Source organism: Homarus americanus, unplaced genomic scaffold (assembly GCF_018991925.1).
Source record: "Homarus americanus isolate GMGI-L3 unplaced genomic scaffold, GMGI_Hamer_2.0 scaffold2539, whole genome shotgun sequence".
Classification (NCBI taxonomy): domain Eukaryota; kingdom Metazoa; phylum Arthropoda; class Malacostraca; order Decapoda; family Nephropidae; genus Homarus; species Homarus americanus.
This window is the reverse complement of record NW_024725489.1, coordinates 2,687,010-2,809,230: the sequence shown is the minus strand read 5'-3', so window position 1 is coordinate 2,809,230 and position 122,221 is coordinate 2,687,010. Positions and strand designations below refer to the sequence as shown.

At 38.7% G+C, this 122,221-nt stretch overlaps 3 protein-coding genes across 15 annotated transcripts; 2 read left to right on the top strand and 1 right to left on the bottom strand.

The window, feature by feature from the left end:
- Positions 1-6,935: 6,935 nt before the first annotated feature.
- Positions 6,936-21,042, bottom strand: LOC121864983 (eukaryotic translation initiation factor 2 subunit 1-like). Its single transcript, XM_042364233.1, has 6 exons — positions 20,973-21,042; positions 15,909-16,169; positions 15,393-15,621; positions 13,930-14,162; positions 12,121-12,242; positions 6,936-8,039 (listed from the first exon to the last, which is right to left on the bottom strand). Exons 2-6 carry the CDS (start codon positions 16,144-16,146, stop codon positions 7,851-7,853), a joined length of 1,011 nt encoding a protein of 336 aa, XP_042220167.1. The 5' UTR covers positions 16,147-16,169; positions 20,973-21,042; the 3' UTR covers positions 6,936-7,850.
- A 3,263-nt stretch (positions 21,043-24,305) lies between these two features.
- Positions 24,306-67,721, top strand: LOC121864982 (protein virilizer-like). Of its 4 annotated transcripts, none has more exons than XM_042364230.1 (24): positions 24,306-24,408; positions 26,255-26,367; positions 27,864-27,999; positions 29,961-30,158; positions 30,365-30,427; positions 30,690-31,273; positions 35,220-35,602; positions 39,602-39,855; positions 40,145-40,331; positions 40,571-40,653; positions 41,726-41,883; positions 43,295-43,439; positions 44,229-44,354; positions 47,641-47,813; positions 49,589-49,847; positions 50,364-51,467; positions 51,992-52,851; positions 54,091-54,610; positions 58,315-58,411; positions 59,127-59,275; positions 61,264-61,450; positions 61,744-61,937; positions 62,160-62,262; positions 65,959-67,721. In XM_042364230.1, the coding sequence occupies exons 1-24, from the start codon at positions 24,361-24,363 to the stop codon at positions 66,207-66,209; spliced, it is 6,375 nt and encodes a 2,124-aa protein (XP_042220164.1). In that variant the 5' UTR covers positions 24,306-24,360; the 3' UTR covers positions 66,210-67,721. The 4 variants fall into 4 exon arrangements, with proteins under 4 accessions (XP_042220164.1, XP_042220163.1, XP_042220162.1 ...); XM_042364229.1 differs by having other exon boundaries at positions 30,350-30,427; positions 62,160-62,256; XM_042364228.1 differs by having other exon boundaries at positions 30,350-30,427.
- Positions 67,722-82,877: 15,156 nt separating this feature from the next.
- LOC121864979 (CRAL-TRIO domain-containing protein C3H8.02-like) lies at positions 82,878-100,997 on the top strand. Of its 10 annotated transcripts, XM_042364223.1 has the most exons (6): positions 82,926-82,981; positions 84,589-84,605; positions 89,852-90,006; positions 92,079-92,294; positions 93,083-93,294; positions 99,683-100,997. In XM_042364223.1, exons 3-6 carry the CDS (start codon positions 89,878-89,880, stop codon positions 99,777-99,779), a joined length of 654 nt encoding a protein of 217 aa, XP_042220157.1. In that variant the 5' UTR covers positions 82,926-82,981; positions 84,589-84,605; positions 89,852-89,877; the 3' UTR covers positions 99,780-100,997. The 10 variants fall into 10 exon arrangements, with proteins under 10 accessions (XP_042220153.1, XP_042220158.1, XP_042220157.1 ...); XM_042364219.1 differs by lacking the exon at positions 84,589-84,605 and having other exon boundaries at positions 82,878-82,981; XM_042364224.1 differs by lacking the exon at positions 84,589-84,605 and having other exon boundaries at positions 82,914-82,981; positions 89,846-90,006.
- The last annotated feature ends 21,224 nt before the right edge of the window (positions 100,998-122,221 follow it).

Here is a 122,221-nt window from a genome sequence, read left to right as displayed (position 1 = left end):
GGGTATAAATACATTCGGAAATCACGACCCCCAAAAAAAAATATATATATATATATATATATATATATATATATATATATATATATATATATATATATATATATATATATATATATATATATTAATAATTCTATGTACTGTACACCACTTTTTTTCTTTTTCTTTTTTTAACTAGGCATGCATAGGAACTGTTTAAGAGAAAAAAATGAACATCACTCAAGTTAAATACAGCTAACCATTAACGGAGTAAGAAAGTACTATAGTTGTAGTCACTTACATGTAGGAAACCTGAGTCAGACATCACTTACAGAGCATGCATGAGTTGATCAATGCAGGCTGTCATAAACCAGGATGTATGACCACCTCACTTCCCCAATTGCCTGCCCAACAAAAAAGTTATCTGTTCTCCAGGCTTGTTCATCAGAAATATAAATGCTCGCTTGACAAAGCACTTTGGGTTTTTTCTAGGTGGGTGCAGTGGTCTCTCGGTTAATGAGCACACTTCGTTCCAGGAGGTTGCTCGTTAACCAAAAAATTCGTTAACCGAAACCATTGTTTCAATTGGTTTTTGGGTAATTGGTTCCAGCTCACCAAAAATTACATACAAACTAAAAATAAATGCAGTAAAGTACTGTGGGGTTCAGGATGTTTGGTTCACACTCAGGATGGAATGGAGAAAGGAAACTCACAATGTGCTCTCTATATACATGTTGTATTGGATGTACAATGCAGCTTGGTGCTGGGAAGGCAGTGTGGTTACAAGCGTGATGTAGAGAGAGCTGGTTGGTGAGGGTGCTCAGAGGAGGACCAGCTTGTGGGTCGCCATGCTCTCCGGCGGGAGCGAGGACCGCCAGGCAGGAGGAGGAGGAGGTGTTGCTGGCTGGTTGGTGTAGGTAGAAAGAGGCAGGTCACCACGAGGTCAGGTCTTAAATAGCGGGGGGTAGGCGTGGCTTAGTAGTTGACCCCCGCTCCGTGATGTATGGCGGCGCTGGTTGACCCAGACCACGAGGCATACACTGGGGAATTGGTGGGGTCGGCTACTCAGCGACAAACAGCGTTTGTAGGGGAGAAATCCACTACAGTACACTTACTTTGAGGTGTGCATGTAGAAGGCTCCTGGTTGATGATGATGGTGATGGGAATTAGAATGGGGGTGGAGGAGAAGGGAGAAGAGAAGGCATTGGGGTGGAAGAGAAGTCACCCCATGCCACCATTTCACCCATAAAATTCTAGTTCACTTGGTGTAATTCAAGATTATTTTCTTTAAATCAACACTGCACTGCACTTTATATTATCAATATGTAAAATAATTTCAAAATGACCAATAATTTGACTGGAAACACAGAAAAAAAGCATTTACGTGAAGAGTCTCAAACAAGATGTTCCTTCCTCTGAACCTGTAAACAAACTGGCACCAAGCTTGGTGTGTTGAGTGGCTGTTTGGTGCGCAAAAAAACTAGTTTCCTGTACTTCATTTATGTTCAATAATTGTTAAAATTACTAAAAGATTTAAAATAAAACTTTTAAAATTATTGAATAGTACAACCTTTTTGATATTTACTAAAATGGTAAGGAATTTAAGCCCTAAAACCGATTACTGTGTTGGCGGACTAATACTACAGTTGGTGGGAAGCCAAATGCAGGAGAAAACATGTTGGGAAAAATTTGTAAGGAATTCGTTAACCGAAGTGAAGAATCTTATGGAAGGTAATTTGTTAACCGAAATTTCATTAACCGAGGCGCTCGTTAACCGAGGGATCACTGTATATACATTGCTAGATTTGTTTTTTAAGGTAAGAAATATTAATGTTGCAAATGCAACGGGTGTGGTTAATGGTAGTCAGCTGTTCACCCCAATGTAGTGCTGACAGTGTCCTTGAACTAAGGTGTGCAGCCCAGAGCTGCTTTGCTTTGAGCAGCTTTAGATGCATTGTATTGTGGATTTTGGGGAACCCATTACATGCAGTGAAGTGAAATATGGCTTAGTCTGGGCAGTATGATTGGATCCATATTATATCAAATCTGTAGTTGGTTCATCATAGAGATTCCCTCCTGGGAGGTTGCTTGGGTTTCTACATACTTATTGGTATTTGGACATAGAGTAAGTCTCCCTGTGTGGAGCATGGAACTTCTTGTAAGCAGGGCGCCTTAATGACCAATTACAATAAATTAGATTGTAGTAGTGGTAGCAATGAAGCACACATTTAAGTTCTGTTTCTGGATTAATTTTCTCATAAGTGGCTCTCATAATATGTACAATAGTTATTTACTTAGGTGTTCTTGAGCCCTTTAGCTAGGCCCATTGTGTTGGCCAAAATTGATCTGTTAATTACTAACCACATGATCTCTCTTCCTTCACCCTACCCCAGAACAACCTGTCAACCCTTTATTTAAGGGGCTAATTGGAGATAGCTTAAAGTCCATATTGAGCTGATATCTAACCAATCAACAACCACAATGCCATAGCACTGGATTCACGTCCAAGACTGCACAAATATAGAATTACTCACGAAAATCACATTAGTTCCTGGTTCGTCATGACAAGGAACATCTGTTCTTGATAATTTTTTATATAATATGTTTTCTACTTTGAAAAAGTAAGTCCCTTACCCCAGTGTTGAGATATTAGGTGAAGTTAACTGGGAGACAGTGTAGACCAGATGTTATGTATTGTACTGCATAAGTGATGGAGCTTGCTTTGCACAGTTATTTTGTAGTCTTATTTAGATTTATCTGAACCCTATGAGACCTGGTGAACATGTTTTAAGTGGCTAGCCTCAGTTACAAAAATTTTACAATTTTCCTTCAAAACAGTAGATGTGTCATTTCATTTGTTTTTTTTGACTGGATTATATCAGATGAAAATGGGCTCTGCATAGGAACTATCAACTAAGTTTGTTTCGGTATTTGATGTAGGATTGGACAGATTTGTATATCAAAATCACTAAAATTTAATATACTATTTTTAAATAAGGACATTGGTTTTATTTTGAAGAGAAGGCTGATAATATGGAATGTTCAGTCAATCAGCATTACTATATGGGTCAAAAGCATGGACATTTTCAGAAGACACTAAAAAGAGACTAAAAGATCACAAAATGTGATGATATATGGGAATGTTATGTCAGTGACAGAATACAAATAAAATAATCAGCTACAGTAATAACAGAAATGCTGGTAATGTATAAAATAATAACAAAATATTTAGTATACTTTTGCCATTTGAGGTGAAGGAACACAGTAATGATAGATTTTAATGGGTAAAACTGAGGGTAGGAGGGCCACAGGAAGGCAGACACAGATAATTGAATGAATTAAAAGCTGGGTGTTTGAAATGGTACAAAATCTGGGGAGTTGGTAGACACCCAAAAACTATTGATAAGGAAGGCCATGCTTGCCAACCCTCAGATATGATGATGGCACCTTGACTGATTGATATTAATTAATTGTTGAATCATTCATGAATCCTTAAGACTCCTTAGACTTAAGATAGACTGTCAGCAAGCCAAATTTAGGTGAAATTTGATTATCATGCTCATTTATGGTAAGAGTTAAGTCTGATATCCTCCAATTACTATATCCATTAAATCTGAGATACCATGAGGCAAATGCACAGTGTTGATATATTATAGAATTACGGTATATTACCAGTACCTCCAGGCTGGAGCTACGTACATGTATTTGCTTATGGCCCACATGATTCGGCACATTTTTGTGTTAGAACATTTGCTGTACAGTATTATGCTTATGATAATTTGTCTTCATTAATTTTCATAGTTCAGTAGAAGTCCAAAAATCCGGACTGCTTGGGGATTGGGTCGGTCCGGATTTTCGGGATTCTGAGGCAGCACTTTTAAAATTAAAATTTAAGGAGGAATAAAGAAGAGATGAACAGATACATTTTGATAGTTTATTCATTAGCAAATATAGCATGCTTCATTTATCAAAACGAGCAGTTTTAAAGAAAAAGCTGTGAATTCTAGAATTTTATTCTTTGCCTTTTTTATATCATAAATTATAGACTTTCCAATGTTGTATGTTTCCATTAAAACAGTATTGCTCACACCACGTTCTATTTTAATTATTTCAAGTTTGTCACTCAATTTCAACGTGTTCTTTCTCTTCACACAACGAAGTTTATCTACTTTAGGAGCCATTATTATGGGCTCTGTAAATGGAAACAGTAGGACTCAAAATTACATACGTTGTCACAGTTTGATTGCTCGTTTTAAAGTGGCGACCGCGTGGTCGCTTGTTGTCGCTGTGCAGCTGTGGCGCTCACGCATGCGCATATACACACAAAAGTCAGTTAAAAAAAAAAAAAAGTGAGTTTTCGAAAAGTCCGGATTCTCGGGTGGTCCGGATTTCTGGCATCCGGATTTTTGGACTTTTACTGTTTATCTCTTGTTACTTCAGATTGGGTAAATTTTACTATTCTATCTGTTTTTCTGGCTTCAAGCAGTTTTAAGTCTAACAATTATGTTAGTCGTGAATTCCCTAAAGAAAATTACATGAAATTCTATACAATTTCTGTACTCTGTATAGTAAGATTAGATAGAGGCCCTGGACTGTGACTCTTAATTGGATAAATGTAAATTTAACAAAATGAATTCTGAGAATGTATGTGAAAGATTTTCTTTTTAATATATCTTCCAATTTATAATATTAATCAATGGATAAATACAGTTTGATATTTGGGTTTTCAGGAATGCAACCCAATGCATGTACAGCATTAGGAAAAATCATATTACAATACAGATTTACCCCTCTTTACACGGTTCTCGTTAACGCGTTTCCACATATACGCGGTACACCGCCAGAACCGGAATTCCCACATTACGCAGTGCATCTACTCGTATACGCGGGAAGCGGCGCGGGCAGGGTGCGCACAAGGTCGCCCAGTCATCAAAACATTACCGAGTTCTTAACCCGCCACCCACCACAGCTGGCCCCAAGTCAGTGATAGTGAAAGTGAGGATATGGACTTATACGGACTTTGAGGGGTTTGACAAAGAGGTCCTGCAAGCCTCTGTGGTGGATAGTGATACAATTGATACAGGTGAGGGCCAATAATCTGCCCTCTGCCTCGGAACCAACCCCGTGTGCCCAGCCATCTTTTCTACTAATGTAAGCGTTAAAAAACCTAATATTATTGATATTTCTCTTAATTATTAATTGTGTGCATACCATCATAAAATTAAGAAGTTATTTTTACTACAACGTAGGTATTGTGTTTGAAAAAGTGAGTTTGGGGGTCGGCCCAGTCTCTATTTCAATCAATCCCATATGTTCTGTTGTTCCATTTACGCATTTCCCGTTTTACTCGGGCCTTCGTGGGTTCAATTGACCGCGTAAAGAGGGGTTATACTGTATATGACTTAATGAGAAATAACTTAAGGTATCTGTATAGTTAATGGTAGGATTTATGATAATCCCATAAAAATGAGAATATAAAATTATTTGATGGTAGTAATAATTGCTGTGGTAGCATACACTGAAAACTGTAGTCTTGTTCTTGGTAAGTTAATGTTTTTGTAACTAACTTCACTAATACTTCAGAAATAAAACAAGAAAAAGTACAGTCAAGAGTTTGTTACATGCTGTGTTGGTGGTGGGTTTGAGGGCTTTATAGCAAATACTGCTGAGTTTATAGTTTTCATGGCTTGCCAGAGTGAGGTGTCCTCTGACCCTGAAGCATGATCTCAACCTTCTTGATAGGGACCTGGGGATGGTATATAACAATAGTTTAAAGACAAAGCATTCCACGTCTCTGACAGCTTGCCATAACAGGGTGATTTTCTTACCCTAAAGTGTGACCTTGAGTTGTCTTGATAGGGGCCTGGGGGTAACAGCTATAAAGCACCTCCCCAAAACTGAAGAAAGAAAAATAATAAAAACAATAACTGTGGAAGCTTGCCAGTATGGATGAACCTTTGACCCCAAAGTGTGAATGTTGAATTTCATGATTGGGACCTGGGTATAGAACAACTGAAGTGGAGACTTAACAAAATATGTAATGAATCAAGATTTGTCTACTGGACAAATTTTGAGCTTCCATATCAACATGCCAGCTTACCTTAAACTGGATAGTAGGTTAATTGTAAACACTAAAAAAAAAGTAACAACTATTATTACTATTAAACACTTGGGATTGCATGGCTATGATCAAATCCTGCACAAACTGCTTAATAAGTTTAGGGGTTACACTTGGCAAGCAGGGAGGAAACTGCTTAGATCGCATAGATGAGAGGAACAGAGGGTTGATCCATGAAATAATTGTAACAAAGTCAAATAAATGTTGTACAGCTTGTGGCTAGTATCTCTACCCTTTAACCTTAAGTGATGACTGACACCTCCAACACCCACTTTTTAAGGGTATGGTTGTGATGGAAGTTTTTGAACTAATTATCCAGCTCATTCCAGCCACAGTTGTTGTAGAATCTGGATTTTTCATCTTAAGATTTTGGTTGGTAATTTGGGAATCAAGAGAACCTGGCATTACATCTCTGAGGAGGGAACTTAAGTGTTATGCAGTATTATGCAACCATTAAAAAGGGAAAACATGGACTTTGTAAATAAAAGACCCCTTGAAAGTCATTTAATATATTCTCCTTAGAAGAAAAGTACAAAATAGGCTATTCATGATGTAAAAGCCCTAGGTTAAGCAATAACACCAAAATAGATGTTATAAATATCAGTTTAAAAGACAAAAGAAAGGAGTAAAAAGAAAATAATGCAGCCTTCAAAAAATTTAGGAGGAAATCACAGTAGAATTTAAGCTAATATACACTAACTCTTTAAGTAGGACAGTTGTGTGTGTGTGTGAGAGAGTAGTCTGAGCTGAAGTATTTATGTACTTAACATTTTGTAAAGTATTCTGAATAATTTCTAAAAAATAATATACAACACTACGCTGGGATAATAAGACAAAAATCCATTTGATGATCCCATTTTATGAATGATTTCACTTTAAGTTTCATAAAAATAAGTGATGTCCTACATGTTAAGATTAAAACATGAATCTGTATGAATGGAGAAAAATGAAGATGGAGGAAAGGAAAGAAGACAGAGTTAAAGTAAGTGAGGATGAAAGAGGATAAGGCTGAATGGAGAGGTGAAGGCTATAGACCGAGAGAATGAAGGGGGCAGGAGGTACTGGATTCAGAGTTTAATGAAATGGGGCAATTAAAGCAGAAAAATGAATGGGGATCTTAGGGCCAAGTGACAAGAACCAAAATGTGTTACAGTTAAGGACACAGGAATTGGAAAGAGGGGTGAATGTTTGTGAGAGAATGACAGGCAGTAAGGCTAAAGGACTTGGGAATAGAGCCCTGAAGAGGGTAGATGGGACTAAGGATTAAGGTATGGAAAGGAGGAGGTTAGATTTGGGTTAAAGAAATTAAGAGACAGGTGGGGGACAAATTCTGATAGTTGCTAATAAAACTAATTTATGCATACTGTCTGATATACTGTATTCCCATTAATTTAGTTTTTAATGAAACAAAAATGGGTTGGAGCAAAAAAATCTACACTTTATTACTGTCAACCAATAACAGGATGGAGTACAGCTTTTCACCTAATTACAGTATAAATATCTCAGAAATATCTAACTTACTCCAATAGAAATGACAACAACTGTGCACTTTCAAGTACAGTACTGTGTTGACAGTTAGAGAATTGTCTTCCTTTAATTAACATATCTGAAAATAAACTCAAAATAAGAAGAATATTTACTGTATGTCTCATCTTCGAAGACAACTCGGCATCGTCTGGCGAAGAAAAACAATTGGGGAAAAAATCTTCCAAGTCAAAATTCACTAAATTATTTTCATCTACTTTTTTTAACTTGATTACTCTTCATCTACTTCTTCCCCATCCTGTTTATCTTCCTTCTTTTCTTCACCTTCACTATCTATATCTAATTCACCCATACCAACTTCCTCCTCCTCATCATCGTCATCACCACCAACTTCCCTATTTTCTTCCTCTGCCTTTTCAAGTTGTCTTGCCAGGTCAGCTTCTTCAACATCTGTCACAATCTGTAATATTCAAAACAATATCTCAGCTATGTTTTAATATATATGTGTGTGTGCGTGTTTACTGTGTATGAGCGAGATAATGTACCTTGTGTGTTCACTTCTTGCCTTTTCTTCTTTTTGTACTGTAACTTCAATGAAATTTTCTGCTAAACAACCCTCTCAACCACATCACTATAGCACAAATATACAACCTATGTCTTTTGAATATCTTTAGATTTATTGATACAGTGATCTTCAGTAAACTATTAAATATTATTAAAATACATAAAGGATCCCATGGCTTGCAAGAATTCACTATTCATGAATACACTTTTCAGGGGTCACATAAATGAAGCTACTCCCTTTTTTGCCATTTAATGTCAGCCCCTCAAGACAATGAACAATGATTTGATGTTTTGCAAAGAAAAAGAATGAAAATGATAATCTGGATATTAAAATAACAGAACTCCAGCAATCAATCCAGGAAGGATTAAACAACTTACAAGAAATCAGGGTCAAATCATCACCTACAGTGGTTCAGACTGATAATGTGAGTTAGAGCTATGCAACACAAAATCTTTAGGAAGAGATGCGAGAACAATTGGAGACAAACGCATGGACAACCTCATTATAAAGAACCTGGAGATGAAGGGGGGTCAGACACGAACAATTAGTCAGACAGATGCTGAGAAATTTGCCTGACTTTGTAGAGGAGTTCCACATCACAAATGTGGAAAGACTTAATAAATGCAGTGCAGTTACTGAGGATCACCAACCCTAAACACGAGCATGGGAGGGATATCTTAAAGAAGGCATGTAACCGTAGGTAGTAAGCAGCTATCAAACAGGGAGGTACTACTGCCTGGGAAGATATTGGAAGCATAATGTGTTGTCCAGACCCTGCTGCCATACGGCACCACGAAAATTGTGACCAAATCCCAGGTTGCTGATCTGACTTTCTGCCTCATTTACACACAACAGCAGGGTCTCAATTGTTTCTCTTACTATTGACAACACAACATACATATATTGTTTCTTATTTATTTATTTATTTTTTTTTTTTTCATTTTTGTATTACTTTATTATTATTATTAGTGTTGTTATTACTATCATTATTAATTTATTATTTTACTTTAAATTTTTTTATTTTTTATTATAAAATTTATTTACTATGAATTATTATTATTATTAAATTTCCCCCCAGGCCCCGATGTGGGTCAGTAACCTGTGCCCGGGTGGGCTAATTCCCGTAAAAAAAAAAAGTAACAGTATAGTAATGTGTACACAATCCTCCACCTAACAATTCACCAACAAAAAAATGACAAAGCGCTCAAGTACAGTGTGAAAGAGCTATGCAGCGGCCCACAATATGGGAAAACTCAACTAAAGATCAGAAAAGGCCAAGTAGAGAGGGTACACAAAGATAGGGTAACCAAAGTAATGCAGTGTACCAGCCCTCCCACTAATGTGGGCAATAGGCAAAATACCTGTAAATAATGCATACTGTAGCTTTTCACACTCGCACGATGAAATGGCTTTTCGGCAAATTCTGTGGCTATTTACACGACAATGGAATAGCACTCAATTGTGTGAGAGGAGACTGACGTATTTTGGCATGTTAGGAACTTGACACTTGTAAGGCACTTGTAATACTTATGATGATTATTTTTACATTATATTATGTGGTTTTAATTATGCATCAAATTCGGGTACACAGTGATTTAGTATAAAATAGTAATGATGCAGATGACATATGTGAAACGATCGACTTATAATAGAAATTTCTTCCTATATTTATTCCCGACATATGAAATGATGTACTGTATACCACTACAATGTATAGGGAGGACCACCTGTATCTACTGTACTACATACCAGGAGTATATATAAGAAACAGGATGTTAAAGTATGCTAAAGTGAACATACTTTAAAATATTAATACTGTACCACCATAATTTACACTACAATAAAGTAATTTCAGCCTGGAAATACAGTACTTTGTAGATAGTAGTTTAGTAATCCCTTGCCAACCATGGTTTTAAGTAACCAAATTGTATATTTTGTACACTGTTTTACTAACCACAGTACTGTACGGTATATGAGTTGCCCATGGCATGAGTCTGTTAAAAAAAAATATATATATACTGTACAGGTATATTATATATACTGTACTGTATAAATAAATTATTATTACAGGAGATCCTCATTATAAGAGTATACAGCAGTGTCAGGATATATCACGACTTTATATAACAATTTCTTTATATCGTGGCTACCAAAATTATCGACGTTTTCCTATGTACAGTATAGCGATATTTTTTTTTATTTCAGGCAGGAAATATTTCAAATGTACCACCATGGCAAACACATGCATTATTTGCTCACCAGAGGCTCCACCGTGGCTGCTCACTCAAGCATTTACACTCGCCCGCTCAGTCTTTGAGTGAGTGACGAGAAAGCAGCCTACTCTGCTGCAGATTACGACTTCTAAGGTGAGTGTAAATGGGTTGCTAGTGAAATGAGAAGTGAAGTGAAGATAATGGAAAACCTAATGGAAAATATTTAATACTGTAACTAATATTTTTGGTTTGTTTGTTTATGATTGTTAAGTGAGGGTGGCAGTGTCGTCTGTTGTTGTCGGGCTGGTGCGTCAGCTGTCAACTCTGCTGCAGATTCCAATTTCTAAAGAGAGTGTAAATGGGTTGCTAATGACATGAAAAGTGAAGTGAATAAAATGGAAAGCTTAATGTAAATGATTTAATACTGTAACTAATATTTTTGGTGTTCTTTTATGTAGGTGTGGGATTGTCAAGTGAGGGTGGCAGTGTGGCATCTACTGCCAAGTGGTGTTCCTTGATATTGATACTGACAATGAAATAGCCTGTTGTTCCCGAGTCTAGTGTTCATTGGTGCTTTAGTTAATAAGAAAATGAACTCGTTAAGTCAAGTTTAGTCACCTTTTTTTCCCTCCAGAACCTAACCCTATTTTCCCCATTGATTACATGTAATTATATATCACGATTTAGTATACAGCGAACATTGTTGGACCCTATCTCACGATATATCCCGACCCTACTGTACTCACTATCAGCGGTTTCGCAGTTAAGTGGTCAACTTTTTGTGACCATCCATGTAAAAAGTCCCTGCATTTAAGTGGATTCCATTCAAAAACTCTGGATAAGATCTACGTATTTAAAACTCCCGATAAAATCTACGGATTTTGAACTGAAGCGTTTGAAATCTCATCCTCTTCCTGGCGTCATGCATGCACGCACATATCTCGGCGCCAGTCTCCTGCCTTGTTTCGTCCAGACCAATGATGTGTTGTGTTTACTCCTGCCTTTGTTGTGTCTTTTCGTGCATGTTGTGTTGAATTATTTTAACATATTTGTAGCCACGAGTTCCCAACCCAAACAGGGTGGTGCAGCACTCAAAAGGAAGCACACTAGCTATAGTATAGATGTGATTTGGCAAAAGAAGAGTGGGAGTGTACAATCAACCTAGTCCTGTTTCTTTTTCATCCTCCGACTAATCTTCCTCTCCCAACACCCACCTCCATCAATGCAATCAATCCAAATATCTCTACCTTTGAAGCTAAGCCAATAAAAATATTTCATTATCTTAACATTATTTATTTTCAAAACATTAGAATAGGTATTTTGCCTCAATGAACTACTGGAGTGAGTATGCACCAGCTGGCACTGCCTACGTTGCCTCAACACACCGACCCCAATGAACTCTACGGACGTTAAATAACTTATAAGTTAAATAATTTCTTAAAATAACGTGTTATCAAATGTTTAACAAATGTTTCTAAGGTAAATAATTGTTAAAATATATCATATAATTTTTTTTTGTGTGTGTACAATGTCATGGTTCCAATTTGACCTATTTCCATTATTTCTTATGGGATTACTTCCCAACTTTAAGTGGATTTGTTATCAGAGGTGGTTTTCCGGTCCCAATTAACCGCAGATTACGAGAACCACCTGAATTATGCAGAAACAGATGAGGGTAGATACAGCCTTTATGACCTACAACATATTCTGTAAAGGAACATGCATCACATATTAAAGCATGACCAGAAAATAATAAGGTTTACCTTAGGAGCCATCTTTACAGTAAGTGTTCCCCCAAAGCTAGTAATCTTTGATGTAACTTCTTCAATTGCACCTTCTAAAGCTCGTAGGCCATCTTGCTTCTCGGTAGTTTGTGTGGTCATCACTGAAAAGGAATACATTCCTTAGTTTTACCAGTCCAGTTCCTGCATCTCAGTACAGTATTCATTTACATAGAGGAAAGTTAAGGCAAACTGTTGATACAGATCAAGGGACAAATTAACAACTATCACACCATTCAGTACAGTAGTTATAAAGGATGACGACCCTAGTGAAAAGCAACTGTAAAAGTGAATTGCATTATCTGCAATTTGCTCATCACTGGACAGATCATTTAGCTACTTTATTTTTTGTAACTATCTTGCTATTTACAGAGCATAGCATTTTGATTTGATTTTTTTTTTAAATAAGACTTCGTCTCTTCATAAGTGTAGTAAATTGCAATGTCATGTCCTATGACTCTGCCAATGGAGAAGCCCTGTCCAGACTTGTCCAAACCCAAAATTACTTCCTCTTTTCACTCATTTAAAGTATTGTTTAAACACATTCAATATTACCCCAAAAAAACAGATTTCAACAGCCTTCCACCATGACAAAAACAAAAAACCTAGGAGTAAATATTAAGCAGACCCCAACTAATATGTCAATGAAGAATACAATAACCCTTCCCCTAATTCTTTAGGAAGGGGTCTAAAAATCTCCCTCACATTAATGGGATACAGTACAGTACAGCACAGTATATTGTATCTGGATGTCACCTCCCTTATATTTCAGTTCCACTTAAGGGATGACATCCCTTACCCATATCACACATTCATGCAAACTGACAAATCACTATGCGAGTGCCTGTACAATCATCATCATCATCAATGTTTCAAGGCCATTTTCCAGGCTTGTGTGGGTTAGCCATGGTTACCAGATGGCAGCCCTCCATGTTGCATAATCTCAAGTAGGCTCTCTTCCCAGGCTCTTAACTCTTAGTCATTTCAAACAACCTCTCCCAATGTCATTCTTGGCCTATCCCTGGCTTTCCTACCCTCCACATTTACTCATGCACTTCATGATCCAGTTAGTATCATCTAATCTATCCACAAGCCAAACCATCTTAGTCTGCATCTACACAAAAGTCTGTCAAAACTCTCAATACCCAGCCACTCTTTTAGCTCTGAACAGGGTTCCCCCTCTTTTCATGTCATATTACACATCCATCTCACTATTCTCATTTCAGTTCACTGAAGCCTGTGTATATCATCCTCTTTAACTACCCATTTCTCACAACTGTACATCACACTGCTCATGCCATCTTTCCTTTCACATGGAGGAAAGGTCCTCTTGCTGTTAATAAAGGCAGCAACTCCCAAAACTTCCTCCAGCTCTTGCAACTGAGCAGGCTTTAGCACCCCCTCCAGCACTGATCATGTCACCCATAATAGAACTCACCGACACAGTCCAGAGACATCCTCAGAGGCAGGAACCTACTGTTGTTGTAGTCAAATGGACTCAACAATTTATTGCTTCCCCAAATTATCTGCAGAAACAAACCTATCCCATATACAAAGCTTACCTGCATTCTTCATTTTAATATTTCCAAGAAAATGAAAATATATCAAATCCCTAACCCAGCATTTTTCACACTGTTATCAAATCCCCAAACAGAGGTATGCTACAGTGTGAATTACTAGAGTACAGTATTACATTTTCTCAAAACTATGATTATCACTGTACAAAATCAAATGACGAACCTGTCAATACAGTACACTATAGAAAAAACAAGATTTTAGAAGAAAACTTACCATACAGAGGTGGAGCAATAAGGTTTATTCTGATGGGAATCTCTTCTGTGGACTGTGCAATACCTCCCCGCAATGCACTCTTAACAGCATCAATACCTTCATACTCAAAACATGACACCTCAATGTCTGCACGGATCTTCACAGCTTGTGACTGGAGTTTTCGCTGAATTTGTGTGAGAAGGACAGTCCTAGTGTCTTCATTTAAATTGCATTCGTCTAAGATGGTAGGATCACTGTAAAGGTAAAATGATTTGAAGGATTGACTCTAATATCCAATTTTATGAATGAACTACCAAATACAGTATGTAACTTTTGAATTATAGCTCAGAGTCCTGGACTGATAAATCTGGATTAACCCTTAAACATCTGAGACTAGGACTAATCAGTGAACTTGGTAACCATAAAACAACCAGATCCCAAAAAGGTAATTTCATTCGTAAAATCTGCGATTAAAAAAAAGGAGCGAGCGAGTCAAATGCCGTCTCAGCTAAAACTTGACCTTTATCCAGGTCATCCACTTTGCGATTGTCAGATATCCAACCATTCAGTTCCAGTCAACTTCCATACTACTCAAATGGAAGTGGGAGTACATATGAATTGCTCCGTTTAAGATTCAGTCACAAGTAAAGGTATGAACCCGAAAACCCATTCAACAACTCGGTAAGTACAGATTGACTAGTGCACAAAAGTCACCAAATCCTGTGATTTTGGAAACAAGGAACCCTGAAGTATAGTCGCCGGAGTTAATCCAAATATTAGTCTACTCTATAAAGCAACCCTAGCCCTAAGGAGCCTAAAAACCCCTAGCTGCTACTGAAAACTGGGGGCTCATAATACATGGAGCAACACAGCAACTGTAATTTCCTCACTGTCTCAGTGAGTTTTCAAGATCACTCAACAGTGCCACTGTACAGCACCCTCCATTGGATTAGAGGTCACCTGGGAGAGCTTGTGCCATTTCTGCTGAAATTCCATTTTGTAGCAGCTCTGCATACCAAAACTTATTTAAATCCCAGACAAGCAATCTGTAGAACTCCCTGCCACAATGTTTTTCCTGTGTCATATAACCTCCATTGCCTCAAAAAATCCAGTTTCAAATTATCTTCAGTCTTTGGCAAGGGGATGCCTTGGTGAAGTGAACTGACAATGACACTCATCTGATATCTTGAACTATATACGGTATGTACAGTATAACAAACACACACAAAAATTCACATATCTGAAGCACGTTATGAAAATGGAGTGGGTGGGAAATTTTTTTTATTGTTGAGCTCTTGTCAATTCTTTCCCACTATAATACAGGGTGACCACAAGCAACACCAAACACACTTTCTCCCACTACTTGTTGTGAGTCATTTGCTCTTACTGGTGTAATAGATGTGTTCTGCTATGGTGGTACCACAACAATGCCTCTAAATTATCTATTAATAAAAAAAAAAGGGGGATACCATAACAAAACTTACATGACTGCCTGCTTGAAGACATCATAGGCACAAGCTTGCCTCTTATATTTCCCCTCAAAATGCCAAGCTGTCTTACGGTAAAGCTCTTCAACCTGTTCTTCTGCAGTGTAATCAAGGAGCTCTCCAACGTGTCTGATGATGGAGTTAACTGCTTTGGCTTTTGCAAATTTCTCTGTACACCGTTCAACATCTTCTTTTGAAACTCTTCTTTTGGATAGATCAATATACCCTGCAATAATCCAAAAGCACTATCAATTATGAAAGTGTAATTTAGAGTCAACGTGACTTCCATGATATCAGCATATACAGTACAGTACAGTAAAAGCTTGCTAATTTGAATTACTAAGAGAAGGAGGTAGAAGGACAAGTGGAAGTGACCAATTAATATACATTAACATTTCTAAAATACTGAATGAGACACTATCATATCCCACAAAACATACAGTAATCCCCCTCTACAATTGTAGGGCTTACATTCTAGAAGAAGCTTTTGAGTAAGTAGGAAGAGAACATTACCTTTCTCCTTATCTACTCGGATCACTACAACTGGTTCAGTCTTGCCCACCCGAATCAACTTGTTCATGGATCGAATTCGTCGTCGTGAGAGTTCTGACAAGAGGATCATCCCCTCTATGTTATTGTACTCTAATAAGTGAACATAGGCACCCATCTCTGCTATGCTTCTGACAGTCACCATCACCACATCATCCACCTCTGGGTACTTCTGTGCGTAATATCGACAAAATAGTGGCATCTTGAAGGTTTTATTTTTCTATTCTGAAATTAGAAGACAAAGTAAAAAGTGGGGAAAAAGCAAGTAGAGCGGTGAAAAAAAGCAATAACAATTCAGCACAGTAAATATTTTCTGTCTGAGGCACATCAGAAGAGTGACATGGGCTACCCTTATCGACACTTCTCAGCAGTTAGCACTATATTTTGCAAAAGTAAGAAAATCACAGTAAATAATTTTTTTTAGAGTACAGTATACTGTATTACATTTAGCAGCAAGTTAAACCAAAGTCTCCATTTAAGGCATCTGAGATATTCCAAACTAATGCCTCATGCTAAAATGATGTACGAGGCAAGTAGAGCAAATTGAACTAAGCAATTGTCAAGGAAAAGAGATGGGGGAGAGGGTTTCCATAAATCACCCAGTATCTCAAATACTGATGGTCCTGTATTTATGTTTCATCACACATCCACATTTTCACAGAGCAAAAACTTACCAGCTACTGCTATATTACTGTACTGTATATGAGTTATCAGAAGTAAATTGAATCAACCTACTCTAATCTACTACGTAGGTTAGGTTATCTTGTACTGTACCTGATAATCATATTATGTAGCAGGTAATTGGTAAGTTTTGGAAGTGTTCCAGTGGATGAAACGTACAAGCTGTGTGTGTATTTCCTTTCATAAATATTTTTTATAGGTAATTACAGATAACCATATTATTCTTGATTATGGTAGGTTTGAGTAGGTCGGTTAAGTTAGATTGGTTCATTTTATTAACAAATATTCCAAGACCTTAGAGATGAGAAGCACCAATGTAAATAGAGATTTGTTAACATTGCAGCTCTCCTAACCATGCAAGTGTCTTCAGGATGGAAAAGTCATGAAGATGATGATATGGGAAACATTATCCTCATCCACTTAAGCTATTTTCACAAAGGAAGAAAGCATTTATCTTCTGTGGTGAAATGTCCCACAGTTGATAGTTCAGATGTGCAAGATAGGTTAAAGAATTACACAATCTTTCCGTAGAGTTGTTCTTTCTCAAGAGTTGGTCATCTATGGAACACTACTATTACCAAATATTGTTTAGTTATTATTTTCTCATGTGTATTAATAGTTCGCAGTTATGTCATGCCTACCCAGCATGCCGTTGCATGAGACCTTGTGTTTGTGAGTTAGTATTTCATAATATCAATGCATGTATATGCTGCAATGGGAGACCCTGAGGGAGAAATAGCTAAACCAGCAAAACAAAAGTACTATGCAGATTTCTTAAGACTCCATATCTTGGACACGATACAGTGATAAACTTCAGCTGATCGAAGGTTAAGACCCATATGAAATTCCGGAGGCAGAGTGGTCGACCAAAGTAAATCAATAGCCGACGATTACCTATCCTGAACTAGTGAACTACCTCATAAATGCCAGAAGTGTATACAGTACACATTTGAGTTGAAAGCTTATAAGTCTCTGGATTCGTACAATTATTTCGTCAGTGGATAAGTGAAGGATGTCAGGCATGTGATATTTGGAAGCAACAAATTGTTGATTTCTGGCAGAGTGAGACCATCTCAGGTAGGTTTATTAGTGGTTTGTTTATGTTTATTGTCACCTGGTCACTGCATCAGCTGACCAGCAACAACAGCTGAACATCCATCGGTACAAACTAGTTTAAAATGTAATTTGTATATGATTATTTCATCAAATTGATTTAAAGCTCAAACCAGATTCATATTCAGTTAAAAACAAAAACACATATACCGGAGACAAATGCTGGGTATACAATAAAAAGATATCCTTCTTCCATTCTTATTGGAACTTGTCTACTGTGACGGCCAAAGAAAACACAAGAGTTTATCATCATGCATGATTTAATATTTAACAGCCAAAACAACCTCACTTGTTAACCACATTGCTTTGCTAAGACTACCTCCAAGATGGTGGATGGAAATGATTGCAATATACTGTATACTGGGTCCTAGTGAAGTCATCTGGGTTAACATGTAGGTTAATACTGCCAATGATCTAGCAAGAACACACTGCTCTTCCACCATAATTTTTGTTAATTGCTAGTGACAGTGTTCTCTTTAGGGGATGTGTTTCTTTTTTACAATTTATACTATAATACCATTGTCGAGCTATGGGAGGGGGAGTGCGTAGTGCGCGGGTCGTCTGAATCGCATTACCATGCTATATAATACATGACCCAACTCTGAAAAAATAACGTTTCCCCAATAGGGGAATACGTTACTTTAGGTTAAATTAGGTTAAATAAGGATAAGTAAAATGCTATCATTATATAGCCACTCAGGGGGCACCCCACTCCCACTAGGGGATTAAATCAGGCTATGTTAGGTTAGGTTAAATAAGGAAAACAATAGTTTTTTGTTTTTTCCCCAGAAAAAAACTATCTAAAAAAAAACAGTAGAAAGGAAGTTTTTCTGTCCAACAAATGGGTACTGTTGCAATTTCAACCAATATGCAGTCAAAGGTTAGATTAGTTTAGGTTAAAAATTAGTGATTTTTTTATGCTCCAATGACAGTCAAAATGACATCGTCAAGATGTAGTGGCAGAGATTTGTGTTCTGGACGAAAAAAGTCGCCCAAACGAATTAGAAATACAGGTTGTACCTCTCTAGTCCGGCAACCTCGGGACCTGACCGGTGCCGGACCATGGAAATTCACCCTTTTCCTGGATAGATAGTGACTTGTGCTTATGCCTGGAAGCACTAGCACCACTTTCTCTGCATCATGGTCTCTTTGAAGACATATTGAAGGGTTAAATGTCGTATAGGGTTAAATGTCGTATAGTAGCTTCTCAAATTTCGCGAGTTTTTAATTCTTCACGTATTTTATTGGAACACACAAAAAAATAAATAAATAAAAATTTTGACGGCGGAAACTTGAATTTCGACGGGTTTGAACGGCCCGCCAACGTGCAGACGACGTGCATAATCGTGTAAACAGCGTCATTTCTCTTATGTACAAAAGATTCATTATTGTTTATTACTGAATGTCTTTTTTATTGAATTAATGTTTATGTGTGCAAAATGAGCAATACAATTCATTAATAATACGTAGAACATTAAAACACACGAGGAAATGACACAGCATTGTTTTCGTTTATTACAAAACCAGTGACTGACTGGTTCTATATATAAAACTGAAGAAAATAAGACCTTGGTTGTAGCTGTAGTAAAATTAATATGGTTGTTTTAAGTAATGTTATTTAATGTTAATAAATGGAACAATAGAAGTAGCTAACGATAATGGTAAAGAAAAAGAGAGATCGCATATGTAAGTGCGCATGCGCACACGTGAAAACATATCGTCATTACTTTACATAAGAATATGAAAGCAACACTTATTTACTGTTCATATATATTTTAATTAATGTTTCTGAATTTGTTTTTATTGAATTAATGTACGTGTGTGCAAAATTAACAATACAAATTAATAATACGTGGAATATTAGAGGAGACGAGACGGCTGCCGGCATTGTTTATGTTAAAGCTTACGAAACCAGTGACTGATTGGTTCTACATATAAAACTGAAGAAAATAAGACCCTGAGTTTAGCTGTAGTAAAATTAATGTAAAAAATGAATATGGTTGCTTGAAGTACCTGTAATGTTATTTAATGTTAATAAATGGAACAATATAAGTAGCTAACCATTAATGGTAAAAAAAAAGTGAGACTGCTCGTATGTAAGTGCGCACATGTGAAAATATATCGTCATTACTCTACATAAGAATATGAAAGCAACACTTATTTACTGCTCATATATATTGAAGGGTTAAATGTTGTACTCTGTATAGACAAGCAGAGAGAGAGAGAGAGCAGCCGAACTGCCGGATGTAAACAAACCTTAATTTCCCGCGGCTTTGTTTTTTTTTTTTTTTTTTAAGGGGATTAGCCCACCCGGGCATAGGTCACTGACCCACATTGGGGCCTGAGGGGCAAAAATTTAATACTCCTGTAATAATAATAATAATTCAGATAAGTAAAAAAAAAAAAAAAAAAAAAAAAAAAAAAAAAAAAAAAAAAAAAACTGCCTATCTACCTATTGGACAAACTACAATCGTTCCAGACCACGGGAGTTTCCGGACCACAGAATGCCGGACTACAGAGGTACAACCTGTACTGCAACTGCTCTGCCTGTTTGGGATATTCATAAGGTAAGAAAAGTTGTTTTCCTGGGAAAATTTTCTTAAAGTTGCTGGTTAATATGTGACCATGTTCCTCAGTATCATTATCTGTCTTCATTTAATTAACAAGTGCTGTCCAAACTTCACATTTACAGAGCAGTGCTGATGTGGCTGAGCCAGTTTCAAAGAATAAACATATTTCACACTTGCTCTTGCCGTATACTACATCAGGTATGTTTTCTGAGTCAAAACATGCAAATCCACAAGGATCCTGCAAAAAAAATAACTCGCTGTATGGTAGCAAGGCTTTTCTTTAACATTACCACATACACTGAAAAGAACTTCGTTCTAGTTTGTGTGTAGGTGACCAATGTCATTTAACGATTTATCATGTATATTCTCTTCACTTACAATGCTCCAAAATATATATATTCACAGTCCATTAACATAAAAAACTATACAGGGGTTACAACTCCAGATAGGCGTATCAAAAACCCTCACATCTGTGACACTTGGTAGTAGTGGACACATCCAGCATTTGCCACAACTTTCACAAAAGAATACACAACCTCCTCTGACAGTTACGGAGTCCGAAAACCATCTAAAATTGCATTAAACAACAAACTTGAAATATTCAATGTTTTAAATGTCGAGTTTTATAAAAGGAGAACCAAGTTTTATACAATAATCCTCTAACCTTATATGACTACACATCTGACTGCTACACCGGTCACACGCTGATGACACTGACCAACTGAACCACGGAATGAAATGAATCTAAACAGACACAAAGATTTTGGTAAATATATTAATCAATAAAAAAATGTTTTTAAAATATAAATCAAGCAATATTAAATGTATAATGATTTTTTGGGGGTAATATTTACTTTATTTAAGGGATTTAATAAAAATATAAGTATTTGTTTTCACCAAGATATTTAGGAAACTTAGTTCAAAGGCTGATGCAATACTACAGACGACCGAGAAAATCGGCAAAAAATATATATAATAATATTTTACCTGTTTTTAAAACCATATTCAGCAAAATTAACCTAACATTAAACAAATTTGATCTTCACTTAATATAATATTAACCTAACCATACCTGACGTGACCTATTAACTTATTTGGATCCCGTCACACATAGGAATATAACTGCCTGTGAGACTGTTGATCGGCTTGCCAAAGAAGCGACACAAGAAGATATTAAAGCCACCCTCGCATACACGAGAAGCATTCGACGAAAATTGGACACACCTGAAACAACGGGGTAGCGTCACATTACGCCACTATGACGCTGTAACCGGTGACGACAACCGCCACTACAAAGAGTATCAATCCCTGACTCGATCTCAACAGATTATGTACATGAGACTGCGCCTAGGGTACAGGTACCTATGGGAGTACATTGGCAACCCTGAGCCTGGCCACACTGTTTGTAAACTTTGTGGCCAACCCGACTCCCACACCCTCCGTCACTACATCCTCACTTGCCCAATGACCTCCTCCTTCACGTCCTCAGCTGTTACCAACACTTCTTCCCTCCCTGACCAGATATCCCTCCTCCTAGTGACAGGCCTGGCACTTGACATTATTAGGGACCTGCCACGCTTTGCCATAAACAGATGAAATGTACCGGGAACTCCCCCCACACATTCATCATTCTGTCACTTTATGTAACTTGCTGACAAAACTTATGACCATTCAGGCCTTTACGCCCTTAATGCATGAGTCATAAAGGCAAGCATGAACTTAGCATGCTTCCCAGATGGGCGCTGTAAACGCTTCTGCGCTTCACCTTGCACAGGATGTAAAGGGGTGCCCAATAAACTAGCCCCCTCCGGGGCAATCTAATCTAAAAAATAAAGATAAAAGTGACAGAGACGTGACCAATCGCCCAAGCGGCTAACGAGCCGATTAGTGGTGAAGAGGATAAAAATAAAAGTAAAAGATGACCTAAACATTCACCTAACCCAACCTTAACCTCAACTTAATCTAACTTCATGATCTAACGTAGCCTTAATCTTGAATTGAAACAGTTTATTTAGCCAGAAAAACACAGATACAGAGTGGATAATAATAACAACATTAACATGGCTGAGCCAGTTGAGAACCTGAGCTCTCTTTTAGACACCTGATATATAATATTCATTTATCTCAAGGAAGTATTATGTAACATTTAGTATAATCTGGAATAGTACAATAGCATGGTGGTAATAAAAACATCTCATAATGTTACCACGGTTATCACTTCAATATTTATTCATTTTATTTTCTTTATTTATTTACTTTTATTTATATATACCCAAATTACAGTGGAATTGAAAAATATAAGTAGAATGGGGAGCAGTACAACATGGGTTGTACAGTAATAAGGTTGAACAAGAGGACAGAGCCGTCAGGATTATGTCTAGTTGGCAATTATGTTTATTGTAATGGTAATTACTTATCTATTTACATGATAATTTCTGACAAAACGGTTTTGATGGTACATTAAAAACAGGTATTGTAAACATAGTAGGTGTTACAAGAAAAATTAATACTTAGACAATAGATATTTTTTAAGAGATGATTTAAAGGAAGGGAGCGTAGTCTTTGCTGGGATGGGTGGGGGTAAGTTGTTTCACACCTTCACACCATGATATTTTATGGAGGTCTGGGACTGAAAGGAGCGCATGGGGGGTGGTCTTAGTAGCTCTGGGTGCCTCAAGTTGTATCTCTGATTATTTTGGAACATTGACCTAAGAATAGCAGAATATATCATTAAACTAAAAAAATATATATAACCTAACAACGTTAAAGTAGTGTAACTTAACCTGACCTGACATGACCTTAACCAATCTTAACCAATTATGTGGTTACCTCACTTGCCCTAGGTCCTCCTCCTACAGGTCCCCATCCCTGACCAGATATCCCTCCTCCTAGTGACAGGCCTGGCACTTGACATTATTAGGGACCTGTCACACTTTGCCATAAGCAGATAAATTGTACCGGGAATATTCCCCCCACACACTCATCATTCTGTCACTTAATGTAACTTGCTGACGAAACCCATGACCCTTCAGGCTTTTACGTCCTTAATGCATGAGTCATAAAGGCAAGCATGAACTCTGCATGCTTCCCCGATGGGCACTGTAAACGCTTCTGCGCTTCACTATGCACAAGATGTAAAGGGGTGCCTAATAAACTAGCCCCCTCGTGGCCAGTCTAATCTTCATGGTTAGATTTTGTCATTAATCCAAAATCTGGATAATATTTAACAAATGACCTGAAGATTAGGCCCCTAGCTCATTTCACCTGAATATTACGCATTCAAGCTTATTTCACATGAAGATTAACCACCTCGGCTTTGGGTAATGTCTTATTTTGTTAATGGTAGGATACCCATAGGATGGAGAAGGGAAAGTCATGAATATTATTACTGTAGTCATATTTGCACTCAAACAAAATTACCAAACTTTATATTAGATTTCATATTAAAGGGGCGGAACCAGGAATATCAAAAGGGGGGGTCCAATAAGTGAGGAAACATGGCGAGCAAAGCGCGCCCACTCAGCTGGGGGGGGCGGGGGGCGCTGTAAGCCCCCTGAATTTTTTTTAATACAACCAATATCATGGGCATTTGAGGCCATTTTGAAGCCATGTGCCCTTAATATTTGGAAATATTCTGAAGTCACTTGTAATCATTTTTTTATTATTAAAAAATGACTGAGTTCAATACTGTATTAAAGAAGAAGAATCGGAATTTTCAAATAAAAACAGGGGTTCGGACCTCCGTAACCCCACCTGCATCCGCCCCTGTAATGAATATTAAAAAGTTACCCAACGAAAACAAGGAATCAACAGGTTTATTGGGATATCCATGGATCACATGACTGCAATAACTTGCCATATGTTATTTTTTGTAAGCTTACACTATTTTACTTATGATAAAACAATGGAAACTTACATGTCTATTTTCAGGTAATTCTACCATTTCTCACTCGGGCCATCAAGTTTGCCTGGCAGTGTTCTCATACTGTCAAGTCTGCTGTTGTCTCTTGTGAGTTTGTTTACAGACAAGGTATGAGGAACAGACTGAGAAGATGTATGAACTCCTCTTTTTTGACACGTTCTCACATGAAGTTAGCGAAGTAAGTTATACTATATATTTTTATTAAAAGATACATATGGCGGTTAAAATGTATTTTGTTATAAAATAATGAATAAGTTTACTCATAATAGTTTTTGATACTACTACTGGTGACCGGGTTGGTGGCCTGATGTGGCACACCACCACAGAACTGTCAGTTTGTTAAAGAATTCAGTATTTTATTATGTTATAATTTTGACTGTTAATCTTTGCTCTGTCTTTTACATATTGAGTTAATTTCTTCATACTCTTTTAACTATATTAGTTTATTTTTTTTATTACTAGGATTGTCTTCCATGACACCACAGTGCCAGTGATTTTTATCATGGTAAAGTAGATAATACGGTATTATTATCGTTTCGGTCATCCAGCGAATTTTAGTAGGATAGGTCAGCTTAGGCTGCATTTGAGAAATAGTGCTGTTACTGAATTTTACTGGTTAGGTTAGGTTCCAAATAGGTGGATGACCGAAACGATAATTTTACCGACAATACTGGTACTGTACTTGGAGATTGTATTGCGCCCTTAGCACATAATTGATGAAATATCACTTTTATGTGTTAATATTCCGTAGTGACCATTCACTGAACTTCACATTGATTTGGTAAAATTTCACTTGTTGCCACCTAAAGAATTTTGAGTATTTTATGGTTGTAATCAATAGTTTAGAAAATTCTAAGACACTTTTCGGTGATACTGGAGCGCATGAGTAACACCAGAAGGAGTTTAGATTTCTGTCATTTTTTCCACAGATATTTTTTGGATGATAGTAAGATAATAAAAATGATACAACTTTTGTTTTAAATATAAGTATTTTTAATGTTTTAATTTTTCTCTATCTATTATCATAAATCACCTGTAACGGGCAGGGGAAGAAGGATGATGGATATTGCTGGGCAAAACACCGTGAAAAACTGATCATTTGACACTGAAATGATGTCTGTGTGCTTTATACACGAAGAAATTAATTACCGTATTTACTGTAAATGTTCCTCCGAAAAATCTGACATGTTATCTGTTCTGTTTGTTTACAACTGACCCGCTTGGTCCATGTGTACTAGCACGTCCATAAAAATCATAAAATTACACCATGCTGCTTTAAGAAAGTTGCTTTCAGATATCAAAGTGCTGTAAGTACTTTTTGTTTAATATGGCAGGGAGTTGAGGGGTGCTACAAGTTAGGTAAGATAAAGTAGGATTCCTTGGTTGGTTAGGTCAGGTTATTTTAGGTTCTGTGCATTGTTGTATCATTTATATTACTTGCTGTCATCCAAAGAACATCTGTGGAAAAAATGAACGAAGTCAAACAACGTGTTCTGATGTTAGCCATCTGCTCCAGGATTACCCACTTTTCTTGTATGACAGTTCTCTTGCAAACGACCTAACTGAACCTTCTAACTGAGGGCTCTGCCTCCCTAGACTCCTGGCATATACTGTACAGTACAGTGTATGTAATTTTATTCTTTATTCAGACTGAAAAATACAGTTCATTTTCCTCTTTTTTTTTTGCTTATGTTAAGCAAAAACAAGAACAAAGCCAGTGATGTATAAATTATGTAACAAAAAAAAAGAGGATAAATTGACCGTTGAACGAAGATGACCAGACTACATGTGAGTGGTCCCATATGACTTTTATCATGATCATAGAAATTTAAAAACTTATTGCCTGAGTGGGAGGGTTAAAATGACTACTGACATGGGGAGACTTAAATGTATATTGTATGAAAGAAAGAGATACAGTCCTGGTAGTTTCCTAATAATTTTCATGAACTTTTATTTTCAAGCTAAATTCAGTTGTTTAATTTGTTTATTACTTTCTATGCTGTACGTACTATATTTCCCATCAGAAAGTGCAGTTGGATTTAGTACAGTTTCCAAGGCCTGTACAAGTGACTGAGGTTCGTGCCATTCCACTTGGGGCTCGAGTACAGGCAGATTTTCCTGGTGGAGTACGTCTTGGGTAAGTAATATACTGTACCTTTGTTAAATATTGAAGTGTACTAAACAAGAAATTATTATATACTGTACAGTAGAGTAATTCCTTGCCAACCATGGGGGATATGTTCTAGAATTCTCCCACAGTTGGCAAAACTGTGGTTGGCTATGTCTGGGTCCAATGAGAAATAGGGGTTTAAGGAAGTGACCCCTGAGAGACATACCTAAAGGGTGTATGTTATGCTGTACGTAAAGGGCATTTATTATACTTCATAAGAGTACTTTACAGTACATTGTGCAGGTTTGAAAAAAAAAATACGAATACAGTAATATCTCTGTTAACCAGACACCCTCAAACCCGGAACTCTCTGGTAGCCGGAATTGAATTTTCAATGAAAATCGTTTCCAAAGCCGGAATTTTCCTGAAAATTCCAGCTTTCGGAACGATTTTCCGAGGGGTACATTTTCCGGAAAATTCTGAGAAAATTTTCCCGATACTTGGAAAATTCCGGGGATGGGGGAGCTGTTTCTGGGTTTGAGAGATGAAAATCAGACACATTTTCTGGAAATTCCGATAAATTTTTTCGGTAGCTGGAAAATTTGGGTATGGGGGATATTTTTCTGGGTTCGAGAGAAGATGTAATGGGCAATTTCTGGAACTTCTGAGAACATTTTTCCGTTACCTGAAAAATTCCGGGGATGAGGGATTTTTTTCCGGCTTTGAGAGAGTCATCTTGCTACGCGGAAATCTCTCATTTCCGGAAGTGCTCTGCATCAATTGTTCCAGCTAACGGAGATATCACATGGAGAAGTCTCTCACATCACCATGCCTGGCATCAATGAAATAAATAATATGATAAAGATTTTTCCCAATACTGTACTGAATGGCCTTGGCTATGTGTATGAGGTAATGAATGGTGAGGGAGGAAAGCTGCTACTGGCTTCTTACCTCTATTCCTCAGTTTCCAGTCTTGCACTCATTCAAAGCAGTGGGGTGAAAATCATGTCATCATCATCATCATTTTAAGAACATTTTCCATCTTTGTGTGAGTCAGCCACAATTACCTGATGGCAGCACTCCATGCTGCACGGTCTCTTACACTCTCTTGGGTTATTGGAAAAGTGTTTGTTAGGAGATTTCTTGTTAAATAAGAATAATTTTTCCCAAAGATTCAACTATTAAAAGGTGAGATGTGTCCTAGCCTAAAAGTTTTTGACCCCAAAACCCCATGTTAATAACTATGATGTGCTTCAACCTGAAGAATTTTGATGCCTACCCAACCTAACTGTATTAAATATGAATACTGTACTGATGTGAAATTGGAAACTATGCAGTCTGTATTCACCTGAGCTGAAAATCTATGTTGCTTGTATTAGCATAGCATTGATGGTATAGAAAACATTACAAATTTGATGCCCTAGATTATTTTGATAGGGACTATAGGAAGTGAATTATTTATAAACATTGTGCTTTACATGCTCTGAATGTAATTTTAAGATATTATGTATTTTCTTTTTCAGTGCAACAAATCCAAGTCAGTTTGAAATTGAGTTCTTTGTTAATGACCTCAGCAAACGGGGAGCTGGCACATTTGAAAGTGTTGGTTGTCTGCAGTACAATCAGCATGGGAAAATACATATGGACTTTGAAAAGAAGGTAATGTAGTACAGTTTATAACAGAATTAGTACTTTCTTATTTTCTATTATTTCATGCAGTGATGTAAGGTGGCTGGGTACAAAAATAACACAGATGCAGTACACATTTGTTTCCCTGTCATTCACTCTCTAGCTGCCTTTTCAGATGTGCTCTTCTATTTCATTCCCATTCTACAACAAGGCTCCAAGTCATTCCTCTGGTTTTCCATCTTAATGTAAATAAAGTACAGTATTGTAATCATATGCAGATGCATTGAAATGCCTTATTTTAAGGAATATTTCTCATTACAATCTTTGCAAAGCAATCCATATTCGGTACAGCACTGTATACAGTAGTATAACTGTTGGCTTGACACTAGTCCATTGCCACTCTTCACTATGTAATGGGTTTCAGGATAACAAGTGTATAATATAAACTTTAAACTGGAGGTTAACCCAGATTTTAGCTTAATTTTAAAATTGTCTTTAATAAATAATACAATTAAAATCAGTCACTGAACACATGTTTAAGGTATCAAACAGTATATTCATGAGCTTATGAACTCAAACTTTGCCATTGAGTGTCTAGTTGTTATTAAAAATTATGTGTACAGTATTCTGTCTTATAAATTTTTCTTCTTTTTTCCCATTTCATTTCTTCAATCAGAGTCTTGAGATTGGTGGGGTCAGTCACTTAAGATTTATGGAAGGTTCACCACCTGTAAGTGGATAATTGATCATGAAATCCCATTTTCTTGTTGAACCTAGAAGTGGGCATTTCCTATAAAATAGGGAGACATGCTAGGGATCTGTGAACCATTTGACTGGGCCCCGAGTGTTAGACAATGTTGATCTGTTAATTACAGTATTGTCTAACTGACCAGCCTTCTGTCCCTCCTACATACTCAACCTAAAATGAAGGGGCAGGGAGGAGAAGGTTGGAAGACTGCTTTGAGCCAGTACAGTATCTAACTAATTGGCAACCACCACATCATGATGTTGGCTCCATCCTTCTTGAATCTGGGTTCACACATTGAAAATACTGTACAATCAAAGACAAAAGTTTTAGTTGCGGTTTTGTCACAAAGATTAAATATAACTCGTGAAACATTATGAGAGCCCTACCACAAGGCAGAGCGCACCAAAAGTTTTAGCCTTTCGGCATATGTTTTCTCCAAATTTCACGACATGACTTTTGCCTTTCATTGTACATACATTTTGATTCCAATTGACTAAACATGAATGTCTTCAGGCTATGCCAGAAAAAGGGTATTTAGGGATCATTCCTCCATTTCTAGCTCAACACCCTTTGTCAAGTGGCTAATTGAATCCAAAGCCACCTGAAAACAGAGGAAGGGGGGGCAGGGGGGTGCAGCAAAAGATTCAGGACTGAAAAGCAGAACCCATTACTCCTCCATTGATCTTTTCTTATGTTTACACTCTATATGTAGGCTAGCATTGTCTGGCATGATGTTTGGCCCAATAATAAAAAACACAACTTGTGGTCACTTAATAGACTACAGTACCAAGGTTTCAGAAGAGTCAGATACATGTTCACTAATCTTTGAAATGATGTTGCAAAGTAAACTTGTTTCCTTAAACAAATATCTATTCTACTGTAACCACTCCTGATAACTCAACATTAGGGACAAGTGATTTTGAAGCATTTACAGCAGAGATGATCAGACACAGGTGTTCACTGTCATGGTCAGTGAAGAAATGATATGTTTTCAGTGTGAGAATGAGGTTTTGTGCAGATTCATAGAGCATGGAGCCAGTGTCATGGTGTAATAGCCACTGATTGACTAAACACGTGCTAAAAGCAAACATCCAGTCTTCTCTAGATGAGATGGGTAGGATGTGTTACAAGGAACCACCTGGCTACATAATGTGTTATATAGAACTATCTCTTTAGGCTGGGTTATGAAGGAGAATCAATTCTTCCTTCTTGTACAATTGATCTTAATATTAAATATCTTTAGGTTCCAACTGATGGATTACTACTTCGTGGCAACTATAATACAATCACTCTTGCTGTATACGGCCATTTAACAAAAGTTCAGAGAGAGCCTACTCCGCCCAAATCAACTAAACGTGGAGAAGTTGTTCCTCATCCACCCCCAGAAAAAGTCAACACACATGATCGAATCAGGGACTGGCTGGAGGATACTCAGGAGTGTGTAAGTCTCTCCTCTTCGCTGTGTGTAACTCTGTAGAATACTTTAGTATTTTGAATGTTTCTATGTAGTGTATACATAGATGTTATGTAGTTTTCTTCTGCGTTTTGAAGATTATACCATGTTACTTCCTCGCATGCTCTTCACCTCGTATTCAGTATAGATTTTTGTTTATGCTGCATGTCTGTCATTAGAATTTATTTCTACAGCGCAAGCAGCAGCCATTTTCCCATGATCCTTCAGAGGATGCTCAGCCAGAGTGGGACTCAAAGGTTAGATTTTAGTCAGACTGTTGCAGATTTTTCCTCTTTATTTTTGTAGTCCTTGCAACAGTTTTTGTTCTCAACATGCTAGAAGTAGGAAAGTGATATTTCAAAATTGATTTATCATTTTTTTTAGTATTGATGTGGTAAATTATATTATATACTGTATACAGTATGTGGCTTCCATATGTTATATTGGGAAGTTAGCCATGTTGTTTTTAATTTATTATTGACTTATGTTCTTTTTCTTTCTTGTATGTCTTCTTCATAGCCTCCAAGATCACCCCTGGAATATGAAGAAACCAAACAATGGGATGAGGAACACGTAGAGCACACCCGGGAGTATGACCGCGACCGAGAGAGAGAAAGAGAAAGGGAGAGGGACCAAAGAAACTATAGAGGAGAAAACAGAGATAGGGAGAGAGATCGGGAAAGAGAGAGAGACAGAGATCGAGAGAGAAGAAGATCTGTTGAAAGATCATGGAGCAGAGAAAGATCTTGGGAACGAAGTGAACGTAGCGGTTCCCGGAGAGACTCAAGGCGAGATAGTGTCCGTGAAGGTGATCGAGAAAGGGACAGAGACCGTGAACGTGAAAAAGAATTTGATAGAGAGAGAGACAGAGAACGGGATTATGAGAGAGAAAGGGATCATGAAAGAGATAGAGAAAAAGAAAGAGACAGAGAAAGAGACAGGGAAAAAGAAAGAGAAAGAATAAGAACTAGAGGAAGAGACAGAGAAAGAGACCGGGATCGTGAACGTGAACGACGTCACAGCCGTGAGAGCAGAGAGCACTTTGAAGAAGAGAGATTATCAACCCAAGAACCTCCACCATCAAGAGGAAGACACAGTATGGAGTAAGTGTAACCTTTCAAATATAAGAATTTTTTCAACACCTTTCAGGATTGAGCTTCAAATTGTTTGCTGGTCCCAGGATAGTGAGTTTTCAAAACTAATATTTTTGTCTTACAAAGTTGTAAATGATTGCCCATTATACGGTGGTCCCTCGGTTAACGAACGGTTCGATTAACGAAATTTCTGTGAACGAATTAGCTCCCATAAGGATTTTCAGTTCGATTAACGAATAAAACTTTGATTAACGAAATCCTTATGACAAACACGCTTTGTTGTGCGCATCAGCTGATCGGCTAGTCCGCCAATTCGTTTCCAGTGAAGTAAATACAGTGATCCCTCGGTTAACGAGCGCCTCGGTTAACGAAATTTCGGTTAACGAATTACCTTCCATAAGATTGTTAACTTCGGTTAACGAGCATTCCCTCGATTAACGAATTCCTTACGAGCGCCGCTCAACACTAGCTGTCGATTTAGTCCGCTAATACAGTGCCGGGTAATCGGTTCTAGGGCTTAAATTCCTTACTATTTTAGTAAATATGAAGAAGTTTGTACTATTCAATAATTTTAAAAGTCTTATATTCAAATTTTTAGTAATTTTAACAATTATTTAACTTAATTTAAGTACAGGGGAAACTAGTTTTTAGCGCGCCAAACAGCCTGTCAACACACCATACAGGCGTCAGTCTCTGTGTCTTTTCAGTGGAGGTAACATCTTGCTTCAGACTCTCTTCAACATAAATGCTTTTTTCTGTGTTTCCAGTCAAATTATTGGTAATTTTGAAATTTATTTTACATATTGATGATATATAGCACAGTGCAGTGTTGATTTAAAGAAAATAATCTTGAATTACACCAAGTGAACAAAAATTTTTTGGGTGAAATGGCAGCATGGGGCGACCTCTCTTCCACCCCAATGCCTTCTCTTCTCCCTTCTCCTCCACCCCCATTCTAATTCCCATCATCATCATCATCATCAACCAGGAGCCTTCTACATGCACACCTCAATGTAAGTGTACTTTACTGCATTTATTTTTAGTTTGTATGTAATTTTCGGTGAGCTGGAACCAATTACCAAAAAGCCATTGAAACAATGGGGTTAAAATTTTTTCGGTTAATGAGCAACCTTCTGGAACGAATTGTGCTCGTTAACCGAGGGATCACTGTATCGAGAAAGTTGGTCTTGAATATTTCTGCATTTTTTATATTAAAATTATTGGTCATTCTGAAATTTAGTTAACATATTACTAATATAGAAAGTACAGGGAACAGTTTTTGTGTGCCCATCAGCTGATTGAATCACCCAACAACCCTTCTCAGTTTAACTTTGTTTATGGGTGAGTGAACATCGATTTTGTTGGTCTCTTGAATATTTTTGCATTTTTACATTAAAATTATTGGTCACTCTGAAATTTAGTTAATATATTTTGGTAATATACAGTGCAGAAATTATTATGAAACATGAAGAAGGCGTTAGAACCAATGCACTCTGTAAAGAATATGGCATGTCATCATCGACTGCCTCTACAATCAGCTGTTTGATATGTAAACAAAGCTGCCGATAATATGACATACACACATCAAAGTAAGTTAAAATACTGTTTTCTATTGTTTTTTATTTATTATTGTGCAGTATAATCTACAGTACAGTACTGTATTTAGTTTATATTTAATGTTTTGTTAATTCTATTACAGGTATGTATACTTTTTCTGTGAGTTGGAACCAGTTACCCAATATCCCATTGAAATAATAGATTCGGTTAACGAACGACTCTGTGGAACCAATTGTGTTTGTTAACCGAGGGACCACTGTACTTACAAGTAATGATTAAAAACAGTTACTGTAGACCTCATCTGAAATGCACTAATTACGGAAGGGAATTTCTGGATTGAATGAATTTCCAGATTTCTTGGAGAATGTTCCTTGGGAATGAAAATTAAAAAATTATGACAGCTTTAACACTTTCACTGCAGCTGGCTTATGACCAGCACCCACTTAATGTGCGGTGGATTTTTGGATATTCCAAAAATATACATATACACTACAATACAGTCGACCCTTGCGATTCACGGGTTTTCGATTCGCAATTCCGATGATTCGCGGTAAGCAGATGGTGGCTAGCTTGTGAGCCTTTTCCCGCAGCACGACGAGTTACCCCACGCACATCTCGTGTTGTACTCTCAAAACTTTAGTGTTAAGTGGCCCTTAAAAGACTGCCTAGTGTCAGTGCTAGTGGAGTGAAATGTAAAAGGCAGAAGTCAGTGATGACCCTGACAAAGAAAGTTGAATTATTAGATAAGTTAAAAGAGGGGATGAGTGCTGCTGTGGCTGGTTGATTGTTTGGTGTAATAAGTATACAGTAGTGCACTAAGGTAGTATAAGTTGCCATTTGTGGTTTACTCCATTCCTTGAACCCTGACCCCCGCGAATAACAAGGGTTTACTGTATACAGCACTGTACTGTATATCATATGTTGACTTTCATTGAATAGATTACAGTACTCATCTCAGATTGCAGAAATGTTTAACTCTTCTCAATAGAGTTATCCCTATACTTACCATGCAGCATATTACCAAGCATTTTAGTAGCAACTAGCAGGGCAGCACTGCCAGATGCACAAGCATAGTACATTATACATTAATGTGTTTTTCAGTCTTAATTGAGTTTTTTCTTGTTTCCATTACACCAGTGCAGTAGAATACTGTACATCACTGTTTGTGTTAGCACATAGCAAATTGTATAATTTTATATTTTTTATATATTGTACCTTTATTATCCAAGGTATACATCTGAATACAACCATGTGCTTAGGATAGAAATAATTACCCAAAACATACTGTATACTCACTAGCGTAGCTAGGGGGGGGGCGGCCGCCCCGGCGGCACTTTTGGGTCTGCTCATCACCCATATCTGCAGCTACTGGAGACGTTAATCCATCCCTTTGTATCGGCGGCAAGTTAATCCTTGTCGTGTCTGACCTAACACCTGACCCACATCATCACGGCCACGTCATGAGCTACACCCTTGCTATGCCCCCGCCACACACACAACCTGTAACCTGTTGAGGATTAAGGAAACTTATAAAGTTTAAGTATGTTTGGTGTGTATTTAAAGCATACTATATTTGAGTATGTGAAAGTACAGTAATATTATAATGGTACACAAACTATTTAATATATATATATATATATATATATATATAAGAGTGAGTCACTGTGCAATATGTATTTTTTGTGGGGGCACGGGGGGGGGGGGCAACTCAAGGGCCGCCCCGGGCGGCACACACTCTAGCTACGCCACTGTGTATACTTTTTCTTTACATTTCCAGTAGTTTTCCTGTGTATGATAATATGCCTCTAAACAAGGGTAGATACACAAAGAGACATAACATTGGAGACATTTATAAGATGTTTCCTATTGTTTCTGAGAAGAGGGAGGGGGGGCATGTGATGTACCATCACACATGTGACATCTTCTCCATAAGTCAAGAGTTCCTCAACTAATCCAAAATGATCATGTCGACCTAAATAATACCTGTTATTAAGTCTAGCAGTGGCAATTTATGATCTGTCTTCATCTGGTGCAAGTAATAAGCATTCGACAGTGACACATCCATCAAGTGAAAGAAAAACTTTTCATGGTCTTTGATTGGGTACCTGACTTTACAGTTAGGAAGGTGAAGACTGGTGTCCACACTGATTCCTTGTATTTATACTGAAGGTTTAGTCTTCATTGTGCTGTATCTGCACCCTTCATAATGAGCTATCAGGTTTATTAGATCCACCTTCACTGTCAACATTTTAAGGTTATGAGTGTATGTATGTAATGTTATGGTATGTATTTACTGCTCAAAGGGTTAACTTAGGTATCACTGCTAATATATGTGCTGTTTTGTGTGTGTAGAATTTATTTCCTGCATTTTACAACTGATACATTCCTGTTATCACAGAGAATGGGATGATAGACGATCAGAGAGGTCAGATAGGTCAGGTCGTCGTCCACGCACACCTACTGAAACCCAGCCAGCACCTGGTGGTTCTCCATATCATGGAGAAAATTTCAGTGAAGAAGGAAGTCATGGTGGCACGCCCCATGAATATCGTGAGAGAGAGGTACAAGAAGGACGAGATAGAGAGAGGGAATCCAGAGAGTTTGAAGCAAGAGAACAGCAAACTGTGTTGCCCCCACTGCCAACAGGAGAAGATATGGAGGCCATTAGTGATGATGAAGACCTTCCGGATCTCCCACCAGAGACGGGTGAGGTTGAGGAGGAGTACCCACCAGAGGACTGCATGGAAGAAATGGGAATTGATGAAACTCAACAAGATGAAGGTAAATCCTAAATGTTATTTTAGTAGTGACTTAATAAGTTTGGTAAAATTTTCTCATAAGACAAGGAGTTGCTATCCGTGCTGTGCTACTGTCAAGAGATGCTATGGCTATAAGTCTAATTGACTATCACATGTGAATCAGGTGGACTGCAGGAGGAGCATGGCAGCTCCTTCACCTCTCAGGTTGTTCAACCACACTTGTCAGCACACATCATACTCTCGAATTCTTTTTGAAGAACATTTAAGTTGTAACATGTTGCCCTGAAATGTTAGATGATACAACATATTAACATACAAATTTAAAACCATCACTTCAACAAACCACATTAAGTTGATATGTTCATTCTATTCTTTATTTTAAAGCAACTGTTGATATTATTACTAATTAATGTACACAAAAGCATTCTCTTAACCTTTTCAATGTCAAGTTTGACTAATGTCAAAGGAAGATTTATTACTGTTTAGCTTGATTCTCTTCATGGCCATCAAACAATACAGCTCCTTCCCGACTTACGACGGGGTTAGGGATCCAAATCCAGGTCGTAAGTCGAAAATGCAAAAAATAATACATATAAATTCTAAAATGAAGTACAGTACAGTAAAGGTAATCAATAGTGAAGAATGGATACAGTGTTACTGTGCACTTACCTTTAATGTAGTCAGCTGAATGCACACGGGGCCCCATAATTTTCTATTTACAGGTATACATGGAGACTATATTAATTGGATGGAGCAGAGGAGGAGACAGGGCTGGGTGGGACATCAGTGTCGCTTTCTTCAGACAGGTTTATGTACAGGGGAAACTTGCTGGTTGAAGGTATTGGATCATCTTGAGGGAGTGAAGAGGCAGCACTGGTGGGGCGTGAGGAGACAGCACTGGGGGACTTCTTAAAATAAATGTCCAATTTAGACTGCACAGTTTGTTTTTTCTTTTCATTATAAATTTCTCTGTAGCAAGCAAGTGCATCTTGGATCATTCTGCCAACTTTGGCATAACACTCATAATTTTGATCCATTATGTCAAACATTTGCATCCCCTTATTAATTGTAGCAAATGTCTGCCATTTGCTTCACTGAAAAATTTTTGGGGGGTGCAGGTTCTTCTACATTTAGACTCTCTTCTTCCTCTGCATTTTTCTGTGCTTCCAGTTTGATAAGATCCTCGTTACTGAGCTCTTCTGCTACACTTTCAACCAACTGTTCAACATCTTCATTACCAATTTTTTTCTTTTCATTATAAATTTCTCTGTAGCAAGCAAGTGCATCTTGGATCATTCTGCCAACTTTGGCATAACACTCATAATTTTGATCCATTATGTCAAACATTTGCATCCCCTTATTAATTGTAGCAAATGTCTGCCATTTGCTTCACTGAAAAATTTTTGGGGGGTGCAGGTTCTTCTACATTTAGACTCTCTTCTTCCTCTGCATTTTTCTGTGCTTCCAGTTTGATAAGATCCTCGTTACTGAGCTCTTCTGCTACACTTTCAACCAACTGTTCAACATCTTCATTACCAATTTCTAACTCAAGCTGTTGACCCAACTCCACTTTCTTGTTACTAATCTCAGAAATTACTTCATCCTCATTAAATCCTCTGAAATTGTTCACATATCTTTTCAAGACTTTCTTCCATATTCCATTCATGCACTGTCCTGTAACCTCATCCCATGCTGCACTAATGTTCTTTATACATTTCAAAATGTTGTAGTCCTTCCAAAACTCTCTGAGCGTTTTCTCACCTTCAGTAGCAGCAACAGCCTGAGCGAAGTTCGTACGTAAATAATTAGCTTTAAAAGCTGCAATAGCACCTTGACCCATGGGTTGGATGACAGAGGTAGTGTTAGGTGGAATGTAGACTACCTTAACATGAGGGGGTGCATGTCGTCCAGGTGTGGTGGGTGTCCTGGAACATTATCCAAAATTAACAAAATCTTGAATGCAATCCCTTGTTGTAGACAATACTCCTTGGCTCGTGGAATGAAACAAGTCATGAACCAATCCTCAAACAGTACTAGGGTCATCCACGCTTTCTTGTTACTGCGATAAAACACTGGCAGTGTGTGCTTGCTGACATGTTTAAAAGCCCTTGGGTTCTCTGAATGATAGATCATGAAGGGCTTTATCTTGAAACCAGCTACATTCCTCCCCAACAGAAGTGTAATTCGGTCCTTGAATCCTGGCATTGTTTTCGCCTCTTTGTGGATGTACTGTATGTCCGTTCAGGCATGAAGTTCCATAATAATCCAGTTTCATCCACATTGAATATTTGCTCTGGCAAATAATTTCCCTCCTCGATGACACGATCTAGCTCCTCCTTAAAAGTTTCGGCAGCACCAACATCAGCACTAGCTGGCTCTCCACTCACCTTTACATTATGTAAACTGTAGTGGTTCTTAAATCTGTTAAACCACCCATGACTTGCTGTGAAGGTTTGGTAGCACTCATCTCCTGCCTGCTTCTTCAGGCTTTCGAAAAGGCTTCTTGCCTTAGCCTGTAGGGTTAGAAGGCTCAAGGGTACACGCTTTTGTACCTGGTCTTTCATCCATATTACAAGTAATTTTTCCATCTCATGAATGGGACCTTCTCTTTTCTTCGTTATTATAGTTCCCTTTATAGGTGCTAATCCTCTCACTACCTCACGAATACGTTCCTTGTCCTTCAAAATAGTAGATATGATCAAGTGCGAGAAGCCTAGGTCGCGTGAAATGGTTGCTACAGTTTTTCCATTTCATACTGCATTATTATCTTCATTTTCATCTGAAGAGTAATTGACTGTCTCCTTTTCTTCTGAGCACCACCAGCACTCTCACTTCTGTGCTTTCCAGTCATTCTAAAGTGAATTAGATACGAAAATAATGACAGTACACAGCGCAATCAGTTGTGGGAACAATGACAGCCAAACACCAACTAAGCGCTCTACGGCGTGGGTGCTGTAGCCACGAGGCGATCCAAGCCACGTGATGCTCTCGTACGGGATGGAAACGTTTCGGTCTAGAAAATAAGCCCGTTCATTGAAAAAACTTTTGGTACCAACTGCGGCGGTCATATGTGCAGGTGGTCGTACCGACTGAGGCAGGTCGTAAGTGAGGGTGGTCGTAGGTCGAGTTGGTCGTAAGTCGGGGAGTAGCTGTATTCCCTTTATTGTAGAGTCCAACAATCCTTCCATGGCCTTGAAACATCCCTCCAGTATGTGCTGCCAAATGTTCGCAACACTGATAAATATGTACATAAACAAACTGAGCCAACAAGTAAGAGTCCACCCACACCTTCTATACAATGGTGATTTATTCTGGTACTATTGATTGACACTTCCAAACAAGTCATTCACTCAACCCATTAAATCACTGTTTATCTCACTGATTATCTAAAGCCTTTAAGGGAATAAAGGCACAATTTCAGATGATTTTTTTTTAATAACTGAACAAGCACAAAATCTGGAATGATGCAGATATCATTTTTTATTGTCCTTAATGCCAAACAAGTACAAAAGAACATCATAAAAGTAAATTGGCAAGTCTATGCTATGTAGTGGTTTTTGTCACAGTAGCCATCCATAAACCCACATGTTAAAATGTGGGTGATGTATATTTTACTTATTCAAAATGAAATGACCACATTTGGGTGCAAGGGCTAATTAGACAGAACTCTTGCCTCCAGAGGATAACTTTTGCATATACTGTATACTCTTCCTCTTTTGAGGCAAGTGGTTGTTTACAGGGAGGGATGGGTGAATGTAAGCTCAAACCCAAGCTGCCAAGAGGAAGGATGAGGCCTGATAGACCAACCCCAAAATTCTGCCATGTGCATTAATGAGAACTGTCTGGCTATAGAATTAGCTAGAAAATGGATGTTAGATCATTTCTATCTTTTTTTTTTCACTCATGTAAGTCTTTTCCCACTATGATAGAGGGGGGCCAAAATCAAGAGCAAAGACAGGATAAAGTAAAGATAATTGAAATACTGTACTGTACTATACTGTACTGCATATAATATTTCCAGTTGAGGATGTTGAAGGATTTGGTTATGAAGAGATTATCAGTGATGAAGAAGAACTTCCTGAATACCAGTATGAAGAAGAATGGCTGGTGGATGAGTGGGAAGACTGGTTAAAGCCTTTTAATCCAAGCCAGTTCCAGATGGTTGGGTTGCAGTACCTTGTGAGTCCTACACTCACTGACTACCAAGTGGAGTGTCAGAGATGGAAGGCGAGGTTTGAGTTGGAAGGACAAGATTTGGAAGAGGAACCTCATCAGGTCAGTTGAGGCAGTCAGTTATATTACCAGTATTGATTTTCCAACATGCACAAGCTATGGGATATGCAATAAGGGATTAAATGCAGTTTAATTACACTGCATTATGTACAAACAAGTCCAAGTGTTCCATTACTCAAGTGGATATGGTTATGCTAGGCCTGAGCACATGCATATCAGAATCTCTTAGCAAACCTTTTGTATTTTCTAAAGTCATGTGACAGGTTTAATCATCTATACTCTGCATGAACTAAGAGATGGGATATTTTTTAACTGAATTTAATCCTTGCAGGCTGTCAAGCTTGAAAGTCTACTTACTGAGGCAGTCATCCCTAAGTTTACTGCAGAAGAGAACGTAGTAGAGACAGAAACAGGAGAAGCCAGGGAAGAAGAGGGGGAAAAATGGGTACAGGCCATGGAACATGTTTGTCAACTTCTTCCCAAAGGTCTTCCATTCTTGGTGGCTAAAACTGGAAATGGTAAATCTGAATTTTTTTTTATCAGTGTTTGTGAGATGTGTTGAAGATGTAATGTCTTGGCTAGTACTTTACAGAGGAAGATAGGATAGGGGTGATGTAGAGATGACTTTTCTGTCACTTCTCACATTCCAATCCAGGAAATGAATCATTCCCTTGTTTTAATCTTAATATGTTACTAACAGTTCAGTATTACTTTCTTTGAATTATGTTTTGAAATATGTTAAACTTTATCTTAACAGATATATGTAACACACTCTGTGACTGGGTTGACATTGGTTTGGACTTCGAGAGAGCTCTTTTCCAAGAGCAGCCAGTTTACAAGGTATTGTCCTTATACTTAATTTTTACCTGGTACAGTACTATTCTCTAACAAAATTACTTCTTTTTTACAAAGATTTTAGGCATTATCTAGAAATCATTTAGAAAGAAAGTGATGTACCACATAGTCTGCCAACACAGAGCCAGAGGGCAGCAGCGCACCCTCCTCCCGCTCTACCCCCACCCGGGAGGTGGCACCAGCTCCGCCTACCAGCCGGGAGGAGGCGAGTGCCGTGTAAATACTGACATTACTAACCACACCCTGCAAAATACAGTGTACTTAGCAAATGCTGCAGCTTCTGAGAGTGGAGGGGGCAGGGGTGGAGTTACTACTAAGAGCAGAGACATTTCCAAGAACAAATTCTGGCTTGAATGTCATGTACAGTACACTAATACGGGCACGTTCCTTGATAAGAGAGAGGACTTTGAAACACTACTGAAGGTACACCAACCCGATATTGTAGGGGTTGTAGAACTGTTGTACAAGAACAGGAGAATCAACCCAGAGGAATGTGAGTTCAGTATTGCTGGATATGACTCATTTATGAACCTTTCTCAAGAAACTTGCAAGAGGGGTGTGGTTATCTATGCTAGGCAAGACCTTAGAGCCAGTCAGGCGAGGGTACAGGGAGAGGATGTTTATCTACCCGAAATTATGATTTGAAAAATAACCAAAATACAGTAACCATAACTCCTACCACAGCCTGGTAGGGAGAGCGCTAGGGGGTTGTGGCCGCCCCAGCTGACTCCTGGAGGCATGCGATTTGAATTTTTCCCGGGACCCAGATTCATATAAGCGAGAGAAGTTTTCATAAGAGGTGGTAATTTAGGAAATTTGTACAAGCTAATTTTTGTATCTCGAACGTTCATATAGCGAGGGATATCTGTATCTTAGATTTTTGTATGGCCAACATATTCTTTGCCCAAGGTTTTCAGGTAACTCAGTTCTTGGATAATTATATGGTAGTTTTCCTTTGAGAGAAATTTAGTAAGAATCATTGATGAATTTATTGTCTGCAAATGTGAGGATATACTGTAGAAGAAAATGGAATTACATCTTTAATTAATATTCACAGATTCGTCACATCAAGGCTGGTGTTCGACTTACACAACTGATGTTGCAATGTTCTTGTGACCTGACAAGACTACTCCTGAATCGTAATATAATGGAAAGGCTATATTCCTTGTATTACAAACCACATATGGCACTCTCCATCAAACTACTAGTTCTCAAGTATGTTATATTGAGCAGTTCCAAACTCTAATTTAAGTTTGTTATTTATAATGTAATGTACTTACCTGTCTGTGTAACACTAAATATTAAGAGTGTAGAGTGGTGTGTTAGCCCATTTGAGTTGGGGAATATTTTCAGGATTAATTGAATGTTCAAATTGATTAATTCTATTTAAGAACTTTCAACAACCTGGAGGAAAAGTAATTGATTCCTGTGTTCAGCCATTATTCTATTGCTCAATTTTGAACAGGCAGGCAGGGCTTCCTACCCTTTTTGACTTTGGTCAGAATCTTTCCCCTGTTCATGTTCCTGCATTATTAGTTTTGTTTCATTCAGATTACTTAAGGAGAATCATTGAGTCCCTTGTTTGGTCATTTGTGAACTCTTTCCATGTTTATCAACCTGAGTGGTACAGTACAGTACTTATAAATACAATTACAGTATGGTATATACATATATATTTCGTGGATTAGAGAAGTTGTCACTTGACTCTCTTCTGATAGGAGCCATGTGGCTGGTTATTATGGGTTTGTTTTAAAAAAATACTCTTTCCCAAATGTTCATGGATGACATCAGGACTGTATGGCAAGGGAAAGTAGGGGGCACATAATATGCTATTGACATAGTTGGCAGAATAAAAAGGTTGACCTATCTCATTAATATTTATCTGACTAAACCTGAAACTTTAAGTAGCATATTCATCTTCTAAATATAACTGTCTATGAGTTACAAGATGTTACCTGACACAGTTCACAATTCAGCAATGGGGAAGTAATCCAAGAAATTTATTTTTCTGGCAGAACTCATAGTAAGGCACCTCAAATACTTTCTTTCCCAGTGTTTTATGCTTTAATCAGTTATAAAATGAATCACAGTTGGCAGAGTTTACCTGAACAGTTGGAAGCATAGCTTTTAATGTGATTGATTAGACACATTTACTAAAAGGCTTTCTATCTCTAAATGACAACTATTGAACCAGATCTTCCCATTTAGGGCAGTTGTTATAATGGGGATGGAACGGTGGTTAGTTTACCCATTACGTCAGAATATCAATCCTTCATGAATTATTATTAGAGGTTGTCTAAGGATATTGCATGCCTGTATTACTAGGAGCCACCTGGCTATAGACTCTGCCGGTGAATGGAACTACTGGATCAGTCCCTATTTTTATATACTTTTATAAACATATATAATATGATTTTTTTTACATATTTTGTAAGTATCAAGTGCATACAATCATTAAAATTTTTATTAGGTGACTGTTCAAATGGACTTCAATCAGTTAGTGCCAGTACTGTTGAGCCCTGGTCAAAAATGGTTAAGTTAGGTTGCAACTATTTGGATTGGTGCCAATTTAACCTGCAGCAAAATATAGATTACAATCAGTGAGTTTTAATTTTCATCTCCTCAGAACTATTGACACAATCACAAGAACACCATTGGGACTAAGATTCTTTCTGGGAGAGTCTGAAGATATACTTGAAGAAAAAAAAGAAAAAAATGGGTATGAGCTTATTTTAGAGATGCTTGCCGATGTTCCACAAACCCGAGCTAAGGTAAGTGCAGACTTTTTATGTGTTATTTATTACAATCACATGGATGAACCATGATCCAGTCATACATTCACACAGCATGACTTGATCATCACATAGCCGGCACTCTGTTGTTTCTGATTATTTTAGTCACTTCTGCATTGATTGCTAACAGGCAGTGCAAGGTTTTATTATTACACATACAGGCAAGCCCCAAATTATGGCTGGAAATGATTCTCCAATTTACCATTGTAGGTTGAAATGGGCAGTCTGTGGGATGTGGTATGAAATGGCTGACTGAAACAAAACCACGATGCAGAAGTGCATGCATGTGCAAGGAGGCATGGGGGCCATGCCTAGCTGTAAATAATTGTTCATATTCAGTCACATTGAGTTGTTTGCTAATGCACTAATGCAGTGTGGTTTTATAAGTTTTGTTTTCTTATTTCTCTTTTGAGACATAAGTTAGGTGGGCTTTGCCAGGAGGTCACTTGGCAGGGTAAACTTGCATGCTACCAGTCTCTTTCCTTTAACCATGAAATTGGATTTCATAAATTATTCTGAATGACCTAGAATGATAAAAAAAGATTTCTAAGGTCTAATTAGGAGTTTAGAAGGCAATAGCTGAAAATACTCAGAAATTAGATTGCCAATAATTAAAGAAGCAAAATGTAATTCCCAAACATTGTCAGTAGACAATTAAACAAAATTTTTTTTACCACACAATATCTGACAAAAAATTGTGTTTAATGAATTTTTAAGAAAGTAAAGAGTAGTAATGGTTATGGTCAGTGATGTATTTTGTTGTTTCAGGTGGCCTTGTCAGCTATAGTTAGGAAGGTGCACTTGCTGGAGATTTGCCACCAGCTGAGTGAAGACACGAAGAGTCTCATCAAACATCTGCCACCCTTCGAAGATGATACAAAAGGCAAAGAAGAGGTATATACAAAGGGTAGTATAATATAAGCAAAAGACAGGAGCTTTAAACATCATGTATTTAGAAATGATTAGAATAAAAAAGGTTAATTGATGGCAATAATGAAACAGTGTGTTTGGCCATATTTTTACAGTACTGTAGTTTAGTTGACAATGTACCACATGATATTGTCTTTGGTTATTAGAAAGTTGCATTATCTGTATCTCAGGTCCATGTGAATTCCCCTTTACTCATACCTTAGTCTCTCTCTTCCTGTCTTACTGCTTCTTAGCCCATAGTGTACAGTCGGGGTCAAAAGTCTTGAACACTTGACACTATTTGGCATGTAAGTACCCAAAGATGTTAGGTATTGAGGAGAGTTTTATCCCATTTTATGGTTCTGGCATATGTGATGACAAGTAGTGTTATTAGTATGTCCCAATCATATATGTTTAACTCAGAAGTAGATGCCAGATATTGCCAAGTGTTCAAGACTTTTGACCCCTTAGTGTACAGTTGATGAGCATTGTTTTCTCCTTTTTTTGTTTAACCAGATATTTTTATTTGTCAATGCATGGATATGTCATCTGCTTCAAATAGTAGTTCAACATAAAAAAAGATATCTGACAGGGTGAGTCTGATGACTTCCGAAATTATACGTATAACTCGTGATGTTTCGGAAGGGTTGGTATGCGTGTCTTCACCCACCGCCATTCAGTATCCAACACGGGGTGAGTTGGCATGTAGGAATAAAGTAAACGGTTAACTGATTACTATCACATAGTACAGTCTCTCCTCGACTTACGACTGGGTTCCGTCCCGATGACCAGGTCGTATGTCGAATTGGACGTAATTTGAAAAGGTGAAAATAATACATAGAAATTCTAAAATGGGTGTCTCTTTTTCTTCTCAGCACCGCAAGAACTCTCACTTTTACGCTTGCCAGCCATTTTAAAGGGAATTACAAGCAAAATTTTTGTCAGTACACAGCGCGATCACTAACGTCGGGACTCGAAAATACGTAATGTGAAAAATATTTTATTCGACCATGACCATCATATGTCCGGGTTGTCGTAAGTCGAATATGTCGTAAGTCAAGGAGAGACTGTATAAGGAGACAGGGTGCACATCCCAATACAGGACCTATCATCCGTGGTCTTATACTGTTTCATTCAGAGTATGCAGTGATACTTTTCTTAGCTACTGTACACATGATAGTGTGCCTTAGCATAGTTCACCATGAATTAACATGTTGAGTAATTGATTAACTCTTGAAAGTCTGGGAAAATGTTAGCAATTCAAGGAAAGTAATTCTCCAATCAGCCTTCATTGTCTGTTATGTGCCTTTAACGAAGAACTTAAAAAAATCTATTGGGAGTTTATGTTATTTGCTTACATACAGTATTTTCTCCCCTCTTAACTTCTTGATATGGATCCTTGGTACAAAGTGTTATGAAGATGAGCCACCAGGGAATACTAACAGTTGAGACAGCAAAAAAATGGTTAATAAAAAGATGATAATCCTTGTGAGAGGTTCATATAAAAATTATATGTATGGGTATGTTTAGTAAATTTCATGTGTTGCATTTTCATTGCATTTTTTCTTCATATCCATTTACAATAAGTCCGTGCTTAACGTCGTCCCGCTTAACGTTGTTTCGGTACTATGTCGCTAAACTTTAGATACCAAAAAATGTTTTAACTTTCCAATGATCCGATACTACAGTGATCCCTCAGTTAACGAGCGCCTCGGTTAACGAAATTTCGGTTAACGAATTATCTTCCATAAGATTCTTAACTTCAGTTAACGAGCAATCCCTCGATTCACGAATTCCTTACGAGCGTCCCTCAAAATTTTTTCGCTTGCACACTAGTTGTCATATTAGTTCGCCAATACAGTAATCGGTTCTAGGGCTTAAATTCCCTACTATTTTAGTAAATATCAAGAAGTTTGTACTATTCAATAATTTTAAAAGTCTTATATTAAATTTTTAGTCATTTTAACACTTATTTAACATAATTTAAGTACAGGGAAACTAGTTTTTAGCGTGCCGAACAGCCTGTCAACACACCATACAGGTGTCAGTCTCTGTGTCTTTTCAGTGGAGGTAACATCTTGCTTCAGACTCTTCAACATAAACGCTTTTTTCTGTGTTTCCAGTCAAATTATTGGTCATTTTGAAATTTATTTTACATATTGACAATATATAATGCAGTGCAGTGTTGATTTAAAGAAAATAATCTTGAATTACACCAAGTGAACTAAAATTTTTGGGTGAAATGGCACCATGGGGTGACTTCTCTTCCAACCCACTGCCTTCTCTTCTTCCTTCTCCTCCACCCCCATTCTAATTCCCATCATCATCATCCAGGAGCCTTCTACATACACACCTCAAAGTAAGTGTATTTTACTACCTTTTTTGTTGACTTTAGGCAATTTTCGGTGAGCTGGAACCAATTACCCAAAAATCCATTGAAACGATGGTTTCGGTTAACGAATTTTTCTGTTAACAAGCAACCTTCTAGAACGAATTGTGCTCATTAACCGAGGGACCACTGTAAGTTGTTTTGCGTCGTCATGGACTACTTTCTATGGCGTACCACCCTCTCTTGTCTGGCCGAGCTACGCTCTCCCGGCTCGCCGCAGAGTCTCAGTGACTCGCCACCCTCCTCCGCTCCCACCCTCCTCCGCTCCCACCCTCCTCCTCCGCTCCCACCCTCCTCCTCCGCTCCCACCCTCCTCCTCCGCTCCTGCCATACTCCATCCCCTCCCTCCATCTGCCTCCTCTGCTTCACTGCCTATCATACACTCGCTCTACCACATTGCCCATCGGTGAGTACCAATACAAACTTAGTAGTTGTATATGTATGCACTATTTTCTATAGAAATGGCAATGATTTTTTGTATATGTAATGTATTTCATGGGGCAAGGGAGGCTCAGGAACGCAACTCCCATATTTTATCTATTTCTTATGGGGAAAATTGATCCGCTTAATGTTGTTTCATATAACGTCGCATTTTTAGAAACATAACCCCAACGTTAAGCGAGGACTTACTGTACAATGTATGAAATTTGAGTTCATCACTAGTATGTTAATGTAGTCAAACTGTGGTAAGGAAAATTGTGCTTGTATCATTTATAACCATGTGCAGTACTGTATTGTTAAAAAGACTTTCACCGAGGTAGGTCACATTGTGTTAACTAGATGGTACCCTGTAGTTGTATTTTTTTCAAACTTTGAGATTATATCCCATAGCAGAATTAATTTTCTTTACCTCTATGACAATATTGTTTTTTTATTTTCTAGCTAAATCCTGAAGATGAGGTAATGGAAACTGATGAGGCAGAGGGTCGAATTGATCTACCATCAAATTGGAGCAGTAATGTCCCAGATTCCTTGGTTCAGGCGATTAATTCTTGTGTGCGGGAAGTATTAAGAGTGTACAAATATGCTGACCAATTACTGGCACAGCCACACAGGTATGATCTTAGGGTTGTGTCTCATATAATGATTAATTTTTATCTTTAGACTGTAATGCTGGGTAATAATTATTAGGAATTCAGATACCTGTACTAGTTCCACTCATCAGTAAGGAGTTGGTGTGGAGGAAGTAATGGGTAACCAATCAACTGTTAATATTGTATTCTTTTCTCTCAGCAGAACCAGTTGGCTGTCCCAAACTCCAATTAATCTTTTCATGTATATTGGCATTTCATCTTTGTGCCATCATTTATTATTCACTTTTTCTTTTTGCTTCTTTCCATTATATACAGAATCTGTGCCAAGGGAATTTATATCCTAGTCCTGTCTTTTTAAGCTATATGCTTTCTTTACTGCAACATTCATTTACAGATGCCATCTTAGTAGATAGTGGGAGATGTAGTTAAGGGTATAGATCAGTGGATGCCTGTATCATAAATCGTGGATGGAGAAACTTTACTGGAATTTCATTGCATCTGTTTCACTCATTTTAATTAGGAATGGAGACAAGTCAATAGAAAAAAAAATCACTCTTGTATACCCTCTCATACAATTTTACTGGTAGTTTTACTGTGTTGAAGGTATGTGGTAATAAGGGTATTTCAGTGGATATTTATAGCTCTTGTCCATGAGTGTTTTAATTAATTGTTGTAGATATTGTGTAGGCCTCTTGCAAAAGAGGGATCTTTACTCTCTTTGTAACCTTTTTAGAATTTTATTTTATTTTATTTGAATGATTATAGTGGTTGGGTGGGTAATCTTTAATTTCCTCAAGGAGTAGCAATCTTTCTTGCCAGCTAAGAAGGCCTACATATAATGCTCAGTTCCCACTCTGTAAAAATGGGTTGGTGATCGGAAGGTGTATCCAGCCTTAAAATTTGGTTCAAATTTGCATGATAGCATCCTGGACACCATGCCATCAAGAAATGATGGCTAACCCACACAAGTGTGGAAAATGGTCATAAACAGTGATGATGATAATGATGAAAAAGAGATACAAAGAACATTAGAAGCAATTTATTTTTATCAGAAAATTAGTGAATATTTTCCATTTTAATTCAGTTAACTTTTGTCTTTTACCAAGATATAATATATTTCTCTTGACAAAAATATCTGATCTTATTATACTATGTCATATTTATGAATTAGTTCATAAAAGAGGTAAAGGGAAGAGTGATGGAGAGAAACACAAGTTTGGTGATCAATGAAAGTGATTATAAATGGGAGGTGAATTGGCTGCTATTTGCAGATGACATTGATTAAAAGATTGATTGTTAATATGACCTAGATATAACAATATAAAGGGAGATGGAGAAATAAATGTTGACTTCAGTAGTGATACTTCTGAGAGGAAGAAATGGATTACTTCAGATATCTAGAAGTGGATGTGTCAGCAAGTTGAATGATAAGTGATGAAGTGGAGAGAAAGAACCATATCAAGGGAGACAAAGACAGGGCTGTGTGGGGGACTGTTGAGTTAACACTAATTGTGGATATGAAGCATGGTGTCTGGGTGTTAGAAGGAGCAGATAAACAGTGATGGAAATGACTTGCTCTAGAACATTATATGAGGTAAATGGTATTCAAAGAATAATGATAAACAGGGGACTAGGAGGAAATGTGCAAGTGGTAGAAGTATCAGGTAGAAAGAGGATCAGGGTCTACACAGGTGATGTGGATACACGTAGATAATGGGTGGGCCTGTCTACATTAACCTTACAATCTAGCCATCCAGCATTAAGATGTAAAAGACTTAAAAAATAAATTATTGCAGGTGGCTACCAGATTCCAAGCAGTTTCAGCTGCCCAAGAACCCTCATGATGCTCATCCTCAGCTGTATTTACTATTTGATCATGGTGAACTGCTACAATCTTTGGCTGTGTTGCTTGGAGCTTTGGGTGCAGTGCAAAGTGGAGCTTTGATTGGAGATGTCAAAAGTCTTTTGGAGTGCATGTTGTCCTGTGGACATGGTGTGAGATATATGGCTGCTCATCCAGAGCCATCCACCACCATTGCTAGGAGTTTGACACAGGTACGTCATGTTTCTCTGCTATTTTGGTTCTCACTAAGTACCTTGGGGTCTGGGGTTTGATCCACAGATTTCCTTACTGAATGGTTTTGTTTAATCCCAACTTGGTTACAATGCTGGATACAAGATTTAATATCACGCAAAGATCAAACAACTCGGGGTCTCTTGCACCTCCCTTTGGGATGCTATACTGAGCTGAAACTGAAGGGATTGGTCTTGTTATTTGTTTTGTAACCTATGATAAATGAAGATCCTCAAGTGCATGCATATTATTGTGACAGTGAAGATGCTCAGCTTTTAGCCTGATTGTTAGTTGATGGCTCCCAGGTTCCCATTTTCTAGGGACTAGTGATGTACTGAAAGATTAGCTGCTTTTTGATTAATTTCTGAAATTCAATCTCAATCATTTTTGTTTTGGTTATTACATATTGACTGTTGAGTTATTGTAAGCAAGATTGCTTGTTTACTAAGATATTTACTAAAATACAGAAAACTAACAGATTTGTGTATTTTATCCAGCTTGGAGAGGATGGACGTGAAGAAGGGAATGATGACACATCTCTGCACCAGCTGGGAATGCAGATGGTGCACACCTTCCATGCTCTCCAACAGTTAGATGCCTTGGCACAGTTGGCCACATCCCACAACACTGACTACTCTCAAGCAGTAGTTCATTTCAATACATTAACATCACTACTTCTTTCACCAGCCGGTCGTCAAGCAATTACTTCACTGTTGAGCGTTGGGAAGAATATAGAAATATTATTTCCATATCTTAAACTTGGAGCTGGTGATGACCAGGATAATGCCCCAACTAGACTTGCTTGTTATGGCTATGCTGTTGACCTCATAGTGTTAACTGTGAAATTCTCAGAAAATGTGGAAATGCTTGAGCAATATGGTGCAAAATTGTTAGAGTTAATGGATTATGAAGAAACACGAGAGGGACCAAAGTTAGATGAACATGTTAAACTTTGTGAGATTATTCCATGGATATCCATCGCGAGATCTTCTGAAAATTTCTCATATGATAATTTGGCAAATCTCTCCAACAACTTGAAAGACCAGTTGGAGAAAATTGACAAATTTTCGGGTGAACTGGTGACACATCTACGCATTATTCAATATTTAACTGTACCGAAATATCCTGTGTCTAACCTTGCACCTGAGGACCACAATGGGGAACTAATAGAAGAATTAAAGTACAAATATGCAACAGTTCAGCTTTTTTCTGCAGACTGTCACACACACTTAACAAACCTCTTAACTAAGCTCTGCTCCATGTACTCCCAACCATCTGTGCATAGCTCAAATTTCACTTGTTCAGAAGGTGCTGTACTACTAGCAGTAATTCAACCTACATTAATTTTACTTAAAAACATCCTTACATATGTCATTCAGGCAAGGAACACCAATTTCAAAGACTTGTCTGCTATTGTTCCTCTTGTACAAACATACCTTTTGCTGCAGTCCTTCCCCATGGGATCACAACATTATAATCAAGCACAAGATATGCAGCAGGAGGTCATTAGCATTTTATTGGTATATACACAACCAGTATACTCAAAGGCTGAAGGAGAAGAGGTTCTAGCCAAAAGTCTATGGACAAAGATGATGGCTGAGGTAAGTTTTTTTTTTTTTCCTTGGCAGTATCCCAAGAATTTCTGGACCAGTTCACTTGTAATTTGATATGTGAGTGCTCTGACACCATGTGAAGTAATAGTTGATATATCACAAGTATGGTGTGATTATCTGATGTAATAAAGTTTAAGGATAATTTTGGGTTGAAAGAATATTAAAAGTAGGTGATGAAAGTATAATTACTCATTGGCAGTAACTAAAGATGAGGCATTAATACAGTGTGCTATTGCATAAAGTTTAGACTGTAATTGTATTAAAAATGTTTTATTAGAAGTTTACACTGACTAGATTTCTGAATTGTGGAAAGTAATAGATATTTATTAAGTGAATAATATAATAGTCTACACAACCCAAGGGTCATTATCATCTCATACTGATTTATTCTTCTTTTTCATGCCTCATAACTACTTGTATCTATTATTTCTGTACAATTAATGCATTTCATGCTTGCTGCCATTTTAAAATGTATACTTAGATTGCATATTAAATAATATTTTCTTTTCCAGATCTTCAAGTACCTTTTGACTGGCCCTCACACTTTTACAGGAGTCATCAGTTTGGTCATAGAATTATTACCACTGCCCCTGCCTATTCAGACCCGCAAAGCTCTCTCTGATGAAGAATCCTCCCAAATTATTAATCTACGCAAACTGTGGAGTGCCCACCTTTACTGCCTTTCAGCCAACATTCACGAGATCATCATACGATTAGGTGTGACCAGCTTTCCACCTCAAATGCATCTCTTACGTAGGATGTGCATTGCTCTCTCTGACCTGGCTGCTCCCATGGCCCTTTTAGTAGGTCGTGCAACTCTGGATCTTGTTCTTCAAGCGCACAGATTGGATCAGCGTGCTGCTGGTGAGGACTTTGGACCATGTTCTCTGCAAACTGGGCGTGTTCTGAATATGCTCGCTTTGTTAGTGTCTCATGCACCCACTAAGGCTGCGGTTCTTCACCTATTACGTGGAGGCACACCTACGTTGGCTACCAATGTGACTAAAGGGGAAGATAAATATACAGGCTTGGTGGCTCTGTGGTGTCGTATCCTCAATGTTGCTGCTAGCGGGTCTCATGCTCACATGCAGGCTCAGGACTGCATAATTTCAATTATTCAGTATCTTTGTGATCATGAAAATGCAATGCATGTTACTCAGGATTCAGTAATGCAAGAAGGAGATGTGCATAGTAATACACCAACAGTGCTCACATTAAGTGGTGTCCCAAACAAAGATACCTTGATACCAATTGTGGACGCTTTGATAGACCACCTCCGTAACCTTCACAGCTCTCATCAGTCAATCCAGCAAGTTCTCAGAGCTTTGATGCATCTCATGGAACATGACTATGGCTTCTATCACATCAAGAGGTATGGTTAATATGGGGTATTAATTTAGTGTATAATTTGATGGCATTGATTATTCCATAACCTATAGGAAACATAGGTAACAAAAGCTTTGTTATCCTCTTGTATGAACCTTTATTTTGTGCAGATTAAATAAACAAAAAAAGTGAAATTATTAAAAAGCATACAGTAACAACCCTCATATATGACTCATGGAATAAAAAAATCAGATCAATTTGTGCTTTTTGCATACAAGGTCTGTGTGTACTATAATGGCATTCAAGCATTCTGCACAGTCTCCTACTAATTGCTGCTGCTAATAAGATGAGAACAGATTTCAAATTCGATAAAGATAGAAATTTACCATCCCATTACAGCTCCTCCCCGACTTACGACGGGGTTAGGGACCCAAATCCAGGTCATAAGTCGAAATGGTCGTAAGTCGAAAATGCTTAAATAATACAGTACATAGAAAATCTAAAATGGGTAGGTATCTCTTTTTCTTCTCAGCACCACAAAACTCTCCCTTTTAAGCTTGCCAGCCATTTTAAAGTGAATTACAAACGAAAATTTTGTCAGTACACAGAGCAATCACTGACGTTGGGACTCGAAAATACGTAATTTGACAAAATTTTTGTACGACTGAGGTGGTCGTATGTCCGGGTGGTCGTAAGTCGAGGAGGAGCTGTTCTTCAACTACCATGCACCACCACTCTCTCCAAAATATTTACAAACTGAATTTCCTCTTTTGTATTGCAGATAAAGTTATTTTATATTAAATTTTTGCTTACCTTTATTAACATACTGTATATATTTTGTCAAAAATCTTTTATTGTGGATCGTAATGCATGCTTTTTTGAGGTGCCTGAAACTGTCCCCATTTCCCATGAGAAGTTAACTCTACTTGTGCATGATTTTGCTATCTATGACCCCATTTTGAATCAAATTTAAAATATTTACAAGTGGATATAAAACTCGCCCCCTGTTTGATTCCCAGGCACTTCCATTTTACCAAGCGGTAAATAGGTACCTAAATTTATAACTTGGGGAAGTGAATACAGCAGATTGCAGTATGGGCTATGCTGCCTACTTGTGTACTGAAGGCTTATTATACAGTGTGCTGTATTTACACTGTCCCTAACAGGCAGTCATGCCTATGGTACCCACTTTCACTGTAGTTAGCTCTATACTTCCTGACAATAATTATGTGATGAGTATTTTAAATTATTTAGATTTTTATTATTATTATTTTTTCTGTTTCAGTGTTATGGAGAAGAAAAGGGCATGTTTGATTAGTCTTTTCAAGAGGCTAAGTTCAACATTTAGAAAAGAATCTCATGAGCACATAACATCACTCCAGGGTGCACTGGAGTTTTGCCAGCTGCTTATCATGAATGAAGATTCTTCAATGTCACGAACAATGATAGTCTCTGCCTCAGAATTAGCTAATTACCTTGGTTGGAAGCCAGGAGGGTATGAGATGCAGTTTTCTAAGTATTCCCAGGATAAAAAGGACATAATTAAAAAAGAGGAGAAAGAAAAAGAAAAGGTGGTGAAGGAAGAGCCTGTTGTAGAGGAACCAAAAGCAGAGAAAGAAGAGACACCTGAAAAAGAGAATGAAGTTGAAGTTAAACAAGAGGAAGCGGAGGTTGTTGAAGAGAAAAAAGAAGAGATAAAGAAAGAAGAGGTAAAGAAAGAAGAAGTGAAAAAAGAAGAGCCACGAAAAGAAGAGGAGACACAGGAACGAATCCATCCATTAAAATTGCTTGAAAGTCAAGTAGTGGTAAGTATCATAGAGACTTTATGTTTTATATTGTTACCAGTATTGACACATCAAAGTAATTGTTGTCTAATCATACAGTACAGTATATATATATACACAGTATATATATATACAGTATATATATATATACAGTATATATATATATATATATATATATATATATATATATATATATATATATATATATATATATATATATATATATATATATATATATATATATATATATATATATATATATATATATATATATGTATATATATATATACGTACATACAGCTAGACCCCGACTTACGACGGGGTTAGGGACCCAAATCCAGGTCGTAAGTCCAACATAGATAAAAAATAAAAATAAAAATAAAAAATATTTTTTTTTTTTTTCAAAAAAAAATAAAAATCTACAATGAAATACAGTACACTAAACGTAAAAAATAATGAGGAATGGATACAGTACAGTAAAAGTAATAAATAATGAGGAATGGATACAGTGTGACTGAGCACTTACCTTAAATGTAGTCAGCTGAATGCACACAGGGCCCCCATAATTTTCTATTTACAGGATACATGGAGACTATATTAATTGGAAGAAGCAGAAGAGGAGACAGGGCTGGGTGGGTCATCAATGTCGCTTTCTTCAGACAGGTTTATGTGCTGTGAAAACTTGCTGGTTGAAGGTATTGGTTCATCTTGAGGGAGTGAGGAGACAGCACTGGGGGACTTTGTGAAATAGATGTCCAATTTAGACTGCACAGTTTGCTTTTTCTTTTCATTATAAATTTCTCTGTAGCAAGCAAGTGCATCTTGGATTGTTCTGTCAACTTTGGCATAACGCTCATAATTTTGATCCATGCCATCAAACATTTGCATTGCTTTATTAATTGTAGCAAATGCCTCTGCCATTTGCTTCACTGAAAACTTTTTGGGGGGTGCAGGTTCTTCTTCTACATTTTGTCTCTCTTCTTCCTCTTCAATTTTCTGTGCATCTAGTTCAATAAGATCCTCGTTACTGAGCTCTTCTGCTACACTTTCAACCAACTGTCCAACATCTTCAGTATCAATTTCTAACTCCAGCTGTTTACCTAACTCCACTATCTTGTTGGTAATATCCGAAATAACTTCATTTTCATTAAATCCTTTGAAACTGTTCACATATCTTTTCAGGATTTTCTTCCATATTCCATTCATGCAATGTTTTGTAACCTGATCCCATGCTGCACTATTGTTCTTTATACAAGACAAAACGTTGTACTCCTTCCAAAACTCTCTGATCATTTTCTCACCTTCAGTAGCAGCAACAGCAACAGCCTGAGCGAAGGTTGTGCGTAAATAATACGCTTTAAAGGCAGCAATAGCACCTTGATCCATGGGTTGGATGATAGAGGTAGTGTTAGGTGGAATGTACACTACCTTAACATCAGGGTGCATGTCGTCCAGGTGTGGTGGGTGTCCCGGAGCATTATCCAAAATCAGTAAAATCTTGAATGGAATCTGTTGTTGCAGACAATACTCCTTGGCTCGTGGATTGAAACAAGTCATGAACCAATCCTCAAACAGTACTAGGGTCATCCAGGCTTTCTTGTTACTGTGATAAAACACTGGCAGTGTGTGCTTGCTGACATGTTTAAAAGCCCTTGGGTTCTCTGAATGATAGATCATGAAGGGCTTTAGCTTGAAACCAGCAACATTCCCCCCCAACAGAAGTGTAATTCTGTCCTTGAATGCCTTGAATCCGGGCATTGTTTTCGCCTCTTTGTGGATGTATGTCCGCTCAGGCATGCGCTTCCACAATAATCCAGTCTCATCCACATTGAATATTTGCTCAGGCAAATAATTGCCTTCCACAATCACATCATCTAACTCCTCTTTAAAAGCTTCGGCAGCACCAACATCTGCACTAGCTGCCTCTCCACTCACCTTAACATTGTGTAGACTGTAGCGTTTTTTAAATCTATCAAACCACCCATGACTTCCTTTAAAGGTTTGATCACATTCATCTCCTGCCTGCTCCTTCAGGCTTTGGAACAGGCTTCTTGCTTTTGCCTGTATGGTTAGAATGCTTAAGGGTACATGCTTCTGTATCTGGTCTTCTATCCATATCACCAATAATTTTTCCATATCATGAATAGGTCCTTGTCTTCTCTTTGATATTATAGTTCCCTTTATAGGTGTTGCTCCTTTCACTACTTCACGAATACGTTCCTTGTCCTTCAGAATAGTGGATATAGTCGAGTGTGAGAAACCTAGGTCGCGTGAGATTGTTGCTACTGTTTATCCATTCTCATGCTGTGTTATTATCTTCACTTTCATCTCAAAAGTAATTGCCTGTCTCCTTTTCTTTGGAACACCACCAGCACTCTCACTTTTATGCTTTCCAGTCATTATAAAGTCAATTAAATACGATAATAACGAAAGTTCACAGCGCGATCAGTATAGGATACGAGAGCCAAACACAAACAAAGCGCTCCACTGAGTGAGTGTACCCACGAGGCGACCCGAGACGCGCCGCCCACTCGCCCCGGACGGAAACGTTTCGGTATAGAAAATGCGCGCGTCATTTGAAAATATTTTTGGTCACGACTGCCACGGTCGTATGTCCCGACGGACGTACGGTCAAAGCAGGTCGTAAGTACCAATGGACGTAAGTCCATGTAGTCGTAAGTCGGGGTCTAGCTGCATATATATAAATTACTGTACCATGTTCCATGTTGGTCTTCAAAATACTCTAACATAACTTACTATCAAAGAGACCACCACTGCTTGAATTGATATCAAGGTCACTCTCGCATACCAGATATTTTTAGGATTGTTTTGTTTCTCAAGTTCTAGGTGTGGTGATGGCTCACTGAAATTATTAGATGTGATGCAGAACACCTGGGTTCCCCATAATGTATTTTACTGGCCCACATTGTTCATGTATTAGAGGTAATTTCACCCAACTCAACTCATCTACATTAGGTCTAAAATGGTCTGGTACAGTTAAGGGTTGTAATTACCAAAGTCCTGAGGATTAAAGGTGATCTCAATGCTCTGTAAAGTAAGGGGGGGGGGGGTTAGGGAGTACTGTATATAATACACTCCTGACATTTATAGATGGTAAATAGAAATAAAGAATTGCCTATCTTAGGGATTGTTATTTTGAGCTTGGAACGTCTTTCAGTTCCTTCTCCCTCTTATCTTGCTGGCTTTGGATTACCAGTACTAGAAGGCACCTGGCAAAGGACATAAACCAAAATTAGAAAATTAATCATGAATTCCTGTTATCTTGCCAAACCAGGCAAACTAGACACCATCTATTCTCCTTTGAATATGTGTCTTAGTATGCTGGAACTAAATTGAGAAAGGCAGAATCTGGCATGGAACAAAAGAAGATGGAGCCTTAGTTTTGGTGTAAAGTGTGCCGATTGGTCAGATGTGGCTCTGGGAGATCTATCTCCTGAGGGCAGGTGTTATACCTGATCTTCCCAAGTTTAGTAGGGCCAATGTGTATGATGGGAGGGAAGAGTATTTTACCCATATAAATTAATGCATTAATCCTGGGGGTTTGTCTGAGTACATGGTACACTCTACCAAGCAGTTTCTGTAATGAGTCCCAGGTGTTGTTTTATAGAATCACCCCTCAATACTTTTGTGTATTATTTATTACTATTTGTTACACTTTTCAGACATGATTACTTATTATATTGTCATTATTTTGTATTTTACAGGCAGATGGCTGCGAAGAGGAAATGATGGAATCTTTGTATGATGATATCTCCCAGTTGATCACAATTCTGGATCAAGCCTGCCTGTCTGAAGTGAAGGGTAAGAATGATCACAGCATCCTCATAAAGGAAAATATTATTAACAATGCAGGTCTCTGGGTTGAACTATAGTGAACTGATTAATTTTATCTTTTTCTAGAAGCAATATCTGTTATGCTCTTGGGTTCACATTTGTTTATTGACACATGTTTCCAATTACTGTATTGTCCTCATAACCCATTGTTGAAAGACCTTGCATTGTAGACTCGCCCCTTGATTCCTGAGATTTGATTTTATTGGTTACAGTTTTGTGATCTTTAGTAGTTCTTTGTTCTTTGATGTGTCGAGAGCTTTCCAATTTTAGTATCATGTACTGTAAGTCATTAAAGGTTAGATAACCCATGTAAATATTATTCAGTATTTAGAAATCAGGAAATCTGTACACATTTACAATGTATAACAGAAATCAAGAGCTGTTGTGAAATATTGTTCAAGGGATATACAAGTTGGTTTACATAGTATCTGTGTTCTTTTAACATTAGGAAGTACTGTATTTGCAACTGTAGTCATGATATTCCCACCCATTTATGCAACTACAGTATACAATTATACATAAATTAGTTGGGAAAGGAGTAAGATTATCATCAACCTTAAATGAGTGTGTTTCTCTTCTCTATTTTTAGATTTAGGTAATGAATCAACAGATATTTTATTGACTACTGTAGTACCTGACATTTTGATTTTGATGTTATTTTCTTTCATTTTTATTGGAATAGAATTGAGTGAGCCAGTGGGCCCTGAGATGGAGACCCTACAATCATTGTTTGCCTCAAGGGTAGTGTGGACTATCACTCTCGCCGATGATGAGATTCCTTCCTTCTGGCTTGTACCACCTGTATATGAAGATGCTGATCCCTCAGAAATGGTATGTTTTCATGTGTAAATATGGATTTTGAGAAATTATCCTGCAACCTCTAAGTATTCCATTTCTGGCTTGATTACATTAGTTTTTCACCAAATAAATACTTTAGGGAAATTAATTCAAAATGCAGTACGTAGTCCTCTCAGGTGTTGTAAGTTTGGTGTGAAATAAGGTCATACATGAGTGAAGTTGACTTCTGTGGGAAATAGAGAATTAGAGTAGGTTTGAATACCTGAAAAATATATTAAAATCCCAACCACAATTAAAAAGTTTAAACAAATTTGTTAATTTTAAAGGTAAGTAAGCATTCAAATTTATAACAATTTATCTTACATTTTGTAAAGTACAGTAAAAAAAAAAAACATAGCTTGGCATCTGATAAGTTGGAATTTGCAATAAGTCTGCAAAGCACCAGATAATCGTTATATTTCTGAGTGGTTGGCAAATTGGAGCTAAGTCGGTAGGAACTGAGTCACGCCTGAGAACTCAGCAAGCTGGCTCACGCTTAGCAGTCCATATTGGCCCCGTGAGCATCAGTTTATGTTTGCTTCTCCTCACGGGTAGACCTTCTGACAGTGATTAAGTGGTTGTGAAGTGTTACTGTACAGATAGTGCTATGTATAAATTGTAGTCTTAAGTTTGTTAGCACAGTTATTTACTGTACCTGTGAAGTGTTACTGCTATGCATAAAGTGTACCGTACACACAGTACAGTAGTGTTAAGTTTGTCAGAACAGTTTACTGTACTGTACAGTACCTGTGAAGTGTTGCTCACAATACACTATACAGTATACAAATAGTTCATCTGCCTCTTACAAGAAATGTCCCTTGCCATTGGTAAGCACTTTGCTTTTTTAACTGCCTTCTTATGGTTTCTCTCCTCCACTCTGTTTCTCATTTCTAGCTTCATTGAGAACCAGTCCATGGCAGTTGTTCTGTTCATTCACTTACACTCTTCTTTCTTTTTATCAATGATTTACTTCATACTACTACTAATTTTATCCATTCATACACTGATGATTCTCCTCTTCACTCTTCTCATTTTCCCTTCCTGCTAACTCTCAAACTAGACCTGATTCTAGAGCTGATATTGTTTCTTATATTATAGTAATGTGGAATTGTTTCTTATATTATATTAATGTAGATCTATGCAGCATCTCTGAATGGGGAGGTAGAAATTTGGTCAAATTCAATAGTAAGAAAACACAGTACCTGTACAGTACTTACCAATTACACTTTCCAAAATAGAAGATCTCGCACCAATCACATTTCAGGATGCAACCTTTTTTGCCAAATTCTAAAATAGATATACCAGGCATCTCCAGATCTTCTAAGTCTAAGATGTCATGGAAGCCACACATCCATAACATATCTAAAGCTGCATCCCAAAAGCTGGGAATGTAGTACAGATGCTGTAGCTACTTCACTCCTGAGCAGTTGCTTCAAGTTTATAAGGGATTCATTCATCTTAACTTGGAGTACTGCTCTCTTATCTGGAGTGGTTCTTATTTTGTCCATCTGTTAGATAGGATGGAATCAAAGGCATTTCGTCTTATTAACTCTCCTTCTTCAGCCAATAGTCTCTCTTCCTTATCTCTTCGCTGCAATGTTGCTTCACTCTCTCTCTTTTACAGGTACTTTAATGGGCATTGTTCGGTGGATTTGGCATCCTGTGTATCACCAGCAAGGCAGTGGGCTCGTAACACTTGTCTTGTCCGCGGTGCCCACCATTTCTGTGTGGATGTCTGTCACACTAGAATAACCTGTTATAGTAGTTCCTTCTTTCCTCACACAGCCAAACTGTGGAATGCTCTGCCTTCTCCCGTGTTTTCATACTCTTGCAGTTTGTCTCACTTCTAACAGCTGGTTTCTCAGCATCTTTCTGGTGTAGATTAATATACAGTACTCTTTTTTCCCACCCCCAGGTTATGTCATTGTGTAAATGTGTGTCATTTTTATGTATTAAAATATGTATCTTTTCTCTTTGAACAGGTACCTACAAACTTATTGGAAACTTGTCGTCAATATGCAGGAGAATATGACCTTTTGGGAACATTGCACAAACTTGTTAAGGGTCAAGGTTCTCAAGCACTCACTCCACAGAAGCTGTGTAAAGGCCCACCCAGGTACAAGCACAGTGCAGGTGCTATAAGACCAGACAAGAGAGGCAGACCTTTTGGTAAGAATCAGCTCAAAGCAGATGACCTGCTCCTATGCCTTTGTGATATTACTGAGAAAACAGTACGTACTTGAGTTAATAATAATTATAATGGTACTACTAATAATAATATTTAAGCTCATTCACTTTTTCATTCACCAAAATCTAGATTGACTTAAAGTTTGGCATTGGGATGCCTGGAAGTAAGAGTCTATTATATTGCTTACATTCTTTCAACAGTTTATATATGTGGTGGTGGGTGAGTCTGAGATTTACCTATTTGTCTATCTGTATACTGTATTTCCCATCTTCAGTCGCTCCAATGAGGGGTCGTTCATTCAACCGAGGGGTGAACATGAGAAGTGATCCCTTCCGTTCCCGCCCTCCCAACACTTCTCGGCCTCCATCCCTCCATGTGGATGACTTTGTTGCCCTAGAGAGCACTGGACACCAGCCCACTGGCCCTACAGGATACAACAAGATATCCTTTGGTCGGGGCAAGGTACATGTAAGGTTTTATTAGGTTTTAGTACTGCGTGACTGTAAATCTGATAGCGGTTCCTATAGTAGGTACAATTTAAATCTCACACATAAATGTACAATGGTTAAATAATATGAAGTCAGATTTTATTATTGGTGTAAAATAATTTTTTATAGTGTTTTATGACTTAATAGTTTTGATAAATTTTTTGCAAATTTCTAGGTTAATTTTTTCCAATCTGGTTTACAGTTCTTGCTAGACTCCATGCGAGGACGTGGCAGCCGTGGACGAGGTGACAGTAGAGGGAGCAGATTCTTCCACAGACCACCCTTCAGACCAGATTGCGGTAGGGGTTAGTTGATAGTATCTTCTAATAATCTTATTAGCATAAAAAAAATATATTAGCACAGTAGTTTAATTTGATTTCACTTAGAATTTGCTGTGTGTTTTGTTCTAAAAAAAATGGCAGTCTGACACATTTCCCAGCAGAAATCAGAAAACCTTTAAGAGAAGCTAAAAGTCATCACCACAACCATTATATGGCCATTTTCCACTTTTGCATTGATTAGCTGTTATTACCTGATGGCAGCTCTCTAAGCTACATGGTCTCTTGCAGTCCATTTCATCTGGTCCTTATCTCTGAGGTCATTTCTCACAACCTCTTCTGATGTCAGCCTTGAGATATCTCAAGTTCTCCTTCCCTCAACAATCAAATTCAATAGAAAGAGATACAGTGCAGTACAGTACTGTAATAATACAAAAGAATGGCATGTGGATGGGAACTATTTGATAAACCAAGTCTTGGCATCTCAAAGAATGTTTGACTTGCTTGAAGTGTTGTGTTTTTCTGTGCAAGTTGAGGATGCTGACCATTACACCACAGGTCACACACACACACACACACACACACACACACACACACACACAGACACACGTACGTGCGCACACACACGCGCACACACACACACACACACACACACGCGCACACACACGCGCGCACACACACACACACACACACACACCTGACCACCGTAGGGTCAAGACCTATTCAGGCGCTGCTTCTGTGAGCAGCGGCCCCCCTTGGCCAATGTTTGGCCCATTCCTCAAGTCCCTCTCCCCGACCCATTCACCACCGGGATATCAACATAATAAAAGATGACAATTTTTTTTGGAAAAGAAGTGGGACCTTTGTTGAACAGTGATGAACAGTGTTTTAGCCAGTGAATTCAGCACTAGACAGTACCAGTGATAACCGAGTCCCACCAGTGAGTTAAGCACCCCTGGGAACTGACCGCCATCTTCTGACAAGGACGTGCTAATCAGTCCACTCTGGGAACAACAGTGGGTCGACTTCACACCTGATTTCGAAATAACACAACACCACCTAGTAGGGTGTCCCCATGACCACGAGAGGTCCTTCATATCAACACCCGAAGACGAGTTACTGCACCACGTGAACACCACACCACCCGGTGTCCCCATGACCACGTGAGGTCCTTCATATCAACACCCGAGGACGAGTTACTGCACCACGTGAGTACCAAACCACCTGGTGTCCCCATGACCACGTGAGGTCCTTCATATCAACACCCGAAGACGAGTTACTGCACCACGTGAGCACCAAACCACCCGGTGTCCCCATGACCACGTGAGGTCCTTCATATCAACATCCGAGGACGAGTTACTGCACCACCTGAACACCACACCACCCGGTGTCCCCATGATCACGTGAGGTCCTTCCTCCCTAAATGCCACACAACGTAAACACCTAGAAAAAGTGCAAAAGAGGACATGCAAGATTATTCTCTCCCCTTCCTACTCCACATATCAAGAAGCGCTCAACACACTGACCCTTTCAACTCTCACTGACCATCACCACGACCTCATCTGCAAATTTGGTAAGAAGCTTCTACACCATCCTCGACACCGGCTCCTACTACCACCTGAGATCCCTAGTCCGAGAATTGCTGTTCGACACCACAACCGCATCCAGCCCATATGTGCACGAACTGATCGCTATAAGAACAGCCCAGTCCCAACCATTGTAAAAATTATCAATAACTTGTAATAAACCAGTGTATTCACTCCCAGTAAACACTACTCCTTGCACTGTTACTATGTTGAAATGAACTGTAGTTTGAGCTTTTCCCCATCTAGTTATTATATGTCTTATTTGTGTCACTTATGTTACTTGTATATTATTTGTAATTCGAAACCCATTCCCCAAATATGTAACTGTATATTTTCAGCCTTCTGGCTGCCAAGCTCTTTCAATAAACCGTTAATTATTATTATCAACACCCGAGGACGAGTTACTGCACCACGTGAGCACCACACCACCTGGTGTCTCCATGACCAGTTCAGGCCGGGGCCATCAACTGTAAACTATAATAATTTGTATGTTCATTTCATGTTCCTTCTTCTTTCAGTAATGAAAGCTTTTGTTAAATCACGTACCCACCCCATGTCTTTGTATGTAATAAGTCATTTTTGTCCAATGTATATTTTCAGCTTTTGGGCTGCCGACTTTTTCAATATACCGTTAATTATTTATTGTTATTATTACACACACACACACACACACACACACACACACACACACACACACACACTCTCTCTCTCTATATATATACTGTATACAACAGGTAAAAGAAATAACTCTCTCTCTCTATATATATACTGTATACAACAGGTAAAAGAAATAATTGTCCTCAGGTCAAACACATAAAGGAATATACATTTCCTTGCACATGAGTAAAAATGTAACCCCCCTCTTCCCCCCTGGTCAGCAAATGTTATTTGCAGATTTGGCTATTCGTGGCCATTTTGAGACCCAAACCCCCGCAAATTTTAAGGGCATGCTGTACAGTACGTAGTTCGAAAAATCTGAATACAGTATTCAAAATTCCATGCACACTTAAAATTTCACATGTTTACTTGCAACTCAGTGCATCACTGCAAGATGTCACATTAGCACACTTGGGTTCCTCATACATAAAGGATTAGTTACCACATCTGAGTCTGTGGTTGTATTCAGTGTATCATACCCTCTTATATGTTGGAATTGACCACATAATTCCTTATAAAAGGTACAGCATCACTGTTATGGTGAATAGCAGAAAAATTTAAATAATAAATGTGTGGACATAGGTGAAGCAGTTTGTAAACAGATACAGTACAAGAATATGGGGTTGATACAACATTGTGTGATGTAATGGCTCAGTGGGGACAACTGCAGTGATCTTATTCTGAAACAGAAAGCTAAAAAGCAAGAGATGAACAATTTAATCTGAACATCTCAGATTTTTCTTCAGTAAATTAATCAAAAATCTTATTACTATCCAGCATGAATATGCACATGGCAAGCTGACATGTGTGTATGTACATTACTGTACATAGTACAGTGCAGTGTACATATTTTTATTTTGTTTAAGTTTCTGGATACTTTTGTTATTTGTTATTTATGCTATTCTCTTCATTCTTTTGTAATGCTTCATGTAGTTAAGAAACTGAAACCGTTCCAAGGGATTACCACTTCGGTAAATCTTTTCTGTCCTTGCAGAATTGGCTTCCTCTCCTTGTAGTTTTGTCCAAAGATTTTTCACTGTCTTCATCATGTTTTGGAATTTCAGTCTTGATTTTTAATATTTGTTAATTACTAAACTTTAAGTCATCTCTTGTAATATTTTGTAAAAAGAATTTACTACAGATTTAAAAAAAAAATATTTACAATATTCTGTCAAGTTACATCTTTAAATGACTGTATTGCCTGTTTTTGGTGTACTGTGTCAAATACCATTCATGGAACTTGTGTTTTCATATTTAAGGCTTCCTCTGTAATATCTTTTTCTATTTGCATGATAGTTTAAAAGGCTTACCTAATTCAAGACATATTATGTTAAATTTATCAGCTCTATTGTATAGCAAGGAAAATTGTATGATACATTTTCATTCTGTATTATGTATCTAGTTATTCTTTTTTTCAGTATAGATATAATTTCCCCTTCTTTACAGCAAAGAAAATAACACTGTGCTTTCTTTGTGCCAGGTGTTGTTCGTGGGATGAATCCGAGAGGTAGAGGTATGCCCTGGATCTTCCGTGGTGATGGTTCTCCAAGAGGTTACCGTGGGGTACCTTTAAACCCCGGGACAATGCGCTTCATGCGAGGTCGTGGAATGTACATGAGAGGCAATGGAGTAGGAAATGGCCCCAAAGATAGATTTCCTTCTAAGTTTGTGGAGCGCGGTGGTAGACGAGACATGAATGGAGGGAGACATATGAGGGGAGGGTTTAGGTGAGGTAAGTGTACTTGAGTAAGTGGTACATAATAATTCAATTGTTAATTTGTAGGTTTGATACTGTATTAGAGAAAATGCTTTTTGAATTTATATATGTATGTATATTTGTGTAAGTTTTTCTGTGGCCAGCTGTCCTTTGCTAGGCAGCTTTCATATAATGCACTCAATAAGTCATTGGTGTAGGAGCCAAGAGACCTGATGTAATGCCTGTGACTAATGTAAGTGTTTTGTAAACCTCCACTATTGCAAATATAGCCCCCAAAAAGGGGTGTTTGGAAGTAACGAATTTCCTTCATGGACTGCAGAGGAAGGAAGACAAATGAGCATATGACGTCATAGAAGCTACTGCACTTCTATTGTTTCTTCCTGATTGGCCATACTGGCCTTCCAGGCTTCAATCTATTCATTCTTGGCCACACTTCCCACAGAACAGGTGATCCACTATTTGCTCCACATACTCTGAAGACAAGTTTGTTGTCTTAATTATTTAATGCTAATTTATGAGTTTTAGGGCTAAGTAAATGGGACTATTTAAGGCATTTTAGCAAGCCTTTACATTCCTCAGTTTTAGATATAGCTAAATATTAGAGTGGATTCTCGAGAATTCGTGGGTTAGGTACCAGAAAACATCGTGAATTATCAAATTTTGAATTATAGTTTAATTTATTTACGTATATGGAAGTAATTACTTTGGTTCCAGAGGTCAAGGAATATCCATAAACTGTTCCAAAACTGCTTTAATAAACATTAAACATCATACTTAATACATCAAAAAGTACAGTACGGTAACACACAGATGTTGTACAAAAAGTAGATCTATGCAGGTACAGTATTATATAAACAGCTCCTTCCCTTCTCATAATTTTGTGTGGGTTACACCAATACATTAACATGGAGTCAGGCAGGTGCTGGACTAGCTGTGACAATTCAATAGCTCATCTGGGTATTTATTTATTTATTTATTTTATTTTTTTTTTATTTTTTATTTTTATGATTGTTTATTAACCTGGTACCAAATGAACTTAAATAATATGGGAATTATGGTGAAGTTCCGTAATGTTATATTAATTAGGTCGAAGGTACGTGCTAGGCTCAGGAACTGAAGAAGGAAGGGGCACTCAGTCCACCATCCAACTGCTGTACCTCCCACAAACAAATCACTTACTACTTTATAATTTTCTTATTTAATAGTTTCTGTTATATTTTCTTTATTTCCAAGGCAAATTAGAGCAAAGAAATTATATTTCCACAACTTTTATAGTTTCTTATGTAACAAACACTGCGGCAGTCGGCGCTCACTGTGAATTATGAATATTTGACTGCAAAATTAAAAAAAAGGTACTACTGTATAGTAATATAGATACCTGTATTTGCCAATTTAAAATGCAAATTATCAAGACTCCACTGTACAGTAATTACTTATTATAAAAAAAAATTATTATACAGTCAACCCTCGCTTTACGCGGTCCCACTTTACGCGTTTCCACGTTTACGCGGTACCCTGCCGAACACGGAATGCTCACTTTCCGCGGTGTGTGTACCCTTTTACGCGGAGAGCGGCGCGAGCAGGGTGCGCACAAGGTCGCCCAGTCATCAAAACATTACCTAGTTCTTCACCCGCCACCCACCACAGCCGGCCCAAGCCAGTGATAATGATAATGATAGTGAGGATATGGACTTATGGACTTTGAGGGGTTTGACAAAGAGGCCCTGCAAGCCTCTGTGGTGGATAGTGATACAATTGACACAAGTGATACAGGTGAGGGCCAATAATCTGCCCTCTGCCTCGGAACCAACCCCCCATCCCTGTGTGCCCAGCCATCTTTTCTACTAATGTAAGTGTTAAAAAACCTAAAATTATTGATATTTCTCTTAATTATTAATTGTGTGTGCATACCATCATAAAATTAAGAAGTTTATTTTACTACAATATAGGTATTGTGTCTGAAAAAGTGGAGTTTGGGGGTCGGCCCGGTCTCTATTTCAATTAATCCCATATGTTATGTTGTTCACTTTACGCGTTTCTCACTTTACGCGGGCCGCCGTGGGTTCAATTGACTGCATAAAGTGAGGGTTCACTGTAGATTCTTATTGATCCAATTTTGGTATACTGTATTTGATTAAGCAACTGGGTACCAGCAATAACCTACAGGTATTTATATCAAGGTGTCAACCCATTTTCTAGCAAGTACAGGGATGATCCAATCTTTCTTTTAATTTAATTTTTTCTTAAGCTATTTATAATTCTCAGAAAATTCTCTGGTGTGTCAAAATAAAATTACAGAAATTTCTATGATAAGGATAAAGGGAAGGCTCAGTGAAATTCTACTTATGGATTTAATGGCTCTTTATGCTCCTTGTTCTGTATAAGGTTTTAGAAGATAGATGTAAATCTACTGTTAGGGGGCTGACAATGGATTGGATTTTAAATGATCTTTTTAGGGCTGTAATTCCAGTAGGAGGTTTATTAATCACAAAGTTTGACCCAATCGTAAAGTCAGGTCTACTTGTTCCGAGACCAGTGGGTTTGTTAATGCAGTGTACTTGATCTGCCTTGCTCGAGGCTCGGCCATCAATTGGAATTTCAAGATTAATCATTCACTCTATTGCGGGGTGATTCTAGGATGAATGTGTGTATAATGAGTGAGAAAGTGTATTAGTTAATAAAGATATAGAAAGTGACATTGAACAAGAATGAGTGTGTGAAAGGAAAGAGATTATTTATTAGATTCATTGCATTAACCCTTTCACTACATAATTAGCATTCAGGTGGTTTCCCCTAAAGTTGTCAATTATTCAGGACAACATAGTACCTGTACATCCTAATTTTTTATTTATATTTTTATTTTCCAAGCTGTAAATGGCATTAAAGTTTGACTACATATATAGCTAATTTATTGTAAAGTTATCAGAAAGGGTTTTCTAATAAATTATGGTAAAATTAAGGAAAATACTCAGTATGATGCTGAGAAAATCCCCAAAATATGAAATTGTAAGTAAATCTACAGTACAGCTCCTCCCTGACTTACGACGGGATTAGGGACCCAAATCCAGGTCGTAAGTCGAAAATGCAAAAAATAATACATAGAATATCTAAAATGAAATACAGTACAGTGATCCCTCGGTTAACGAATGCCTCGGTTAACGAAATTTCGGTTAACAAATTACCTTCCATAAGAATCTTTAATTCGGTTAACGAAAAAAATTCGGTTAACAAATTCCTTATAAATTCTTTTCCAGTGCCGGATTTAGACCTGTGGAGGCCCATGGGCAGCCTCTTTGTGGAGGCCCCCCTCATTATAACTACCCAAGAGGGTGGGGTGGCGAGTGAAGCAAGCCTAAACATCTGGGAGTTCTGGGGGACTCTGTAAGCCCCCCGGGAAAATTTTGAAATTTGAACACTTGTTTGGAGAATTTTGAAGCCATATGCAGTTATTTTGAGGAAATAAGAACATTGAGAAATTTTTAATTAACTATATTTATTGATAGTGTACAAATTTCCAACACACACACACACACACACACAAAAGTGAGACATGACTGGAGTCATTCATGTGGTCTCAAGTCGACCAGCCCTGATATAGCTACTACCGCACATGTCAAAAATTTTCAAGAGACTTCACAGAAAAGAATATATTATTAGTTATTACAGAGAGATAATTCTTTGCATTATTAATCAGATGAACCTCTACTCAAATAATGGTTCTGTCCAAATGAATAAACAAATAAATAAAATATTGTAATATGTGGAGGCCCCCAGATTGTGGAGGCCCCTGGGCAGCTGCCCACTTTGCCCACTCCTGAATCCGGCCCTGTTCTTCTCAACATGTATTCGCTTGCTCACCAGCTGGAATATTAGTCTGCCAATACAGTAATCGGTTCTAGGGCTTAAATTCGTTCCCATTTGAGTAAAAATCAAGAAGGTTGTACTATTCAATAATTTTAAAAGTTTTATATTAAATTTTTAGTCATTTTAACAATTATTGAACTTAATTGAAGTACAGGAAACTAGTTTTTAGCGTGCCAAACAGCCACTTGATTCACCCAGCAGGCGTCAGTTTGTGTCTCTGCTCAGTGGAGGTAACATCTTGCTTGAGACTCTCGTGAACATAAACTATTTTTACGTTTTTACAGTACAATTATTGGTCATTCTGAAATTTATTTTACATATTGACAATATATAGTGCAGTGCAGTGTTGATTTAAAAAAAAAATCTTGAATTACACCTAGTGAACTTAAAATTTTATGGGTGAAATGGCGGCATGAAGCATGGGGTGATTTCTCTTCCACCCCCACTTCCTTCTCTTCTCCCTTCTCCACCCACCACTTCTAATTCCAATCATCATCATCATCAACCAGGAGCCTTCTACATGCACTCCTCAAAGTAAGTGTACTTTCCTGCATTTATTTTTAGATTGTATGTAATTTTCGGCGAACTGGAATCAATTACCCAAAATCCCATTGAAACAATGGTTTCGGTTAACTAACGACCTTCTGGGACGAATTGTGTTCGTTAACCGAGGGACCACTGTACAGTAAAAGTACATAATCAATAATGAAAAATGAATAAAGTGTTACTGTGCACTTACCTTTAATGTAGTCAGTTGAATGCACACAGGACCTCAATTTTTTAATTAAACATGGAGACTGCATTAATTGGATGAAGCAGAGGAGGGGACAGGGCTGGGTGGGTCATCAATGTCACTTTCCTCAGACAGGCTAACATACTTGCTTGTTGAAGGTGTTGGATCATCTTTAGGGAGTGTAAGAGACAGCAGTGGTGAGGAGACAGCAGTGGGGGACTTCTTGAAATATATGTCCAATTTAGACTGCACAGTTTGCCTTTTCTTTTCATTGTAAATCTCCCTGTAGCAAGCAAGTGCATCTTGGATCATTCTGTCAACTTTTGCAAAATGCTCAACATTTTGATCCATTTCGTCAAACATTTGCAGCCCCTTATTAATTGTAGCAAATGCCTCTGCCATTTGTTTCTTCTCAGCACCACCAGAACTCTCACTTTTACGCTTGCCAGTCATTTTAAAGGGAATTAGAACCGAAAATATTGTCAGTACACAGTATGATCACTACCGACAACAACGACGGTCAAACACCAACTGAGCGTGCTATGGCGTGGACGCTGTACACCACGAGGCGGCCCAGCCCACGCCACGCTCTCGTACGGGACGGAAACGTTTTGGTACTGGAAAATACATACGTAATTTGAAAATTTTTTGGTATGACCGAGGCGGTCGTATGTCTGGGTGGGCGTATGTCAAGTAGGTCGTAAGTTGAGGAGTACCTGTACTGTACAGTGTACAGTATTACCAAACTCCTCAAACATCTTGCACTATACTGTAGAAATGTCCCGGTATTGAGAAAGCCTGATTAAATTTTTTGCATTAATTTCATTTCAAATAATACAAGCAAATCAATTATGATTTTTTTCAAGTACAGTTTTATTCTAAAAGGGATACAGGCCAACAGGACAGGGAGGGAAATTATTTTAAAGGGCTGCCCCAAAACAAAATGAAAATGATAGGCATCAGCTCTTTTTGTAAAACTTAAAATCCATCAATATTTTAATGATTACCTACTGTACGGGTATTTCTTTATAGTATTGTGAGGTGTAACAACAATTTACATTACATATCATGATGTCATGGTGTAAGTTAGGTAAATTGCTGTGCACTAAGTGAAATCATTATTGTTTAGGTGACTTGGGTGGAATTTAATCTGTCAACAATACCTGTTTACACTCAAAGTTATCAATCTTGCTCATAGAAGGCAGCATGTAGGGATGATTTACATGAATTTTGAGGCTTCTGGAGAATTATTGAATATTACAGTTTAGGAAACGAAATGTTAACTCATATGGAGTAAAGGCAAGTTGTTGCAGTTAACTTTAATGAGAGTTCTTTCAACAGTAGTCATATTATGCAGGAAAGGGTTAGAAATAAGTTTCATGGTATTTGAAATTATTTTTTATAATTGATATGGAAATTACACTCTTGATAAGCTGTAACATTATCATCATGTATTATTGATAGAACTCTCTAATCATCATGTGATAATAATAATGTGTTTTGAAAAGACTGCTTTCATTTAAAAATCATTCTACTGTATATATACTGTACTGTAAAGGATGACTATTTATGTCAAGTAGTGCTGCCTCTCCCAGTTCATTTTTCATCTTTATTGTGATTAAGGATGAAAGTTATTTTATTTATGCTGATCAGTGCAAATTCTTTGAAAGAGACAATCTTTTTAAACATTTAAGACAGATTTTGGGTTCAACTTCTTATTTAATTCAGTGATACAACATATTATCCTGAAAATATTTTCTTACACAGATTTGTCTTATGGAGATACTATAGTAAAAACATCTGAATTTTTCATTGGAAGGACATTGTTGTTAATAGGGTTGGAATATCTTGTGTGTAATTTCTGAATGTAAAATCTGTACATTTAGATGACCTTATTTTAAAGGTTATCTGGTGGTAAAATAAATGAATAACGTGTTTGTTATTTTTTTCTGTCATGTGTTTTTGTTTTAATTGTTAAGGGAGTAGCATCAAAAAAGAAACTCTCTGCTGATGTAAGATGTATTATACTGTGCATTTATGAAGATCAATGTATGAATTCCTGATACTGTACAGTAATCTCAATACGAATAAACCAGTTTTCTTTTAGTATGGTACCGATTATCCGGGAACTGATGGTCCGGCACCTCCTTTAGTCAGGACAAAATTATGAAAGGGCACTTAACTTCCCTCCCAGCCTGGGTGAAGGTAGTTTTAGGCTTAAAGTTTTTATCTTATAAAATGTAGCTGAATAGACTAAGCAAAATATAAATTGCATTGCTGGAATCTTTGTAAGATAGTAATTAATGTGAGTATAAACATCACATAATTTGCACAAGAGATAGAAATTTTAGTCTAGTGTAGTACATTCGAGTACAAGTTTTGTAACTCATATTTTCGGGAAGATTTATGTAACTTTCTTCATTTATTTTTACTCATTTACATGCACACACCATCCTAAATATATATTGTGAGAAAGTAAAAGAAATAATTGTCCTGAGGGCAAACCTGTAATAAGTTAATAACTAAAAAAATTATGTTTAGCGCAAACTATGTGATGTTTATGCTCAAATTAATCACTATCTTACAAGAAATACATCAATTCAAATTATGTACTGCCACGTCAATTCAGTGACATTTTATAAGCAAAAAAACTAAAATTCCTTCTGTTTTGATAACTACCCACTTTGTTATCTCCCCTCCCTGACAGCCTCCCCTCGCTGGGGAGGTCTGTATTTTTATAACTTTCAGTGCTGTATTCATAATTCAGTCTGAGAGATCTATCTGCAGCTCTCCAAACAGACTCTGAAGAGCTGCAGAAAGATCTATTTGAGCTTCAAGAATGGTCGAGGAAATGGCTGCTAAGATTCAATGTCATGAAGTGCAAACGGATGCACCTGTGTCGCACCAATAGTAAGGAGGTGTATCACTTGTCCCAACAGGACAAAGAGACTGCATTAATTGAGACCAAATGTGAAAACGACCTGGGTGTGTATGACGACAATGAACCTAAGTTCTCGGGCCATTGTGAGAAGAAGGTGAATCAGGCACCAAAATTCAAAATTAGTAGGTCTTATAAGGAGGTCGTTTAGATATCTGGATGGTCTGTCGCTTGTCATGATCTTCATGAGTGAAGTGATTCCCGTCTGGGGTACTGTCACCCCATCTGGTCCCCGAGGTATGCTAGAGACTGTCAATTGATTGAAAATGTCCAAACGAGGGCCACCAGACTGGTGTCTGTTCTATGGAACCTCAGTTACCCAGAGAGATTGGAGTGCCTGCAACTACCTACAGTAAACCCTCGATAACTCGGCACATATGGGGATCTGGCCTTGCTGAGTTATCCCAAATTCCGACTTATGGGGCACTTCCCCCCCCCCCCTCTTACAAAAATACAGCAATAAAAAATTATCAACCCATATAGTATGTGTACATGTAATTACTATATGTAAAAAAGTAACACCAGCACCGCAGGTGAAGAATGAAGCATCATAGTAGGAGTTGCATATGCATTGCATGTGACACAGGTAAGGTAGGTGATGCAGGTGGCCAGATGTGCCGAGATTTTCACAGATATATATATATATATATATATATATATATATATATATATATATATATATATATATTGACATTTCCGGAGTTATATTAATATATTCCAAGATCATATCCAAGCCGAGTTATATGAAATTCCGAGTTATCAAATGCTGAGTTATCGGGGATTTACTGTAGTTTATAATACAGATGGCAAGGGGTGACCTACCCCGGTAATCAAAATGTATAAACATCTTTTGGGGGAGGGGGGGGTGGCACTACTCGGTCGAATGTACACACCTGGAGCTGGCAGACAAGGGGTCCTGCTTTAGGCAGGACAGTCCTGCTTTTGAGCACTCTGTCCTCCGTCCTGCGCCACCTCAAGCAGGATGTTAATTTGTCCTTCTCTTTTGGGCCTGTCTAAAAAGAATTATATAAATTACCTTACGTATACTAAAACAGTGGGAACTGAAGGCCACATTGGTAAGTAGGATACTTCCTTTAGTTTGTGAAGTAAGTTAATTGGTTAGCATACAGTATGTTGTTCCAGCAGGAGTAAAAATGAATATTCATTCCTTTCAGTTCTTTATTTATATTGTGTGAATGCATGTATCATGTATGTAACATATACAGTGCATTTAAAAAAAAATTAAATTTTAGAAAACCACAAAATAGCCTTCATTACATTATAGTGATATTTGACAAATCAACACTTCTAAGTATATTTTGTATATTTTATGCAACTTTTTATATTTCAACTCATCATTAAACATGTTTAATTTAGGTTAAAAATAAGTGTCGTAAAAATTTAAAAAATTTCCTCCTTTTTGGAAATTTGGAAATGGCCACCCACTCACAGCTCAAGGTTGAAGAAGCCACAAGTTCAGAAAACTGAGGGCAAACTTTTTCGGAGTGCTAATTGTGAACTCTTGGAACAATCTGCCAAAGAGTGTTGTGATGGTGTAATGGATTCCTCCCATACAAACGCCGTGTGTTGCTGACTAGCCGACCCTCGAATTCCCCAGCGTGTGCCTCGTGGTCAAGGTCGGCAACCAGCGCCACCTAACATAACTGAGGTCAACTATCAAGCCACGCCTACCTCTGCTATATAAGACCTCACCTCGTGGTGACCTCTCTCTTTCTACCTGCAGCCACCAGCAAGCAACACCTCCTCCGCTCCTGCCTGGTGGCCCTCGCTCCCGCCGGCGACTATGCCGCCCTACAAGCTGCCTAGCCTCCTGTGAGCACCCTCACCAACCAGCTCTCTCTACACCACGCTTGGACTCACGCTGCCACCCCCCAGCACCAAGCTGCATTGTACAGCCAATACAATATGTATACAGAGAGCACATTGTGAGTTTCTTTCTCCATCCCATCCTGAGTGTGAACCAATATCATAAAACCCCACAAATGGTGACCCCCGGAGATTCGCACTCACACAGGATGGAGGAGAAACTGATCACTCTCCCAGTCTTCAATCGACATGGAAGACTGGCTTATCCACACAGAGGCAGCTCTCATCGGCTCTACAACTACTGTCTCTACACAGCAGGTTAGACACCCTAGAGCAGCTCTGCTACTCTAAGCAGACAGCCGCTCCTCTTCCTGCCCCAAGCACCACCTCTTTCCGACCCCAACACACCCGTCCTGCCTCAGACGCCGCCCCCGGCCCAGCAGTAACCTCTGCTACTGTCCTGGACCCTCCTCCTGACACGGACCCACACACCCTTCTTTTCTCCCTCAGGTACTCTCTGCTACTGTCCTGCACCCTGCTGCTGTCGTGGACCCTGCTGCTGTCTTGCGCCCTGCTGCTGTCATGGACCCTCTTCCTGACGCAGCCCCTGCTCCTGACGCGGCCCCACACACCCCAGCAGGCGCTACTGAGGACTCTGTACCTGCCGCGAGAGAAGCACCACATTCCTCGCCTCCACAACCCTCCTTCTCCCTCTCTTCTCCCACAGATCTCGTGTATCTAGACAAAGTGTCCCCCATAGCGGCCGGCTCATCCACGCCCTCGCTGTTATGTCTCACATGTGGTATACAACCCTGCCGACAAGTCTCCTGCACCACCCGTTATGCCTCACATGTGGGATGCAACCCTGCAGACAGCAAGTCTCTTACACCGCCTGGAGGGAAGGGGGAGTAGTGTAGTGGATTCGTCCCCTACAAACGCCGTGTGTCGCTGACTAGCCGACCCTCGAATTACCCAGCTTGCGCCTCGTGGTCAAGGTCGGCAACCAGCGCCACCTAGCATAACTGTGATCAACTATCAAGCCACGCCTACCTTTGCTATATAAGACCTCACCTCGTGGTGACTTCTCTCTTTCTACCTACAGCCACCAGCAAGCAACACCTCTTCCTCTGCTCCTGCCTGGTGGCCCTCACTCCCGCCGGCGACTATGCCGCCCTACAAGCTGCCTGTCCTCCTGTGAGCACCCTCACCAACCAGCTCTCTCTACATCACGCTTGGACTCGCGCTGCCACCCCCCAGCACCAAGCTGCATTGTACATCCAATACAATATGTATACAGAGATCACATTGTGAGTTTCCTTTCTCCATCCCATCCTGAGTGTGAACCAATATCTTAAAACCCCACAATGGCACCAAGTGTGATCTCATTCAGGGCCAGACTTGACCAACAGGAGCAAGTTATGATATATTCAGGAGCCCAGTATCTGCCCACAGTGCGTATCAGAGATATGACCGACCACCCAAGCGGCTAACTAGCAGATCAGAGGTGAAGAGGATAAAAGTAAAGAGCGACTCCATAGGTCCAAATCCAGCCTCCACTGGGCAGTAGAGTATTGACGTCCACAATTACAATTTGATGAATATGGAAGAGAGCGAGGCTGGTGAGTCATTGATCATTCATCTGACTACGTAAGTAAGTCTTCAGGTGACGGAAGAGTGCAGTGGCAGTGGAGACTGGCATGGTCATCAAAGTGTGAAAGATGACATGGATATTGGGATCCAGTCCCATGGTTGTGATGACAGCGTTGGGTAAGGTAGAGCGCAACTGGGATTTGATATTTTGATATAGTGTCGCCAAATTTATAGTTTTGTTAGCTGGTGTGGGTAATGGAAGAGACCTATATTCTTGTTTGATACTGTGTCAGATGTCATCTGATGACTTGTCGATGAAGTCTGGGAGGATATAGCTACTGAGCAAATAGGCGAGGTATAAATTTTTGGAGTCAGTCATCAAATTTATGTGATAAGCTGGTCAGTAATACAGTAAAAGGCAAGTGAATACTGAATCTCGAGTAATGCCTGGGTTCAGATGCTGGTGTTATTGAGCGCTAATTCTGTTATCGTGCAGTACAGGGAGCTGTGGTGGTAGATACTGAAGCTACATTCACACAGCAAACTCTCATGATTTGGCACACATGTGGTCATAGTGTCATGGTCACAGTAGCACCTATATTCCATTAAGACCAATACTCATTCATTTTGCGCTTCATCGGCTATAAAACTTACTGTTTACATGAGTCATCCGTAAGTGCGTCTCCAAATCGTATCAGAGAAAACGCATTTTTTGTGACATGTCCCGACAATAGAAGATGTCATCCTCGCGTTCTTCGGAAGGAAACTAACAAGCTGTTGTAGTTGCAGTTTTTGGCCTGGAACACATTACACAATGGCATCAAAAAGTTAAGAAGGTGGCTGCTGATGTGGAGGCAGATGTTGAAGTTAAATGCAAGCACAAACTGAGGGTGAAGAAATGATGAAATGTCATGACTGGATTTCACCTCTCTGAGATGATGCAAGGTATCTATGCTAGCAAGAAAATATCATAAATATGTGATGACCCGTTTGATGCTATCACTTTGAGAGTTCCATCATGTTTCATAAAATTTATTTTGCAATGGGGCTTCTGTGGCAGAAGCATGGGTGATATAGATTTGGAGACTGTGTGATGAGGCGGTGATGAAGTACATCTTTTCCACTGTGTTGCACCGGCTCCTGAATGTACCTGAACCTGCTCCAGTGTTGGTCAACACTTTCTGGTAGATTGTTTCAAGAGTTCACAACTCTCACTCCGAAAAAGTTTACCCTCACAGTTTTCTGGACTTGCGGCTTCTTCAATCTTGAGCTGTGATCCCTTGTGGGGCGAGCGTCCGCCAGCCCCAAGTAAGGACACTCAACTGAGTAGTGCCCCTTGAGATGCTTATACACCTACCTCAATTAGGTCACCCCCTTGCCCGTCTGTAGTATAAGCTAGGCAAGTTCAGGCGCTCCAATCTCAAAGGGTAGCTGAGGTGCCGAAGTGCAGGCACCATTTTCAACCAACTGACAGTCCCTAGCATATCTCGGGGATCAGACGGGGTGACAGTACTCCAGATGGGGAAGCACTTCACTCTTGAAGATCGTTACGAGGAACGGACCGTCTAGATATCTGAACGACCTTCTTATAAGACCCAATAATTTATTTGCCTGATTTACCTTCTTCTCGCAATAGCCCGAGAACTTCAGCTCATTGTCAACATACACACCTACAGTAGGTCCTTCTCACATTCTGTCTCAAATAGTGCAGTTTCTTCATCCCGTTGGGACATATGATATGCCTCCTTACCGTTGGTATGCCCCAGGTACATCCTCTTGCACTTCGTGACATTGAATCTCAGCAGCCATTTCTTCGACCATTCTTAAAGCCCACAGAGGTCCTTCTGCAGCTCTTCACAGTTTGCTTGGTTCTTGATTTCCCGAAATAACTTGGCGTCATCGGCAAACATTTGTATGGAGGAGTGTTCTACGTCAGGCATGTCATTTATGAAACAAACAAACAACAGCTGGCCCAATACACTGCCCTGTGGTACCCCGCTTGTGACAGGTACGGATGATGATTTTGTGCCATTAATCACCACACACTGCTTGCGGTCATGTAGAAAGTCTCCTATCCACGCGAGGGCATTTCCCCGAATTTCGTACCCTTCCAGTTTGATTTTCAGCCTTTCATGGGGTACACTGTCGAAAGCCTTGGCAAAATCTAGGTAAATATTGTCGATATTACCACCCCGTTCCAGAATATGGGTCCAAATATCCAATACCTTGAGCAATTGTGTTAAGCAGGAGCGCCCCGGCATAAAACCGTGTTGGAAATCCTTTACAAGGTTGTTTCGTAGTAGATGTTCCATCGCGGCATCTCTGATAATACTCTCAAGTACTTTACATATTATGCTGGTCAGGCTCACCAGTCTATAGTTGTTCGTGGAGTGACGATCGCCCTTCTTGAAGACAGGACTCACATAAGCCACTTTCCATTCACTGGGGACCATTTGTTCATCCAAGCATTTACAAAACAGGATCTTCAGGGGCTCGGCAAGCTCGTTGCGCAACTCTCTTAGCACTCTAGGATGCACCATGTCAGGGCCGGGACTCTTATGGACCTTTAGCTTTGTTGAGATCAATATCAAAGTTCTATAACTGGTTAACGACACAGTGTATCAGGGCTTTACTAAGTTGTTTATCGTGCCTTGACAAAAGATAAAACTATTATCTGAGCTTAGAGTTGAGTGGAGGTGTAAAATGTAGGCATGTTGATTATTTATTTCCATGTATTTGCTTTCAGTCTACCTCTCCCTTTACTCTCTCTCTACGGTACCTACCCCTCTCTTTAGCTTGAAATGTTCTCTCTCTATCTCTCTCTTTCTCCCCCCCTTCTCTCTCTCTTTCTTCTTCCACACTTCCCTTCTCACTTTCCACTCATTTCTTTTCTAACCTCTCATGATCCACCCCCTTCTAAACTTTCCGTTGTCTCACTCGACCTACAGTATACAGTACACGCACATCAACGTGTACAGATTATGCAAGTTCTTTAAATACGGCGTCACGCAGACACCTTTACTTCCACAGCTGAACCGTGACTCTCCGCACCGATATCAAGAATTTCCTGTCACTCCTGCCTCCTGGAGTTCAGTTCTCACGGCTGGTTGTGGCGGCACTGAGTATGCTAGGTGCCCCATGCGCAGTCGTATTACAAATGGCCGAGATTCTGTGATGCATCTAATGCTCTCGTGGCTAGTTTTAGAACTCTCAATATGACAACACTTTTAGGGGTGACGTTTCCACGTTTCAGACCATACTGAGAAACATTCAAATAAATTTCACCAGAAGAAACGAAATTGGGTCGCTTAATGTGGATGTCGTGTTATGATATCTAGTGGATGATACATTTTTGTCTATTTGAATAGACAAAAATTTGTTCCATACCCCGAAAACAGCTCATGAGTTACTCAATGCAATATCCGTACAGTATTATGGTTTTCATGATTTTCTTCATAGGAAGTGATTGGGATTTGTTATTCAAGCAGAATTGCCATTGAGCATAATCTTTTTTTAGAATTTAATTCCATATAGGTGTAGTTATTTCCAATGTCATGGATCACAAAAAGATTCGCTCTCCAATTTATTTCACCTGTTAATTAATCACTAATGCAACCTGGAGTAGGATAGGATACTGTAGGGTTTCGTGATATAATATGTCTAGCACTCAGGATGGATGGAAACTCTAAGGTGGTTTTCTTATATAATATAAGTTATATGGTAGACAGTCTGGTGCTGGAGGTGTCGTGTGGTGAGGAGCTGCTCAGTAGACACGTTCGGTGAGTAGCATGTTGAAGGAGGTAGATGTGCAGGAGCTTCGTTAGAGAAGATGTGCAGGAGCTTCGTTAGAGAAGATGTTGCCTGTTGCTGGCCTCCTGGTTGAATGAAAGCTGGACAGCGAGGAGCTTGCTTGGAGGAGGTGTTGCGTGTTCAGGAACCGAGAGCAGAATGAGAGCTGGTTGGTGAGGAAGCTCAGAGAAGGACAGCTGGTGGGTCGCCATGCTCGCTGGCGGGAGCGAGGACCGCCAGGCAGGCGGAGGAGAAGCGAGGGCCACCAGGCAGCGGCGGAGGAGGAGGTGTTGCTTGTTCAAGTAGAGAGGCCAGAATGAATCTCAATGGAGAGACAGAGCTTATATACACAGCAGCCGTGAGTCAGCCGTGAGTCATGTAGGGAAAACCCTGGAAGTAGCCGGTCTTTTGACTCAGTTGCTAGGATACGGTGGCATCTGGTGACGCCCCCCCCTGGGCCGCTAGTTTGGTTGCTAGGGAAGACGTCGCAGGTGGCCTGCAGCTACACAGTTGTAGGGGAGACGTCCACTACAATACGTTAAGTTTGGTGTCCTCCGTAAACTCGCTGACCTCTCGTATGTCTATGGGAAAGGGTCGCTCGCCGAAAAGGAACGTGATTGCTGCCCGTACCATCATCTGGTATGACATTTGCTTGGGAGATCGATATCCCCGCCTCCCCTGAGCAACGCGCTTGTGCAAACTGCAGAAGACTCGACAGCCAGTATGTGCTGGCTTCGAATGGACGCCTTTTTCACTTTAATTTCATCTTTAATTGAGAAGAAAGATACTTGCACGAGAAAAGCCATAAGTGATGGCTTATTATGGTAAATATTGATGAATTCTTATATGAAATCATCCAAAAAGTTGCATAAATCACTCATTCTTCTACATCTGATAACGTCACTTGGTGTACTGTACATCCTTGAGTACGAAAGAGGGCAGCATGGCTGCCGGTACTGCACTCGACTGATTTCACTTTAAGTTGTAAACTTTAGCTACCTTTTCTCAACTAGGTGCACGAAAGAATGTGGAGAGTATTCATTCCTTTTGTTGAATTATGAATGCCCGGGACCAAACCACCGTCCAGCGACCCATGAAGCAGGAAGCAAGAGCTGTGTTTACTCAACCATTCTAAATGTAATGAAGTAAAGGAATAACATAATTTTCTTTATACTGTGGGGGTACGTGAGATGTTTCTCCTCCATCCTGTGTGAGTGCGAATCTCCGGGGGTCACCATTTGTGGGGGTACGTGATATTGGTTCACACTCAGGATGGGATGGTGAAAGGAAACTCACAATGTGCTCTCTGTATACATATTGTATTGGATGTACAATGCAGCTTGGTGCTGGGAAGGCAGCATGGTTACAAGCGTTGTGTAGAGAGAGCTGGTTGGTGAGGGTGCTCAGAGGAAGACCAGCTTGTGGGTCGCCATGGTTGCCGGCGGGAGCGAGGGCCGCCAGGCAGGAGCAGAGGAGGAGGTGATGCTTGCTGTGGCTGTAGCTAGAAGAAGGTAGGTCACCACGAGGTCAGGTCTTATATAGCGGAGGTAGGCGTGGCTTAATAGTTGACCTCCGTGATGTATGGCGGCGCTGGTTGCTGACCTGGACACGAGGTGGCGCAGGCTGAATTCGTGGGTCGGCTCGTTCGCGACAAACAGCGTTTGTAGGGGAGGAATCCACTACAGTACAAAACTTATTTTAAATAGCTAGTTTAGGTGTGCAAGAATCGTAACGTATTACCAAGTTTATTATGAAAAAAAAATGCTTTCTGTAAACATATTTCTCTGACGTGTTCCGGGCTGCGTTTGCATCTGCAGGAACAACTCTAAGAACTTTCAGTACAGGGTATTTAAAACCTCCAGGGTACAAGGTTCGAAGATATACCAATGTAATAGACTGGAGTGGCGAATGTTTCAGCTCGCTAACGTAACGTGTGCTGCCATACTTGTCATCTCCATTCCTCCAGTGTACTTGGCGGCCTTGTAGCTGAGTAATGCGTCACTCGGTGCTCTAACTGCTGGCGAGCCAACACTCAAGCTATTGTGGTAAGTAGAGAGGATCTCAGTACACATAGCATTGAAAGAGACACTTAACATTACATTGATCTCACCACGATTTAATTTTGTCATATATGTTGATGTTAAAGAAAGATTATCATCATTATTTCAATCTCACCATATTTTAATATCGTTATATTTATTGATATAACAACGCGAAAACTAAATAAGTGTACTGTACTTCATAAACTCTCACTTCCCTTCAAGTAGCAAAGATTATAACTTCGTATCAGGTTTGTTTAATTAACACATAATTATTGATACCCAGACAGAACAACTGGCATCTAGCCCCGACTAACTGGGAGGATGAGGGGAATCAGCAAGTCTCGCCAGTGTAGTGTTGTTTGTACTTGTGCCAAGTGACATATTGGTATAAATAATTCACTAGGAAAGAACTCCGTAGTAGATAGTTGTATTTCATGATTTTAATGACGTTACTGGGTTTAATTTTTAGTACTGTAACGTTTAGAAGGATTACATACAAGAAAGAAGGCTAGAGGGAATTATGTAAGTAGACCTGTAAGTGTAGCTACTGTGGGGTTATCTGGCCACATACAGTACGCTACACTACTACGCCAAGTTTTTAATGTATCAATGAAGATCACGAAGCACTGCGATGACAAATATGAGGGAAAACACTCCTTAGTGCTTGTGTACATCTTATCGTTGTTATACTCATGAATGCATACTCATTTTGTAAATTTAGTAGAAAATATCAGGCATATAATTATAGGAAGTCGAGTTATTCATCATAATATTGGCAGTAGAGTTTGCATTTGTGAAAATGTTGCTAGTTTCTTGTTATTTCCTAATTAAATCGTCATATCGGAACTTTAATTTATTTCATCACTTATCAGTATACTAATCGTTGGAGTATTTGTCGATTAGTCTGTTACGACCTTCATTATCCAGTGTCAGTACAGGAGAAAACCCTCAATGTAGTGTAGGGTAACACTGGATAAACACCCTTCGCTCAGTGGACTCAGAATGCAATACTGTACTGAGAAAGGCCTCGTGTCTGTTGCCTGTGGTGTTTTGCAATTTCCGGTGCTTAGGAGAAGTGTGTTTGTTTACATTACATGTGCATGAGGCGGGAAGTGTGAATATTTTAACACGGGATGGTAACATGTTTGGGTCTAGCGCTGTGATAGTTGAGGGCATTTGTTTTGTATTAACTGAAGTTAAGGTTTCATACCTTCTTTGTGGTATGTGTTTATTTAGGTGAACTTAGTTAAGGTGTAGATGAAGAAATCAAGTGTAATTGGGTATGTTTGTGGATATAACTCAAGTGATTGAGGAATTATTGAAAAAGTTTAGGTTGTTACTTTAATGTAGCACTACAACATTTTCAACTTAAGAATTTCGTGACAGAAATTTCTCAAAATATTATTTATCATTGGTAATCTTCTGTTTAATGGTCGTAAAATTACAAGTGCCTTTGTTGACAAGAAACTTTCCAAAGTACAGTATCAGATATTGCTATATTAACATGGTTTTTCATTAATAAAAAGAACTAAACAAACCAAATTTGATAATCTTGGAACAGATGGCTAACACCAGTATGTGTTGTTTAATTTTGTTCTTTTTTCCCACAGGTGTTCTTTGAAGGATAGTAAGTAAAAAAAAAAACACGACAATGCACAGAACCTGATAGAACATGACCTAACGTGACCTGACCTGAGGAATCCATTGTTCGATTTTGTTCTTTTTTTCTATAAATGTTCTGTGGATGATAATAAGTAATAAAAACGATAGGGCAATGCAGAGAATGTGAAGAAATTAATATACCATACATATTCTTCCGGAAAGTCTGCCGTGTAGGCACGTGTTGTCGTTTGATTTTTGTTTGTTTCCATGGCTCTCACATTGACAAATAACTTAAAATTACACCATGCTGCTTCAAGAAAGTTGCTTTCATTGGTACACAATATCAAAGTAAGTACATTCTGTTTAATATGGTGAGGGGATCTGGGGGGCACAGGCCCCGGATAGGAAGTTAGGTATAGTTAGGTAGGTTTCTTTGGTTGGTTAGGTTAGGTTCAGTGCATTGTCATTTTTGTTTTTACTTACTATCATCCAAAAAACATGGGGAAAAATTTTACGAAATTGAACAATGCTATCTAGTATTACCCATCTGCTCCAGGATTATCCCAAATTTACCAAACAAAGGCACTTGCAATTTTATGCCCATTCAATACAAGAATACCTGATCATATATGTTGATTGGATCGGTGCAGTGACTAATACTATACATATACAATACTGTACTACTAGGAAAGGACCTGTGCTTCCTTCCCCATTGGCATCACAGAAAAAGTTATGTTGTTTCTTTAATTCTTTATCTTTTCAATTGTTGAAATCTTTTACTGCTCGATATACTGTACCTAGTTCGTGGCTGGTTTGGGTACTTGTAGCAGTTGGTCAGTAGTATGTGTTATGATTATATATACAGTATATATATATATATATATATATATATATATATATATATTATATATATATATATATATATATATATATATATATATATATATATATATATATATATATATATATATATATATATATATATATATATATATATATATATTATTATTATTATTATTATTATTATTATTATTATTATTATTATTCAATTTCAATTTCAATTGTTTATTCCTTGATAGAGGAAGCGGGATCCTAGTGCTGTCACTAGGTACCCCTGTACAATGACACCAGAATCATCTGGCAAGTGTGAAAAGTATATACAGTATAAATATTATAAAGGGGCTTACTAAAGCCTAAGGAAGGAAGGATGTTCCTTTAACACATAATCAATATTATTTACAAAATATCTGGCCAGTATTGGGAGGATCATCGTGTCTCCGTCAGGGGGTCGTGGAGTGGTGGTCCAGCAGGCGTCACGGAAGCGTTGTGTGTGGGGACATCTTAGGAGGTAGTGAATAAGGGTGCGGCTGTCGGGTCTTCTGCATAACGCACAAGAGCGTTGCTCAGGGGATGTGGGGATACCAATCTCCCAAGCAAAGTCATACCCAATGATGATACGGGCAGCAATCACGTCCCCCTTCCGCGACCCTTTCCCGTAGACGTACGAGAGGTCAGGAAGTTTACGGAGGACATCGTACCATGTGGGCGGGGAGTCCAGGGGGATGGCTGCTTCCCGAGCTTCTCTCTGTTTGCGGCGGATTTGGGTCCTAATCTGTAAGAGTGTTCGAGGAACAACGTAGTCAGGTGTGGCCTTGTTGCAGCCAGTCTTGGCAAGGTCATCTGCTGCCTCATTCCCCAAGATACCGACATGACTGGGTATCCATAGGAATGTCACAGGGCGGCCTGCATCCTGAAGTGTGGATGTTAACCCTCGTATTCGGAGGATGAGGTCCTTATTATTATTATTATTATTATTATTATTATTATTATTATTATTTTTGCCCTCCAGTCGTACAGTACCTGGTCAGGATCATAGTACATGTGCCCCAGAGAGTGTTTCCTCCTCTCTAAGCTGTTGTGTCTCCCTGCCTAGTTGATGTGTCTCCCTGCCTAGTTGATGTGTCTCCCTGCCTAGTTGATGTGTCCCCCTGTCTAGTTGATGTGTCCCCCTGCCTAGTTGATGTGTCCCCCTGCCTAGTTGATGTCCCCCTGCCTAGTTGATGTCCCTGCCTAGTTGATGTGTCCCCCTGCCTAGTTGATGTGTCCCCTGCCTAGTTGATGTCCCCCTGCCCAGTTGATGTGTCCCCTGCCTAGTTGATGTGTCCCCTGCCTAGTTGATGTGTCCCCCCCTGTTAGTTGATGCCCCTGCCTAGTTGATGTGTCTCCCTGCCTAGTTGATGTCCCCCCTGCCTGGTTGATGTGTCCCCCTGCCTGGTTGATGTGTCTCCTGCCTAGTTGATGTGTCCCCTGCCTAGTTGATGTGTCCCCTGCCTAGTTGATGTGTCCTGCTCAGCTGATGTGCCCCTGCCCAGTTGATGTGCCCCTGCCTAGTTGATGTGTCTCCCTGCCTAGTTGATGTGTCCCTGCCTAGTTGATGTGTCCCCTGCCTAGTTGATGATCCCCCTGCCAGTTGATGTGTCTCCCCTGCCTAGTTGATGCATCCCCTGCCTAGTTGATGTGTCCCCTGCCTAGTTGATGTGTCTCCCTGCCTAGCTGATGTGTCTCCTTGCCAGTTGATGTGCCTCCTTGTCTAGTTGATGTGTCCCCCCCCTAGTTGATGGGCCCCACCAGGTGTCCCCCACCTAGTTTCTGTGTCCCCCCACCTAGTTTCTGATGGGTCCCCCCACCTAGTTTCTGTGTCCCCCACCTAGTTTCTGTGTCCCCCACCTAGTTTCTGTGTCCCCCCACCTAGCTCCCCCCACCTAGTTGATGGGTCCCCCCCACCTAGTTTCTGTGTCCCCCTGCCAATTCGATGTGTTTCACCTTAATACTGTATTACAATATTGACATTATAGTACAGCATTTCGTAATATTTTATTGACCTGTCTTATGGAATGTCTCTTCAATCTTGCCATCAGTGAGGTAACCATCTTATCATTGGGGTATCTTATCTTGTTACTGTAAGTGGCATGTGTTCTATGTTAAAGATAAAATTGTACTCTCCAAGTCCAGTGTTCATTGCCATAGAAGACCTGCTCTGTATTGTCGACTGCATTTATTTCACCAAATTACAGTAATGTAAAATTAACAAGATACAGTACTGCTCCTGTATTACTTTAATCCTTTACAGTTATTATTACAGTATATGTTATTGTTTTATTGTACTGTATTCAATGTGGATTTTTTTTAATACAGTACAGTGTAATTTATACCTGGAAAATTAAGTGAATTAAGTGAGATCTTGATGAGATGATTTACTCAGTCTTTAACTGAAAAGCTTCATATGCATATTACTATGAACTTATATGATATACTGTACTGTGTTGTATATTCAGTGTGTTGTTTTTGTCATGTACCCTGTACTGTATGTATACTGTTGTCACATTCACATCAGCTTGACAAGTTCAGAGCCACAGTTTGGCCACCATATGCTTTCTTTTTCTAATATTTAAATGCAAGTTTTTGCTGTCATTGTATAACTATTGTTTATGATCTGATTTTTTTTAATAATGCTGGTCTAGTACAGTACAGTATTCAGTGATTTTACATTAAGATACAAACTTCCTTATCTAATACTGTATTGTACTGTGTTTCCTGTATAACACTCACAGATGACGTTCTGGAAAGAGGCTGTTACGTCTGTGTATCCAGCTCTAAACTTTCAGCTGAATAATTGGTGGTGGTGGTCGAGATAATTTTATTGAACTGAATTTTAGCTTTGTAATCATATTGCAAATCCTGATTTCTTCAAGCTTTGTCCAAATTTCTTTCAAAAGTTAAGACTGACTTACTGTAGATCCAATTACATACTAGGGTAACATATTCCAGTTACTGTATTTATTACTCTATTACAAAACGAGTTCTTTCTCTTGTTAAATCGTGATCTAGCCTTAAATATTTTCTTATGATGTCCTCTAGTTGTCTGATCCTCTTGCAATATAAAAGTATCCTGACACACTTCTGGGTCGTACACACCACACAGACTCTTGTATGTTTCTATCATGTCTCCTCTTGTTATATACTGTAGTTTGAAGTTATAATATCATTAATACCTGTAATAAAAAAATAATAAATTAGTAAAAAAAAAAAAAAAAATTAATTAATGTTCGTTGTAGGAGTTTCGTTCGTTATAGCATTCTCAATTTTAGAGGTAAAACCGTTCGTTATAGGAATATTCGTAGTAGGATCCGTTCGTTATAGCATACCCCACTGTAGGCAGATGACATGAGCTATCACAAGAATATTTAAGTAAATAATACTATACGTACTCGTGTGTCTGAATGTGTCTATGTATGATGAATAGCAGGTGTCAGGGTGAAGCAAGGTTAAAAAAATGGGTAATGAGAATGGAAGTTGTACCCCAGGTAAGACTTGCATGTCGACTATGCAACAATGTAGTAACTGGCATTTGACATAATACAGTACAGTACACACACTACATACAATAGAGGATACTGTAAAGTATATCCTAATACTGTACTGTATACTGGACTGTATACTGTTCTGAATACTGTTCTGTATAGACTATTGTAAGTGCAGTCTTCATTATTGGCAATAAGGCAAATACGATAATATACTGTACTGTACTACCTTATGTTTATCGTCTATGTAATTTTATCTGTTTATTTTCAGTTCTCATCATTTACTGGGACTTTAATTTTTCTGCATCTTTTCCAATTTTTTCATACAGTGTTTTTTATGTCATCATGCTGCTGCTGCTTCCATACCCTAACCCCAGAGCTTTTTATTAAGGTGCACTCGGATCTAGGAATGCATGGAAAGAATAAGTATTGTTTTACCAAGTGTATATGAGGAAAAGACCAAAGTAGATAGAAATACTGTACAGTACTGTAGTAATGAAAGTTTAGGAAACTATAAAAGATGAGATAATGGGATAACATGATTTTTTTCAAAGTATCTAAAAAAATTAAGATGTAGCAGCACACTACTAGTTGGTGTTGCAGAGTGAACATGGTTAAAGAAATAGATCCATTTTTACAGGAGAGTAAAATTTCTTCACTTTTCTGTTGATAGTGCTGCACAGGACTTCTATAAGCCAGTAGTAAAACCTATGCACAGTATTTGCTACAGACTTAAATTGGTTGTAAACTTTGCAAATGTGTGTCTGAAAGACGAAATGTTAAGTTAGATGTTACACTGCATTATTGATATACAGGTACAGGTACAGTATCACATACAGAATACAGTAACATGTTTGTAAGAGTTGCATATGTGAGTATGGCCACTGACTTAGAATTTGTGTTGTTTCAGATTTATTTGGTTTATGAAAAATAGTTATGGCAGAAGTCATGGAACTAAGAGAACGGCTTTTGTCATCTGGTATAAGCATCACACACATGAAAATTGGTGAAAAAACAATGAAGCGATATTTGAAAGCCCACCACACAGTAGATGCTGCATATGAGGTAAGTGTTCCCTAATGGTTCAGTATTTGAATTACTTAATGATATTTTGCCAAATTTCATTGCAATAAGCAATAAGAAGTAGGCATCTAGGTATATGCTGATTTTAGTTCTTTGAAATAAAGTTTCAAGTGAGCAGCAAGGATTGTTGATTGTAAGTTTCAGTAGGAATGAAGAGCCATATATCAAAATTTGGATGATGAATTTTCCTGAAGTTTTCAGTTATGAGAACCATTGGTACCCAAGATAATATGAGATCCCTTGTTCATTTTACTATAAATTCATATCTTCTGCTTTGTGATAAATATTGTACAGGTATTATTCTGAAACTACAGGTAGTAACACTTTTAGTGATGAATAAGTTGTCAAATTGTAGAAATAAACTTGTCAATTCAAGCTGATTAGACACAAATTTGAAGGAAGGTAGGAGTATCCGATTTGACAGACTACAGGCTTTAAAAGAGAAAGTGATTTCGGGACTATTCTAATTCTGGCTTAATGCCCTTCACCAGGCAGCTCTTGTAATCCAAAGCCTGTTAAAAACCGGTAGCAGGAAGTGCTTTAATTGTTCCAGGACTGGAGAGACACAATCCTCCAAAGTGAAAGTTTATCTTTGGTACTAACAGGTCAGAACGGATAAGACATTATAGTGGATCCCAGGAGCGAATCCAGGAATATCAAAAGGTAGGGTCCAAGAAGTTGTGGGTGGGGAAACATGGCAAGCATAGTGGGCCCACCCAGCTGGGGTTTTTTGGGGAGGCGCTGTTAGTGCCCCATTTTTTTTTAATCTGACCAATATAATGGCCATTTTGAAGCCATGTGCACTTGATAATAGGTGATATTCTGAGGTCACTTGTAATTATTTTCTACTATAGAAAAATGCCTGAGTACAATACTGCATGAAATAAAAAGTATTAAAATTTTCTGATGAAAAGGGGGGGGGTCTGGACCCCCAGGACCCTCTTGGATCTGCCCTTGGACCCCTTGAAGAATTTAATCCTGCAGAACCCAAAGCTTACATTCATTAGAGAGGTGTAGAGTTAGGGGAGATATGATAGAGGTGTACAAGTGGGTAAGTGGGATTAACAAGGGTAAAATGGAAGATGTTCTGAAGCTCAGTAATAACGAAATAACTAGAACAAATGGCTTTAAATTAGATAAATTCCGATTCAGAAAGGATATAGGCAAGCACTGGTTTGGTAATAGAGTTGTGGATATGTGGAATAGGCTACCGAGTGCTATAGTAGGATCGGGGACGCTAGGGAGCTTCAAGACGAAGTTGGATAGGCACTTGGAAGTGCTGGGATGGGTGTGAAAGGGATCTGCCCTGTATGGGCCAGTCGGCCTCCTGCAGTATCCCACTTTCTTATGTTCTTATGTTATGTTCTTAAGTATATGAGGGAAACAAATAACCACAGTAGTTCTCAGCCTGACACACTAATGTAAATATTCATGATGTAAATATAAAAACCCACAAGTTAAAGTTCTTCACTTTCTATAAAGAGATGTGAAACAGAAGCAGTATCCCTGGTATCTTAAGACCTTCACTAACAATGATCCCCTCCACCAAGATGGAATCCAAACACTTCAATAATTACAGGCTAAGAATAATGCTATTCTGCACATTATAAAAATATATGAATATGTTCAAAAGGGGCTTTTTCAAAATCCATTGAGTAAAGCTGATATCTGCTATATGAGTCATGATAGGAATATCATTTGTGAAATGATTTTTTGCCTCATAAAAGTTAAATGTCTTTATTAGCTGACTAAACACTTGTCCAATGCTGATACACTAGTAGATTTTTATTTACCCATTGAAAATAAACCTATGGTACTTGTATTAAGGAAAAAGATTGTCATATCTGTGGGTGGAGAGGTGTGTGAATGTTCATAAACTTTTTCTTGTATGGGATATATAGTTGTTCTGGAGTAATTTATTCGAGTATACTGTAAATTATCATTAGGTGCAGTGCTCAACACTGAATTTAAGTTTTGTTTTACATATGGCTATTTGTCCTTTTTATACCTCAGTATGGTCAAGAGCCATAATTTTAAGTTAAATTTCTTTTCAGAAAATCATGGCAACCAATTCTTGGAGGGGAGAGTTTGGTGTAGCAAGTATCACTGCAGACATACCAGGTGTAAAGAGGGCAAGTGAATCAAAAGTTTCTGTTATATTAAATGAACGAGATAAAAAAGGACGACCTGTGGTGTATGTTGCAGTACGAAATCATAGTATACACAGGAGGAATGTAGATGACATGATTCAGCTCATAGTCTACACACTGGTAAGCTGTATAAAATTTTGTATACAAGATTTAAGAAACTGTAAGTACAGTACATGTGTTTACTGGTAAATCCAAATACAGTACCGTCAGCGCCTGCTTACCATACATCCTTGTATCTGTACAATGGTGAGATGTGTCCCATTTTATGTGCTGTACTTACATATGCAGATATACACATTGCACCCATGCTAAACCTGTCCACTGCCATGTGTTCTTTACTTTATTTTGCTGGGTCATGTTCACAGCTGATTGTTTTTTTCAGTATTTACAGGTACTGCACAAGGTATTTTGTATTGTGACTGAATATTTTGTTGTACATTACAGTACTGTACCATGAGTAAAAAGAAAAAGAAAAGTAGCATAGATGCTGTAACTGATGGAATTACAGTACCAATAAGAAGAAAAGGCTTTCTATTACCTTTGATGAGAAAATTTAAATAATTTCCTTTAAAATCCCCTGAGAGCCACCCTAAGTTGGGAGAAATTTAGGGAGCCATGCTCTATTGAAGTTACTCCACCTCCTTTGTCTTCTTGAGTTAAAATTATTTCTGAAGCTTCCTCATATCGTTTGATTATAACACATGGTTTCACACCTGCTAACCAGTCGAATGGTTGATCAAATCTTTGTTGTACACTGTAAGCAATTGCAGGGCATGGAATGGCTCTTTAACGTATCCGAACATGTCCCGGTCATTGTCAAGTCTGCACTTGATATACAGTACATATTTTAAAAGGCAATTTATCTTCTTAGCCCATTATTTTACTTATATTTTCTGATGAATAAACAGGAGACAGCTACCAGCAAGTGTATAGAAGATGGACTGGACAACATCTGCCTTGTATTTGACATGAAAGACTTCAGCATGATGTGTATGGATTACACTGTTTTGAAAAATCTTTTCACAATTATGACTGACCACTACCCAGAACGACTTGGAGTTTGTGTCATCTTAAGTGCTCCGTTTATCTTCTCTGCTTGCTGGATTATCATCCGATCATGGTAAGATATTGTTTTTTGCTTATTTAAATTGTGTTGTGTTAAAGAATTTTATTTACTATCCCAGGTTTTTACTGTCAAAATAATCTAATACTGTATCAATGTTTTCTAAACCTCATACTCCATTACCTTCATATTTATAGGTAGGTGACTTTTTTACTATTTCTTATTCCTGTAATTAAGTGAACACTACATAACCTTGTGTTTGTAATAGTCATTTGCTATTGTGTGCCTGGTAATCTCTATTTGTAAGGTTGAAATAGAAAGATGTCCTCTAGACATTCCATTTTATTTTAGTCCACCTAACAGTATATCAGTGAAATATCAAAGTCTGTTTGTGGACAAGATCTTGTTTTGGAATTAAAAGCAATCCAGGGTACTATCCATGTTGGACCTTTCACATGGTTGTGTTGTCACAGTTAATCCCATGATATTCTTTAGTCTTCTTCTGGTGACAAAGTCTTCATAGAGATGGCCAAAGTTTTTGTTTGACCTTCATGAGCAAGAGCTTTCAATTTGCTCTTTTTAATACTGGTCATAATTTATACTTTATCCTCTTTGCCACTGATTGGCTTGTTGGCCGCTTTGGGAGTCGGTTACATCTCTGTTACACGCTGTTGGCAAGTACTGGGCATGTTCTGGTTCCAGGGTGTATTTTTACCTGTGCCGGTGTTGGTCAAGTCTGATCTTGCATGAGCTCACACTCGGTCTCAAGTCTGTCTGTGATATGACCCACAATAAATAGCAGTTATTGGCAGCATTAGTAAGTAACCTTCAAACATATCAACATTCTTAAAAAAATCAGACTTAAGCAAGGTTATAAAAAAGTTAAAAAGAACAAAAGCAATTTACTCATACTTCTAATAACTTTTTTTAATCACATGATGAGCACAATTTAACAGCTTCTGCCATAATAGCTAAGAGGTCACTTGGAAGTAGTACTGTACATATGTGCAACTGGGAGATTATGCCATCAGATAATCCTGGCCAACCAGCAACCATGAAACCATAAAACAGTGATGATGATGGGTTACACATAGTGCCTCATTAAACCCATTAGACTAAAGATATTCATTTTAACATGCAAATACTATACACAAAGATGTGATTCATGCAGTGCTGGTGAATACCGGGAATCAAATACACTAGATACTGTACATGTTCATAGTGACTGCATTGGCTTTCACTTAAATACTGTAATAGTAACATAATTATTCTTCTTGTTGGCATTTTATTATCATCAATACACTCTGTAAGTCGAAAGTTGGTACCTGCAACTCCTATTTGCTGAACACATACATTGGAACACCTCAAATGATTTTTTGGCCTGTGCATGTAACAGAGTTGCAGTCTGCCTTGCAAGCACACTGACTCACTTGGAGTTGTTCATTAGGCAAGGAAAGCATTTTGTCTTCAGGTACCATATCTATCATCATCATTATCATCACTGATCTTGTGTTGGCCTCTCTGTTCTATTCGATGGCTGTATATGATAATGTGATATGATAGCTTCCTTTTGAACAAGAGGTTGTCTTTTGGGAGTCTGGTTTGAAGGTCAAAGATAATCTGATTGTTTATTTACCATATATACTCATGTATAAACTTAGAGTGAGGGGCCATATGATAGAGGTGTATAAATGGAAGTCAGGGCTGAACAAAGGGGACATTACAAAGGTACTACTCAAACTATCCAACCAGAAGCGAACTCGTAACAGTGGTTTTAAATTAGACAAATTTAGATTTAGGCTCAAATTAGGTAAACATTGGTTTGGAAATAGAGCAGTGGACGAGTGGAACAAGTTGCCAAATATCATCATTAACTCGAATATGCTGGATAGCTTCAAACATAGGTTGGGTGGATATATGAGCAATAGGGGTTGGGTGTAAATGGGACTGCCCAGTATGGGCCAATAAGCCTGCTGCAGTTTGCTCCATTCTTATGTTCTTATATATAGTTCAACTCCTGAGTTTTTCATATTTACCTAATGGCCACCCACTAGTGGTGGCCATGTCCAGGAAAAGAGGCCAGTGGCCTGTGTAGGATCCCTCCATTGTTCTTGATAAATTTGTCTAGGGTTGTTCTGAAGCCTAGTACAGTATTGTTCCATATATCTACCACCTTCTGTTTGAAAAACAATTTCTTTATATTCACTTTGCATGATAGCTTGGCGAGTTTGTAGTTATGTCCCTTCATGTTGGTGGTGTACAACATCACAAAGAAATATCCCAGGTTCACGTTTTCCATCCCTTCTCAGGATTTTGAATGTTTCAATGAGATCTGCCCTGTTGTGCCTTGTCTGAAGGGTTGTTAGTCCTTAGGCCCACAGTCTGCTTGGATAATCAAATTGACATAGTTCCAGAATCATCTAAGTCACTCTCTGTTGCACCTTTTCTAAGGATGTTAGATCTTTCTGGAGGTAGGGTTTCCATGCCTGTATACAGTAATCCAGACTGGGATGTACATGAGATTTGTATAGTTAATGAAGTATTTTCCTGTCTTTATATTCGATCTTTATAATTCTCAAATCTTGGCTTGCTTTTGTCACTGCTGCCGCCTTCAGTGAAAGATCTAGATCTTTCTCCTTATCGACAGTATCCAGGTAAGTGTTAACAGAGTACAGGTAGTTGTGATTATCAAAGCGTTTTAAAAATAAGAAATTTAACTGTGAGGGATAAGAGGAAATAATATATACTGTGCCAGTAAATGCAAGGAATAAATAAAAATAATACCAAAAAATAAAAGAAAAGAAAAAATACAGTACTTATTGCCATGCAGCTGCTGGACATTGAAGTATTTGTCTAACATTTCACTACACACAGGACTTGGGAGACAGCTCAGCTGAGATCCCACACTCCGCTGACACCCCCTTCCCCATTCCCTTGCTCAGCATACTAAGTCTCATGTTTTTTACCCTATAATAATTGTTTTGTTTATTTTTTGCATATTGTATATGTAAGAGTGTGTGTGTGTGCATGTAACATAGTAAAATAAATTGAGGACTATTTTGTATATTTACCCAAAATTACGAGTTGAAAAATAACCATAACATAGGTCGCAGCATGGTCTTGTAGGGATGTTGCTACAGTGATGAGTCAAACTTGACAACAATGCCATCAGCGATGTTTACAAATGCACACAAGAGGAAAATTATCTGTAACTCCTTATTTGTATCAGGTTTTGTAGACCTAAAGCAGCATATATAGTACTGGAATTGAGGTTGTGCTCTTCATGTAGCAACATAAAGAAACAGGGTTGGCAAAAACCTTTTTTTATTTTTAATGTTATTATGTTGGTTTTAATAGGTCAAGTATTTTTCATTGCTAAAAAAACACAAGGGATACATTTGTTTTGCTTTATATTTTTCCAATTAATTATAATTTTTTGAAGGACTTATGATTTGTTCATTTATAAATGAGATAATTTACCCGTCTTAAAATAAATTTTGTCATGCAACATACAAAATTATTTAAATAGTACACTGTATCTGTTTATAAAAAATTACTATTACATGTTAAAAGAAAGGTGACAGACCAGACTTAAGAGAAAAATACAGTAACACTAGATTACCAAAGAGGGCTAAAACAATGGCAGTTGTGACAAACAGCAGTAGGAGCTGAACATATTTGACAAAGCAGGAGGTAAGACTGGTAGGAATATTAATATACTTGGGAATTCTTTTTTTGTCTGGGTACATCACTTTAAGATGTAGAGTTAATAAGTTAATCATACAGGTGTATCCCGAAAACTGACGTCACGTTAACTGCCGCTTCACATAATCAACAATTACATATTGGGGAAATACCCTGTAAGTTTCATTGACCCCCCTCCCACCCCCTCAGATCTACGGTAGGGAGAGGAAGAGCTGTTTTGAATTTGGCAGGCGGTGGCATGGTGCAAATTTTTCCCATGAGAGGGCTCTGCGCATTGCTCTGACTCATTCCCGCCATCTTTGCTCTTATTTACACTTAATGTGTGCTTCTGGCTTTGTGTTTTTTCATTATTTCCAACTTAGTGTGTTACACAATCATGCCTAAATGCCCCAGTGATAGTTCTCTTGTGCTGGGCAGCTTAATGTGATGTGATAAGACATAATAAGGCATAATAAGAGTGGTGAATGGTGATGGACCAGCAAAGATTGGTAGAGACTTGAATTTGCCACCCTAGACTGTCTCTACCATCCTCAGCACAGATAAATAATAGTCTCAACTTATACTTTACATTGCTTATTTAATGGTTATTATGTTTGCTTTATTTTCTTGCTTGACAGTGTGCACAACAGAGATATATCAAGGGTACATAGGAATTTTTGGAGAGTAGTCAGTCCCTAATCTCCTGTATTTATTATATTTTTATGGGATTGATTGGTTCACTAACCAATGACTTTTCCTGGTCCCTATATGCGTCAGTTATCGGGGTACACCTGTATTATGAAGTAGGTTGTATCCATATGCTTGGTCATGTAAAAACTTGAACTGTACTCGAATATTTACAGTACTGTACAGTACAGTAGAACGTCTATATAACACGAGATAGTTCCAAGAGAGGTCGCTTTAAACTGAATTCGCACTAAATCGAAGTGTTGTTTCAATGGAATAATTTAGTTTGGTACTTGAGTGAAAGAAAATACTAAAAAGACTAAGAATCTACCCAGATGCACCTCAGCCCATCTTCTAGAATAAACAAAACATTGTTTTTTGTAGTATTATGTTAAAACAAACTCATAAATCAACACAGCTAAAATTATTATGTTTACTAGCGATCAGCTGATGGGAAGATTGGGGGGGGAGGGGGGGGTGAGTCGATATGTTTGACAGTTGATGCCAAGGTCTAGTGCTTATTTATTTATCTGTCCGTAATAGTGCCTTTAAGTTTTTTCTTATAAAATATCACTGAAGTGACATGTTCTAATTAATTTTATTACAAAGGGGCTAAAAATTATGATGCTTATATTCAAATTATTCACTGTCTTGCAAGGATTCTAGCAATGCTAAGTTTTTCTCTTATAAAATGTCACTGAACTGACATGTTCTAATTAATTTTATTACAAAGGGCTAAAAAAATTTATATCTTGTGCAAAATATATGACGCTTATATTCAAATTATTCGCTGTCTTGCAAGGATTCTAGCAATGCAAATTATATTCTCCTAACTTTAGTTTGTGATATTATATAAGATAAAACTGTAAGCCTAAAACCACCTAACTCTGGATGGGAAGATAGGGGGGGGGGGAGGTGACAGTGACATGTTTGACAGTTGGGGCCAAAGGTCTAGTGGAGTATTTATTTGTTTATTTATGTCCTTTAGATTGTGTTATTGTTTTTTGTTTATAAAATGTCACAGAAGTGACCGGGGAGAATATAATTTACATTGCTGGAATTCTTATAAGATAGTGATTAATTTGAACATAAACATGCTATAGTTCACATTAAACATACAAATTTTAGTTTTAATTAGGAAACTTATTACAAATGGCTAAAAAATTTATCTCTTGTGCAAAATATATGACGTTTATATTCAAATTATTCGCTGTCTTGCAAGGATTCTAGCAATGCAAATTATATTCCCCTAACTTTAGTCTGTGATATTATCTAAGATAAAAACTGTAAGCTTTTAACCACCAAACCCTGGCTGGGAAGATAGGGGAGAGGGAGGGAGGGAGGAGGGAAGTGACAGTGACATGTTTCAGTTGTGGGAAGGTCTAGTGAAGTATTTATTCATTTATTTCCTTTAGATTGAGTTTTTGTTTTTTGCTTATAAAATGTCATAGAAGTGACCGGGCAGAATATAATTTACATTGCTGGAATTCTTATAAGATAGTGATTAATTTGAATATACTGTACAGTAATCATGCTATAGTTTGCACTAGACAAAAATTTTAGTAATCATTTAGTACATTATTTTGAGTACATGTACAGTACAGCTTTGCCTTTAGGACACTGTAACGTTCCCAGAGAAACAGTAGGCGCGAATTTTAAAATATGATGCGCCAGATTGACTTGCGCAAAATGGGAAAGATTCGCTTTAAATGAGAACAGTGTCCTTAATTGTGGGTGTCGCTTTAAATCAATAATCTTAAATTGAATCGCTTTAAATCGACGTTCCACTGTATTTGATTTTCAGTTTCTCGTTTAAAGTCAGGGCTGGGGCTGGGGGACGTGACCCATTGGCTTCTTAACTATACTGTACTGGTACAGTATACTATACTGTACTGTAGTTACTGGAATCAAATGAAGTTACTGTATTTACCAGTAATCCCAAACTTGAGGTTTTGGAATAAAAATGTCAAATGTTCAGCCCATTCTTTGCTCCTCTATATTACCAGCCTTTTCACAACCTGTTACACAATATAGTAGAAAATAATAACCTTGATTACTGTACGTTTTATTTCAGGTTGGATGAAAACACTGCTGGAAAAATCAAGTTTATCAAATCAAATGATGATCTCCGTCTGTACATAGATCCAAGTTTTTTGCCAATAAATTTGTAAATATTAATATACAATATGACTAAATGATTTATATAAGCCACTTATATTTAAAAAAAAATTTGCAATAGGAAAAAATGCACTTCTTGTGTTTAGTTGTTAATGTTATATTTTACTATAAGATATTTGTTTTTTCATTACATAAAACTACTGTATATATTTAGTTTCCTAACACTTTTTTGTTACATATGGATCTTTTATAGGGAATAAATAAATATTTTTAAAAAATATGGGTAACTGATATGAGTCATTTTTACAATGGAACTTGGAAATTAGGAAACATGATAACAAGGGCACAGTTTGAATGCAGACAACACTAGTACCTCAGAATCAGAAAATGACCAGGTGACTGATCAATATTAGTTTAAGATCCATAGCTGGGGAGGGGGCATTTATTCATAAATCAAAGGCCAGCCTAGAGTGATTTGAATATCATGTTCAGCACTGGTTGTGTCAGTGTTTCAGAGTTCAAGACCAATAACGTTATGCATAGTGAAAGGTGAAAAGTGAAAGTGGGTCCCAAAGGCATGACTGTCCATTAGGGGCAGTGTGGATACAGCACACTGTATACTAAGCTTTGGGTACACAAGAAGGCAGCATGGCTGGTACTGCATTCACTTACCCAAGTTGTAAACTAAGGTACCCATTTACAGCTGTGTGAATTGGGTCATCCAAAGGCAACTGGAATGCTTTTGCTAAAGCAAGGGGTCACAAACATACCAATACCTGGACTAGTGGTGGTATGCAGGAGATATTCCAATCTGTTTGTTACCTAACTTTATCAAATATGAATAGTGAATCAAAGGATGAGTTGATGCATGTAATGTTGGAGCTTGGTGAAAGGGAAATTGTGGTACAGTATTGGGTAGTGACCGAATCAAAAATAAATGTTTACTAAAGAATGTCAAAGGAAACTGCATGTGATTGAAGTGTTGTTACTTCCCAGGGAGCAAAGCTGGTGTTGATTAAGTGATGGCCAGGATGTATTTCCAGGAACATGCAACTCGGCACTTTAGTTTAGTGTATGTTTATACAGATGGCTCCAAATCTGATGTTGGCATTGGGTTTGGAATCATCTTTCCTGATTTTAGCAGTTTTCTGGCCGAGTACCGGTATGAGGTGTTCGGTGAGAGAAGTTCAGTATCTGATGGTAGGCTTTTTAATTGCAATAGAGTTACAGTACTTAACTGCTTGTGATTTTTAAATAAATATGGTATTTTACATTATTTTAATTTTGATATTTAGATTAATAGGATTCTATTTTATTTCTATCATAGTTTTAAATTCTGAGTTTCATTTTGGGCATCAAATGGCCACAGGTTGCGACACCAGATATTTTACCCAATCAATCAATCAATGTGATCACAGTCAAGTAACTCAATGTAGTTGGGTTCAGAACTGGAAGTCTGAATTTTGGTTCAATGTGAGGAAGAGCACAATCACTTCCCCAGCACCGTCATATTCACTTCCCCATCAGCACTATGAGGTGAACTTAGGTGCAATAGACTGTCAGCAGGATCCGGGAATGAGGTAGTCCAGCCCGGCAGGAGGTCAGGTGTTGTGAGCCGGTGTGACCATACCTGCTTCACCAACCTCATTCTCAAGTTTACTGAATCCTTGAGACATAAACACTCACTCACTCTCACACAATAAACCGAAGCTCTTCCATTTGAAACATTATTCGTAAAAGACAATTATTTATGTCAGGGAAAAAATATTACAACTTTTGGATCACTGACAATAACGTCGAGTTATCTTTACCAAAACAAATATATAAGGTGTTGGTTTACATAAAAAAGGATTCTGATAAACTAGATTCACAACTCCATGAATTCGGATCCGGAGCCACGTTCATGAACTGTTTCAAATCCTTGATGTTTTACAAGATATTGAATAAGATGATGTGAGTGGGCGGAGATTAGGAACAAGATGTTGGGTTATGTACTGATCGTTGTGCTTATTTGTTATGACCAGTATCCCAATATAACACCACAATGATAATGTTTACCATAAGATACCTCCATTAATTATTAACTAAATTTCATTATGTGGACATGATCTTCAATTATCAACAAAAATTTATTGAGCTATTGTATATTCTGTTTTTGTTTTATTTTTAAATAAGGGTCTTAATTCATTTGTTTATACATGGTCTTCAAACATTGTCTTGGTCAAATTTACTTTCATTAGACAAACAAAATTCAATATTAGAGCAGTGCAGCATCACACTTCATGACATATGGAGTCAAGATTTAATACAGTGACCCCTCGTTTAACGAACGCCTCAGTTAACGAACTGCCTACCATAAGGATCTTCAATTCGGTTAACGAACAAAAATTCGGTTAACGAATTTCTTACGAACCGACCTCAACATGTTTTCGCTTGCACTGACCGGGCAACCAGCTTTAGTATCAGTCCGCCAATACATTAATCGGTTCTAGGGCTTAAATTCCTTACTATTTTAGTAAATATCAAGAAGTTTATACTATTCAATAATTTTAAAAGTTTAATATTCAATTTTTTAGTCATTTTAACAATTATTGAACATAATTGAAGGTAAAGTGACTAGTTTAATGCGCGGCATCCAGCCTCTTAACACAGCAAACAGGAGTTAGTCTCTCTCTGTTTTCACTGGAGGTAACATCTTGCTTGAGACTCTCTTCAACTAAACACTTTTTTTCTGTGTTTCCAAGCAAATTATTGGTCATTTTGAAATATATTTTACATATTGACAATATATAATGCAGTGCAGTGTTGATTTAAAGAAAATAATCTTGAAATACACCAAGAGAACTAAAATTTTATGGGTGAAATGGTGCCATGGGGTGACTTCTCTTCCACCCCAATGACTTCTCTTCTTCCTTCTCCTCCACCCCCATTCTAATTCCCATCATCATCATCATCATCCAGGAGCCTTCTACATACACACCTCAAAGTAAGTGAACTTTTCTACCATTTTTGTTGAATTTAGGAAATTTTTGGTGAGCTGGAACCAATTACCAAAAAACCCATTGAAACAATGGTTTCGGTTAACGAACGACCTTCTGGAACGGATTGAGTTCGTTAAACGAGGGGTCACTGTATTTGAAATACAGTGTATCATTCATTTAGGTTTAGTGACATTTCATGACCAAGAATATTCACTTTACCTTTACTTTATCCCTTTAGCCACTTTTCAGCTTGTTAACAGGTTGGGTGGTCGGTCACGTCTCTGTTGCACACTGTTGGCAAGTATTGGGCTTGTACTGGCTCCAGAATGTATCTGTACCTTCCCCAGTGTTGTGTTGGTCATTCTGGTCTTGAATGAGCTCACACTCAGTGCCATCACAACGGTGGCCGGTAATAAAGTCACAGGAAAAAAAGTTACAGAAAAAAAGTCACAATTTTGGCTAGGGAAAAAAAGTCACAATTAATTTATGGTGGCCGGTAATAAAGGCAAGGCAAGGCAAGGCAAGGCAAGGCAAGGTAGGGCAGGGCAAGGCAAGGCAAGGCAAGGCAGGGCAGGGCAGGGCAGGGCAGGGCTGGGCTGGGCTGGGCTGCCATCAGTCCTGCATATTCCTTTACTGAAACTGATTGACATATTAAACTTAAAAAATGTGAGAATTCGATAGTTAACTTTTCTTTTTTTCCTGTGACTTTTTTTCCTGTGACTTTTTTCCTGTGACTTTTTTACCTGGATTCATCACAACACACTGGCAAATTGTTCCAAGAGTTCACAACTCAATAAATATTTTCCTGACAATTATTTGAACTTGCAGCTTCTTCAACCTTAAGCTGTGACCCCTCATGGGTGGTGAGTGTAGTGGTGGGTGGTGTGAGTGTAGTGGTGGGTGGTGTGAGTGTGGTAGTGGTAGTGGGTGGTGTGAGTGTGGTAGTGGTGGGTGGTGTGAGTGTGGTAGTGGGTGGTGTGAGTGTGGTAGTGGTGGTGTGGTAGTGGTGGTGGGTGGTGAGTGGTGGTGGTGTGAGGTAGCAGTGGTGGTGGTGGTGTGGTAGTGGTAGGTGGTGGTAGTGGGTGGTGGTGTGGTGGTGGTGGGTGGTGAGTGTGGTGGTGGTGTGGGTAGTGGTGGTGGTAGTGGTGGGTGTGGTGGTAGTGGTGGTGGTGGGTGGTGTAGTGGTGGTGGTGGTGGTGTGGTGGTGGTGTGGGTAGTGGTGGTGGTGGTGGTGGTGTGGTGGGTGTGGTGGTGGTGGTGTGGTGTGTGGGTGGTGGTGGTGTGGGTAGTGGTGGTGGTGGTGTGAGTGTGGTGTGGTGGTGTGTAGTGGTGGTGGTGGGTGGTGTGAGTGTGGTAGTGGTGGTGTGAGTGTGGTAGTGGTGGTGGGTGGTGTGAGTGTGGTAGTGGTGGTGGTGTGAGTGTGGTGGTGGTGTGAGTGTGGTAGTGGTGTGAGTGTGGTGGATGGTGTGAGTGTAGTGGTGGGTGGTGTGAATGTGGTAGTAGTGGTGGAAGGTGTATTTGCTGGCTGTTTGTTGTTCTCCAGAGCCAGGGTGTTTTCATCCTTTTGGGGGCCATGATTTGTCTGTTTCATTCCTCCTAAATGATATCACCCAATTTTGTCTCTGTAGTTTTTCACTCAAGTTCATAAACCCTGTAGTTAAAGTCACGTTACAGTATTCTTTTTCATCTACTTAATACCAATTATCAAAGATTGTCTTTCACCTTTGTACTGCATGTAATGGTTGTTGGCTGGAGTTAGTTTTCCCTCTCGTAATAGACCTTGTCCATCACTGCCCCTTTACAGTAGTTATAAAGACAAAATCAAGAATGTTGTCTACCCTCATGGGTTCCGTCAGATGTTGTGTGAAGAATGGGCCTCATATGAGTTCAAGACAATCCTTTATATAGGTGCGGTGCTGAAGCTAGCTAGGGTGCAAGAGTCAGAAGTAGCTGGAGAAAATTTAGGGAGCTGCTGCCTTTATTAAAGCCAAGATAGAGTGTAGAAGGGTTGAAAAGGAGTTCCAGAAGCTGGTTGCAAGCGAGGTCAAGTCAAACCCAGAGGCGTTTTACCGCTGTGCAAAGTCGAAATTGAAAATGTGAGTAGGAGTATCAGACCTGAGGCTTGAGGATGGTAGTTACGCAGATTCTGACCAGGATAAAGCCGAGGCATTGAACAGCTTCTTTTCCTCGGTGTTCACAAGAGAGGATGCAACTAACCTTCCTGCGTTTGAGGACAGACGGTTCGACACAGCACTGACCCACATTGTGTTCACAGAAGAGGGTGCAGTGATCCTCGGTTAACGAGCGCCTCGGTTAACGAATTACCTTCCATAAGATTTTTCACTTCGGTTAACGAATTCCTTAAAAAATTTTCCTAACATGTTTTTGCCTGCTCACCAGCTGTAGTATTAGTCCGCCAGTACAGTAATCGGTTTTAGGGCTTAAATTCCTTAACATTTTAGTAAATATCAAGAAGGTTTTACTATACAATAATTTTAAAAGTTTTATATTAAATTTTTTAGTAATTTTAACAATTATTGAACAGAATTGAAGTACAGGAAACTAGTTTTTTGCGCACCAAACAGCCACTCAACACACCCAGCTTGGCGTCAGTTTGTTTACCGGTTCAGAGGAAGGAACATCTTGTTTGAGACTCTTCAACATAAATGCTTTTTTCTGTGTTTCCAGTCAAATTATTGGTCATTTTGAAATATATTTTACATATTGATAATATATAGCGCAGTGCAGTGTTGATTTAAAGAAAATAATCTTGAATTACACCAAGTGAACTAAAATTTTATGGGTGAAATGGCAGCATGGGGTCACTTCTCTTCCACCCCAATGCCTTCTCTTCTCCCTTCTCCTCCACCCCCATTCTCATTCCCATCATCATTATCATCAACCAGGAGCCTTCTACATGCACACCTCAAAGTAAGTGTACTTTACTGCATTTATTTTTAGTTTGTATGTAATTTTCGGTGAGCTGGAACCAATTACCCAAAAACCCATTGAAACAATGGTTTCGGTTAACGAGCAACCTTCTGGAACAAATTGTGCTCGTTAACCGAGGGACCACTGTATTAGAAATAAACTGTCCAGGTTAAACGTCCATAAGAGTCCCAGCCCTGACATGGTGCATCCTAGAGTGCTAAGAGAGTTGCGCAACGAGCTTGCCGAGCCCCTGAAGATCCTGTTTTGTAAATGCCTGGATGAACAAATGGTCCCCAGTGTATGGAAAGTGGCTTATGTGAGTCCTATCTTCAAGAAGGGCGATCGTCACTCCACGAACAACTATAGACCGGTGAGCCTGACCAGCATAACCTGTAAAGTACTTGAGAGTATTATCAGAGATGCCGCGATGGAACATCTACTACGAAACAACCTTGTAAAGGATTTCCAACACGGTTTTATGCCGGGGCGCTCCTGCTTAACACAATTGCTCAAGGTATTGGATATTTGGATCCATATTCTGGAACGGGGTGGTAATATCGACAATATTTACCTAGATTTTGCCAAGGCTTTCGACAGTGTACCCCATGAAAGGCTGAAAATCAAACTGGAAGGGTACAGAATTCGGGGAAATGTCCTAGTGTGGATAGAAGACTTTCTACATGATCGCAAGCAGTGTGTGGTGATTAATGGCACGAAATCGTCATCCGTACCTGTCACAAGTGGGGTACCACAGGGCAGTGTATTGGGCCAGCTGTTGTTTGTTTGTTTCATAAATGACATGCCTGACGTACACTCCAACATACAAATGTTTGCCGATGACGCCAAGTTATTTCAGGAAATTAAGAACCAAGCGGACTGTGAAGAGCTGCAGAAGGACCTCTGTGGGCTCCAGGAATGGTAGAAGAAATGGCTGCTGAGATTCAATGTCATGAAGTGTAAGAGGATGCACCTGGGGCATACCAACGGTAAGGAGGCGTAGCATATGTCCCAACAGGATGAAGAAACTGCACTAGTTGAGACTGAATGTGAGAAGGACCTAGGTGTGTATGTTGACAATGAGCTGAAGTTCTCGGGCCATTGCGAGAAGAAGGTAAACCAGGCAAATAAATTATTGGGTCTTATAAGAAGGTCGTTCAGATATCTAGACGGTCCGTCCCTCGTAACGATTTTCAAGAGTGAAGTGCTACCCCATCTGGAGTACTGTCACCCCGTCTGGTCCCCGAGATATGCTAGGGACTGTCAGTTGGTTGAAAATGTTCAAAGGAGGGCCACCAGACTGGTGCCTGCACTTCGGCACCTCAGCTACCCTGAGAGATTGGAGCGCATGAACTTGCCTAGCTTATACTACAGACGGGCAAGGGATGACCTAGTTGAGGTGTATAAGCATCTCGGGGGCACTACTCAGTCGAGTGTCCTTACTTGGAGCTGGCGGACGCTCGCCCCAAAAGGGGTCACAGCTGAAGATTGAAGAAGCCGCAAGTCCAGAAAACTGTGAGGGCAAACTTTTTCGGAGTGAGGGTTGTAAACTCTTGGAACAATCTACCAGAAAGTGTTGTGACGGCACCGAGTGTGAGCTCTTTCAAGACAAGACTTGACCAACACTGGAGCGGGTTCAGGTACATTCAGGAGCTGGTGCATGCCCAGTACCGGTACTTGCCAACAGTGCGTGACAGAGACATGACCGATCCCCTAGTGAGACGACCTTTTGGTGAAGAGGATAAATGAAAGGGAAAAGTAATCAGAGACGTGACCAATCGCCCAAGCGGCTAACGAGCCGATCAGTGGTGAAGAGGATAAAAGTAAAAGTAAACGTAAAAGAACTTCCTTCCAAGTGAAAGGGAGAATGTATTTGGCTGGTGTGAGAAGTGTGATGATGTATATCAGTGAAACATGGGCAGTTAAAAAGGATGACATAAGTAGACTTGAGTGAGCCGAAATGAGAATGGTGAGGTGGATGTGTAATGAGGCACTGACAGACTGGAGGCCTTGTTCAAAGTTAAGAAGGTAACTGGGTATTGAGAGTACATGTACTGTATTGGCAAAGTTCTGTGTAGAGGCAGACTGAGGTAATTTGGGCATGAGACCAATTGGATCAAGTTTCTAAATGTGGAGGAGAGGAGAGCCTGGGTAAGCGAAGAATGACATGGGAAGATGTTATAAAAAATTACATTAACAGGTAAGAACACGACAACTGAGGCTACAAAATACCACACAGCATGGAGAGCTAACAGGTAAATATGGCTAACCCATCCATGCAAATGTGGAATATGGCTATAAAAATTTAATAAAGATGATGTAACCTAGGAATAACAGGACTATTGCAGGAATCAGAAACCAGATGTTGACCCAGGGATCTCAGCTGAGGGATAACAGATGTTTACAGTCTCTTGGAGTGTTATTCAATGTTGGTTGACAAAATATTTAACCCCTTCACTATGGGAATGCCACTTGTAATTTTACTTGGCAAATGTTTGATGATCTTATCCATCACAGAGAAGACCTGGTACACAAGTGGTTGAATAAAGATAGTGTACATGTGCAATATAAAATGTTAAATGAATATGTGTGTGTTTGCTGTAGTATTTAATATTCAGATAAACCCACACCAAAGAACTCTCTCCAATAACAGCAATCAGTATGTATCATAACACAAGTGCAATACAATAAATAACTTGTGTGCCCATATTATTAGCTGTATTAGTTTATAATATAAATCTTGTTTTCCATTAAATACAGTATATGCTTTCTGAGAAAAAAATGCCTGAGATGTCATCAATTCATCATAAGTAACAAAGTAAGTTTTAGGGCCATTTTTTTTTTAAGAACATGCAGTAAATATATACAGTATACAGTACTGTACGATGTAATCTTAAGATATCTAAGGTTTTCAAGAACACATCTATTTCATATGAAATGGGAAACCTGTATTTCCAAAAGACACTAAGGCTATGGGTCTGCACTTTATTAGTACCTGTAATTAATTCTAATATAATTTATTTAATTCAGTAAACTATTTAACATATAACAAAATACAAAAGAATCCTATGATGAGACACTGAATGGATTTGCTAATGTCGGTCTTCCTACAGTTAGTAGAAAGGCCCTTAAAAGTAGTGTATGACTGTACCATAACAACTGCCATTTTTCACAATGTTGGTCCTACCACAAAAGTGAAACATCTGCCTTCACATTGTTGGAACTTTAGAATTTTATTTAGTTCCCAAATTCATCTAATCTTTTATTCTATACAGTATAATTTTGTAAGAACTCTTTTGAGCTGATTTGTAAATGTTGACGTATTACTTGGAGTGAAGGCTTCTCAGTTACATAAATCAATTTATTTAATAGATTTTGTACAATACATCAGTCAGTTTTTTAAGGTGAGATTGTATAAATTTTGGTTTTAGCAAAGTTTGTCCTGTACAAAGGAATAAAATAAAATTTTTACACACAACAAAGATGAAATCTGTGTAAACTTCTCACTGATGACATGACAAGAGGAGTGTGTGTGAGAGTACCTCTTGTTTAACCAGTGACTCTACAGTCAACATAGTACACCTACAGTACACTTTCAAATACTCCCAGTATAAAACTAATTAGGTGAAGGGGTTACTGGAATGACTCGGTAAGACTCAAAACCTAAAAAGTTAGTGGTGGTTTATGAAGCTGACAACAACACAGGGGTATGACATAAGCTTCTCTGTACCTTGTGGAAGTAAGTTAAAACAGAACAACTTCAAGGCAGTAGGGGATTGCCAATGACCGAAATTTACATTATTATCTGATGTAAACATGTACTGTACTGTACAGTAATGTACTGTACGTACATTAAAAACAGCGACAGAACCTGAAATCCTACTTTATATTACCTGGCTAAAATGGTGCAAGGATGTACACTCACTCGAAAAAGTATCTTTATTATTTTGTGAGACAATATGACAACAGACAATGGATTCTGACATCCCTCCGAAGATAACAGGAGTTGCTGTGTTCATTTTTACATTAATAAGACCCATCCGTAAAGATACCTTTTGGAGTGAGAGTACCTTGGGCCTTAGGAACCCAGGGAAACCCAAGCCTACTCTATCTGGGGTAATAATCTGAATTTTAACTTTTCCCCCCTTAAAAAGGGACAAAAAAGGTGATGTGTTTGTGTATATGTTGGGCTCAGAAACCGAAAAGCGACCACAACGCGTTGTGGTTCTTTTTTATAACCATAAAGCGAAATTTTGCGTTTGGATTTTACCCTGACCCAATCCAAACTAACCTAACCCATCCAAACTAATCTAATCAAACCCAATCCAAACTAACCTAACCCAATCCAAACTAACCTAATCCAATCCAAACTAACCTAACCTTTAGCAAAATCTCACTTCTGGTTATTTCCCAAACAACCACAACGCGTTGTGGTCGCTTTTCGGTTTCTGAGCCCAACATATACAGTACACTCCAGAAACATTTCCATTCCCTTGGGAAAGGAGAACCCATCACTGGGCCAGCCTTATACTTCTCTGATCTTGCTATGATCATATAAATGAACCAATCAGAAACATTACCAGGTAACTAGAGTCACATGGGCTAGTACTACAGTATACAGTACCAGTTTTGTTCCACAATGAAGGAGAGAGAGGAACTAGGATGTCAAAAATCATGTCTGCCAAACAGGTAAAGGATTGTTAATAAATTAGTTTTTCTATTAGTACTGTTAGAGAAAACAGAACTCATTAAAGGAGATTGAATTCCAAAACACAGGAAAAGAAGCATCCTAAACTTGCCAAACACTGAGCAGCAGCTGGGAAATCCGTCTACTGTACTGTTCTTCCATTTGTATGAGTAAAAAAAATCACCAATTCATTGTGACACAGGAACTTTAAACCTCGGTCCTGATGTAGATCTATTCTAAAATGGAAAAAAATCACGTAAATTGCACAGGCATGGAACAACCTGAAGCCTCAACTCATATGAGTTAGGCCCATCTGATATGTGCCCCAAAGAGTGAAATTTAATCCAGTGTTGCAAATATAAATATTACAAGATAACTTTACCACAACACATAGCATGTAGTCATAACCATGCACTGTAATACTGACTTGTTAGTGAGAAAAAGCCAAAAAATCTTGTTACATCACATGGAGAACAATGCCACTAAAAGGAAACCCTTGGTACTCTTCTGAGCATTTCTGGGAAGAGAGACTTGGAGTTGCCCCTACCTGCAGTCACAGGGTGTGGAGGAGTATCCCAGATTTAGTGAGAATGAGAATACTTCTGTACCCATTACTTACAGTGGATGGCTGTCAAGGCCCCTCCTTGATCTTCCCAGCTACAAACAACACAGGAGAAAAAAATATTCAATACCCAAAACAGTATCTTATGTACAGGTTCAACCAACTCTCCTGGTGAGAAACACAGTGATGAACAGCATGAAACAATGTCTACCCAGCCATATGTTTCACAGCACAGGGTGGGTTCTTAAAACACGAGATATAATGTATCAAAAACTGATTAAAAATAACCAGCTGTGAGTTAGGCACTATGATTCATGTACACAACCTGTACAGTTTTGGTGGTGGGCAGGTGTCTTCCAATTGCTACACATGTTATTGCCTTGTTAGATTGTTAACTTATATAAAATGAAAGTTCAAGTTATACTTATACCTTAAAAGCAACATCTACAATTGTATATATTTATCTAATAACCACCCAAGGTGCACAATGAGACCAGCTATGATGAACAAGCAGAGAGAAACTAGCACCTTTCGCTTGGCTGGCAAAGTGAGGTGACTATCCCAATTTATGACTGAGACAGAGTTGAACTGGTCACAGACACTGTGATATCAAACTCATTAGCTCCCAGACAACTACAGCTCCTCTAATACATCATATAAAGTAGCTAATCTTTCATCTATTTCCCCCAGCCAGCATAGGTTAGGACTGCCTTGAACCAAACCAACAGTGAGCATTTTCATAAATCATTCTATACAAGCCTTTTCCTACTACAGTACTGTATAACAAAGGGTGGCCAGCCAAGTGCACATCTGAGTCAGTATTCACCAGCTAGTGGGCTCCTCCACCTGTTTTACAAGATGCTGGCCAAACTGTGCTACCATTGACAAGTAAGCCTGATTTTGAAGAGTACAGTTCATTATTCATTTATCGCTGGGAGCATAAGGGATAGTGTATTAGGATAAAAGCCAATCCTTTACGTCAAAAACAGAAGTCAAACCCATGACCTCATTACCTCCTGATAGATAGTTCATGTACTGTAGTTATGTCAATAATGTCCTTGCAGTTAAACAGGTTCTGATTTAATTATTTCTGTACTTCCTTTTTTATCTCAATTTTCATTTTTGCTGCTTTACCTTTTGTACTTCTACCCTTTCTTTTTCGCTGTCTTCTCTGTCTTGCACCTCTCCAATTGGCACCTACTGTCATGGGTTTGTGTGTTTTGTCACGGAACTGATTATGATAATCAATCATGGAGTCGGTTTGCTGGCTGATGGGAATACAATTTTGAGCTGGAGATGTTGGTATTTCAAATTCCTCTTCTGATTCTGTAAAGACAAGGTGTTCAAAATAGTAGTTTTACCTGCTTAAGTGTGAAATAATAGGGCATTTATGTAGTTTTAAGTTGCAGTGCAATTATCAACCCACGCTATCATAGTGCAAGAGTGTTCCGTACAAACCCCCGAAGCAAGCATTTACAGTACTCTTGATGTCTCATAAGAAATGTTTAGGTTATTCATTAATACAGTACTTTCATTTTGTTAACTATTAAAGAACTTCTGGATTTTTTTTTAATTAGTAGATACACTTTTATAGTACCTGTGACTGTGTGACCTCAGTCAAAATGACCACAGTGTGTGTGACAGGCAACAAAGATCTACAGTGTTGTTCATGACAGAACCCTTCTATTGCTAATGTCAACAAAGAATTGATGCATCTCATGTCATGCTCTGAAACAAAACGCTCAAATCTTCTCTCTTTTTCAGAGTACTGTACCTTCTGAACAAATGGTTACCCTTCCAGAGCCAAGTAATCTAATCTTCACGTTTATTTAAGTTTTAGATCAGTCCTGTTGCTGAATTCAAGATGTAAGGTTCCAAAAACCTCACACAGCCTCAATACATCCTTATCAACAGTTGCTCCTTAAAAGAGGTTTAATTATACAGTAACAGTGGTCCCTCGATTAACGAACACAATTGGTTCCACAGAGTCGTTCGTTAACCGAATCTATTATTTCAATGGGATATTGGGTAATTGGTTCCAACTCGCAGAAAAAGTATACATACCTGTAATAGAATTAACAAAACATTAAATATAAACTAAATACAGTACTGTACTGTAGAGTATACTGCACAATAATAAATAAAAAACAATAGAATACTGTATTTTAACTTACTTTGATGTGTGTATGTCGCATTCCCGGCAGCTTTGTTTACATATCAAACAGCTGATTGTAGAGGCAGTCGATGATAACATGCCATATTCTATACAGAGTGCATTGGTTCTAACGCCTTCTTCGTGTTTCATAATAATTTCTGCACTGTATATCATCAACTTGTTAACTAAATTTCGGAATAACCAATAATTTTATTGTAAATATGCAAAAATATTCAAGAGACCAAACTTGATGTTCACTCCACTGTAAACAAAGTTAAACTGAGAAATGTTGGGTGATTCAATCAGCTGATGGGCACACAAAAACTGTTCCCTGTACTGTCTATATTATCAATATGTTAACTAAATTTTAGAGAGACTAATAATTTTAATAAAAAAAAAATGCAAAAAATATTAAAGAGCACAACCTTCTTGATATTTACTCCACTGGAAACGAATGTAAACATAGAACCAATTACTGTATTGGCGGACTTGCCGATCAGCTGATGCGCACAACAAAACATGTTTCTCGTAAGGCTTTCGTTAATCGAAGTTTTGCTCGTTAATCAAACTGAAAATCCTTAAGAAGCTAATTCGTTAACAGAAATTTCATTAATCAAACCGGTCGTTAACCGAAGGGACCACTGTAAACAGTATTTTGCCCTCTCTGGTTTGACCCTGTTTTGCCAGCTAAAAGGGCACTTGGAAGTTCTACATATACAGTACTGTAATGCCTAGTTTCCATTATGTAAAGTAGGTTACTGATTAGGTAACCCAGCTATGAAATTTGATTAAAATTTGCCTGATGGCAACCATACACCAAGTCATTTTGTAATCATGGCTATTCAATTAAGTGAGGAAAATGGCTGTAAAATGATGGTGATGATGATCATCATGCAATCCAGTATAGAGGTAATGGTAAGCAAATGTCAAAACCACAGAAACTAATCATAACCAAAGAGGAGAGAATGGTGACCAATTTGAAACATTTAGCCATTAGCAGAAGTCATCACATGATAATATTTTTCAGATTTAATTAAACACTTGGTTCAGGTATACATGATAAGAGCAGGCCAAGGTTCAAATACCCTACAATGGTGATTACAATAGGACAAGAGAGGAGGAAAAGAGAATTGAACGGTCTAGCTTATTGAAGAGTCAGGATGTAGATTCTTCCTGGAAATTCATAGATGGCAAAGTGAGTATTTTACTGAAAATATATACCCAAGACCAAACCTGTCAGTTCAAAAACATCCATTAGTTTACAAGATACTGTAATATATCCCAATTTCAAGAGATGGCCTAAACAGTGATGTAAGCTAGGTTCAGGAATCAATTTAGTCAGAGTACTGTATAATGGCATATACAGTAGAGGACCACAAGTAGATCACACAACTAAGGCCTTGTCCAACCTCAAAGCTTCACCACCACCACCATTTTATGACTCTTATTCATGGTTGTGTGGGTTAGCTGAAATTACCTGATGGATATATCAGGACTGAGACTTGTAGATGACACAGTAAAGTATCTATCAACCAAAAAGTTTGGGACTAAGAGGCTTCCATATAGTGGATACCATCATGAATATGCATCCAAGGAAAGCATGTAATAAACCAGAGTACTGTACTTGTGTCAGTTTGGTTTATTGTTAGTTTCTGCGAATACTTCAGCCTTCCAATTAATGCATCAAGGAGTTTCATAGGGTTAATGATACCTTGTCTATATCACTGTATTACATTAACCGTATATTTATTGTGTTCATGGCCTTTGGGTTCTTACATAAAAGTTGTACATACCTGATAGTTTGGGTAAACAGTCTCAAGGTCCATTGCACCCATGTTATAAGTCACTAGTTAGCTCACAAAAGGGTAAAGTTTGCCACCCTGTTTGTCCTAAGGGTACAGTATATGAATACGTGTTTCAATAATAATAATAATAATAATAATAATAATAATAATAATAATAAACGGTTTATTTATAGAGTTGCAGCAGGTGGCTGAAAATATACAAACTTACATGTGATTTAGATATAATGATATGCGTTCAATACATTTACAAGGTTGTACAGTACATAAATCAGGAGTTGTTTATTATTTTAACAATAAATGGGATGGTGCTATTCTTATATCTATCAGTGCGGGCTCTTATGGGCTGAATTTTGTTGTAGTGGCGGACTGCGCGAGGTGGGCAGGGGACTGCCGGTGGCAGGTGGCGGCGATGATGAGGATGATGCAGTAGTCCACTGCCAAACCTTGCTTGTGCTTGGTGGTGGAGGTCACTGAGGGATGGCATTTCCAGGGTGGAGAGAGCGTTGTTGTAGCCTGAGTAGTCTGCGCGAGCATGATTCTGCAGGCCCTTTTCTGTACCTTCTCTGGCTGACGTTGTTGGGTAGAGTTGAGAGAAGACGACCAGGCTGGAGATGCATACGTTAATTTGGGGAGAATAAAGGCGTTGTAGATAGTCCTAACTCTAGCGTGGGTGCCCCAAGTGACCTGAGTCGTCGTAGCATGTAGAGTCGGTACGAGGCTGCCTTGATTGTGTTGTTTACATGGGCCTTCCAGTCCAGTTTGTGGTCTATGGTAACACCCAGGAGTTTGGCAGGCTGCACTAACTGGAGAGGATGGGCACCTATTGTGACTGCTGGAGCTTGCTCTGGAGTGGTGGCGGTATTGATGTGCATGACTACGGTTTTGGTGTGGTTGAAGGTGATCTTGTTCTCCGTAGTCCATGCCTGTAGCCTGTCCAGGGTGCCTTGTAGCGATGAGTAGTCCGGTGAGGTGTTGTCCACTGTAACCCCCACAGTGCAGTCATCCACGTACTTCCACCTGTGAGGAGTGTCCGATAGAGCGTTGTTGATCAGGATTAGGAAGCACAGTGGTCCCATCTTGGTCCCCTGGGGAACACCGCAGGTGAGGTGTTGGAATGTGAAGACAGAACCCTGGTAACTGACTGCCTGACGACGTTCACTCAGGAAATCAGTGAGCCATGAGACAAGGTTGGTGGGCAGCCCTAGTACAATGGCCTTGTTGATAACAGTGCAGTGATCAACAAGGTCAAAAGCCTTCCTGAAGTCAACAAGGGCAACGGCCAGTGATGTCTTATGTTTCTGCAGGTTTTTGTGCAGGAAATCCAGGAAACTAACTAAGCAGTGTGATGTAGAGGAGGTCCTCATATTGCAATTGCTGTGGATCAATTGACTGATAAATACTAGCAAATGCCCACTCAAAAACAAAGTCTTCAGAGTAGACTGGGTATGCGGATAATGGCAACTGGCCTGAGGTAGTTAAGGACTGTGGGGTGGGGACCTTGGGAATAGAGGTGACAAATGCAGTTTTCCATTCATTAGGGCATTTGCTTTGTCTGAGGAATGCATTAATAATAGAAAAGAGGGGGGTGGCAAGTTCGACTGCAAACTCTTTGTAAATTTTGATTTGATTGGGAGGTCAATTGGGGTTGTAGAGCATTTGGATTTAAATTTCAGGAGTTTGTTGGCAATTTCAAATGGTTGAACACCGGGGGGGGAGGTAAGTAAACCGGGAGGAGAGTGAGGTCAAGACTGGGTAGGGTATGACATACGGTAGCAAAGTGGTTATTAATTATCTCAGTCACATCCTCACTAGGTAAATGGGAGATGAAAGGAAGTGTGGGAGACTGATGGTTAAGACCACAGAGATCTTTTACTTTAGAGTACCACTGACCAATGCCGACCTCCTTGAAGCCACAGGCGGTTGTTGGTGTAGTATGCCTTGTTGCGCTGCTCAATTAGTCTTTTGATATGGGGTGTAATCCACGGGACATCATCGGGGTGGATCCTCAGTGTCTTGGCTGGAAAGAAGTGGTGGTAGGCTTTGGTGATAGTGTCCAGGTAATTATCCCACTTGTTCTGCACATCGTCTACCGTGATCACTTCAGTCCAAGGATACTGGGTCACCCATTGTCCGAAACTTCGTATAGCAGAGTCAGGGGTAGGTCGGTAAGTCCTGGTGACAACTGGCGGTCGTGAGATGGTAGGTGTAGGTGACCACAGTAGAGACAGGTGGGGGCTGTGCCCCATGGGAGGCAGCAGCTGGGGGGTAGGTAGTGGTTGCCGAGATCAGTCATGATGAGGTCCAGGGTGGCATTCCCATGTGTAGGAAAGTCAACTATTTGTGCAAGGTGGAGGTGTTGGGTGATGTTACTGATGTCTAACTCATTAAAGTCACTGCATATCACTAGTTTAGCACATGGAAATCTGGATCTCAGGGAGTCAGCAGTGTCTATTAAATAAGTAACCAGTACATTGGCGGTTGGTGTGCGCGGGGGGGTGATAACAAACACAAACAATGAGGGAGGCAAGTAGGTGGGAGTGGGAGGTGGGAGTGATCTGAACCCACAAAGCTTCTACATCTTCAGGTACATTAACACCTAGAGGTGATGGTTTAAGGTCACTCCCACAGTACAGCACTACTTCCCGACCTCTCCTGTCCTTTCTAAGGCGGTGAAATAACTCATAGATTTCTATGGCACAGATCTCAGGAACAATTTGCCACACCTCGGTAATTGCCACAATACCTGCACCAACTGACTTCACTGTAACACTGACCTCCTCCACCTTGTTGCATAAAGATGTGACATTGGACAGCAATAGGGATGGTAGGCTGTACCATAGTCGCGGCACTTCATAGCGAGCACACTGTTTTTCAGGCACTGACTTGACTTTCTCATGCTTGCTCGGAGTGATGATAGGGATTCGTCTGGGAATGCGGCCACCCTGTCTGCAGCCGCGGTTGTGAAAGAATCTCAGCGCCTTTAGTAGAGTGATGGTGTGGGGTGGAGGATAGCCAGCACCAGACTTCAGCCAGAACAGGTCGGTGTGACTGTATCGTGACACTGGGACGCACATATTCACAAGTCTAGCACTCACAGTCGCTGACACCTTGAAAATAAGCACTGTCTTCCCGTAAAAGTACTGAACTGCCTTAAATTAGCTACAGGTTGACGTGATGACCATGGCTGCTGCGGAGCGCCAGGGGACACGTCCTCACTCAGTGAGGTCACTGTATACATGTCATATAATATGTAGGTAACCATTAAGAAACAGAACCAAAAAGACATTCAAGTGCTTACATAATTATTCACATCTGCAGGGAGTACTGTAAGGTACAGGTGATGTAAATAATCATGAAGGTGCCTGGATCTCTCTCTAGTTCTTTTTCCTTGGAGTTACATACCGTATATACTGTATATCAAAGACTAATAGATGACTAACATAAAAAATTTCTTCACAGTAAGAATAATTCAGATGTTTCTGGTACATGTAGAACTGTTCAAAGGATCATCATATGAAACTATGATACAGTGAACAAGAGAAATCACTGTTTAAGAAAATAATATATGTAATGATTCTATCTGTATACTGTAAAATACAATACTGTACTAATATATTTAACGCTGACAAAAGAACAATATTGAACTTGTATGCTAAGATACTGTACTATTATACAGTATTATGTATAGTACCTTAATTAACTAATAAATCATTTGAAACACCATAGAAAATACATCCTGACAGTCTAAGTATTTTATTTTTTTACCCTTAACACTTTTGGTACTGAAGTAAACGAATACTTTTAAATGCACAGTAAATGCCCCAGTAATCTGGTCATTGTTAACACACAAAATAATCTTTGGGATAAATATAAAAATGCTGAAATACTTCAATTCACTGCCAAATAACTCCTATCAATCCAATGTCACATAGTCAATTTTCACTTTTTCTCCAGCAAATAGAAAATGCTATACTATACTCTACTGTATTAATCAGAGATTAGAAAGCAGTAGTAGCCTCAGTATAGATGCTGATTAAGGGAGCAGCACCATCTGTAGTAAGTGTGACTACATTAAGATAACACTTGACTGGATCATAATGAAAACATAAGGGAATCTGGAAAAAAAGGAAAGAGTAACAAATACTAGTAATGACAATATTCACTAGGTACTTTCACTTGACAAATGTTAGGAGATAAAATTATGGGATAGAGAATCTTTTCCTAGAGATCTTTACCTTATTTTTTCTAGTACTAAATGAAGGTGTCTAGGTAACATTAGGTCACAATACAATACAGTACAGTAAGCCTTCACCAACCACAGAGTTCTATCTATGTTATTTTATTTTTTATTTATTTTTTATAATTGTTGGACTAGTGTATTAATGATCTTCAATGCTACATCCATAAAGACCGTCCTTGTTGAAGCGCAGTAATCACATCATAACAACACCAACCACTATTCTGGGTATCTACAGTTTTATATTTTGTAAACTGTCTTTACCAACTCTCGGGATATATACATAGCCACCACAGGAGACAATTTACCAAATACTGTACATGTACTGCATCCCATGTCCTCTTACCCTTCTTTAATTTATTTATACTATACTGTACTATATACTGTATATATATATACGTATGTGTGTGTGTATTTTTTTCATCCTTCATATTATACACTGTATGGGTCTCTTCTTTCCTGCCAATAGTCATCCCTTAATACTCTCAGGTTTGGGAAGAGGGAGGGCAGAGTGGCAGCAGTTATACCTCTAACAGTCTGAGTTTGCAGTATCCACCTGATTCCCTCACCTGGGCTGCATACATTTACTGATAAGTTCTAACTAATAATAATACACCGTTTTTCCCTCCAAATTGAATGAAACAGATTTATCTAGTACAGCATATGTTTGAAAAGTTATGATGAATAACATATTCTATGTTTTCAAGATTTTACATATTTTCGTGCCACCAAAAATTTACATTATAATACATATAAGCATACATAAATGAATGAAAAATCAATCTTAGACAGTAATAATAATAATAAAAGGGGAGGGGGAAAAATAAACACAAAGACGAGTGCAACATCCACGACCGTTCTTGATTTGATACTGAGAATGTGACTGCAATACAGGTCCACCCCCGATTATCCGGCACCCTTGGTTCCATAGCCTTGCCGGACCAACAGAGGTCAAGTAATAATAATTCAACAATACACCTCTGACCCACTAATTATACACCTCCCGTGTCTCTAAAGCACCATGGACTGCTACAAACTTAAATTAAATATATATGAAATGTAAATTAAATGTGAAAAAAAAAAAAAAAAAAATTGAACAACATATTACTGTACACACTTTGTACTCAAATGAACCTCACTAAAGGACTAAAATTTTTATCTCTATGTGATGTTTATACTCAAATTAATTACTATCTTAAAGGGATTCCAGCAATGCTAGTTATATTCTGCAAAGTCTAGTCAGCCACATTTTATAAGATAAAAACTTTAAGCCTAAAACTACCTTCACCCAGGCTGGGAGGGAGGGAGGGAAGTTAAGTGCCCTCTCGTAATTTTGTCCGGACTAAAGGAGGTGCCGAACCATCAGTTCCCAGAAAATCGGTGGTGTACCCTGTACAGATGTATATTTATGTTGATAGGAAGTGTTTCTTTAAAGTACTGTACTGTATAACACACTAATTATTTCTAACTTTGAGTGGTATATACAGTAATAGAAGTTCAGGTAAGTTGATTTTTTTCCCCCAGGGGAATAGCCCACCCGGGCACAGGTCATCGACCCGCATCAGGGCCTAGGGCGCAAAAAAAAAAATAAAAAATAAAAAATAAAGGTTAATTAAAAATGGAAAAGGAAAAGGTTATATTATTCTACACCACGAAGATGCTGGAAAACCAGCTTTTTAAAGTGAGACAGATTGTATGAGAATGGAAACACAGAAGAAGGCAGAGCATTCCAAAGTTTGGCTGTGCGAGGAAAGAAGGATGTACTCTTAACGGGTTATTCTAGTGTGACCGACATCCACAGATAAATGGTGGGCACAGCGGGCAAGACGTGTGTTACGAGCCCACGGCCTTGCCAGCAGGTACAGAGGATGCCAAATCCACCGAACATTACCCGTTAAAGTACCTGTAAGAGAGAGTAAAGCAACATTGCACCGAAGAGTAAGGGAAGAAAGATTATCAACTAAAGGAGGAGAGTTAATAAGACGAAATGCCTTTGATTCTACCCTATCAAACAGTTGGACAGAAGAAGAGCCACCCCAGGTATGAGAGCAGCACTGCAAGTTAAGACGAATGAATCCCTTATATACGGTATTTGAAGCAACTGCTCGGGAGTGAAGTAGCTACGCATCTGTACAGCATTCCCAGCTTTTGGGAGGTAGCTTTAGCAATGTTGAGGACGTGTGGCTTCCATTACATATTAGAGGAAATGGTGAGGCCAAGCATATCTATTTTAGAATTTGGCAGAATGATTGCATCCTGAAATGTGATTGGTGTGAGATCATCTAATTTGGAAAGTGTAATTGATAAATACTGAGTTTTATTACTATTGAATTTAACTAAGTTTCTACTTCCCCATTCGGAGATGCTGCACAGATCCACATTGATAGATGTAATGATATCAGCTCTAGAAACAGATCTAGTTTAAGAGTTAGGAGAAAGGGGAAAATGTGAAGAAGAGTAGAGTAGAATCATCAGAGTAAGAATGGATAGAATTAGTTGCAGTGTGAAGAAAATCATTGATATAAAGAAGGAAGAGAGTAGGTGAAAGAACAGAACCCTGTGGGACACTACTATTGGTAAAAAAAGAGCGAGAGATTGATCCCTCGACAACAACTGCCATGGATCAGTTCTCAAGGAAGCTAGAGATTAGAGAACAAAGTGGGGGAGAGAAACCATAAGAGGGAAGTTTAGAAAGCAAAGACTTGTGCCATACCCTGTCAAATGCTTTGGAGATGTTGAGGGCCATGACGAAAGTTTCCCCATAATCCCTAAGAGAGGATGACCAAAGATGGGTGCAGTAGGAGAGCAGATCACCAGTAGATTTCGCCTGGCGAAAGCCATACTGGTGATCCGACAAAAGCGAATGGCGTTCAAGGTGATGGAGTAAATGGGAGTTCAAGGTAGTTTCAAAAATCTTAGAGAGGGATGAAGTTAGGGCAATGGGGTGATAGTTAGAGGGATTAGAATGGTCACCCTTCTTCGGGATGGGCTGAACCAAGGCATGCTTCCCATTAGGCTCTGACCTTGCTATTTGAAACTACTTTGAACTCCCATTTTCTCCAACACCTTGAATGTCATCACCTTGTGGTCATTATTTTTGTGTTTTAGTTTCAAACAATCTTATTTCTTTAAATAATGTG

Coding starts and splice junctions, on each gene's coding strand:
- LOC121864983 (XM_042364233.1), bottom strand. CDS start 16,146: ATGCCACTATTTTGTCGATATTACGCACAGAAGTACCCAGAGGTGGAT. Junction 15,622..15,908: donor CCGAGTAGATAAGGAGAAAG/GTAATGTTCTCT, acceptor GGATTATTGCAG/GGTATATTGATCTATCCAAA. Junction 12,243..13,929: donor TATTGCTCCACCTCTGTATG/GTAAGTTTTCTT, acceptor ATTCCTTTTCAG/TGATGACCACACAAACTACC.
- LOC121864982 (XM_042364228.1), top strand. CDS start 24,361: ATGTATGAACTCCTCTTTTTTGACACGTTCTCACATGAAGTTAGCGAA. Junction 24,409..26,254: donor TCTCACATGAAGTTAGCGAA/GTAAGTTATACT, acceptor ATTTCCCATCAG/AAAGTGCAGTTGGATTTAGT. Junction 28,000..29,960: donor ATATGGACTTTGAAAAGAAG/GTAATGTAGTAC, acceptor AAATATCTTTAG/GTTCCAACTGATGGATTACT.
- LOC121864979 (XM_042364219.1), top strand. CDS start 89,878: ATGGCAGAAGTCATGGAACTAAGAGAACGGCTTTTGTCATCTGGTATA. Junction 90,007..92,078: donor CAGTAGATGCTGCATATGAG/GTAAGTGTTCCC, acceptor ATTTCTTTTCAG/AAAATCATGGCAACCAATTC. Junction 92,295..93,082: donor AGCTCATAGTCTACACACTG/GTAAGCTGTATA, acceptor ATGAATAAACAG/GAGACAGCTACCAGCAAGTG.